The 144,179-nt window shown below is 50.6% G+C and overlaps 1 protein-coding gene across 1 annotated transcript; it reads left to right on the top strand.

Moving 5' to 3' along the window:
* Window positions 1-45,888: 45,888 nt before the first annotated feature.
* Window positions 45,889-121,076, top strand: Kcnj6 (potassium inwardly rectifying channel subfamily J member 6). Its single transcript, XM_027929228.2, has 2 exons — window positions 45,889-46,801; window positions 120,751-121,076. The coding sequence occupies exons 1-2, from the start codon at window positions 45,904-45,906 to the stop codon at window positions 121,074-121,076; spliced, it is 1,224 nt and encodes a 407-aa protein (XP_027785029.2). The 5' UTR covers window positions 45,889-45,903.
* Window positions 121,077-144,179: the final 23,103 nt, after the last annotated feature.

The raw sequence follows: 144,179 nt of genomic DNA on the forward strand, positions 1-144,179 counted from the left end.
GTCAGACTGGAATGATCACTGATTTAGCTCCAGCGTCTATGACAGTAACTGTGTCCGTCTGTATTTGGTCATTGATTGGCAACTCTTGGCCCCAGGGATCCAGTCCTTCCCATTGCATTGAACTGGGACCCCAGGTCCCACTGAATTTCTGACCTACAGAGAAGACTAACCACACAACTCTTCAGTCATACTGGAGCTTCCCTCTTACTCCTGATGAAATCTGTGTCCTCTGGGCCCTCTCGGGGCAGGTGAGCAGGTCCCCCAAGCCTCAGGTTACTTGTCTACACCAACCAGAGGCCATTCCGGCATTTCAGCTTCATTGAACATGAGCCACCTTTGGATCCACATTTCAACTTCTAGAGCCTTTTCTAACCTCTCATGATAAAATATCAAATCCTGAATTTCTGTCCAGTTGGCCTTTGTCAGTTTGGTCTGATCCTGCTTCGGATTTCTTCCACAATAAACTCAGGACCTGACGATCCTTCCCACTGGGTGTGGTGGCGCACACCTGTAATCCCAGTGGCTCAGGAGGCTGAGGCAGGAGGATCACGAGTTCAAAGCCAGCCTCAGCAACTTATGAATTTGTAAATTCCAGAAGTTTGTTTCTCATAGTTCTGGAGACTGGGAAGTCCCCGGTAAAGCCACCATGAGGTCAGGTGTCTGGTGAGCACGCTCTTCTGCCAAGCTGGTTCCTCTGGAGGGGAGGAGCTGTGTCCTTTCGTGGCAAAGGGCAGAAGGGCGAGAGAAAAGGAGTCGAGTGCTGTGTGAAGCTCTCTGACAAGGACTCCAGTCCCACTCGGAGGGAAGCTCCTCTCCTGAAGGTCCACCTCCTAACACCATCACCAGGACCTTCGCTTTCAACACCTGGATTCTGGAAGGGACATTCCAACCACAGCAGTCCCCAGAGGTCGGGCTCCTGTTCCTCCCCAGTCACGTCCCTGGTCTGTGGTGGTTTTCCAGCTCCATTCTCCGGGACTCAGAGAGATCTCAGAGGTGTCTCAGGAAGGAAAGGGGAAGTGAGCCATGGGCCTCCGCGTCCCAGATACCCTTGATGCCCAGCTGCTAGGCCGCTGCTCATGTTATATGCTGGGTTCCTTTGTAAAACTGTAATTGGAAAAGAAAAGTTCTTTTACTAAAAGAAAAGAAAGTTACAGAGGGAGGAACTGTATCAGCAGTGCCGAGGAAAGCAGCATCTGGGTGGGATGAAGAAGCCAGCAGCCTCCCACCAGGGTGGGGCCGATTCCCTGTGAGCAGAGTTAGCAGCACTGCCCCGGCCGGAGCTCCTCGGGCGGCTTCCCCGCGGCCCATGCTTCCCCTAAACTTTAGACCCGCATGCAGTGAAATTCCACCCTCAAACAGGTGGGCTCCCCAAGAAGGTGTTTCCACCCGAACTCAAATGATAAATCCCCTTTCCTGTCCACCGGGTTCTGCTATTTCATTGTGTTATTCCATCTTGCACCAGGAGACAGTTAAATAAATGAAAAAGCACAGAGAGACGCCCCACGTGGGACCTCCAGACCAACTTCCTCCAAGAAGAACGGGACGGCCTCCCTCCGAGCCAGTCACCTCTCCTCCTTAGTGGAGATAACCACACTGACATCGGAGTGTGGATGGGCATTAAGTAAATCAAGTGTGACAAACTCATAACACAGTGCCTCCGGCCCGACATGAAGATCTGTGCTTACCTTTTACAAAACAGCAGGGGAGATGGAGAGGGCTGGTACGGGCTGCACTCGGCAGGCCCAGTGTCACCCTCCATCTTGTCAATTCAACAATTTTATTTTGGTGGCTCGGTTTTTCATTTTTCTTTTCCCTACTTTGTCCTTTAGCTGCATCACAGGGGGAGAAGAAAGAACCCCAGAAACTCTAAAGACACAGTGCAGTAAGGCCTGAATGTCATGCTGCAGTGTTCTTATTAATGGGAAATTTCAGAGCCCGAATACAAGCACATGCTCCACAGAGGGTCCCACAGATGTCCACGTGTCCCTGGTCCCCATATTATGTCATCAATGGCCTAAACGCATATTGCCAGCTAGATGTCCCTAACTGCCACACCCCAGTGACCTGGGTGGGGTGGCCTCAGAAGACCTATAAACCACACGGTTCAGGGAGGACCAATAAGCTGACATGTGGCCCAGAAGACAAAGTGAGACAACTCACGATGACTCACACAGACGCCCGAAAAATTTTAAAATCCACACACAGCCACCTACGGTATTTGAATTTAAAATTTTTACCCAAATCCTTTGGAAATAGAATTTGCATGAAAACCCACATGTCTAAAAAGATTTTTCAGTTCCCACATATGATTTCCCAGACCTGCAGACTTCTGTGTCTCCCTCTAAGTACAGATCATTTTCCAAGCTTTGGTGTATAAAATACAAACACTGGTTTAAGCTGAAATCTAATCAATCCACTCTTTTAGAGGAAACATGAAAATCTAATTCTCATCTCAGAATTTTTTTTTTTAAAGGCAACTGCAGCATTTTTAGAGAGAAAAGAAAAACAAACCTTCCAACCACCATCTCTTTCTTCTGGGTTCTGACTCCCGGATCTCCCCGGCCCCTCCTCCCACATGCCCATCACATCAGGGGGCACTGAGAGTCAAGGTCAACAGCCAGGCAACCATGGGTGGCCCTACCTCTGTCTGGAGCAAGTCAGGACCCACTCTCTTTGCTTCTCCTTCTTGGAAGGTGGGATTTAAACTAGAGAGTTCCAAGTCTTGGGTACCACACTTCTACTGTACTTTGGACCCTGTCGCATCTGATTGTCATTCACAGATTTGTTCAAAAGCCAGTCTGTAAACAGCAAGGAGGGCGTATCTCAGGTTCCCCTGGGGTGAGGACCAGGTTACTGGAATCCCTCCCCTCCCGAGTCTCTCCTCTGGATAAAGATATGTGGTTCCCCAATCCCCAAAGCCAGCACATCTGAGATTCAGAATGTTCCGGTCCTTCCTGCAGAGCGCCCAGCACTACGGTGAGGGCTGTGGGGATGGAGACCCTCAGCCCAGCAGAGCTGGCTCCTTAAGCCTTCCAGGCCAGCCGTCCACACTTGGTCTGTTTCCTGGGGTGGGACTGACAGCAGGTAAAGCTTGGCTCTTCTCTTCCCTTGGAAGCCTCGGCTAGTTCCCTCAGTACTGTGTGTTCTTTTGATGACTTTTACTGTGCAGAGTTTCATCAGAGAGTCCCTTGTTGCATTCTAACATCCGGGACTTTCCCATTCTATTCCTGTTATCCAAACCTCTGGGGCCTATTCAACATTTATTCTGCCTTCGGCTCCGGATGGACTAGAGTAGCATCTAATAGATTAAATGCATGATCAAAATCCTGCCAAAGCTCCAGGCAGGGACTGGAACCCACCCCCTTCCCTTCTGTCCCTGCACCCATTCCTTTTTAGCCTGGTGACAACCCACCTTGTCTCCACAAAGGCCCACGCCCAGCACTGGAGACGATCCCTGGAGTGGATATTCAGGGGGCTGGATGTAGCCTTCCAAGCGCCCAAGTCACGGTGCGGGTTGGGGGGGGGGGCGTCCTGTTCCACCCACCCAGACAGCCAAGCTATGCCCACGTTTGCGTTCAATCTTATCCCTTCCCCAATCCTCTCCGACAACAGTTGCCCAGACGGACGCTGTGCTGTCTCTCCATGTAAAATTCGTGAACATATTGTGTGGGATACAGAATGAGGGCATCACATTTAAAATCAGATAACTCTGCAGTTTCTAACTAGTGCTGTGCTGGGGAACGCTTACCTTCGGCAGTTCTTGGAGAAGAAAAAGGCACACATGTAAATTTGACTGATCCTAATGGTGCGTGCCACACGATTCACAACCAGACACCTAATAACGGCATTGTGGATTCCACATAGCCCACTGATTCTTCTAGGATGCTTCGGCTCATCTGCTGAACTCCTGCTTCTGTGGATGAAGGCACCCAGGGCCGGCGTGCAGGCTGGCTGGTCTCTTTCCTTGGTCCAAAAGAGATGAAGACACAGGTCAGAACGTCACTCAGGCTTTGACAACATGAACAATGTCTTTGCTGAATCAGATAATAGTTGTCAAGTACTGGAAGAACACTTCCTCGGTGGATGGAGGGGCATTCACAATGTAACGGTCAAGATAGGACACAACCTTAAGCTTATTTTATGCTCTTATCACCTTCTTAGATCAGGATTTCTTAACTTTAGCCTATGGGTACTTTGGAACAGAGGGTTAGACAATTCTTTGTTTTCAGGGACGCAGAGAGGAGTTGTACATTGTGGGTGGTTTAACAGCATCCTGGGTTCTACCCACTAGATACCATAGTCCCCAGGCCCCCTCCATTCATGACCACCAGAGGGTCTGCAGATAATGCCCAGTGCCTTCTGTGGCAAAATCTAATTCAGAACAATTAACCTTGAGAATTGACCCAACAATTGACCAATCCTGACTGACTGGGTTTGACAATCTCCCTGGTAGACATACTCCCATCATGGTCACTTCCCTGCTACCAAAGTGATGTCACAAACACAAATTGGGAAGAGATGTGCAGCAGCACACGATTATGCAGTGATTCCACCAAGTAGGTGCCATGGATGGAAATAACCCATGAACAGAGACACAGTCAAATAGCGAGAGGTGAGAAGTTCGCGTATCATTACCTTTGCTTTTAATATGTGCACGGTTACCGAGGTTGACTTTTAACCCTGGCTGTGCTTAACAACTCCCTCCTAAAGTTCCTGAAAATGTGAGACTCATCTCACAGCTCGACTCCAGAGCAGCTTCGATCTGGGAATGAAATATCCATGGCAGCTCTTAGCCTGTGACTGGAAGCAGCCTCTGGCTGCTGGTGTGGCTTCTCTTCTGCCCTGACCACCAACGTCAACTCTCCCCTCTGGTAGGGCCTTTCAAAGCCCAAGATCATGGGATGGCCAAACACACCTTCTCCCTAAAAAGCCCTGGCCACAGACGGCCTGGAAACTTGTTTTGGAAAGTACCGTCCAGAGACTCAGATTTCTCCCAACATTTCTTCTGATCGTCCCGGGAAGGCTCCCTCCTGGTGGACCCTCCTTCACTTGTAATGCCTTCCAAACACCCTGCTAATGGTCTCGTTCCCTTCCTCTCCATCCATTACCTTGGAAGGAGAAAGACCCTTGAAATCAACCGCTTCTGTATTCAGTGCCGTAACAAGAGGCCTCTTGCCACGCCAGGCCCTCAGCCTCACCTGCCCGGGAGCTGACCACCCTGCAGGTGGCATGGGACCTACGACTCACTGTAAACGGATGATGATCCCCCTCGTTGGTCAGGGACTTGGTTCTGCTTCTAGACAAATATGACCTTTGAGTAAGTACACGCAGTCAGCACCCCACGGCGGTGCCTGCCTCAGAATCAACCGACCGTGGGTGGAAAATATCTGTAAAAGAAAAAAACACCTGGACTGAATATGTACAGACTCTCTTCAGGTCTTCCTCTCTAAAGAATACAGCGTGGCAGCCTCTCATAGAGCGTGGACACTGGATTCGGTTTTCGCAGTGTCCTGGAGGTGGTTCGCCGTAGATGAGGTGTTTGCAGACACTGCAGTTGATCTGTGGGACTGAGCAGTGGTGGAGCTTGGGGTTCAGGGTCTCCACAGCCCAAGGCGCTGAGTCAGTAAGTGACCAGCAAGCCAGAGCCCAGGGCTTCCCGGGTGAGAGCCAGCCGCTGTCCAGGTTGTCAAGGGCCTGGAGGTGACAGGTGTTTGCCTGGTGGCCCTGTGAGGCTTTCCAGGAAACAGCTCAGTCTGCCTCGTGCCTCTCGGGGCAAGTGAGGTAGGCGGGTGTCAGGTGGAGGTGCCTGTGGTGGACTGGAGGTGTCCCCCCCACATTTTCCTGGGCTGGGAGCTGGTCCCCAGGGTGGCAGTGCTGGGGTGTGGGAGGTAATCAGGTCACAGAGCACCACCCTCAGAAGAGGTTGATGCAGGTCTCATGAGACTGGACTACTTCGCTCAAGAATGGGCTGTTAGGAGAAGAGCGGGCCTGGCTTCTTCTTGACCTCTAGCTTCCTGTCTGGCTCTGTTCTCTCTTCTGCACACATGCCCACCGTTGTAAACCCTTAGGGCTTTTCACCAGAGCTGAGCAGAGATGCTGGTACCATGCTCTTGAATCTCCAAAACTATGAACTAAATAAATCTTTTTTCCTTTATAATGCACTGTGCCTCAGGTATTTGGTTATAGCAACATGAAGCCAATAATACAGTACTCAGGATACTCAGGGAAGGCAGGCAGAAGCAACAGTTCCCCAGGTCACCTGATCTCTCCTCATCCTAGCACAGGGATCTCAGTGAGGGGATCCTAGCATATCTTACAGGACCTGAGTTTGGCTCAAATCTTTGAAGGGACTATAGGGGGGACATGGAATAGGGTCAGGGCATCCCTGGGAGGGCCTATCTACCAGACCCTGTTTCCCTACACTTAGTCACCTTTGTCACCCTTTACCCCATCTCTGGGACTTCCCCAGCCTCATCTAGCTGCTGCCACACTTGCTTCTGCCCACACCCCTTGCCAGTCCTGTGGGATCCGGGGAATGCAGGGCACAGTTATGCCAAGGGCACACCCTGAGCCTGAGGCAGCTGGCTTCTAGAAAGGACGGGGTCTGCCAAGAACCCTGGGGTGATAGGAAGGGGTGAGTCTCCTAAAACACAGACCATGAGCCGGGAACTCCCTGACATGGGCAGCCCTTGCCACCCACAGTGCCCAGCCCCCTTGCTCAGGAGTCATTTGGTCACACTGTGATCAAGCAGAGTCCCCTGGGGTCCTGGGTCAGGGGACTGGGGCGGCTTCAATGGGCCAGGGCCTCGTCCAGGGGCTGCCCACACCCCCGGCTCCACATCACCCCTCATCGCCATCGGGACTGGGGTGTGGTGAGGCGGTTGGCTTCGTCCTTCCTCTGCCAGTGGCAGAGAAGGTCCCGGGAGTGGGCCCAGAGAGGGCCTGTGACAAAGAGCCACCTTCCTGGGGGAGGTCCCATCTGCACAAACCAGAGGCAGGGGGTTCCAAGGCCCTCCTGGGATGAGGAGTAGGAAGTGGGGAAGGGGGACTTAGGAGGAGGAGGGGACACTGTCCCAGCTGCTCAGGGGGTCACTTCCTTGTTGGATGAACACTGTCAAATCGCAACTGCCCCCCAAGTCCCGACCTTGCCTGAGGGTGCCTCACAGGGCCCAGAGGGCAGGCAGGGTGGGGGGCAGGGGGCAGGGTGTGACCCCGGGGAGCAGCCCACAGCAGGGGTGCATGACAGCCTGCCTCACGCTCCCCCAGGAACTTAGCAAAATCCCTCTCCCTGTGATGCAGGTTCTCACCAGATGCCGCCCATCCATGGGTTTTGATGAATCTGGGCTGCTCGGGGGCCAGGCAGTCCTGGGAGGCTGCGTCCCTGAGAGCAGCCTGCTGCCAGCGCCGGGCCCACTCCTCCAGGGGGTTCTGTTTGAAGAGAGAGTTCCCCTGGTGAAGGGGGGGCTGAACGTCACAGCCCCCGGGAGCTGCCTTGCAGCGGCTGGGGCAGGACGTGGGTGCTGGAATTTTCCCAACATCCCCCAGGGATCCTCCTGTGCAAGCAGGACTAGGAGCTACAGCCAACCAGTGCCGATCGTAAAGCCCAGCTACAGGGGTCAGTGCCAGGCCTGGCCTTCCGGGTGCAGCCTCCATCTCTACAGCAAGCTCCTCAGATGTCTTCCATGGGGCAGAGCTGTGGGTGTTGGTGGCATACAGGAGTAGACCCCTAGACGATCCTCGTGGCCTCTTACTCAGGTGCTTGGCTTTCTGCAAAGCTGTGGGCATCCCTGTGTGGCCAGCCTGGAAGACCAGCCCATGTTTTCTCCCTGAGTCTCCACGCCCAGCCTAGGACTGGAGTCCCCGGGGACAGGAAGCCTCCACCTGCTCGACTGTTACCTCTTGGTCTGTAACTTAGTTGATGTTTCTCCCCATGGGCTGTCTGACCTCTTGCACTCCTGAGAAGCTCTTGGAGGTGTGGCTTTAAGGCCACCCAGGCGGGATGCTGGATTTGGGGACACCTGAGCAGCAAAGCCAAGCCAGGGCTTCGCTTCCGGGAAAGCAGGAGGCACACTGAACAGGGGGTCACCCTCCCTTTAGTGGTCATGGGAGTCTTCATTCTTCCTGAGGGACCTCTGGGTGAGGGGCTGTGGACAGGGGCTGTGGACACAGAACTTAATGCCCATTCTTCCAGCAGCTGGGACAGGTTAAGGTTTTAGAGAATCTTCTCCAAGAGGCAACAGTGGAGAGACAGGGCCAGGGGCAGCACAGGAAAGCAGCCGGGAGGCGGAGCCCTCTCTCCAGCTTACGCTCTGGAGGAGAGGCCAGGGCTGACCAGGGCACAGCTGGGAGGATCTTCTGCAGCCCGGAGCCGGTCATTGGGCAGGAAGTGGTCACCTGAAGCTCAGGTTGCACACAGGACGGGCATCAGCCTGGGGCCCTGGGAGGCCGGTGGCCATGAGGCAGGATGTGGGGGCTGCCCTCCTGTGGACACTGGCTGAGTCAGAGGGTGCACACTTTGGAGTGCATGGACATGCGTGTGGCTGGGGGGGGAGGGTCCTGCACCTGCACCTCGCCACTCAGTGCCTCATTCAGGTCACGTCATCCACAAATCAGAAGGGTTTGGGGCCAAAGGCTGACCTGGAGAGAGGCACAGTGGTGCAGGCAAGGAACTTGGGACAGGCTGCCTGGGTCCCCTCCCCCTGTGTGGCCTCCCTACGTTTCCTTAATCACACAACGAGGAACACTGATGTCCTTTAATGTGTATTGATTCTCTCTCTCCTTGTGACCAACACCCCAAACTTAGCAGCTTAAAATCGCAGGAACCACTCTCTGGCAGTTTCTGTGGGTCAGAGCTTCAGAGCCAGCCAGGAGGACAGGGCAGCCATGGAATATCGTTTCAGGTTCCACCTGACGGTGGCTGGGGTGGGAGGACATGCTCCCAACGAGGCCACGTACGTGGCTGGCAAGCCGGTGCCAGCTGTGGGTGCAGCACCGCAGCTCCCCACCTGGGCCTCCCTGGGCTTCGGTGTCTTCCTGCCACCGCATCTGGCTGTGCCCAGAGACAGTGAGCAGGATCCTTGTCAGGATCCCATGTCAGAAGTCTACACCACCCTCCTGCCACATTCCAGCCATCCCAAGGGCGTCCCTGGGTCTGGCCACCGGGAAAGAAGGGCAGTGAGCTCCACCTCTGGAGGGGACGGGTCTCAGGGGTCTCAGGAATGAAGGACTGGCTTTGAAGGGACCACAGTGTGTCTGAGCACGCGAGAGAATACAGGGTTACAAATGCCCAGAAGGAAGGAAGGGCCTGGGAGTGACCAGGAGGGCGCCTCGTGGGAAGACCTGGGAGGCTTCTCGGAGGCGGAGAGCTCAGGACAAGGAGAGGCCAGCGACAGGAGCCGCTGGGACGGAGCCGCACGGTGGGCGGAGCAGCAGCTCCAGGCCCCGAGGAGAGGAAGCCCTGGGGAGCACAGGAGGTCCTGGAGAAGGCCATGGGCGAGTCAGGGTGGCTGGGACAGGTCAGAGGCAGAGCCCTGCTCTCTCCCCGCCAGCATCTCCCCTCCCACCTCATCGGCCAGTTAGGTGCAGTTTCACCGTTTGTCATAGAGTGGCACGTTCAAGAACAGGGAGAGGAGGCAGAGGCCAGCAGGGGACATCAGAGCACTGAGAAATGCCCGGGCGCAGCAGCAGAGCCCGAGACAGCAGGGGCGAGAGGGCCGGGGGCGCTGCGGTGTGTCCAGAACAAAGCAGCTCCAGGCCAAGGGGACCCCAGCTAACTGAGGCCCAGGAAGCACACTGAGAGATGACCTCTGGCCAGCCTTGGACACAGGACAGTGGCCACTGGACTAGACTCAGACAGTGGCCAGCAGGCCATTACAGAGGGCATCAAAGCCAAGGCCCTGGGGGTCAGGCTGGGGGTCGGTTCTCAGCACCCCACGTGAACATGGGTGAGCCATGTGACCTCTCAACCTCAATTTCCTCACCCAGGACTTGCTTCCTGTTCCTGTAAAACCCTTACCCCGTACCCTGGGGCCAGCTCCCCCAGCTCGTGAGAGCAGACCTGTGAAGAAAGATGGTCTCTGACTCATGTCGGTTCAACTTACAAGGGTGGGAGAGTGACGTGCCTTAGTAGAAATCAAACGGTTTTGAGTTTTGATCTTTTCCCGGGCTATCAGTGTGTGGTTTGAGCCACTCTTTTGATGCTGGCAAGTGGTCACAATTGCCATTTCAAGGGGAAAAAAGTGGCACTCTGCAATGTGCTATGGAGCATTCTTGATTGATGACATTTCTGGCTTAGCACCTGTAGGCAGTAGTTCTGTGAACTGGTCACTAAAGATTTGGTTGATAAGCATGGAATGACAGGGAATATTTACACCATGGAAATTGGCAAACACTACAAACCAGAAATGGTTTGTTTGTTTGTTTTTCCTGGTGCATTGTTTTGTCAGCCTACCACCGTGCATAGTCCTAGTTTTGAAAGAGGAGGTAATATCTACGATACCTGGCACTTGGTAACGTCTCCCAAAACAGCTGCCGTGATTCTGCACCACTCTCACCAGGCAAACGTAATGATCTCAGGACAACTTTTAAATCAAAAGACAATGCAGCGCAGGACCTCAAAGCCGTTGCCCACGATCCGTCTCCCAGACATCTGCAAACACCCACCCGATGGGTGATCAGCTCTCAGCACCGAGAGGAAGGGCAGCTGGATGCCCTCCCCCCCACACCCCGCAAAGCTCCGCCTCTGCTACAGGTGAAGCCTGCCAGGTCTCCCTCCTCACCATCACCAGTGACCTTGACCTGCCCATGGAGGCCCTGGGGCGAGCAGAAGCAGGGGTTCTGCCCAAGCCTGGTCTGATGCTAGGACTTGGGATTCTCGGCCTGGTTGCTGTTTTAGGTAGCGATCATTTTCAAGGACAAGGGTTTTGTAGGAATCAGATTTTAAGTCAGACAACCCAGGCTCAAGCCAGCCACTCACTGGAGCCATGACCACATCCAAGTCCCAGTCCCTTTCCTCCCTCCTGTGACACGGTGACCAGCGAGGTCCTTGTCCTGTGACTCCTGAGTGCTCACTCAGCTCCATGCAGGGCAGGGCAGTGACACACGCTGGTGGCCATCCTCCCAGCGAGGTGGAGAACAGTGGGGAGAGGTGTCAGTGCAGTCAGAGCCCCTCCCCCAGACCTCGGCTCTGTGCTGCATGTCAGCGTGCTCCTTGGGACCAAGCCAGCCCTGCCCCATCTCCATTCCCCCTGCAGGGGTCTGTGGCCCACGTGGTCTTTCAGGGGTGCCCGTGCCCTCGGGGTCTGTGTGTCCAGGCTCTTGTTTCTGAATGAATAGCTCTAGGCCTTGTTTATTTCCCTTGAGCCGGTTTTCTACTTTTTCTGTTACTAATGACGGCTCTTCCTGGGTATAAAGGAACATCATATGCTCGGTGGAGAGCCAAGCGCTCCATGGTGTCCCTCACAAGAGCCTTCAGGCGATGCCACCAGCCCTGGGCTGCAAACGGGAGCCTGTGATGGCATCTGTGACCCACAGAACCAAGAGACCTTGACCCAGGCAGCTCAAGGAGGCTCACCCTTTGTGTATTTCTTTTCAATCTTGATCTGTGTTCCACGGCTGCCGAGAACCACTGAGTAAATCTTCACCCAATCCGTGAACTCAGCACGGAGCATTCACCAGGCGGGGGGTGAGACATGCCAGGACAAGGTGGCAGCCCCCACACACACTCTGAGGCCCTGCGCCTGCACTGGGACCTCCTCTCCCGCCCTGGCAGCCTCTGGGGAGCAGGAGCACCCTCCTCACCTGGGCAACTTTTCCAGCGGGGCCAGGGACTCTCTGCAGCTCAGGTGCAACACCTCCCTGGCCAATGGCAGGTGCCGAAGGCCTGTGCTGCTCAGCTGTGAATGCCGAAGTCACCAAATGGCTCAGGGTCCTTCCTTCCTGTCACTGCCCCTGTGGCAAAGGGCACACATGTGCTTCCTAAAACCATCTGTCCTGTTCAAGGCAACCTGGCATCTCCTGCTTTCTCTTTTGGTTTTTGCATCTTTTTTTTTTTTTAAGACTTTCATCTCTGCATGAAAAGCTCTCAGGTAGCATTTGAAGATTGGCAGGAATGAAGACAAGAAAGAAAAGAGTCTGGGCAAAGAGTCTTCTACCCCAGGGGCTCCGCCTTCTCCTGCCTTCTCCAAGAGCCTTCTCAGGGGTGTGTGTGTGTGTGCGTGTGTGTGCACGTGCACGTGCACATGCACACGCGCGTGTGTGGTTTTACCACTGAACATAGACACCAGAAATAGAGAACCGGGGATTATAAAAGTCAACCAAGTCTTTTTTTTCTATTCCTTCTTTATTATAATTCCGGCATAGGAAAATTCTGTTTCTCTCGATCCCTGATCAGCCAAGACGGGCACACATATCTTCACTCAAGTGAAGAAGTGGGTCTCACCGGGGTCCTGGAGGAACAGAGAAGTCTCTTGCAAGCCAGCTTCCAGTGTTGTGTGTTTTCGGCGAGCAGATCTTAGAATTGGCAGTTCCACTGCTCTTGAGAAGCCCCAAACCTCAGGCACCCGTAGAGCCCTGGGGTGCTGTGCCCCTGCTGGGTCTACTGTCCCTGGAACAACCCTGGGGGAAACCAGCCCTCCCTCCGTCCTGGAGGAAGAGATCAGGGGTTCCCTCCACCCAGACATCTTAGGAAGAATGTGCCCGTGTAGGGGTCATGCAAACCCAGCCAGCACCGTGCTTCCTCCCGTGGTGCAGAGTCCTGTCTGCAATGCCCTTCTGTGTGACTGTCACTGGCTTCTCACACACCCACCTCATAGGTGAGTAAACTGAGGTCCACGATGGCTCGTGTCCCTTGTCCTGCCTGCAGCAGTCTTAAAACAGATGAGCCAGAGCCTCAGGAATGAAGGCATCCTGCATCTCACCTTTCTTTTTAATCTCTACTTACTTATTTATTTAACAACTGACATTGACTGAGCACCTACTGAGTACCAACCATAAGAAAGGTGTCAGTTCCTACCACAGGCTAGACTGACCAGTTGTGTGTTCTAACAATCTGGAGAGCTAGGAAAACACTCACAGAAGGACTTTTCATTCTGGAACCTCGTGGTTTCTTAGAAAGCCAGGTGCGTCTTGCTCATCCGGCCACCTTGGAGAGCCCGCATGCTCTGTCTCCTTGCAGTCCCAGAGACTCTCCTTCCCAGGGAAGCCTCAGTGTTCCCCAGACAACAGGGACACAGCCTCAGTTGCTGACTGCCAGGGCCCTCTTTCCTTCCGCCAGTCTCTCTGATTTACAAACCCGGGAGAAGGAGCTTTACAGACAGCCTCCACGTCTAGTCTCAGCTGGTGGCAGAATCTGATGCCTCACTCAGGCCCCCGATAGTCTCAGACATGCAAGAAAACTAGAGTGTGCCACCTTTGACCCCGGGCCCCACAAGGGAGCCACCCTAAGCACATGTCATGGTCCAGGCTTGTTTCCAACAGATTAAGACACAGCCAGGGAGGCAAGAGCATCCCACAGGAGTGGGGGGGCAGAGCCAGGTGCCTCATCAAAGGAGGAAAGTGGAGACTGAGACCAGCCCCTGCTTGGCCCATCCAGAGGGCCGTGGGGATTCTTTCCAGCACATTCTCTCACTCTGCCAAGGCTAACCTATAAAACCCACCAGCATTCCTTTATTCTACAGGTGACAGATATTGCAAAGATAAAAAGAAAAAAGGAGAAGAGAGAGCCCTCCAAGTGCATTCTTCTCGAACCTTGGCTGTCCTCAGGTCCTCACCTGCTGGGGCTCCAGATGTCCCTTGGAGCACCAAGAGGAGGGCCTGGCCAAGACTTGCCTCCTGGTTCCCAGGCAGTCTGCTCTCCAGACTCAGCCTTGTGTGTTTTTATTGAAGGCTGGGACATATCGTCGCTGTGGGTACGGAACACTCCGTCGCCCTTTGCAGTTTACGCCTGGCTGAAGTTTCTCACATCATAGTTGATCTTCATCAGAGAGCCGTGGTTCCCAGGAAGAGCCACAGATGTGCCCTCAAATGTTCTGATCACAGGGCACTCGGGAGCATCTAAGATCGCAGCTGTCCCCCAAGCCAGGAAATACCATCTGGGGCCCTAACTGCTCACTCATTGGTTCCAAGAGCTCCATGCTGTGCTCCTGGTCCCCACAGATTCGCAGGAACACGGGCGCCTCCTCCTCACAGCTACACACGGTGCAGCCTTCGTTACTGACGCGCACGTGTCTGCAAGGAGCTCTCTATGCCACGTCTCACCCACGCTCAGCACCCAGCCCCCGGCTCAGGAGCCTCTGCTCAGAGCCCTCCCCACATCCCTGCCCAGCCACATGGCTGTCTGTCTTCTGGCCCCTGCAAGCCCTCATCTGCCTCCCACTTCAGCAATGCAGCATATGCTACCCCGTATGTGAATCCCCACCTTGGGCACCAAGACCTTCTGGGATGGGGGCTCAGCCTTCCCATTTCCTATAGCCCCCTGGGTTCCCTAAGCACATAGAATCCCACAGCCACAGATCTCAGTGCTGCATGTCTAGATCAGCCTGGCTTCGGGGCCCAGGAACTGGGGCTCCCTGAGGCTGTAGGACATCCAAAAGTCTGTCCCCAGTCGTAGGGGCTCTTCAAATGCTCCCAGGGTCACCTATCTTGTTTTCCTGGGAACTAACGCTCTGGAGACCAACGGCCGAGTGTCTGCCATCTTGGAGTCCGGCATCTTCTGTCTCCTCCTCTGCCTGGCCACATTCTCCTTTGTTTTCTTCTCCTCTCCTCTCTCCCCCCTTGAAGTCTCTGCGTCTTGCCTTCTCTCTGTATTCCTCCCAGCTCTTGACACTACTTCTATTTTGCCCACATTCAGACTTCCAGGGAGAGAGGGAGTTTGACTAGGTGATCTGGCCACCATTCCCATAGAAGTCTCCTAGTGGACAGGGCTCCTTGTCTGGCTACTTCCTGGGATGTTGGCCAGCCTGGTGGAGCTGGCTTTTTGATCAGGTGTCCCCCTCTGACCTAACCACTGGGATCAGAGCAGCAGGGCCTTTGGACATAAATCAAGGCCCCTTATCCTGAATGACCCCCCTAATAGGGGGCTGTGGGCATGCAGTGCTGTGCCCCAGCTCCAAGAGGACCCAGAGCAGCCTGCTTTCTGTAGGATGCGTCTCCACTTCCCACGGGGTGAACAACACATCCTCGAGATTCCCAGAGGGCTCTTGTTTAAGAGACAACGCTTTCGGGAGTCGGTGAAGGCTGACTCAACGTGTGAAGGAACAAGATCACTGCGCCTTCTGCACGTCCTGGTAGCTTTCCATGGCCGTCCGTCTCCAGCTACTCCTAATGCACCCTCGGCACCCACTGCATTCCATTCACGGTAGAATGTTCTCCAACCCTCGTTCTTTGCTCACTGAATATGTCCAGCCTTATGCTGTGGCCTGAGGATACACAGACCCGGAAAACACAGCCCCTGTCCTCAAAGACCTTGTGATAAACTAAAGGTGCGCAGGATGGCTTTGTTTGTGGTGCGTTCATCATTTTTCCACACCATTTTCCTTTCTGGTGAGGATCTGGCAGGAAGTATATTCAAAGGTACCCAGCACTCTTTTTCGCAGTGCCTGAACTGTTGTTAGTCAGGACCTTCCTGGGGCCCTGTAAGCACCACGTGACAGGGTCCCAGGACAGCAGGATGCCCCCCACCCCAGTCCCAGGTCTGCTAAGCCAACACCTCTGTCACTTCTCAATACACTTGGCAAGTGTAAACTCCTCCGAAGGCAGGACTGTGGACTTGCACCCTGTTCCCGGGGGACCATTCCTCGCAGGTGTGAAATAGGTGCATCCTAATAACACTGAGCTGCCCGTGCCCTCCACCCTCCCAGCCCTGTGCTACCACAGGGGGAGATGGGCACAAGCCCGCACTCTGTGACAGCTCAGCAGGTGGCGTTCCTGTGTTTTGCTGCCCAGCAGAGCAGGACGGCTCCCTCTCCCCCTCCATGGTGAAGTCCTCCAGGCCGTGAGAACTAGAGCAAAGACAAGCCCATTCTCCTGCCATCCAGGGTAAAGGTCTCCCAAAAAAGACTGCACCTTCAGGACCCTCAAACATGTTCCCTCCCCGCTGCCCACTGGTTTCCTCAAAGGGATGTCATAAAAGCCAAATGCAAGCAGGAATCTCTCGTGTAAGAGGCTTCGTGGTTTTGTGCATTTTGCTAACCCTAAATACGTAACGAGGGCTGTGGGTGGTGGACGGCAGCTCCAGGCAGGCCTCCATCCTTACCAAACTTTAGTTCCTAATAAGAACACTGTATTCAGGGCCGGGCGCAATGGCGCACACCTGTAATCCCAGTGGTTCAGGAGGCTGAGGCAGGAGGATCGCGAATTCAAAGTCAGCCTCAGCCATGTAGCCAGGCTCTAAGCAACTTAGCCAAACCCTGTCTCTAAATAAAATATAAAAACAGGGCTGGGACCTGGCTCAGGGGTTAAGTGCCCCTCAGTTCAATTCCCAGAACCAAAAAAGAAAAAAAAAAAAACACAAAAACCTGCATTAATGTGTCTTTAAGCCCTATTACCAAAAGATAGGCGTCTTTTTAGATGTACAAATACAACTGCTTTCTCCCACACATAAAGGCTCAGGTGTGTGACCTTCTAGCCCGCCCACCTCTCCTGAGTTCCCGTTTTACTGGTCCTCAGCTTGCCCTGGCTCGGAGCCCTCTTGGAAAAGTGTGAGGCGGATGGGCAGGTACACTCCAGCACTGTGTCCCCAGGCTGTGGCTTGTCGTCCAGCCCACGCTGCCCCAGTGGACTGACTGTCTCCTTGCAGCCGGCAGTGGACCAGCCTGTGGAGCTAAACTAACAGAAAGATCTGCCCCAGGGTGAGTAGCTCTCGGGAGCGCCCAGCGCACCACAAGCCAAGTAAACCACGTGTGATTTCACAGAGGCTGAGGCCGGGGGACCTTTCTAAAGGCACAGTGAGGAGGGGGTTGTAAGTTGTTCAGGCAAACTGATCCTTGGCTGCAGGATCAAGAGCAAGGGCGGTGACCCCCCCCCGCCCCGAGGTGGACAGGCAATTGCCAGACAGATGTCCCTGAAGACGCAGACTTCATGCAGGTTTTTGGGGCCGGGCTGGCTCTGGAAGTCCTTGTGATAACTCTTATCAGGCACATATGAGTGCCCATCTCCCATAACCTCCCGCTAGAATTGACTTCTGGGTTAGGTTTGACACAAGCAACTCCATTTTTTAATTTTCCAGTTCAAAAAGCCTTTGAGATCCAATCCTTAAACTAAATAGAATAGAAGTCACTTAGGATCACAACTTCAAACCCACATTTTTTAGCTCCTTGCTATAACTCTTAACCACAAATGAGCAGACCTTGAGCATGTACCTCTTCACAGTGGAGTATAAATCCTCTTGGAAAATGGCCAGGACGGCATTGACATCTGCGCTGTGTCCCCACAACATCAAGTGGAAGCTGAGTTCCAGGCTGGGTGCAGAAGTTTCCATGTCACACCGTCTAATGCAAATCTGGAACACACCTTGTATTCACCAGGCAGCCCCTGCCGTCCCTGGCAGGACGCCACAGCCTGTTCCCTGGTAAAGGATGCTTCTCCGAGCAGGTTGGTGTTTGCCCAGGCTTCCCCACACCTCCTTACTCTCTGCTCAACTATGTCCCAGGTAGAAGTGGGCCACATGCACAAGCTCAACTGCCTCAAAGTGACGCTGGTGCCCGCTGCCTTCCAGGGCAAAGATGCCCTGTGACCCACCAGCTAGGAGGAAGTGGACATATCTGCTGCTTTCACCACCCCGCCACCCATGCTCACCTGAAAGCAACCCCAGGCCCAGAGCAAAAGGTAGAAATTAGGGAAATGACCTAGGACACCTCCAAAATTACCACCCTCAATTAAGAAGCCACATTCATAGCAGCACAGTTCACAATGGCAAGCTGTGGAAGCAGCCTAGGTGTCCACCAGCAGATGAGTGGATAAAGAAAATGTGGTATGAACACACAAAGATTTTATTCCGTCATAAAGAAAAACAAAATCATGTCATTTACAAAAAAAAAAAACGGATGAAAACGGAGAGCATCATGTTGAGTGAAATAAGCCAGACTCAGAAAGTCCAGGATCATAGGTTCTCTCACACGTGGAAGCCATGGAGAAAAAAATGAAACTAAGAAAGGGACCTCACGAAACTAGAAGGGAGATCAGTAGAGTAGAACAAAGGGGTCAGAGGAGGGGAGGGAGAGGGAGGCACTGGGCAATGAAAGGATGTTTTGTGCATGATCAAATTGTCACATGAATCCCACAATTATGTGTAATCATAACACATAATAAATATGTATTAGAGCTGGACATAGTGGTGCATGCCTGTAATTCCAGTGACTCAGGACGCTAAGGCAGGAAGATCACAAGTTTAAGGCCAGCCTCAACAATTTAGCAAGACCCTGTCTCAAGATTAAAAATAAAAAGGGCTGGAGATAGAGCTCAGTGGTAAAGCACCCTGGGTTTAAGCCCCAGTACTCCCTGAAAAATGTATTAGAAACCAACATAGTCATCATATATATTGTTATAATTCTCAAATCACCAGTTTTCCTGCTGGATGAATTGAAATATGTTAAAGAGCCTAGTGTAATCCAAGAAAAAAAAGTGTGTATGTATAGGTGGGTATAAAAAACATCATAGATAGATAGATAGATAGATAGATATAGTATATGCGCATAAATGTCCTTCCTCAGTAGCTGCAGGAGATTGGTTCCCAGACCCACATGCACCAAAATCTGAGGCTGCTCATGTCCCTTGTGTGCAAGGCTCAGTACTTGAATATAACCCACGCATATCGTCCCATGTGCTTTAAATCATCTCTAGATGAATTATAATACCTAAGAAATGGAAATGCTATGTAAATAGTTGTTGTTCTATGTTGTTTAGGGAATAAGGACAAGAAAAAATTCTGTACAGGCTCAGTAAGTACAGAGGCAGTTTTTTCCTAATATTTCTGATCTGAGGTTTATTGAACCAACAGATATGGAATCTAGAGAGGGAGCTGTCCATCCACACACATTCGTGGGGAGTGTGTGGGTGTGTGTGTGTGTGTGTGTGCATGTACTTACGTGGCGTCTGAAGGCTCAGTGCCCCTTGCCCATGGATTGCCCTTCACACATGAAACAGGCCAAGGCACAGCTGGCCCTGGCCTCCCACACACAGCTTCCCCCCTCCCTCCCCCTGCTCCCTCCCCCTGCTCCCTCCCCCTTGGCACTGCAGCTTTGTGGCTCTTGGACCCCAGGTCAATACCTCAGTGGGAGAGCTCAGACCACTACTGAGTCCTGTGTGCTAAAAAGCCAGGTGCGAAGTTGTGTCAAGTGAACAAAAAATAAATTAAACTAAAAGTTCCTAGAGCAGCTGTCAAATCGCAGCCAAGCTTGCTGGGGGTTAAGAGCCCAGGAAAGAGCAGAAAGCCCCGGCTCACATTGGAAGAAGCTGGATCTTTGCAACTTTCTGCTGAAACCTGGCCCTTTTGATTACAAATGCTTCCATTTTCTATCACCAAGATCCTTAATTGGGTATTGTTCCCACCAACACAAAACTGGGTTCTGAGAGACGGTGTTGCTGAGATTTCCAGGGATGGAGTACTGACACCCATTTCTGAGAGTCTTGTCTCTTCCCAAGTCCTTGAGCCCAATCCCATCTCTCTACTCCCACTCTGTCCACATCACAACTAGAAACTCAGCTTTGTTATGAGCTTGCTCTTACAAGCGCAATTCTGGCGCAAGTAACATATTCTTTTAGGAAAATCTCGATGAGTCCTGCAGTTGGGAATCTGTTCACCCCCCTCAGGTGCAAAACATATTACCTTAATTTTACTAGATCCAACTCAACTGGCTCTGAGCACCTGCTGCCCAGGGTTGGTTGCTGTTCTGCACTGATCATTGCTGAGGGACACTGTCTCTCCCTGGGGATGTCTGAGTGGCTCAAGAGGTTGACACAGTTCATAAAATTTATGGAGGAGGCTCTGGTCTGGTCTTGCATCCTAAATCTGCACAATCCATTTGAAAACATAAAACTGAAGGTGCATAAGATTTACTCCTTTATACCCAGAACGCCACCAAGACCTATGTGGTGTCTCCAAGGTCTCAGCCCTTGTGGCACGCTCTCCAGAAATCCCCATGGCACCCTGTGTTAATTTCCCAATACTGCTGGAACAAACCGCCATATAAACGTGGTGGACAACACAAGTTTATCATCCATCAGCTCCGTAGTCTCCAAGTCTAACACAGGTCTCGCTGGGCTAGTCAGGTGTCAGCAGGACTGTGATGCTGCTTCGCGGGGAGGGAAGAGTGCAGGGTCTCGTTTTTCCCATCTTCTGAGGCTGCCCCCACGCCTTGCCTCATGGCCTCCTCTCCATCTTCAAAACCAGCAACGTAGGATCCAGTCCTCTTGCGCCATCTCTCTGGCTCTCCCTTTCTTACTTGTCTCCTCCACTTACAAGAACACTTGGGGTGACAGCAGACCACCTAAATCCCTTCCTCACCCAATTAGTGTACCTTCTTCCCAGTCCTATATTCAATGGACTGAACCCTAAATTCCATTGTCGAAGCCCTAACGTTCAAAGGGATGATCGTTAGAGAGGGGCCTTTGAGTGGTGATTAGGTCATGAGGGTAGAGCCCTCATCATGGGGTTAGGACCCTTGCAATAGAGACTGCAGAGTCTCATGCTCTCTCTCCTGCCATGAGGACACCTTCAAGCCAAGAAGAAAGCTCTGGCCAGATCCTGAACAAGCTGGCCCCTTGATCTTGGATTCTCAGCCTCCAGAACCATGAGAAATGATCGTCTGTGGTATCTTGTTATAGCAGCACAGTGCTGACTAACACACCTTAGTCCTGCAGTCACCTCTGTGGGCCATGTGTACTGATCTCTCCTTCAAGGCTCAAAGTCCTTGAGGGAGGGGACAGTGTCTTTAATGAACCTAGGCACTGAGTATAGGAGGTGGCACATAGTGGGTGTTCAACATGTATCAACTGAATTAAACTGCCTCTTCCTACTGACCTAAATTGTTTCCTGTTGCTACCATAACAAAATATCAAAAATTAATTGAACTAATTTCACAAATGCATTTTCACAGTTCTGGAGGACAGAAGTCCAATGTGCCTCACTGGCCTAAAATCAAAGTTCCAACAGGGTTGCTTTTGGAAGCTCCAGGGAAGAGTTCATCTCCGCTCCATTTCTAGCTTCTAGGAGCCATCTGTAGTCCTTGACTTGTGGCTCCTTCTGATATCTCAAGACCAGGAATGTGCAGCTGAGTCTTTTTTTTTTTTTACTTATGTATTTATTTATTTATATGCGGTGCTGAGGTTTGAACCCAGAGCCTTGAACATGCAAGGCAAGCGCTCTACCACTGAGCCATAACCCCAGCCCCTGCAGCTGAGTCTTTATGGTATCATATCCATTTCTCTCTTCTCCCTCCCTCTTTCAATTTTAAAGATGATCTCCCAGCTGAATAGCAACTGTAACTCCATCTGCAACCTCAATTTCCCTGTGCCATGTCACATATACATTCACAGTTCTGGGACTCAGGACGTGGACATCACTGGGGCCATTTTTCTGCTCACCACATGCCATACAGAGGTTTGAGAAGAGCTGGATTCACTTTGTGATGTCTGTAACTCAGAGTAACCCCAACACACTCTTTCTGCTACTATCTCCTAAGACAAGTGTCCCAATAAACCTGTTCTCTAGACTTAATTATCTCAGGAATAATTAGCAAAACGTTGCATAGGAGATAAATCACCAGGCCTGCTAAACTTGAGTTATTTCTTGATGGTCCTGAGTTCACCAACCACCTAACCTCCACTTCCCTCCCTTGAACTATTACCATGAGTGAGGACAGTCTTCCAGAGATACTTTGGAATGAAGGCTCTGACACTTTTGTTGCCCCTGGCCCCTCCCAAGAAGACATGGCTTGGTGAGTGGGAAATTGAGATGAATTCCATACCTAGTCTAAGCTGTTTTCTTTTTGAACCTCTATGTTCTACCACAGGACATAGAGTTTCCAGTATATTCCAGATCACCTGCACAGCTTCCTGGTTATTTCTTCTTTAGTTCTCTCCTTCAGGAAAAAAAAAAATAGATACCCAGGCTATCCATTATTTATAGAGCAGCATGACTCCTTATTGATTGGAGGAGAGGTGGATTTTCCAGCAAACAGTTCAAAGCATCTTCATGAATAGAACATTTTGCACCCAAAAAAAAAATCTCAGTGGGATCATAGACAAGAGGATGGAGAATGAGTATATGGACGTATCACTGGCCCCAGTGAAAAGCAACCACTGAGATTCTTTTAATTGCCCTATGGAAAGGAAGAGCTTCCAGCTCAGTACTGCCTTCCTCTGCTTGCCGCTGCTGCACCGTAGCCTGGGTGATTGTGAATAGAAACTCAGTTCCACAGTTCTGGAGACCGGTGAGTCTGAGATAGAGGAGGTGCATCTGCAAAGGCTTCTGAGCTGGGTCATCCCCGGGGAAGGTCAAAGAGACAGTGAGAGAGGAAGGCAGGCAGGAAGGAGGCGGTGAAACATCCTTTTGAAGGAAACCCCTCCCCAGATCGGTCCACTGCTTCCTTCACCAGGGCAGGTCCTCGTGGCCTCGTCAACCCTTAAAGGTCCCCTACCTGATACGTCACAATGGCAACTGAATTTCAACACAGGTTGTGGAGGAAATAGCCATTGAAATTGCACCAGGCTCCTAAAAATCGGCCCAGTGTAAGATCTGTCCATCAACAGGTATGTGTGTATCTCACACACACACATACACACACACACAAACACACACTCATATAATTTCATCCATCTACCAACTAGTTTGTTCAGGAGATGTCCCCTGAGCCTCCACTCCATCACAGACACTGGGCTACGGAGAAAATGTGTAGGACATGGTCCAGGGCCAAGACATGTGGGAGTCAGCTGCTGTCCCAGGCTGTGCTGAGAGCTGTCCTTGAGTCAGCCACCAGGGGGTGGGGATGCAATCCAACCACCTTGGCCCTTGGATGCTTCCTGGGCAGGCTTCCTGGGGAGGGTCAGTTTGAGCTGCGTCTGAGGGTTTCGGTGACTGGTAAGGGACAGGTGACCCTGGAAGACAACAGAAGCCACAGGGCGATGAGCACACACAGAAGGAGGCACGGTCCTCAGAGAGCCCTGAGTTGTCTCAAGTGTGGAGAGGAGACGGAAGGTTGGACGGAGAGTCCGCCATGCTCACGTCACCAGGGGCATGGGGAGCCTTTCCGAGGAGCTGGACCTACGAATGCCACCACTGAACTTCACGGAGCAGGGTAGGAACACAACCTCACCTGAACTGCAAAGAGCCCGTGGAACAGAGTGGAAAAGCAAGTGCAGGCCGTCCAGACCCGGGGGTGGTCAGCCCTGGAGACTGCCCAGTGAGCCAGGTGGAGGGGGAGGGGAGGCCACCAAAGCCCACGCTGAGGCCAGTCGCTCCTGTGGGGATGTGTGATGGAGCTTTGCTCATTACAGTGTGAACAGTGGTCACTCTGGTGGGAGGATGTGGGGTGAATTCTTTCATTTTCCTTTATGATTTTGCACATTGCTTAGAATTTTCTACATAAGAATGTATTCTTTTTATAATCAAGGACCAAAACAGAAGCTTTGTTGTTGCTTAGTTAAAACTGTCAAAGACCCTAAGAGGGCCACCTGCCCAAGGAACAAACTCTGTGTCTACAACAGACAACCCAGGAAGCCAGCCTTCTGTGAGTCCCACTGCAAGAAGCCAGATGGCTATCTCTAGTGACCGTCCAGGCGGCTAAGCGATAGCTGCTGTAACAACTAGAAACACAAGGCCTGCACTCGATTAATAACTTCCCCAATTTTTGTCTGTACTTCCAACTGGGGGCCAATTGCAAAAAGCCAAACAGGGCTGCCCAGCAACCACACAAGAGGCCTGGCTCAGGAGCCCAGTGCAGCTACGGGCCACAGCTCCCGGCAGACCTGGGCCTCCCCTGCCTCCCTGTCCAGCTCTCCTGCGCCCTGCTGGCTTTTGCATCTCTGCCAAATGCAGGTGGTGGTGGCGGACCACCGACTCAGCCAGCCCTGAAGAAATGGGCTGTGCTTTCCCCATGGTGGGTGCTCAGTTTGGAGGTGGCTTGGGTGGGCACCCGGGGGCTCACATGTCAGGAGCTTGGTTCTCCATGTGGTAGTGTGGGCAGGTGGTGTGGCCTAGGGGGAGGTCATGGGGTCATTAGGGGACAGTGTAAACGGTGGGGAAGGAACTGAGACGGAGCCAGATGTGGGAGTCGTCTGTACCTGCCAGTTTCGTGGGGAAGCTAATCCCCCAAGAAAACTGAGGGATGGAAAGAGAAGTGGGCTGGGGACAAACCCAGCCGTGAAGGGGAAGGCAGGCGAGGAACTCAGGAAAGTCACTGCGAAGGAGACCACGGGAGACCTGGAGAGGATGACCCGAATGTTTATCAGGTTTTCAGTCTGCCGTGGGTTGGATTTACTCCTTCAGCACCGGATCCTGACACTTAGTCATTTCTTTTAATCTAAGAAACTTTGAATAGACTAATATTTTTAAATAAATGAGTAAAACTTCCTTTTACCAAAGTTAAAATGTACTCAGCCTTCTCTCACTCACCTTTTCCATCTGTGGGTGCCCATGTTCCACGTGCCCCTCCCCCACCTCCTTACGCCCAGCACCAGCAGAGGACACTGGGGTGCACAGCTCCCGGTCAGGCACAGAGGTGGTTATTGGTGGTGTGTGGAACACTGGCATGTGCATGGTTAACACTTAAAAAAAAACGGAAAAGTGAGCCAGCTGGCTAAAATGGGCACAGCTTCCAACTAGGAAGCAAGATGCTTACACACCCGTCGGCAGTCCCCAACCCTCTCTCAATGGCTTGTGCTCAAACCCTTATTGATGTTTCCAGTTCCCGAGCCTTCAGTAATTCCTTCCCAATCGAAAGGTAAATCCTGTTAATTGGTGGCCTTTTTCCTCTGACGTAAGCCATCAAGCTAGCTGCCCCTCTGCATCAACTCCATTTCCACATGCGCGGAGTAGATACTACTGAATAACAGGTGTTCCTTCCATGGAAAATGCAGTGCCAGCCACGTACAGAACCCTAAACTCCCTGTATGCACACCTAAAAGTAAAGGATAAGTGGGTGGATTTAACATAATGAGATATCATTTGACTCCATATATCCAGAGCATTATTATTGCAACATGTAATCATTACGAAGATCCATAATGTAAAACGTTGGTATATTTCACATTATTACTCTTCACATTATAGCTCCAAAACCCATGTCTGTCTGCACTTCTGTCTCAGTTCAGACCAGGCTCATTTCAGTTTGCTCGATAGCTCCCGTGGCTGAATGCTGCCATATTGGAGAGTGTTGGTGTTTGACATCAACAAGACACGAGGGAGCTTCCTCTCCCCTCCTCTAGTGACAGTTACCAAAATCACTCATTTTTCCCACATAACTTTGCCCTTCAACCCATCCAAGGAGGAACTTGCAGATCCAAGAGGACTTTTTGTTCTGTATGAATCGAGAAGCTATTAGAGTTTGGGTGCTGAAGTAGAACCAGCCAGCTCATAATCTGCCTCGCCTCGCTGGGTGTTTCAACAGTATTATCCAAGTCAGCGTAAGCAAAACTGCTCCCGGTCCAGCTGTAATGTGTTTGAAGAACATTTCTAGTGGCTCAGAGAAAGTGCGCAAGTTGGAATATTAGAATTGAGGCCAGAAGCACCCAGATCTCTGAGTTTACGATACAGGCGTGAGTTTGAAGAACTGGACGGAGACATGGGTTCTCAAGGACACATCATTCACCAATGTTGAGTTCCATAGACAAGGCAGAATGAGGGAAGAGCACGGATTTCCATTTTTCCTTTTAAAAGGGCAGATGTAATGACTTCAATGTCTATACTTAGGCTGAGAATTCAATCAAGTAACTTTAAGGAAACCAAATAAACTTTTGCTGAAGACTTAAAAGAAAAGAGGGATTCAGTGGGAAGCTAAGAACAGCACACAGAGAGTGTCAGAGGGCCCCAGGGGAGGAACACAGAAGCAGAAGAAATGTGATTTTAAAAGGACCATATCCCAAGTGCATGGACCCCAAACAGCCCTGCAGCTGACAAAGCCCAGGGGCAGGGAAACTCAAGGCCATTTTTCATCTAAGGCTTAAAATATCAGCCCCAAGAGGCATAGAGTGCCAAACGGGCATGGTGGTCACCCCAAGGACCTCCTATCTACATGGTCCATGCCAGTTATCTGTGAGCAGAGACTTGAAGACTCAGAATCTCACTGTCAAAAAAGGAACACGATGTGACCATTGAACAAATACAGCCCCAGAAAGCCCTGGGAGCCACCATTCTGGAATCCAGCCTTCCTCCCAGGCTTCCAGGAGAGCCCAGTTGACCCCAGGGGAAAGTTCCTCAGACTGAAGCCTCAGTTTTTCTGCTTTCTACCTAAGGCATAACAAGCACATCTCAGCCACATATCCTTCCATCTCTGCCACGGTTCACTCACGGTCAGCTTACAAAGTCGACTTTGCAAAGCCAGGGCAGTGCCCACACAGGGACACTGCAGGGCTATACAGGATCACCGGGCAGGAACTTCTCTCTCTGCAGGAGCAGTCCTGAGCCAGGGTGTGTGGTTTGCAGGACAGGGAACCTTTGGGGCATGCTCAGACCCTGTCTCCAGAACTCCTGTCCCCAGAGACCACTCAGGCTTGATCCTCAATAGACTGCGAATGGACAGGAGGGAATGAAGACCCCTCTCCACATCCCCTTCTCTTCCAAGGCAGAAGACTGCATTCAAGATCAGTTGGGATCAGAGCTGCCTAAAAATGTTGTAAGGCAAGTATATGGCTAAGGAAAATGTTTCTTCCTTTTAGCAAGATGACCCTGGGGGGAAAAAGAAAGGAACCCTGGCAAAGAACACAGAGAAGACAGCCTCACCATGTCTCCACTTGGCTCTACTAATGCACTTAATTTTGCAAGAGAACACCTCTTGCAAAAGGGAGAGAAAGGAATATGCAAATATTTTCAGTGCCTGCTGAAAATTCGCGCATATTTCAGATTAAATCAGGAACCGCCTCCAGGAGCCAATGAGTGATGGACACGAATTCTAACCCTAAATGAGACTTCCTCCTCTGGCTTCCCTGATGTAGGAGCAGGACGGCCACCAAAGAACAAGGTGTGCTTCCTAAGGAAACTGTGCGTTTCCCCCAAGACACGTCAACCACACAGGAAAGAACACTGAGCAATAAAAGGGAAAGTCCAGCCTCACAAAAGAAAAGACATAGAGTCCCCAAAGTCATCTGCTAGGAAACTAATCACAGAAGAGCAGTGCCACCTGTCACCTGTAATGGCCCCGTGTGGGACCTTTTATCTAATTTGCATAAGAATATTATTAAAGACAGTGCCTCCAGTCAAATGACCGTGAAATGCTACAGGCGGCTGAAGTCCAGGCATTCATCTCCGTCACTGGTTATTAATGGCTTGCCAGATGTTCCAGCCTAGCTTCGGGCACAGTTGCTGGCGCTGTAGACTGCAGAGAAGAGCTCATTGCCAGGGCTGGGAGCAGGTCTCTCCAGGCTGCCGGGCTGCCCCCACTTGCCTCACCCACACGTCACCCAACATGCCCTGCCCAGCCGTCCAGGTGCACAGCCCCGGTCCTCGAGGTTAGGCAGATGGAGCAGTGTGACCTTTGGCAGACAAAGGACTTGCGGATTCTTCCCATGCAGAGCAGCCTCTCTTTAGGTGACATTCACACACCATTCTGAGCAGTGCATCTCAGTGGCATTGATGCTGGGCAGCCACCACCTCTGTCAAGTGCTGAAACACTCCCACTACCCCGGAAGGAGCCCCCAGGCCCCTGAATCAGTCACTTCCTCCTTCAAAACAACTGTCAACCCAGCCATTTACCGGCACGGGACGTCCCACCTCCAGAACTGTGAGAGATGGATTTCTGCTCTATGAATTTTGAGAACAAAACTTTCAAAATAACACCTTATTAATTCTCAAAAAGGCTTCTACCCCTATGTCCACCTCAGGACCTTGGGCCAGTTTCCAGCCACAGAAGAACTTGAAATGAGAGCAAATCTGCATGGCAGGGAGTCGTGTTATGTGAGTCTTCACGCTCCCAGGGTCAAGCACAGGACTTGACAGGCGGTGGTCACCGGTAGAATTTATGGGGAAAAATGACAGACAGGGCACCAAGCCTACCTCTACACATATGCCAAATCCTGTTTTAGGGTGACCCCTCTGCTGCATTTCACTGTAGACACTATGTGAAGCTCACCCGAGGTCCAAGCTACAGAAGAAGCCAGAGAGGCGCAGGAAGAGAGAAGTCTCCTTCCTTTATGGTCCTGACCCAAGGTCCTTCTCAGAAGGCTCACCTCATGGATGGAGCTCCATCCATCACAGGTTTCCCCTCCCTTTCCCTTCCTCAACTCAAACATGAAAGGCCCAGGGGATGGTTTAGTGGATGGGATCTTAGTCACTTGGTGCAGCTATAACAAAATACCTGAGACTGGGTAATTTATAAAGATCAAAAATTTGCTTTCTCACAATTCTGGAGGCTGCAAATCCAAGATCAAGGTGCTGGCAGGCTCAATGTCTGGGGAGGGCCCTGTCACCACTTTCAAGATGGCTCCCAGTTGCTGTATCCTTCAGACCCCTCACATGGAAGACGGAACAGAAAGGGTGAAAAGGGAGGGAGAGAAACAAACTCCTCCCTCAAGCCCTTTTGTAAGGACATTATTCTACTCGTGAGGGTGGAGCCCTGGTGGCCTAGACACCTCCCAAGAGGCCCCACCTCCTCACACTTGCTCTGGGGATTGTTCCCAACGGTGAAATTTTGGGGAACACATTCAGACCACAGCGGATGGTGATGTCACAGTGGGCAACGGAGCTCTTCTGGGGAAGTCTGTAATGATTCTGCCGATCCCAGGCCAGGAGCCACAGCCACAGCTGTGGTAGTTGGAGCTTTGCCCTCAGCCTCCATTAGCAGGACAGATCTGTCCCTCATTCACAGCAGCTGTCCCTTTGTCCTCCACCCCCAGTTGTGGATTTTCCCCAAAGAAAGGCACTGAGCCCTTGGGGTGGGGCCCAGGACACCCTGAATCAGCCCACCCAAGCCGGAGCTTGGGGGCAGGGCTGGAGGAGGGTTAAACCCCAGCCCTCAGAACCCGGAGAGGTCAGCGCTTCCTGCAGCCTACGGGCAGCTCAGCCTCACGGATATGATAACTGCACTTCCAAGCCCATAGGAAAAGCAGGAGTGGGCGGACGTGAAAGTACCATGCGCGTGTGGGTGCTCCCGGCCCCGGGGCGCCCATCTCTGGCTCTGTGGGTCTATTTGGAGTCTTTGCTGTCATCCCACCCTCCAAGTCTACCAACACTCGGAGCCAGCCTCCCATGCGTGGCAGAGAATCTTCCTCTATTGGGATAATATGTCACTCTCGCTTTTGTTGGTGGCTGGTTGACTGAGTCAAGTCTCTCTTTACCGAGGGAGGGAGGGAAAGGGGAGTCGCTGCACCAAGGACAAGAGGGAACACTCTCGGTGACGTACAGGCTGGCAGCTTTGGGCTGACTCAGACGGAGACGAGAGCCATGGGGCTGTCCCCTCGGGAAGGTGAAGAAGGCAAAGCAGGGACCCTGACCCCCCCCAGTGTCCCCATCCTTCATTCAGGATCCGCCAAGCCAAATACATCTCAAATACTGGTTCCGCAGAACCAAGGTGTGTGTAGGTTGCCCTCGGCTCAAATAAGCTTGGGGGGGTGCTGGGGGAGACAAGTCCAAGAAACATATTCATTCTCAGAGTCCTTAGTACACTAACTTGTTCTAGAACTCTCTAAGAGTAAGACAGAGTAGGCAGGACATCCTAAACCCATTATCTCTTCATTTCCCAACTCCTTTGCTCCCAGCTCCTCCCACCAATTCCCAGCAAAACAGGATCCCTCAGCCCCCACTTCTGGGGATAGGACTTGATCCAGCCTGGTGAGCTCTCCCCAGCCCGTGACCACCAATTGTTGGATATGGGAAGTTTTGAGAGCTGGATGGCCTGATGTGAGCCAGGGTGGGGCTTTCACACCACAAAAATTGGGGAATGCTCCAAATCAAGGCTTTCCCCACCTCCCCGGGAGCCAGTTCACCAGCACAACACTGGACTAGCCTGACCTGTAGTCTTCCAGGAATGAGAAGGAATCTAAGCATTCCTCAGGTCTTGCTCTGTCCTCTGTAGACCTGGGCCTGGCCCACTGTCAGGAATCTCCCACTTACACCTGCCGGAGGGCAGAGGTCATGTAGGGAGCCTCATTCCACTCACTCCTGGCTGGGCAGCACCTCCCACCTCCCTGACCTGGGAACCACCACCACGCGTCACCTAGCCCCCCCTGCTGGTGGTGCAGAAGGAAAACAGCCAAGAGCCACATCCAGCCTAAAGAGGGTGCCTGTCCACACTCAGGGTCTCAGGGTGCCCAGCACCGTGGATCAAACAAATGAGGAAAACACTTAGAACCAACAGACTCCTGGGAAGAGCACCCTCCGCTCTCTGAGCAGGAGCTGGTGGCCGCCTCGGCCACCTTGAGGAGAACACAGACGTCAGTGTCTGTGCGAGGAGACAGACCATGCCCTCGCGACAGCCGGAAGCTGCAGAAGCCTCGGAGAGCGTACACTGACATTGTTTCATGTGCTTTCTAGAGAAAATAAGATGCTGGATTGAGGCCATTCAGAATCACAGCAAGCTTTCTTGTAAAAAAATTTCTTATTTCACCCTCAACAAAATTGTATATGCTGTAGTGGATGTTTTTCAAAGTAGAAGATGGTGGAATAAACTGTCCACCTGTAGTCCTTTGGACACTGAGATGCCGGCAGGTTAGGCTGCTGGCCCAAGACGAGGTAACAAGTGACGGTCTGAGGGTGGGTGTGAGTCCATCTGTGCATATCCCCTCCACAAAAGCCAGGCTCAGGGAATATCTGTTTCTGAGAGCTCAAAATCTGCAGCCAAAGGCTTCTCTTTGACAGACTCTGAAACACCAACCACAGATTTCCCCAGAAGGGCACAGGCTCAGTGGAGTGAAAAATGTCAGCCTTTTGCCCCCTGAGCAAGTATCTCCCGGAAGCTAAGCCACATCTAAGTAAAAGCCCTTCTGTTTTATTGACGTATGAATTAGTGTGCGCACTGGAGCACACTCTGAGGACCCAGCCCTCGTAGGAGAGGAGGTCAGAATTAGTCTGTTCAGAATGCAGATTCTCAACATGCAAAGTCAAGCCACACAGCGCCCAGAGATGGTGCCCTGAGGTGAAGCCAGGGGGTTGATGGAGGAAAGTGACACTTTCCTGATGAAATACTTTGTTAGAACAGAGAACGCCCCTACCCACCTGAGTGCCAGGAGCCTTCTTTTTTTGCTGGTACCATATAGAGCCACCCAAGGGGTGTCTGGTTGTGGGGTCAGTTTCCCCAGATCCCTCAATCACTCGGTCACTCTAAGTGACTTACCCAGGACCCAGTCTCCCGCTCTGAACCCAGTTTTTCGCATCCCCAGGAGGACAGCAGAAGAAATAAGACTCATTTCCTGCTCACCAGACAGAGTCCATTACAGAAAGGGGCTGTGGGAGGTGGCTTGGGACCTTTGTCTAGAATCAGAACGGTGGCTAATGCCAGGGTTTGGTTGGATTATTCTTCCCTCCGTCATAGGAACCGTAACATGGTGGAGTTGAAGCAAGTCCAAATGGATCTCACCCCAGAGGAACGCCATGTCCCTCAGGCATAGAGTTGTGGATTCTTCTGAAAGAGTCTCCCCTTCCCTCCCCCCAAGAGCTCACCAAAGCACCTTCTAGAAGAGGAGGCTTTCCACAGTCCTAGACCTGGGCTGGGGCGCCGTGGGTCTCAGCTATTCTAGGAAAACCAAGAAATCCCTACGCTCCCTCTGCCCCTCCTCAGACTGGAAATCCCATCTCAGCCATGGGCTCTCCAGGATGGATGGCTGCAGCCCTCGACAGGACTGGAACTGCCATCTCCATCCCGCTCCCGGCTGTGGGAGCAGCCTGTCCCCTCTGCCGTGCCTTGCATGTGCCCCTGATGACAGAGGGGCTGGTGTTTCCTCCGAGGGCAGCACTGTGTCCTCTGTTCCATCTCCTCCCGTCCCTGGGAGGTCCTGTTGCTCCCTCTGGGGTCCATTGCTCTGTCCACAGGTGGCTCCCTCCCTCACGTGGGAGCCAGGTTTCAGGTTCATTGTCCCCAGAATGTCTCCAGGGGTTTCCTGGGTGCTAAGCCCACTGGCCTGTCCTCTGAGGAGTGTGCCCCCACCGGCCTCCCCTTCCTCAGCTCAGCTCAGTCCTCCTCCCTCTCTGCCTGCACCTGCTCCTGGGAGACGCCTGCAGGTGCTTCCTTGGGTACATGGTGGTCCTGGCCCCTTGACCCCCACCCGCCTCAACACCTGGGGCACTTCCCATTTCAGGTTGCTTGGTTCATGGGACGTGCCCTGGCTTGGAAGCAGAGCCCCGAGCGGAGCGTGACGACTCTGCAGAGCTCGGTGCCAGCCACCGCAGGCGTTCCACAAGCGCACCTCCATCCTTCACGGGCCAGCTTCCTCCCAGCGCAGGGATTTATAAGGTGTCAGGACTTCCCCACTCGCCAAATTCTCCTCTGACATCGGCCCCTTCTCCTCCTCCTTACCCCATCTTACCCCAGACCCCTGTCCCAGGCACAGCCCCCGGGTCCCCGGCTCCATACTCCACCTCCTCTTCGCCACTGGGGAAATTCACTCCTCTCACACACCAGGGAGGTGGATTCTCCTCATTGCCTCACATTGTGTGTGCACACACGCATACAGACACACACGCGTGCATGCACGCGCATTTCTTCTCATCTGCCTCTGAAGCCAGCCTGACACCAGTCCTGACCCCTGTCTCTGCCGCTCGAGATGGGTCAGCTTCACCAAGGAGCTGGACCTGCAGCCTGCCCATCTCTGTCCGTGGTCGGCCCCTCCCCGTGGGCTGTTGCCTGCCCGGTTTGGCACACAGTGAATGCCCGGTAAGAGCGAGTGTTGGCTTTCTTGTCTCCACCCTACTGTCATGATCATCCCCTTTCCCAGTGAGTCCAGCACCCCTGGCTTCTGTCTCTGGTGCACTAGGACATCCTGGGTCCTCAGGTTGAAGGCAACAGCACGCTGATGTGGGAGGGACTGCAGGCTGCGTGCGCGACCCAGCACACGCTCAGCTTCCAGACGGTCTGCCTGATCTGCACTGTAGATTGTCCCTGAATTCCGCAGTTTCCAGGACAGTATTGAGCTTATAGAAAGAGAGATTGTCATACTTGAAAGTTGTGGACCTCCTGTGATCTGGATGTGACCTTAGTTGTCCCCATCTGTTGGATATTGCCAGGTGCACACCTAGCCATTCACTTTCCTCTCACGGTGACTCTGTGAGGTGGCTCTCATCACTCTCACTTTATGACTGAAGAAACTGAGATTCAGAGACGGGAGCAGGAAGTGCAGACTTGCGCTCCAGGCCTGTCTGGCCCTGACCCCGGCCCGGTCACAGGGCCACCTCGCCTCATGTGTGATGTCATTTATTTCCCTCAACAACCCAGCAAGGCAGGCCTGTCACCCTTTGTGCCAATGAAGAGCCTAGTGGTGCAGGCCACCCACAGGCAGCAGGACTGGGGTCGCCAGGCCTGGCTGTCTCTGAGCCCCAGGCCGGGGTCATCACGAGCAGCACAGTGACTTTTCTCAGAAGGAAATCGCCAAGGCCAGGGTCCCTGGGGCGGGCGGAAGCCCAGAGCAGCCGCCGCTTTGCGGAGCTCAGAAGGTGGAGAACAGACCGGAAACCCAGGGGCTCACTCAGAGCAGGCTCCACCGCCCCCTCCAGGATCCCCTGGGCCTCGCTTCTCCACGTGGGTACAAAACAGGAAAAGGGTAGAATATTGATATCCATAGTTCCAGGAAGGCTGTTGGCTCATAAGGGGCTTTTTAAAAATTCACAAGAGGTGCCCTTCCCTCTGAGCACCAAAGGGCCTCTGAAAGGGCAAGTGGCTTGGCCAACAAAGCCCCACTATATTCCAACCTTCGAGTCCCTTCCTCTGGGTACCTTTGTGTAGTGGGCAATATGCACAACCCAACGCGGCAGTCCTGCAAGGTTCCTAATGGTTCTGTCTAAGATTCTGACCTTTGAATTCCCTTTAAAAGAGAAATTCGAGTGTTCAATGTCTATTTCCTTTATTCAGCCCAAAGCGACCTGTCATTTGTCTCCTCCGAGCAATGAAATTTGCACATTTCACAAAGCTACATCCTACTAGCAGCCACCGTCAGCATTTGACCTTTCAGTGGGTACCAGACATTCTAAATTTAAATTCACATTGTGAGGCCCTTAAGCTAAATTTCTAATAGGATCCTTTGCCCTTTAGTAGCTGTCCCAAGTTCCCGGTGGAAGGTAGGGACTGTTTTACCATCGGAACCTCTGACTGAAACTTCCACGTCTGTCTAGACTTCTGATTATAGCAGCCTCCTGTGGTCCCAAGAGCTCCAGGTACAGAACTTCACACACACAGGCTCACCTTCACACGCACCGCAGACATGAACAACAAGCCCGCTGACCAGGCCCTGTCGGGGAGAAGCTCCAGATAAGGACACGCCCAGAGGGTTGGCGTCAGGGCAAGGGCCAGAGGAAAACCAGTGACCTGAACAGCAGCAGCCCTTGTAACCACAGCTCAAATTCCCTTCCCAGATCATAAAGAGGGCGCTTCTCCTCCATAATCTCCTCTCAGCATCCACTTTACAGTTCCAACATTCCTAAGTACGCCCAGAGGCACTGGAACTGGTGAGTGGCCACAAATGGAAAAATGCAAAAATGAATGCAATAATAAAAGTCCCGTCCTTCCTCATCTGCAGCATCGTAACTCTGTGAACCTTTTCCTAAAGTAAAGCAGGAGAGCATTTCACAAGCGAAGCTCTCGTGTGAAATACACATATATGCTTTTCTTTATTTAATGCAATTTCTTTTTGTTATGGCAAAATACACATAACATAAACTTCAGCACTGGGACGTTTCTTAGCTATGTGTCAGTGGCATTATGATCCTTCACATTGTCCTGCAAGTGGCCACCGCCACCCATCTCCAGCACTTTCTCATCTCCCTGCACAGGAACTCTGTACCCATTAGAAACAGACACTCCATTTCCCCTGCCCCAGCCCCAGCAGTCTCTGTGGATCTGACCACCTGGGGACTTCCCACAAGCAGAATCAGAGCGTGTTTGTTATTTTAGAAGCATTACTTCCCCTAGCACAATGGCCTCAAGGTTTGTGTGGGGGGGCAGCCTGTGGCAGAATCTCTTCCCCTTGAAGGCCAAGTCATGTTCCACTGTGTTGTAAACCCCTGTTGGACACCCGGGTTGCTTCTACCTTTTGGCGACCGTGAGGGGTGCTGCTATGAACGCGGGTCTGTGAGTAGCCATCTGCAATCTCTTCTCTTGACCCACTGAGCTCAGGTATCTGCACTGCTGCAAGCAGATCCAGCTCAGTGAAGCTGCTGAAATAGGTTTTGTTGAAATTCACTCTCCAAGAAGAACGAACGTGAGGCCCCTTTGCAGCACAAAGCCACAGGGAAACGTCCCCATTTCTCCCTTCCAGGGTGCGCCCACCTCCCCGCCAGGAAGTCAGTGCCCACCCTTCTTCCTGTGCTCTTGGCATTGCCCATCTGACCTGTCCCACCCAACACCTTACTTCACCCCCTGTCCACCTGCCTCATGATGCCCACTGTCCCCTTTGGAGCCTTCTCAGCATGTAAATGCACTCGAAACTCCCAGTCCACACGCACACTCGTGGCCCAGGCAAACACACACACACACGCGCGCGCGCACTCGTGGCCCAGGCAAATGCACAAGTCCCTGTTCCCACCACCCCCTCCAGCGCTCCCTGCCTTCAAACTCAGGTCTCACCTACGTCCTCCCAGACCACAGCCTTGCCTGGGACCCGCCACTCCCACTCCCCTGAACCAACCTCTCCAAAGCACCCCTGGGCTGGTTGGGGCTGGAGTTGCGTGACACGTTATGGTGAACTGACTGGCGCAAAGCACGGAAGCTCATCCCCTCACAACTCACGAGGTCAGACTCCAAACCCAGGACCCTGCGAAGCTCCACAGGAGGACCCCCTTTGCCTCCTCCAGGTGGAGAGGAGGCTCCGGCGCCCCCCAGCATGGCAGCTTCCTCCCACCTCTGCCTCCATCCTCGCTGGCCCCTTGCTGTCCGGTCATTCAGTTCCAGGTCGTGTGACGAAGTCTAACTGGGTTTAGGGCCTGACTGATCCAGTGTGATCTTAGCCTCATCCTTACCCCAGTTACTTCCGCAAAGTCCCTGCTCCCAAGGAGCCCCCTCTGAGGTTTGGGGCAGACGTGGACGTAGAGAGGACGCTCTTCCACCCACTGTGCTGTGAATCCAACTGCCAGTGGACACATCTCAGGAGGCCTGGGCAGCACTGGATTTGGCTGTTCAAGACAGAAATGGTTTTATGTTTCCTACTGATTTGTTTTAGATAATAGGGACATATTAAGGGAAATTTAAATATAGAAAAATTGAGAGGAAAAGCAAAAACACCCACACAAACTTTCAACCCAGAGATGGACCAAAATTGATACTTTGGAGAACCTTCTTCTGTAAATACACACACACACACACACACACACACACTCTCTCTCTCTCTCTCTCTCTCTCTCACTCACTCACACACTGTTGTAAGAAGGAAATGCATGCAAAGATCTCATGTTCCTTTTTCTGATTTACCCTTAACACTAGGGTAGGGACAATTTTCCAATCAATAAACACATTTGCCCTCATCCAGCTATAGGTGTGAGAGCCCCAGTCTGTGTGCCAGGTCCTTCTTCCAAGGTCCTGAGCTCTAGTGACTAAAACAGATGGATCCCTGCCCTGGGGGAGCGCCCTCTCTCTTCCAACAGGGGCAGAGAGACTTAGCAAGGCCCAAGCAACTCAATGAGACCCTGTCTCTAAATAAAGTACAAAAAGGGCTGGGGATGTGGCTCAGTGGTTAAGCACCCCCGGATTCAATCCCTGGTACCCCCTCCCTAAAAAAGTGAATGTAGTAAGTAATGTCCACCAACTTGGGGGTGGAAAGAGCTACAGAAAAAGCAAACATGGGTGAAAAGATGGGTGACCACTGTGGGCACTGGCTGCTGTTTTAAATGTAGGCTTCCCTGAGAAGGTGGTCTCCAGAGGGCAGAAGACCTCAGAAGAGTGACAAATCATTTTTTTTAATATTTTTTAGTTGCAAATGAACCTTTATTTTATGTATCTATTTATAGGCGGTGCTGAGAATTAAACCTGGTTCCTCACACATGCTAGGCAAGTGCTCCACCACTGAGCCACAACCCCAGCCCTGGCAAGTCATTTTTAATGGCCACGTGCTACTCCATTGATGAGACCTGCGACCGTGTGTTTAACCAGGGCTCTTTCGATGGACATTAAGTGAATTCTCATCATTACATAAGAGGCTGCAGTACATTCCCTGCGTGCAGCGCAGGAACATTCGTGAAATTAATTTCTCAGAATGGTTGTTAATCCAAAGTATATTCTCTTTTCTAATTGTGGCACCCACTGTCCCCCTTCTCTACAGAAAAACTGTGATTCCACGTGTCCAATAGCACCCAGGAGCTCAAAGTCCCGCTTCCTCCCAACACTCACCCGGCATTTGGTGCTTATTTTTAGTGTTGCTGATCTTAGGTTTAAAAAAAAAAATTGCCATTTTCCGTGCGTGGCTTTGACTCTGAGGCTCTCCTCACCTGTTCTCCCGCGCTGTGTGTCGCTTGTCTCAGGAACTCCTTGTGCGTTTCCACCACGTTTCTATCAGACTATTCACTGCCTTTGTACATGGGGACCATATGTGTTATGTGCTGCAGATATTTTTTCCTGGTTTGTCTTCTTACTTTTTACAGACATTTAAGTTTTTCATATTGTCAAAAATATCCGTCTCTTAAAATAGTTTCTGGGTTCCTATTATGGCTTTTAAAAAAAAAAAAAGGTCTTCTCAACTCTTAGAATTATTTTTAAAAATACATCTTCTACTTCTGTAGTCTTATTTTTTGCATGCAAATCCTTGATCTGCTCAGAATTTACTGTGATCTGGAGAATAGGGAGGGGACTCATCGTCTTCTCAGGGAGCCACCAGCTGTCCCCAGCCTGTGCTGCCTGACTCCCATGGGTGCTGCTCCCTGGCGCCTGCCCCCGGGACGCGCGGCCCACGCAGCGTCCTGCCGGGACTCTTCTCCTCACATCTCTCGGTCCCTGCCTCTGCTCTCCTTTGGCTGCTGGCTTCTTTCTGTAATGGTTTTCCGGGATCTGGAGTCTCCAGGTTCTCGCCGTGAGTCCTCGCCCGCTCCCCCACCCCACCCACCACCCCTCAGCTCACATCCATTTCCATAGCTACAACTTTGGCTGACACCTCCCCAGTCCAGAGCCTGGCCCAGGTGGCCCCCCAGCAACAGCCCAGGCACCTGATCTCCCCAAGGCGCGCTCACCTGGATGGCCACCTCTGCCCAGCCTACCACCCCACCCCCAGTCCGCCCACTCCCTCCCACTCACTGGGCTCCAGGCCGTGCCTTCTCCAGCCCTGGACCTGGCCACCGTCCAGGCCCGTAGCTGCTCCGTTACTCAGCACCAGGCCTCTCTCTTCCCTACCTGCCTCCCCCTCACCCAGAGGCTCTGCAGCCTGCAGCCCAGGGGCCAGACACCACCCGCGGGCTCTGTTCCTCTGACCCTACCCGTGAGCTAGAAGCTAAGAATAGTTTTACGTGTTTAAAGACTTGTAAAAAGTTTTAAAACAGAAGAAGACTTTGCAGCAGAGAGCTCTGTTGCCCGAAAAGCCTAAAATGTTTACTATCTGGCCCTTCACAGAAAAAGGTTGCTGGCCTTTCTGTTTAATCTACACGCCACGCCATTGGCTTCCAGAGGGATCTTTTCAAAAACCCATAGACGATTCCTTCATAGCATTCCCCAGTTTAAGAGCAATCTCCTCCGCCCGACTCAGTGGCCTCGGGGTCCAGCCTGGTCTTCATCTGCCTCTCTGTTTTCTTCTCTCTGCATTTCCCCCTGTACATCCGATTCATAGAATCTCTGCCATCACCAACCAAAGCTGTTGCCCGGCTCCTAGACTTTTACACACGACCGTTGTCCCTTGTCAAACGTCCCCACTATCCCAGTGTTTGTCTCTCAGGAAGCAAGCACGTACCCACCACTTCCTGAGCAAACCCATCCTGTCCTCCACGTTTGCGGATACCTGGGCCCCTTTCCTTGCTCTGTGTTTGCTTTGGGTTTTAACTCACTGAGTACTTTCAACCAAGGGCAATTTCTTCCCAAAGAAGTTCTTTTAGGACTTAATAATAGATCTCACATGGCAAGACACCCAACATTTTAAGTTGGTCCCTCTGTTAAAGAATGAAACTTCCTTTTAATTTGGAGAGGTAGAAAAGAAAAAGAAATAAAGTGACATGGAAGTGAGCCTTATTTAGGAAACCCTCTAGGGATTCTCAACCGCACAAGAACCATTGGAGTGGGTTGTATGGGGCTAAATACACCGAACATACAATTTACCACTTCAGCTATTTAGGTGTACAATTCCAAGGCATGCACACGTCCACGATGTTGGGGGTCGTCACCACATTTCCAGAACATTCTATGGTCCCAGACAAATAACTCTCCCTCCCCTCCTTCCCCTGGACCTGGTCAAGTCCACTCTGCTTGCATCTCTAGGATGTGTCTATCCCAGGTTCCTCCTGGAGGGGACTCATCCATCCGTCTTTGGTGTCTGTCTTATGTCACTTAGCACTGTGTCCCCGAGGTGCATCCGTGCCATAGCCCGTGGCAGGATTTCCTTCCTCTTTAAGGCTGCCTGGTAAGGTTGGAGGTGTGTCTGCGCCATATTCTGTTTATCCACTCCCCTCCTGACTTCGGAGGCCCAGTGGCTCTGCCTTCCCGCTGCTGGGAGTCCTGCCTTCAGTCTCATGGGTTGACCCCCCAGAGGTGGATCGCCAGATCTCGTGGAAACCCGCCGTTGACCTTCCGGAGCGCCACATGCTGTCCCACCAGTGGCTGCCCCACCCCCTGCATGTCTATGGTGATGCACAGGATTCCAGTTTCTCCAGTTTCTTTTCCTTCTTTGCTTCTTTGTTATGATACCCCCCTCTGGGTGTGGAGTAGTGTCTCCTTGCATTTCTAATGACGCGTGAGGCACCTTTCCGAGGGCTTGTGGCCACCTAGCCACCTTCTTTGGAGAAATGTCTACTGAGTCCTTCGTTCATTTCCGAATGGGCTGCTTTCTGCTATGGAGTCACGGGAAGGAGTTCTTTTCTGCACTCTGGCCGTTCGTGCTTTATCAAATATATGATCGGAAAATAGTTTCCCCATTTTGGGTTCTGCCTTTTCATCCAGCTGGTTATTTTTGATGAGGGAGAATCGTGCCTCTGTGTACTAAGGGTCACCTGAACCCCTGACACTGGACTCCACCCAGCAGGAAGGCTGCACCCGCACTCTCCCTGCAACCAACTGCAGTGGCACTGGGGACCCGGCCGTCCTCAAGGCCCTCCTCCTTCAGGGACCAGCCAGCCAACCCCAGGGAGAGCTGACTCCTGGCAGGCCCCTGACTCTCCGCCACTCCTTCCTGTTAACACCCACCCTCACTGAGGACCCTGTAGAGTTCGCTTATGATTTTCTGGGGTTCAGGGCAAATAAACATCTCGGTTTCTAAACTGCCAGATGCATGGGATGAGCTGCCTCAAGCAAATGCTTTATAATTATTTAGATTTCTGGGTGATCAATTTCTTAAATCAGTCATCAAAAGAGGGTCTCAACAGATCACTTGAAAATTCCTGGATTCTTTTTTTTTTCTTATTATAGAAATAATATAAACTCATTTGGAAACTAAGAATGTTTAACAGGAAGGCTGAAGCCCGGCACAAGCCTCCCTCCCTTGGAACCACCCTGCTGTCGTCCAGGGGCTCTCCCTGCCCAGCTTTGCTTTCACACATGCATTGCCCAAAAAAATGAGTGACCTTGCTTTTCTCAGTTTGTCCTTCTCGAGGCACTAAAAGGTCTTACAGGAGTGTCTGTACCTTTTCTTGCACACTGGAGGTTTTACACAGCAAACGCCTATGTAACTTGGAACACAGGAATTTTGCAGGAGGGGAACACCCACTAGGGAGCAGGACCCCCAGGGCAGCCCTCCCTGGACAAGAAGAACACCTGAATTGTGACAGGGCCACACTGATTAAGGGACCAGGTAGTGATGAGCAGCTCGTGGCTCATCATTTGTTATTGCTTCTTTCCAGATAGATTTTGTACCTTAGCTGCTTCTGTGCAAATTGATCCGCTTTCTAAGAAGGAAAGAAGGAGGAAAAAATAGCAAAAGAGAGAGAGAGAGGGTATCAAAACAAACACCTGGGTTTCCTCACACAGACCCACATTTACACCAAAATCCAGAAAAGCAAGTCCTTGAGGCAAATCCGGGGACCATTCCTGACCCTTTTGCACATTTCCAGGGCACTTACTTCATGGGTAGCAGAGGGGGGCCTGTCCTCTGCACTCTCTGTGGCCAGCACACCTGTGGGCTACTGGTGGAGACCAGCAGCAGCTAGTGCTGGATGCTGGCCCACGCACCGGGCGGCCCGGACCAGAGAAAGTTCTGGAAGGGTTGGGGGAGCATTTGTGTCCTTGCTGTGCAAGGGAGCAATGTCTGCTTTCCCATCCAGCTGCAGTTCGCCTGCTGCTCAGCTCAGAACACCCTTGGAAATGCAATTCAGAACCCCGCTGAAATTCACACCCGGGCTCCCAGAGAGAAAGAAAAACCAAAAGCCATCGTTCACATTCCCTCCCGCAGCGTTCCCCTGCCCAAGGTGCATGCATGTCAGCGGGCTCCTGCGGCTCCGCTCCTGGCTCTGGCCTAGAATGGCCCTTCTCTTTATGCAGTGGCCCCTGGATGACTCCAGACACAGTCATGAGGCGCTCATCCCCTCTCCTGCACCTGCAGCAGACCCAGCCCACCCCAACGCCCACGCCCTCTCCTCCTCGCTGACCTGGCCTTTCTGGACCTCTCAGGCCCTGGCTTCTGTGTCTTCCACCCGTCCAGTGCTCACATCTCCTGGGCTTTGGCGTCTCCCTCAACTCCACTCCTGCTCCTCCCGGCTGCCACTGTTGAGCCGAGGCCCACCTCCCGGCTTCCCTTGGTGCACCCGGCCCGTCCGCATCACCACGCAAATGCAGCAGCCCCACCAAGCCCGCCTGTCAGTCACAGACTGATCACAGTCCCAGGGCTGGCCTCATTTATTTGTGAAGGCACCAACATGGGCTGTGCACTTACATCCCCCCGCCAACACACACACACACCAAACACAAGCACTTGATTAAGCACATGCTAAATCTTCCAAACACCCTCAGAGCACTCCATCTTCTGCTTTTCTTTCCCATAACCAGTCCCCCTGATTGATAGCTCTTCCTTCTGCTTAGAGGCATCACTTATTTCTGCCCAGAAAATTGGAGATAAGTCTTGACTTGATAATGGAGACAAAATGCATAATGGTTCAAACACAGTCATGGTTCTTCTTGCTTCTACACAGATGGCAGATCTCCAACACCAACTCAGGAGCCAGGATCCTCCCCTCTTAACTCCAGTGTCCCCCCACAGCAGGGCAAAGACATAAGGAGGGGGCATGTGCCCTGTTTGAAACTGAGGCTCAGAAAGACACCCCCCACTCACGACAGCCAGGACTCAGTCACCACGGCCACCCTGACTGCCAGGAGGATGGGTGATGGGATCTTGTCTTGCAGAAAGGTCAGGGGATCTGCAGAGGGTCTCCTCAGGTGCCCAGATCACCATCACTCCTCGTTCCCTGGCCTTCCAAGCACATAGCCCCTGTCAGGGCCAAATGCCTGGAACTTGAAGTTTGCAGTTTGAGCCAGAATGGGGGAAAGTAGCGTCAAGTTGGGAACAGCAGGAAGGCAGGGAGAGGTCTTCTCCGTCACATTTTTAAAGTATGAAATATCACAGGAGACTGGGAGAAGCAGTTAGTCTAACAACCCTCTTCTTCCACCTCAAGACAAGGGCTCAGGGAGGTCTGGCAGAACCAGCCAGATGACTGGCTGTCAAGGCCAGAGGATGATGACCTGGGCCTGCTAAAACCTTCACAGGGCTCTGCAGACTTGGCTTTCCCAAGCTGGCAGGGTTTGGACCCACAGGTCCTGCCACAGGGAGTCACGTTTGGAGACCAGTCAGGGAAAGTCAGCAGTGAGCACTCCAACATGACCATTCGGCAAGCAAGCATCTGCCGTGTGGGGTGCTGGCCCTGATCAGGGATGGGACTCTTCTGCCCATACTCCCCTGGCCTTCAGCCCAGTCCAGCCTCTCCGCCAGGCCTGCCCCAGGCTTCTGTTCTAAGGAGAAAAAAAGCAAACTTTTTCATTTACAAATGAAGGGCTACTGAGAGCAACGATCTAAAAGTCAAAGCTATCAAACTAGACAGCAGGCTCCGCAGACCAGGTACATCCTAAAAACAGATCCACGCCATTGACTCTCAAGGCAACTAGCCAGCTGTGAGCAAGACAGGGCCGTAAGTCAAGTTGGTACCACTCAAACCCCAACCCGCAGCCATTCTCTTGTTCAGATAGATGATGTTTCTCACCAGACTTCGATTCTCCTTTAACTAAGAGAAAAACACAGTCTCACTGCAGATGAAAGGCAGAGCTGAGTCAAAGGACCTCAAAGGGAATCCTGGAGGGAGAAGCTGCTTATAAAACTTTCAGAAGCTCTAAAATTATTGGCTAAACAAGTAATTTCATACATCGGTTTACACACTTTTTTAATAGCAGAATCAGTTCCAAAGCTCCCTCCGCACTCAGACTCTAAGAGAGGCTTCCTGGTGCATCGTTGGCTAATGGTTGTGCCGATGCATTAATCACAGAGGCATCAGAAAGAAAATTGCCACGTGCCAAGCTGCAGATGCTAGATGTTGAGGCAGAAATCAAACCAAATGTATGAACACCCAGGAGAGAGAACATTTCTCCACACTTTTTTTTCTTGGTATTGAATAAACCATTAATGTACAATGCATGCGTACTTACCAACAAAAACCAGAAAATTTTAAGCCCTGAAATTTGAATAATAATTTAAAGACTTCTGTTCAAAAGTCTTGCCCTAAATGTTAAAGGGAGTAGTTTATTACCAGAGGTAAATGTGGCCTGTCTCATGCAGGCCAGTTCACGCATGTGATTTCCTTTTCCTTGTAACAACTCCATGATTGGGGAAATGCAAATCAAAACTACACTAAGATTTCATCTCACTCCAGCAGAATGGCCATGATCAAGAACACAAATAATAATAAATGCTGGTGAGGATGAGAGGGAAATGGTATGATTGTACATTGTTGGTGGGAATGCAGATGAATACCACCACTCTGGAAAGCAGCATGGATATTTCTCAAAAACACAGGAATGGAACCACCACATGATCCAGCTATCCCACTCCTTGGAATTTACCCAAAAGATCTAAAATCAACATACTCTAGTGATAGAGCCATCTCGATGCTTACAGCAGCCTAAGCCATAATAACCACGTTATGGAACCATCCTGGATGCCTGTCAATAGGTAAATGGATAAAGAAAATGTGGTGTACGTTACACAATAGAGTCTTACCTAGCCATAAAGAAGAAGGAAATGATGGTATTTGCCGGTAAATGGATGGAAATGGAGAACATCAGGCTAAGCTAAATAAGGCAGAATCAGAAAATGAAGGGTCGATTTTTTTTTTGGTCAGATGTGGAAACTAGAGCAAAACAAGAGAAAGAAGGAAGGGATAGGATGTCATAAAGATACAGAGAAGACCAAAAGGAAATGTGCAATCGTAAATATACCACAGAGAAGTCCACCTTTGTGCATAAGTAGAAAGAACCAACCAAAAATGAATGAATAAATGAGTGAAGAGAGGTAGAGCAGAGGGAGGAGAAGAGGGGAAGGGGGGGAAATCAAATTCCATGAGTGTATGATTTTGTCAAAATGAACCCAACAGTAAGCCTCACTCTAGTGTGCTCCTAAGATGAATAAGGAGCATTTAAAACACCTGCGAGTTTGGTATCGCCATCAGGTTTTAAGTGCGGAGACTGAGGCTCAGTGCACCTGGGTGGTGCCTTGCTCGGCCGAAGCTGCCCCAGCTGTTCTGGGTGCTCCAACAACAGAGACCTGATATCTCACAGTTCTGTGGTGGGGGCTGGAAGGGCGGATCTGGGTGTCCTCGGGGCCGGTTCAGGTGAGGCCTCTCTCCTGGGCTCACAGACGGCACCTCCTCCTGGTGTCCCCCCACGGCCTTGTCTCTGCTCCTGTGCGTCTTGGTGTCTTTTCCTCTTCCTATAAGAACATAAATCCTGCTAGATTAGGACCTCACTCTTTTAGCCTGAAATTGTCCATTTCTAAAGACAGTCACACTGGAGGTCAGGGCTTCAACCTATGGGTTTTGAGGGGACATGATTCAGTTCCTAACAGCATGGCTTGAACCCACGTTTGCTAAGAGGTGGAGATAAGATCGTCTGCATTAAGAGATGTCTTCTTGCCACAGCATCTCGGACTGAGCATGGGACATTGGCCCTAAGAGCTCGCTCAGTGGAAGCTGCTGGCAGGGAGGTGATCTTGCAGCGTTGAGCTCCGTCCTGGTGGGCTGGGTGGCGAGGTGCTGGTGTGAGCACAGGAGCCCAAGTCAACCAGAACCCAGATAGCGCCAAATAAAAATGGCTTCATTCTCCTCGTTCATAGCTATACAAACCGTGTTTGGTGTCACCGCCATACACAGAGCATGCAGTTCTGTCACCGGCAGAGAGTCAGCATCTCAATTAGTGTTTCTTTTCTTTTCTCCAAACACCAGCTAATGTCCTGGAGGGGGACTCCATGGATCAGGATGTGGAGAGCCCCGTGGCCATTCACCAGCCAAAGTTGCCTAAGCAGGCCAGGGACGACCTGCCCAGACACATCAGCAGGGACCGGACCAAAAGGAAGATCCAGAGGTACGTGAGGAAAGACGGAAAGTGCAACGTCCATCACGGGAACGTGAGGGAGACCTACCGCTACCTGACGGACATCTTCACCACCCTGGTGGACCTCAAGTGGAGATTCAACCTGCTGATCTTCGTCATGGTTTACACAGTGACGTGGCTCTTTTTTGGAATGATCTGGTGGCTGATCGCGTACATCCGAGGAGATATGGACCACATTGAGGACCCCTCGTGGACTCCCTGTGTCACCAACCTCAACGGGTTCGTCTCTGCTTTTTTATTCTCCATAGAGACAGAAACCACCATCGGCTATGGCTACCGGGTCATCACAGATAAGTGCCCGGAGGGAATTATTCTCCTCCTAATCCAATCTGTGTTGGGGTCCATTGTCAACGCATTCATGGTGGGATGCATGTTTGTAAAAATATCTCAGCCCAAGAAGAGGGCAGAGACCCTGGTCTTTTCCACCCACGCGGTGATCTCCATGCGGGACGGGAAACTGTGCCTCATGTTCCGGGTGGGGGACCTGAGGAACTCCCACATCGTGGAGGCCTCCATCAGAGCCAAGCTGATCAAATCCAAACAGACGTCAGAGGGGGAGTTCATTCCCCTGAACCAGACGGACATCAACGTGGGGTACTACACAGGGGATGACCGGCTATTTCTGGTGTCACCGCTGATCATCAGTCACGAAATTAACCAACAGAGCCCTTTCTGGGAGATCTCCAAAGCCCAGCTGCCCAAGGAGGAACTGGAGATTGTGGTCATCCTGGAGGGGATGGTGGAAGCCACAGGTAAGACGGGCCGTGCTGGCCCTCTGAGGGCTAAATGTTCCACTTCAGCTGTGCCCGATGTTCTTACTTGCTACAGCTATAGGATGCTGAACCCAACCCCTGTGGACATCGCTGTGACATAGCACGCCTGTGTGCCTTGTAGTCTTAGCACCTTCAAGGAGTCCAGCCATTTAGGTTCTTAAAGTCCTTTAGAAATAAATTAATGAATGCTAAAAACACCACTGAAGATATTTTAAATTTCCAAATGTTTACTTAAATTAAAATTTGATCAGTCTCTAAAGCACTTTTTTAAGAAGCTTTAAAACATTAGTAATTTAAATACTTGTGGTTGTTTATTACCAAGCCAAGAGGAAGAGGTTAGATTAAAAAAAAAAAAAAAAAGCTTGATGAACTGCTCTGATAAAAATGCAATTTTACCCCTTCTTGAGGCACCATTTAGAAAACTTGTCACGTTGGTTTTTCTGTTGTATCAAGTGCACCCAGTGTCTCTCCACATTCTTCTACCCCCACAGAAATCACATGCAGACCTGGTTTAAAAATGAGTCAAACTTAGTCAGCCACCCTGGCACATACCTGTAATCCCAGCAGCCCTGGAGGCTGAGGCAGGAGGATCACAAGTTCAAAGCCAGCCTCAGCAATTTAGTGAGGCCCTAAGCAACTTAGTGAGACCCTGTCTCAAAATAAAAAATAAAAAGGGCTGGGAATGAGGCTCAGAGATTAAGTCCCTCTGGGTTCCATCCCTAGTACCAAAAAAATTTAAATTAAAATGAAAATCTCCAGGAGGAAAGGGAGAAATTGTGTGAAGGTCCATTCCCTGCAGTCCTATTGACCTCATTTCTGCTGTTCACATGTAATCATGGGTGTGTTTTAGGGGAGGAGAGCTTTTCTGCCAGATCTCAGGAAATGACCTGTTTTTACTGAGGTCTTCACTCAGTTCTCAACTTCACTCATGCTCCACATCCCAAGAGCAAAGTGGTTCCTGCCCATGTTCATCTGTAACTTGCACAGTGAGCCCTGACCAGCTGACAGTGTCACCTCCGGGGAGGATGCACACTTGAGCACTCATTCCCTGCTCCTCACCTGTTCTGAGCGACCACTGCTCACCTTGGACCCCCTTCACTCTGCAATCTCCACTTCTGCAGTCTGAAGTCTTGCATTTGAGGCTTCGAGTTGGCTCATATTGTTGCAGGGCCGGGTCTTCCAGGAAGCTGAAGTGGCACAGTTCTTGTGATCAAGTCAGAAAGGTTTCAGACGTGTCCCTCAGAGTAACAGGCATGAGCTCATTGAAGAGAAAGGGGACACGCTCCAGGGAGAGGGCGGGTCCTCTCAGAGAGGAGAGGGACAGCAATGCCTCTCTTGCACTCCAGTTTTATTGAGGATCCCAGAGAAGTTTCTGGAGATCTTGCCCTCTTGACTTTTGACTGACAGCAGGATGACATGAGAGTTTAATGTCCCCTCTTCCATGACAACTCTAGGTCCCCTTGGCCCATGCTGACCAGTTCTGATTGGATTCTTGACTATGAATTCTTACAGATTGTGTGGTTAGGAGGGATTTTCCTTATCTCCCTGAGTTCAGGGATCTGGTCTGTTAAGAGGGTCACAGAAGTCTCCCCCTTCAGGGTAACTTGAGTGCCTCTTATCGTCATTATTTCAGGCCTCCGTTTGTTCTTCAGGTAGCAGGTGGTTTGCTGAGGAATGTGACATATCGGTCCACCTAAGCCAGGCAGGGCTGCAGGTAGATTGTTTCTTGGAAAAGAAAACATGTGGGTCAGCACAGTGGGAGTCGGCACAGTGAGGGTCGGCACAGTGGGGGTCCGCACAGTGCGTCCCTTCTATAGAATTAGTCCCTTAACCTCATGTTCCCACCACTCACATCTGTCTGTCCCCATCAATATCATCCAAAAATGCATGCTCAACACCAGGCTAGACTCTCCATCAGCTTATAACAAGGAACCTAACCCCCTGTCCCTTCCAAAGGGAAGTCTGTGACTGCCTGTTCCTGTCTCCCTGTCCCAGCGGGCAAAGTCTCCTTGGTGGTACACAGTTTTATGATTGATAAGTTTTTGAAATGCAGCAAACATTGAAAACCTGAGAAAAGGGCTTTGCATGGAGCTCAATGCCAGAACTCAGGAAATGGCCCGTTTTTACTAAACACTTCACTTTCCTTTCCATAGAACGAAAAGAATCTGGACCTAATCTGAAAACAGCTTTAAAGAGTCACAGCCCACAGTGGGCCCTCCATAGCCACAGACCCAGGTCTCGGGGTTCCACATCTGCAAAGCCAACTGACCATGGGCCTAAAATATTTTTCAAAGCATCTGTCTTGAACATTGACTACCTTTCCCCTGTGGCTATTCCCTAAGCACCACCACGTAACAGTTACTCACCTAGCCTTGACCTGGTGCTAGGAGGGGTCGGCCGTCTAGAGAGGACAGAGGCATGTTGGAAGGTGCCGGTGGGTTCTGTACAGATACCATGCCCTTTTTGCACAGGGGACAGGAGCATCTGTGGATCTGGGATCCTCGGGGCTCCTGGAACCTCTGCCCTGTGGATACTGAGGGACAATTGCACATGCATTCCACACCTGCTGTGTAGCCAGGCACTGACCGTGAGTGAGAGAAGCTGACGTGGAGCACTCTGTGCTGCGATGGACGACTCCCTGTTTCCCACCCCTGAGCCCCACATTTTCAAGATTTCTCTCGTACCGTGAACTGTAGCTCTTGTGAGATATCAAATAAGTGCTGCAGGTGCAACAGGCTCTTTGTGCCTTGGGTCTGACCTTTGGAGGACTCCGGAGCCACCCTTGTACGGGGAGATTGGGGTGGGGGGTGCGAGGAAGGGCAAAGGGGAGTGTCACTTTGGCAGGGAGCTCTGTCACTGTCCCACAGAACCAGAATCTTTTCCAGCCTCCCTGAGCTCGGGGACTCTGGATCCCCCTAGTGGTGTCCTCTGAGGCTCACCCCAGAGCAGCATGGACTGACCCCTCTCAGCCAAGGGTTTCTGTCTTGTTTTGACTCCTACAAAACAGGAGGGCTCCCTGTGACATACGCAAAGACGCAGGTCAGTCCCAGCGCTTCTCCTTTCCCCTCCTTCTCCCCCCCGCATCCCCTTCCTCTACTGTTATTAGCCCCCCATTTATTTTTGTTACAATTGAACATAAAAGTGGGACTTGTTGTGATAAATTCATACACACACGTGGTACAATTGGCCGACTTCATTATCCAGTGAAGTCTCCGTATCAGATTCTCTCTGAGGATTCTCCCGTGGGACAGGAGGGAGGTGAGGCATTGCATCACTGAGCACGAGAAGCAGCAGCCGCTGGAGACGGATCACTGATGTTAACCTCAGCTTCAAATTACAGAAAGGGCTTTGCACTCCCTCAAACCAAGGCCTGGTCTCAAAAACTAAATGAATTTGGAGTCAGCTGATTTTCTCTGTGACATACCTGAGTGGGAATTCTCCCTGGGGCGGACCCTGTCTTTCCGATGACAGCTTGTACTGAGTGACACAATCCAAAGCAAGAAACCTCTTTTTCTTGGTAATTAGCAGTGATACTTGCCTCTGAGGGCTTGGAGGCCTTTTCTAAGGCTTGCTTAGGGAACCCTGGGTAGTTGCCAGCAAAAGAATCAAGACTCTTGCCCCTGTCCCTGAGAAAAGGCAACCACTATCTATTTCCTTTGGGGAAAAAAAATTAGTTTTCTCCATTTTTAGAAAGTGGAGGAGAGGTGTTCTAGAATGTTCTGGAAGTGTCTGGAAGCTGGACGTGTCTTGGTCCTTCCCTCGTGGGATTCATACAATTCAGCACTTCCAGTGCTACCGATCTCTTAGGTTACAGCAGGATGCTTTTTCTTTGTGAATGAAAACCACAGTTGGGATTTATGGGCACTAAACAGGCCCTTAGGGAGGAACAATGTTCAATATATCAAAGCCACAGGAAAAACAATGTGGACCAAATGCACACTCGAGGAAAACAAATTCACAAGGAACTAATTATTCATTGTAGTGCAGGCTGGAAATCCGGAGCCATGAAAACAGCAAGCTGACACCAAACGGCTTCTGCTGTTCTCATGACTTCCTTCAGAATATTCTTAGCTGACCTTAAGTGACGTTCCGTGGTCTGGATGAGGGGACATCTGCCAGGCAGCATCGTGGCCTCAACACACCCTTCCTATCATGCATGCAGTGGGCACACAGTGACCCTGACCTGGAGCTGCCCTACAGTGGTGGACCACTTGGGTTCCTCTGTCTGCTGCCCCTGGAAGGCAGGACACCAGGCTTGCTCATCCTCAATGTCTCGAAGGAGCTGGTAAAAGACAAACTCACACTCCTAAAGGACAGACCCACATGCTCCACAGGTACCTTCATTCTGCTGCGGCCTGAAGTCAGAGGGGTGCTCTAGACCTGGTCCTGCCGAGGGATGTTGGAGGCGACCTCCGGAGACCATTCCTGTCATGTGATTCTATTTTTGAAAATGAATCAAACCCTGGAAAATTCTGACACCAGCCACCCAGACATCCAGGAGCTGGCTGCGTCTCATCTGCAACTATATTTTTAAAGGGGGCCCTTTATGTTCCTGACACATGGGCAATTTTGAGACAGTGATGTTTACAGAAGGCTTCACAGCTACGTAAACAAACATGATCCGCAGCTGTGGCAAGTGTGCGTTAAAATAGTAAAGCATTCACATAGCCTGTTATTTATAGAGGGCAAATGGGCCTCAAGGCTAGATGGCAGCCACACAGAGCTGGGACCACTGCCAGCTAGCGCGCCTCGCTGCAGCCTTTCTGATTGATAAACTTCCATATTTACCCCCAACGATTATGCAGCGATGACAGCGAGACCTTCCCTATACCCCGGCAAATGTGCCCCAGTAGATGAATCCTGGCAAGCCTTTGGGGGTTTTATATTTCACATTTTTTATTATGAAAATTACAAAACTTATACCAAAATGGACCAAATAGCACCATTAACCCCTGGGTACCCGTCACTCAGCTCTGATAACTGTCAGCCTGTGGCCCACGTGCGTCATCTGCATCCTGCTCACTAGCTGCCCTTGGTATCATCTCATTTTATCTGCAAGCATGTCAGCTGTTTCTCCAAAGGATAAGGACACTTTCCCAAGCACAACGTGATACTGTTGCAACAGCTAAAATAATCACCAATAATTCCTTAAGATCCAGTGTCTACTAAGTGTTCAAACCACAACTGACTCATGAATGTCAGCTTTTGTTTGTCTTTTATAGTCTGTTTGTTTGAATCACAAGAGATTCTCGCCCAGAATCTGTCCCTGGGTGAGATCTCGTAAGCCTCTCGACTTAGAGCTCCCCTTCCATCTCCGATTTCTTCCATCCTATGTTGGAGTTTTGTTTATTTTAGTTTTGATTTTGGTTTTGGTTTGTGTGTGTGTGTGTCTGTGTGTGTGTGTGTGTGTGTGTTATCTCAGAGAACAGAACTTCTGAAAGATTTCAATCCTGCATAGAAAAATGGGGAAAGCGAGGTCAAGAAGGAGCCAGCCCTCATGAGACATACTAGATAACCCTCTGCAGTGGTCCTCCCTAAATGTTCTTTCTGCATTTGTGAATTTGACCAACCAAAGATTAAAAACATTCGAGAGAAAAAAAAATTCCATCTGTCCTAAATATACAGAGACTTCTTCTTGTCAATATTCCCTGAGCAATACAGTTTAACAACTATTTGCATAGCCTCTACATTGAATTTGGTATTGTAAGTAAGCAAGAGATGATCTAAAGTCTATGTGAGTCACACATTATATACAAATTCTACACTGTTTTATATAGTGCAGGGACCTGGGCATCTGCAAATGTGGATATCTACACGAATCCTGGAACAATCCCCCTGCCCCAGATATCAAAGGACGAATGTGGACCAGTAAGCGATGCTGGTTGCCCAGAAGCCACTGTCTGAGTGTTACCGAGGAGAAGCACTGGCACACCCAGAACCAGGTGAAGGCAAGACATCCCCCACTCTGGGGAGGCTCGTTCCACTGGGAATTGAGCCACATAAGTCACATCACAGATCCCAGGCCTCCTGAGCTGGATGGATCCTCATCCAACTCTTGTTTTAAGGATGAGAAGACAAAGGCCAGGACCAGTGACTTAGCTAAGGTCAAACAGCCACTAGCAGAGCAGGAACTGAAGGTCCACCCCACCCCCACATGGTGCTCCTCCAGGTCCCCCATCTTCACATCATGAGCACTCCTGGTTCATGAAGATTCTGCAGAGAAATGCAGAATCAGAAAGGTAACTGGTGTTAACAGGCAGACAGCTGGTGTCCCTGTACTCTATTCTCCCTTCTCCCACCATTACTTTCCCTTTTTCTTTAAGGTTCCTTCCTTGGTTTCCAAATGCTATCGATTCACTTTAAAATTCTCTAGGCATTCACATGAATTTTTAACAATCATATATTTAAACAAGACGTGCCACAAAACAGTTCTGAAATCCAAATGCCCCTGGGAGACATGGGTGTTCCGTCCGGTCTTATTCCCAGGAACCAGTTTTCTTTGTTGTAGTCACAATGCCACCCTGCTGTCACGGGGAGGACTGTGAGATGGAGAGTCTGAAGGGTGAGGGGGTTGAGGGTTGGCCTACAGTGCTCGTAAGCTATTTCCAGCAACGATAGCTCATGGTCATTACAGTTCCCAAACCTAATTTTCTCCTTTGGATAAGTACAGCTAATCCCGCCTCTGGCAAGCCATTATCTCTGGATGCACGATTCTTCCTTTAAGAGTGATAAGCCCAACTACCTAGAGTGGGAAAAGAGTTGGTTGATAACATCTGAAATGCTAAAACTTGGATGAAATATCTCTACAGAGGTATCCTCCTTGCAAATTTCTGTAAGGAGTGATTTTTTTTTTTTAATTAAAGACATGGATATCTTTTACCAAGGTCAAAATCGACCATCCATTGTCATCAAGAAATCCACTCCTTCCTTCTTCTTTGAACATCAGACTCAGCTTATTTACTCAGGGCTTCCTTCCAAAATGTCCATCTCAATAGAATCTACCACAGTGGATGACCCCAAATATGTGAAATCTGTAACCAGCAGCAGCTGGGGGCACTTTGGTCTGGTTGATGGGACATCCTGACAACCTGAGGTGGGCAGCTGTAGAGGACACACAGCATCTGAGACTCCTCCAGCACCCATTAAAGGGAAAAATACTGTAAGGGACCTGACCCAATAGCTCTAGCCAACAGGTCCCATCATGGAGAAGACAAGGTATCGAGGTCACCGTGTAGTGTTCTAGTTGAAAAGTCTAAGCTGCTGAATAAAATGTGTCATTATTAAAAGAACCAGTGCCAGAAAACCCACCCTTCATCCTTCACCCAACAGGTCATGGGGATCTGCTAAAACAGATGCTCCCTAGCAGTCACTGGTGGTCACACCACACACTCAACGCAGAATTCAAACTCAAGGCAAAAGTGGACAAGGAGCTAGAGGTTAGCTCAGGCTCAAACGCTGAAGTCAGCACTCAACATTGCAGAAGGAGGCGGGTGTCAGATAGTGCAGCCTCTAGTTAGTGTCCTTAAGTGAGTAGAGTGGGGTTATTTCCCAGGTCATCAGTCATATGAATGCTGTGGGATGCTGCCGGCAAGGAGTTCTCCCTGGTGGTTTCTAATGGCCAGAAGAAACCATGCCAATCGTTCACACACACACACACACACGCGCGCGCGCACACACACTCCTGCGGATGGTGAAGATCCAGAGCTGCTTCTCCAGTGGGCCTGGCCCTTGCTCCTCTGCCCCACACCCACCCACTTACAATCTCGTTTGTTTACTAATTACTTAGTAAGCTTCTTTCCCCAAAGCCACCTCTCTCTGCCACAGCTCCTCCCCTCTGTGCCCTCTTCCACTCACTCAGCCTCTCCGAGCCTCTCTCTCTCTTGGGCTTTACGAAGGGAACGATTATGACACCAGCCGCACAGGTGGTCATTCGCCTCCCAGATTCCATCAGGGCAGATCATTTCTACGCCCACAAGCCACACGGGTAGAATGACAATAAAGAACAAAGCTTTGCAGAGCCGAGAAGGCGGGCAGTTGGGAGGGCCAGTCCTAGCAAGGCATTCCCTGGTTCCCAAGGGCCTCGGAGCTGGGCCTGCACAGATGATAAACAAGTCCCCCCTGAAAGCACTCCGAGCTGACCTTGAGAGCCAGCAGTCACTCGTGAGCACACAAGCCCAGCTGGCCTCTGCCCTGGTCACCTACCAGGAGTCACTAATCGACGGGATCTGAGTCACAGAGGGTCACTGGACTCCAACACAAAGGACTTTGCATTCCTATAAAGAAGCATTTCATCATTGCCATCTCTGCCAAAGCTGGACATGAATGTAAATCACTCTCCAGTCATCTGAGGCCAGAGAGGACAGACCAGTAGTCTGCATTTAAAACCATACTCATGTTTCAGGTTCTCCTTCAGAGGTCTCATCTGATGTCCCTACTTAGGAAATTCACTTTTGTACTATTAACTAAATAACTTTTACTTACATAAAAAGTACTTATAGGCACTTTTGTTTTAAAGTATAGACTGACTTCCAAATGGCAAATGTGAATTTCAGCATTGCCAATTTCATCATTCCCTGTTGCAAAAAAAGAATGATTAAGATACTGTATCAGTCTGCTTTGGCTAAGCTATGCTGCAGTAACAAACAACCCCAGGGGCTTTAAACCACAAAGGATTGTTTCTCCTTCATATTACATGTCCACTGAGATTCTGTTCACATCCTGTTTACTCCAGGATGCAGACTGAGGAGCAGCCCCACATAGGACATGCCACGCTTATACTGGGGAAAAAAAGATAAATGGAAAAACACTTAACTTCAGCTCCCCAATTAGTTGGTCGTAGTGAATCATCTGGCAGTGCCTGATGTCAGTGGACAGGGGAGCAGAATTCTCTCACAGGGAGCTGGAATAAATAACTGGCGACAGTCATTCAGTCTACCACAGATGATCTAGTGGCTTTGAAAACCAACATACAGAGCTGAAAACTCTTTGTGAGTCAGAGTTGAAAACGTGCCTTGGTCATGTGCGTGTTCACCAGAACATCCACTTTTCAGCCTTCTAATCCTGGCCTGAGGTTGTCGGGATGGCATTTTCCTGTTCCCACTGAAGTCACGCCATGTCACTCAATGGTCCCATCACTAGAAGCCTAAGTGCCGAGCATCACCCTCGTGGAACCTCTGCAGCAGCGTGTGCTGCTCCCACCCACTGGGGCTCTCAGGAGACCACCAGCCACTTGAAAACTTCCTCCCTGGATCCTTGACGGCTCTGAGAGGTCCCTTGCCAAGTCCCTTGGGACACGCAGCAAGACTGAGAAACAACCTTATGTTGGGTTGAGCCACTGCAATTTGGTTTGTTTGTTACCATGGTAAGATCTAGCCTATCTTGCCTGATACAAAATGTCACGTTGACACTTTGACAGGTTGGCCATTGGACTCTGCCAAGCACACTAGACTTGCCAGGAAACGAATGTGCAGCTAGAACTTTTCGGAACATCGCCTCCCTCCTTAAATCGTCTTCACTGGTTAAGACTTTGAGGCCAGACAGGCTGAGTTCAAACTCTGCCTCCACTCCTAACTCTCGTGTGATGGGGCGCACCACGTTCCTCAACCACCTTTGTTTCTTTCTGAAAAATGGGAATGAAATTCGCATCTACACAAGGATTCCATGGAATCGTATGTGCAAATCCTTCAACTTAGGAACTGGTGCATAATAAGTGCTCAGTAAATTTAGAGAAGGAATCTGTGGTCCGTAAAGCATCCTGTCCTTCATTTGGGGCTCACTGGAGGCCAATCATTTCGTTTAGATTCTTTATGTGGCTTATTTTCAGACCGCAAAACAATTCTGAAAGACAGGTGTCGTCCCTAGATGACAAAGGAGGAAACGGGCTCTCGGGTGGGGGGCTGGGAGGGGGCGACCTGGTTCTCTACGTGATGGCGCACAAAGGCACATTGAGGATCCCAACGCAGGTTATTGATTGGAATTCATTAGTTCCCAGCAACAGATCAGTGACGAAGGACTTGGTTCCCGGCCTCGGCTCCCCTGCCAGGCTCACCTTGCCCGACCGGGGAGGCAGGCGGGGGCACTCCTCTCTTGCATAACTGTTGGCAGCCGACTGGCTCCGGCTCTCCAGCTCTGCCCCCCGTTCGATGTCATCAGGTGACCATGCCAGTGGAAGCACTAAGCTAACCCCATCCCAAAGGGCCTGGTGCCAAGTATAGCCCACACTGCCACCAAGCAGCCAGCTTACCACCCTGAGGGCAGGAAAAAAATTGAGTTTCACATTGAGAGGGAAGAATCAATCTTGACTCTGAACTCCCTGCCAGAAAGCACCACACACACAAAAAAAAAAAAAAAAAAAAATTGCTGGCTTTGTCCAGCCTAATTAAACCCTGTTGAGGTTTCCATTTCACTATAAGACACGCAATAAGACCCTCTTCAGGAAATGACAATGATGACGGTGACAATGATAATGATGGTGATCCACTAGTTTTGAGGTCTTCCTTGGAAGGTTTTAATTTAGCATCTGCTAAGTAAAGACATTTCCTTCTACATTTTCTCAAGCATATTTGACATGGGGTAAATATTAACAGAAATCTGTGAAAGCACTTGGATAAAGGGGGTATTGGGTAATGACTTAAGAGAGGTACATACACAGGGGAACACGGAGACGAGACTGTAGACTTGAGTATAGAATATGCTGAGGTCCCTTGCCGTTGGCCCCCAGTTAAGCAGGTTTAATGCAACCCCAGAAAGCTAAGGTAGTAACCAGGAGCAGACCTGTTCAGTTACACAAACTGTCTCCCCAGACAGTTGGAGGAGGTATCCAACCCAAGCAGAGAAAAAATGTTGTGGTCCATGATTCCTGGAGAAGCTCTGGAGAATCCACAAGTCCAACATGGCACAGGGAAGACCCGACACCTCCCTGGATCCTTCCAGCATGATTCCTTTGTGTTCACCCCAAGGCACCTGGCACCTTCTCCCTCACCTGCAGACCCTGGGTCTCTCCCCCACCCCTAAGGCTAGGGGGGAAAAGCAGCCACATTTACTAAGCCTACAAGTGGCTCACACATGCAAGGAGGAGGGAAGCTGGGCTGGCCACCAAGGAGCCAGGCCACTCACAGGGCAGGATGGGAAGAGCTTCCAACAACCCCTCCCAGCTGCGCTACCTGGGCTCCGGGACAGAGGCACAGCTGGGCTGGGTGAGTTAGCAAAAGCCTCACCTTGGGCTGGAATCCCGTCCCTGGTGTTTAGAGGCTCCTGTGGGACTTTGAGTTCCTGTGTTGGTGAAGCAAGGTGTCCCCTCCTGCCACACTGACCGGCAGAGCCATACAGTGGCACTCCTTCCCCCCGAGTACAGTCTCATCCGTGTTTGGCCACGTGTAAAGGGCACCTCAGGAACAATGGCCACCATGACCCACGGGGGTGGTGGCCCTGGGCAGGGGGCAGAGAGGATGCTGGAGTTCTCCCTACTTGCCATCAGGGGGCACTTGTCACCTACCCCACCCTGGGGTCTCTTCCTAGGATAAAACAAACCTGCACTTATATGCAAGAAGGAGCATTTACTTCAAATGCTTAGCCTGCCCGTCTTCCACCCACCAGAACCATGTTCCCACTCGCCTGTCTCCCTCAGCCTTCATCTCCACCTCCCCTTTGGAGAGCAACCTTGTCTCATGCCTTATGAGAAACAGAAGCAACCAGACTGGACCACCGCAGATGCACCTTGCCCACCGCCACGTTTGCCTCCCACTGGGCCTCAGCCACCCTCTGGTTTTCCCTCCTCCTCCTTCCGGGGCTGGCTCTAATCCCCAGAGTCTTCTAAACTACACCGTCGTCTTTCTTTCCTCCATCTCCAAGTTTTTTCCCCTACTAGTTTATTTTTGCCAAGATCAAAACATTCACTAATATCCAACCCCATAAAGAAAAAGCAAGCAGAAACAGAAAGAAAACCCCTTCTCCTGGCCCCTTGCTCCTTCCTAGTGGTCTCCCCTTCCTCAGTTCTCCTGCCCACGTGACTTCTACGCGCACCAACAACGACCACCCTGGCAGCTCAGAGGCCATCCCCGTGGTCTTCCCGGCCTCTGTGCATCATGAGTGTGTCCTCACTGCCGCCCTCTCCAGGGCTCTCCTGATCCTGGCTTCTCCCTCCCTCCTACCGCAGAGCACCTTCCTTTCCCACTCTCCTCTGCAAACTTCCTCCTCCTCCCAGAACGCCTCTGGCCCCACTCCATCCAAAGTGCTCATCTCCATTTTCCCTCTTGGTGATTGCAGCCAGGCCCTTGGCTTTAATTACCATCTTTTTGCATGTGACACTGAATTTCTATTTCTGTCTTAACTTCTTCCCCGAGTTCTGCACTCAGAGATGCAATTGCATACTTGGTGTTCCTATTTAGATGCCCAACAGGCTCGTACAACCAACATGGCCAAAGCAGAAATGAGAGATTTCCCAATTCCCCAGGGTCTGTCCCCTCTCTGTCTGTAAATGTCATCGTCAGCCATACAATGGCACAAACCAAAACTCACAGCATCCCCCTGGTTCCGTCCCACTCCCTTTCTGTGGAGTCCATGGGTTACTGCCCATGAGACTGTCTCTACAGATGAAGCTGTCATGATGTGCAGGCAATGGCTGGCCTCCCAGCTAACGACCCCCACAAGAGTCCATTTGACCTGCCACAAATAGCCAGGGCACTCTTAATAAAATACGTATCAGGGCAAGTCACTGCCCTGGAGTAAACCTGCCAGTGGGCTCCCACTGCCCTGGGGAATCCAGATTCCTTTCCAGCCTGGCTCTTCATGGGCAGCTGCCTCACCCCCGGCCACCTTCCCACCTTTCACTCATGAGCACACAGCCCTTGCTGGGGGAGTCTTCCCTGACCCCCAGGAACCCCCGCCGAGGTGCGTTCCACCTTGCTTTGTGGCCTCGGTGCCCACTGTTGCCATCTGTTTATTTAATTATTAGCAATCAGACAATATCCTGCTCCTCATGATACCCCCAGCACCCAGTTCCTGGGGGCACAGTAGGTGCTGGATGCACATGTACAGACAGAGTGGAAGAATGAACAAAGCATCCTATATGGTCCCAAACCAGACAGGTCCCTTGGCCACAGAAAGGAAGCTTGGGGTCATTTAAAATTGCCAAATAGCCAGCAGGAGTGGCCCTGCAGTCATGGGGTTTGCAGTTGGTCCCCAAGCACAGCCCCACACCTCTCTCCTGAATGACAGACTCAGGCAGAAGCGGTCCCGGACAGCTCCACCTGGGTGGCTCTCATGTCCTGTAAATCTAACTTGCCCTAAACTCAGACACAGGCCCCCTCCTATATCCCATACTTTGATGAATGGACCACTGGTCTCTCAGTTGTCCAGGTCATAAACCTGGCCATCATGTGACATTCCTCCCTTCCTTGGGCTCTGCAGCCACCTATTCCCCCAAAGCCCTGGCATGAAAACCCCTGGGGCTCCTTCTGCAAATGAGGAGAAGGCCTTCCTCCTCCAGACACTCTACTGCCACCTGCTGGGACATTTTCGGAATAAATATACAGAATCTGTGCCCCTTAGATCACCGTGGCAGTCCTGGTAACGCTGGTCAGTTCCATCTCGTACCTGTCTTGGATACCCAAATATCCTCTCCTCGCCATGGTCTTGGGGCCACTGTCCACACCACCACGCCCTCTCTCTGGGCCATTCCAACGCTTCCAGCCTGGTAGTCTAACTGCAGCCTCTCAGTTTACGACCCCATCCTCACAGTTGCAGAACAGACTTGGTGACCTCAAATGCCTTCCCCTCACTTCCTGGCTCAAACATCCTCAGTTGTTTCTGAGGAGCTGAAGAATAAAGACCTATTGCCTTGGCGTGTCACAGACAGGTCACCTGTCTGAATGCTCCTCGTCCTGCACTTGGCTACATTCTGAGGCTGAAATCATCATGGGTTACTTCACCCCAGGCCTCACTCCTCCCAGACTGTCCCCTCCGTCTTCCTTTACAATGACTCCAGCTCACCCACCAAACCCCGCAGAACCTTCCTGATGCTCGCAGACCCGGGGGTCCTCCCCCTGCTTCTGCTACATCTCTGCGGTCACCCTCGTGGGTGACTGACCACACACGGAGGCCCTGTCACACGTCACGTGTGAGCTATACAGGCTCTGCCTTCTTTTTTTCTGTTCCCAACAAGTAGCACAATCTGGTGCTCAAAAAAAATGGGACAACAGAATAAGTGAGGTCTGTCCTTTCTAAATGTGTCTCTGTTGCTGGGAGGTTTCCTTCTCCTCTGTGCCGTGTTATGTGGGCTCTACCAGGAGCCAAGGGCCACCTCTGGCTTCCCTACTAAGGCTGCCATGGCATTACGTTTAAGAACTAAAGACGTATTCTACTAAAATGTCTGGTTATTCTATAGGATCCCTTCCCTGGCCAACACCCATCGTGCATTTTATAAACCCCACCTGACACTAAGACAGATTGTTCAAAGCAGAAATCCAAAAGGCGAACCTGATCTCAGAAATCAGCCTCAGGATCATAACATGAGGTTCTGTGAAGACACCTCCGTGCCCCCTTTTTTGAAGAGGACCGAGTGCAATGGAGACACGCTGGGTGGGGAGGCCCAGCTCCGGGACCAGTTCTTCCTCCAGAATTTACGTCCACCTAACTGCATGCTCAGAGTTGCCCTGTGATGGTATCTGCTTTTGCTCCCAAATCTCAACAGGCAGGGCTCTCAGAAGAGCAGGGCTCGGGGAAGGGGATCCCTTCTCACGTTCCTCCACTACCCACCCATTCCACTGCAGCGGGCAGGAGGGGTCTGAGGCAGGACAGGCCGGGGACTCCAGAGGCCTCCAAGAGGTCCCCCACCCCAGGGTGAAAACTCTCAGTCAAGGGGTCTGAGGCCGAGGTGGGCTCTGTCTGCAGGCCAGGGTTGTCCAGAGCCTCCCATATGCCTGGCACTGTGAAAAGATAAGGAAAAGAGACATAGCACTGCCCTTGGGGAACTGGCATTTTAGAGCGAGGAGTTAGCAAAATGTTTTCTGTAAGGGGCTGGAGAGTAAATATTTTAAGCTTTGTGGACAGTCTCTGTCACTCCCACTCACACGGTGGCATGAAAGTGGCCAGAGGCAATGGCAAAAAATATGAGCACGTCTGTGTCCCAATAAAACCTTATTTATGGGCACATTATCATTTTCACATGTCATAAAACATTATTCTTCTTTGGCTCCTTTCCAGCCATTTAAAAATGTCAAGACCATGTTTAGCTCTCCCCTGTTCTAGATGATGAGTCTGACATAAAAACAAATTACAGTATAGTGTGAAATGGAATAACGTCTGTAAGAGGAACATTTTAAATTTTTAAATGCGGAGGGGGGCCCGCCGGGAAGACCACACAGCTCGCGCACACTCCCAGCCGGAGTCGCACTTGGAACCTGCTCCTGTGGTTGTTCCTGAGCCCCAGCCAGCATGGCTGGTCCTGGGGAAGCAGGAGCAGGCTCCATCCACTGTCCCCACACAGAAGAAATCGTCTGCATTTGCTCTCCACGTTTGCGTTCACCCTGAATGAAAATAGAACAGGGAGCAGAGGTTTCCTGACCTTTCAGAGAGCTAAAATTGAACTTCTGCTCAAGAGCAGAGCTCCATCGGTAAACAGTACTATGATTAACATCACGTTTTCAAAGAAAAAGATCAAAGAATAAGAGCATTTTTGCTTCACGGGTGTTTGCACCAACTCCCCGAGTTCCGTTTTGCTTGCTTTGTTGAAGAGTACTCCCACAGCTCCGAGTTCCCCACCTCCTCCCATAGCAACGCTTATTCTTAGCATCAATTCATTTGGAGGGTGAAGGTCCTAAACTCCATTCCCTCCTGAAAGGGCCCTTCATTGTCCAAACTCTCCGCTGCCTGCACCCCCAGCTTGCTTCCCGAGTGACCTACAATAATAAGTCACCTACGAAAACACTCCCTCTCTGCGGTTCATCCACATCCACACAGAAAGCCTTGCCTTCTATGGGGCCATTGCGGGACTCTGCTATGCATCAAGGCACCCTTTACAACCCCACTGGAAATACTTTCAATCATATGGAAAAACCGCTGTCAATGGGCGCCCCACCACCACCCACCCCCGTGACATTATTTAAGCTTTCTAGTCACCACCTAACCTAAATATGTGGCCAGGGGGCAAGCTCACAAAGACCCAAGGATATGCCTTGGCCGTGTGTCCACTCAACTGCTGAATCTTGGACCAGAATAATCACGATAAACTCTTGAAAGTTCAGCCATGACATGAAGGAACTTTCTTAGATAAAAATCATTTTCCCTAGAATGGATTGCAGCTGGAAAACCCGCATCAGGAACTCTGGGGTTCTCTCCTGGTTGGCTTTCGTCCTCTGTCTTTTCCACGCTGCTCTCTGTGGTTCTTTGTCCCCAACCAACCTAAATCCTCCCCACCCTGGTGGACCGACCAAGCAGCTCCTCCTCCGTGGGCCCCAAGAGTCCCCGAGTGCTGTGCTCGTCCCTCCAGCCGATTGCCCCATCAGCTCCTGAGTCTCCCGTCAGTCCCCTGTGAGTGGTGAAGCCCTGGTCTACCATCTTCTCTCTCCCTCCACCCTGTGGCCCCCAGTGCCTATCCGTGGTGGCTTAGGTGGCTCTTCAGGCACTTCCTGGCCTGCCACTGAGGATCCCAACCACACCAAGTTCATTGACAACCACCTGACAAGGGAGTCGGGCTCCAAGGCCCACTCAGCGCCCCCATCACGTTGACCCTGCCCGCCATGCGACCTCAGCAGCCAGGAGCAGAGGAACGCTCTTCCCCGTTCTGACCCCCTGGCTTATCATTCCCGACAGATGTGGACATGTGGGTGCCTGTATATGTATTTGAGATCTTTTTTCATCTTTTGAGAGTGGGCAATAGGCATGGTACCATTTGACCCTTGAATTTAGTGCGCGGCATGGAAAAGCCACGGTGCAGTTCTAAGAATCAGGCGGTTGACACTGTAGTCATCAGATCTGCAGAGCGGATGCTGATTTTGCCAGTTTTCCTGTCAGTTTCTCTTAGAGGAAAAGGAAATCCAGCCCTGCTCTGTGGCCACGTGTCTTCAGCTCCTATCACCTGCCGATCTCCTTTCTCGGTCTTTCATGACATCAGTTTTGGAAGGGTACAGGCCAGTTGTTCTGTAGAACGCTCCTCCACGTGGGGTTTTCCAGGGTCTCTGAGCTCATTAGACTCAGATGATGTATCTCTGGCAGGAATGTCACAATGATGGTGTTTCCCATCTTGAGTGATGGCAACTCCCGTGGTTGCAGAAGGTGGCATCTGACAGGCATCTCCTCTGTCGAGTTATTATCTCCACTTTGTAAACAGTATCTTCTGGGTAAGACCTTTGATAACAGTTATATATCCTCTGACTCCCCCAATTTCATTTTAGCCTTCATTGGTGATTTTCACCTGAACCCGTTATTCCTATGAAGTGAGTTCTGTTAGTCAGCTTTCTGTTACTGTGGCTCAAGGCTTCAGAGGTAACCAGATAAAGCCTTCGAAGTCTCACCTTTGGAGACCTACCTCCTCCAACTAGGCCCGCCCCCAGCTTCCACCACCTCCCAACAGTGCCAGTCTGCCCACCAAGCCCTCAGCACCTGGCCTTTGGAGGACCTTTGAGATCTAAGCTGCAACCAGCACCACACGGCAGCCTTGTACCTGCATGATCCTTTCTACAGTTTTGTGCTTTTTCAATTATAAGAAAGAGCGTCCCTCCTCCCCTCCTTCTCTAGCTTTCTATTTCTACGGACACGTTGATTCTTATTGATTCAGCGGGTTGTAATCTGCTGACCTCATTATTTACTTGGGACACTCAGATTATCCCAGTTTGGGCTGGGGGCACCCCCTCCAAGGGGCTCCTCATTCCATCGTCAGGTTTTGAGCTTTTCCTTCCTTGTTGACAAACAAAACGATGTGGCAGGCTCTGGAATCAGAGAGACTCCCGTTCCGTGTTGTCGTGAATGACTAGAAAGCCACGTTCTAGGCGTGAAGGGTTCTGAGCAGACGCTGGGCTCCTCCGTCTGCAGAGCAGAAGGCCCGCTCCAGCCCCACGCTAAGGCTGCACACTGCCCAAGGAAACGCTTCAGGAGAAAACCCGGGCTCAGCAGCTCCAATACGCGTCGGGAGCTTGGTGACCACGTGGGGGTTGGGGTTCTCTGCCTGGAGTCACACAGTTCCCACTTTTCCCAGAGGGTCTCGAGCCCAGCCTTGACACCCAGAAGTGGAGGAAAACGTAACCCTGTGCTCAGAAGCCCACTGTGGAGGCTTTGGCTGAGTGTCCAAGCCCGTGTTTGCAGCAGATATTGACACCCACGCTGGCCACCTGGGTCGAGGACAACTCTCAAGAGAGGTTTCTAGGTCCTAGCACTAAGAGTAGCTGGACTCTGCCTTTCAATTGATTTCCTGTATGTGACCGTGCTGTCATTTCTGCAACTGACCAGCCCTGCCACCCTGTGGTTGTGACAATGCCCAGAATCAAATCTGTGGCTTGGGTCCCAGGGCTGCAGGCGGTGAGGGTGTGTCGTGGTGCTCCCGGGCCTCGTCCTGGGGGTTCCCCTCCTCGGTGCCACCCCCCGGGGTGACTTTGCTGTTTCATATGCCGCACATACTTGTCTGCTCCAGAGACCATCACAAGATATCACCGACTGGGCGGCTGAGACAGCAGACATTGATTTTCTCACAGTGTGGAGGCTGGAAGTCGCAGATCGAGGTGCCAGCAGACTCGGTTCCTGGTGAGCGCTCTCTTCCTGGCTTGCACACGGCGCCTCTCCCTGTGTCCTCACATGGCCTGTCCGCTGTGTGGGCTCTCGGTGGCTTCCTCTTCTCATAAGGACACCAGTCCTTTGGGGCCATCCCCCCTGTGACCACATGTAACCTACTCACCTCCTTGGAGGCCCCATCTCCAAACGCAGTCACATCGGGGAGGTTGGAGTTTCAACCCACGGTCGTCGCGGAGGGAGAACTCAGTCCCTCCCCCTTGGTGAAGTGTTTCCGTCCTTCCTAGACCGGAGCAAGGACAAAGGGACACGCTGTTTCCCTGGATCACCACTAGTCATAACAGCCTCTGCGTCAATTCCCCTCCCACCACTGATGCGGGAACCCAGAACCTGACATTCACAGGCTGAAGCGTGGCCGATCAATAAGGCAAGTTCCAGAGATGCAGAAGCTGCTCGCCGTGCCTCAGTCAGCCACGTTCAGATGCAAAACGCCCACCTTCCCCACCCCCAGCTTTATTTGATCATGTGAACTTGTCACTATTGCAAGTCACCCCAGTGAGACAGATGAGGTCTGGGTTCAGGTGACGGTGGCTGTACTGGTGAGAACCACAAGGTCAACCCAAGACAGTGGCACCCAGGATCCTGCTGTCATGCATGTCACCCCGCTGTAGCAAGTACCCTTGGGGACCTCTGAAGCACGCAATGACCAGGGCTGGAGTCCAGGGACATCATGGTGTCCCCAGCTGGGACCTCTGTTCCTCCAGAATGTTCTCAATGCTCACCTTCCCTGACCCTCTGGCAAGAAAGAGACGGTTTGCCCTGCAGCTGGCACAGCTCTGCACAGTGGTCTGCAGGTCTGGGGACACCACTACAGCTCATCCAGTAACGTTTGCACTTCAATCCCAGAATCACATGCAGAATCGTCCTGAATTACCAGCTGTGCTGGGTCACTCCCTCCCACAGTCCCCTCCTGACTACAATTGTCAGGGCAGGTAGGAGAGGTGGTCCAGGTTCCCCAGGAAGAAACTGTCCACTAGGGACGCTCAAGGGACACACAGTTACCCCTGCTCTTCCCTTGGTGTGTCCCAGCCCATGAAGCCCACCTTGCTCATCTGGACTGTGGCTTTGACCTCCCATCCCATCCCCGTGTCTTAGCCTGATCCTACGCATTCCTTCATATTCTTTAGCTCAGACCAATCCCCCTTCCTTTACAAAGAGGAAGTTGAGCCCTCCTCCTCCAAATGGTGACATCCCTGCTCACGTGTCATTAAACTTGTCATTGCTTGGGTAACACGGTTGGGTGGTCAGCTTTCCATCACTACAATGAAATACCTGACATAATCCACTTAGAAAGAGAAAAGGTTTATTTTGTTCACAGTTTGGGAGAATTCAGTCCCTGATCAATTGACCCCATGCCCTTGGGCCTGAGGCCAGGCAGCCCAGCAGGCAGCAGTGTGTGGCGGAGAGAAACCACTTGCTTCACAAGCCAGGAGGAAGACGGGGCCCCAGACACCTTTGAGCACAAGCCCCCAATCACCTCAAGACCTCCCACAAGGTCCCACCTCCCTCCTATCACAGCAACACCCTGAGACCCAAGCCTCTAGCACATGGGCCTTGGGGAACACTCAACACCCAAACCAGAGCACATTTATTCATCCATTTTATCAAGTAACAAGAAAATACCCACAGCATAGCTGTTGGTACCGTCCGTCTCAGAAAGAAAAATTATGACATTTAAATAGGTCACACGATAGATTTCCAAATGAGACTCATGTTATTAATTTTCTGCTGTCCAAGTAGAAAGTACCACGGGAATATTTCTTCCCATCCATTCACCTTCTTTTAAAAAGATGAAAACTAAACTGGAACATAAACAAGGTGTATCTGGTCATTAGCAAGACTATCTCGAGACGCTGACTTAAGGAATGAGTGCTCCAGTGGCTAGTAAATAAAGACTTGGGTAAATATCAGTTCCTTCTCCATATCTATGTCAAGAAGAAAACTTACCATGTTTTATTCAGTCTTTTGATTCTAACTTAAACTAAGTAATCCCGTATCTATAGGCAATAACTTCAGAAATCTGGGCCAAGTAGATGGCTCCTTGGCGTATCGCTGGGTAGCATATGGATCCCAGTGAGAATGTTTTGTTTCTTAGAGAATGTCAAATTGTCATCACTCCACAGTCGTCGCTCTTATCCATGGTCTCACTTTTCATGTTTTCAGTTAACTATAGTTAATTATAGTCCAAATTATTAAATGGGAAATTCCAGGAATACACAACTTACAAGTTTTAAATATCCTGCTATTCTGAGTGGGGACAGACTCTCACACTGTCCCACTCCATCTTGCTGGGACTATGAATTATCCCTTTGTCTGGTGTATCCTTGCTGTATAGGCTACCCCTCCCATTAGTCCCTTAGTAGCCATTATCAGGCTGACTGTGTGGTACGGTAGTGTTTGTGTTCAAGTAGTCCTTATTTTACTAAGAATGACCGTCAAATATAAGAATAAGGATGATGGCAATTGTATCACAAAATATCATTGTTGTTATTCTATATTATTAATGTTGCTAAGTTCTTACTGTGCTTAATTTATAAATTAAAATTTACCATAGGTATGCATAAGAAAAAACCTAGCATATAGGGTTATTCATCATCCATGGTTTCAGGCATCCCCTGGGGTTCAGAGGTATTCCGTGTGGATGAGGGGAACTATAAATGTCTCTTTGAAAGTGAATTTTAAGTGCTCTCCATTCTCCTGATTTACTCCTAACTTAACTCTAACTTTTGGAGAGAGGGGAGGCCTTGACCCTCAGGCCCACAAGTCCCGTCAGGATAAAGAGAATGTCCTAGGCCCAGCGGGTGTCCCATCCCCACATGTTTCCATTGGCCTCCACGTCGCCGTCACTGAGGTTGGGCTCTGGGACAGGGTATGGCTGAACAGATTGCCCTGCTTCTTTCTGTCCACTTTAAACACGACCCACACCCCAGATGCTGCTCCTTGGATATTATTCTGGAAAAAAAAAAAAAAACCACTGCCCTCATTTCTCAGCTGTAAAGAGAATGCAGTTGAAACACCCCTGATAGTGGGAATGTGGGTTCCACTCAGCGTGGGACCTCTGCGAGTGGACCCACACCTCGGAGGCCGTTGCAGCAAACCCCAAGACCGTCCAAGTGTGCCGACCAGAACTGCTTAAAATAAACAGGCATCCGCTGAATTTAGAGCCACCTCTTCTAACTGTACAGCAAAACACCTCAACACAGGCATGGGACGGACCAAGGTAGTGGATCACGGCAAACAAGCCCCGTGGGTGGACCTCCTCCAGCCGCTGCACTATTTAGCTCATCTGAATTAACAGGCCTTGGGGGCCCATAGAGCCCTAATGGCTCTTCTCCTGTAAGCCCAGGTGTGCTGCTAATGACACGGATTCCACCTCTGCCAAGTGGCCTCCAGCCCTCTCTCACGACACCCCACTGACTTTATTAGATTTCAACTCTTGCCAAAAACCGAGCAGAGCTAGAAAGGGGACCCGTAACCACCAAGAAGCGGGCAGAAGCTGTGGGGGGGCGGTTCCAGCCAGAGGCCAGTGGAGAAGCAGGAGAGCAAGCCGCCTGGGGGCACTCTGCAGAAGATGACTTGAGACCACCACAGACCCCGGGCGGGGGGAGGAGGAGAGTCTCTTGCTTCAAGCCCAGAAGGAAGGCCCTTCAGGGATTTTGGGGGGGGTCCTGACACATGCTCCTGGGCCCTAGGAGACACAGAACCCATCTGCCCCCCACCGTCTCCCTCTCCATCCTTCCTCCTCCAAATGTGGCTCAGCTTGCTCGGTCTGAACCAAGAAGTGATGGAAATCCCCCCACTAATAGGAGCTGGGACCTATCCAGGTCACACCCATTTCCTTATTTGGAAAGAGAGGGGCTCTGTGGAACCTCTCAGCTCCTGTATCTTGATGGCAGGCACAGATTAAGTGGTCCAGGTGCCCACTTGGTAACTATGGTACTGTCCCCCAAATTCAGGGAATACTATTAGTCCTTCAGCAAATTCAAATGTGAGGTTGCTGAAGACGCTCAGGCGGAGGGAGGCCTTTTACCCTGGCCACGCCATTGTCAGTACAAAGATGTAGGCTCCACCGAGCCAACCACTGAGGCTGATGGCTCACCCCACAGAGCACCCAGTTATTTCAACAAACAGGAGTTTTATGGCAAGTTTTGTGGTTGGCAGTCCTTGAGCTTTTATAAACGTGAACACAGATTGGAGAGGAATACAGTCAGTGATCTAGATCCATGGGTTCCATGTCTGCCAACTCAGCCAACTGCAGAAGAAAAATATTCTTAAAAGAAAGAATAGAAAAGAAAAAGAAAAGTTCCATCTATCCAAGCAGACACGGACCCTTTCTTTGTCATTAGTTCGGCATGGCATCTATTTACACTGGGTTAGGGATTCTAAGGAATCCAGGGTGACTTGAAGAACCCCAGAGGATTACACAGATTACACTATTATTTACTTGAAGAATTTGGGCATCCTCAGATTTTGGTATCTCCCCACCAATACCAAGAGACAACTTTAGTTATTATCAGGTTCGTGCTGTAGAATAGAAAGATTAGAGTGTGAAAGAGTAAATAAATGAGAAATGAGACATCTTTGAACATTGAACAGTTCATAATGGCAACATAAAGAATCATAGCAGTGGGTAATTTGCCACATAAGTGGATGTTTTCAAGTAATTACATTGTACATTAATTAAACTCGATTTCAACATAACCCTACACTAAGAAGGAAGGGATGTTTACAAGGGTGGGATTTAGTTGGTTGCAATGGAGGGTCTTCCATCTTTTGAAACCATTAAAAATAGTTCCTTAAGGATAGGATACCGCAGCGTGGGCTGTAGGTGAAGGATCTGTGACGTTGGCACCGCTGCCCATCTGAGTCCCAGCCTTGGACTCCCGCCTGACCCACAAGCAGCCCTGCCCGCCTCACTGACATGAAGAACGGTGGGGCTGACACCTGTGAACACCCACCTGATCCTGACACCTGAGCGGTGTTCAGTAAGAGACCAGTTCGCCTTTTCTTTCACGTGGAGGATGAGATTCGACACAGGAATGGCCAGGATGACAGGTGGCCTTTCCGACACTCGGTAGTAAAGACTATGAATTCTTGAAAGGAAGGGAAAGGGGAGGTGGAGGGAAGGACAGAGGGAGAGAGACGGGGAGGGTGAGAAACTACTGAGTGCCTACTGTATGCTCAGAACCAGGCACTGTGGGAAGGAAGGAGGGACGGATGAGTCACACCCTGGAATTCCAGCCTAGCCGAGCTGTAAATGTGTCCTTGTGGGGATGGGGAGCTTTGAGACAGAAAGAGAGGAACACTGAGCCCCTTCAAAAAGCACAGTGAGAGAAGAGACAAAACATACTGTCTGCCTCCAGTCGCCCTCCCGGGGAGCCCATTGGATTCCAATGTGTGGTGAGAAGTGAGCCCAGAGCAGATGATCATCCAGGGTTTCCTCCCACCAAGGGTGGTGGACAGTCGGAGGCCAGGCCCCACTTTCTTCATCACGGGGGTCTGTCCACTCTGAAAGGGCAGCTTCTGGAAAGCAGCGAGTCCTATAAGCTTCTCTGGAGCAAGACTTCTCATTCCCTCCTGAATGCCAACAGACAGAGAAGCAGATGGCTGCAGCTGTGTAGAACGCTGCACGTGTACACACACACACACACATGCACACACATGCATGCACACACGCACACACACGCACACGCACGCACACAGATGCACATCTCTAACACACAACTAAGTGCATCTTCACTACCATCAAGATCTGATACTTGAGCCAACACTTCACCCATCATGTTGCTGTGTCTCTTAAATACCTTTTCCAAAATAGTAGGACTAAGGGAAATACTTATTAAGCAGCCAAGTCTGGGTTCTGGCCAAGTATCTTCACAGACAGATCTCATTAGTAAATGACCGTGGGTACTTCATCTGACCCCACCCCTTCCCGACCCAGATGTCACAACCCAATGTCACCAACAAGCTGGCCGGCTGCAGGTCATATCACACGTTCCACGAGAGATGGGGGGATTCTCGCTGGGAAAAGCCCTGGGCTTGTGGGCACCCGTGCACTCGGGTCTTGATGCTGCTGATGATCTGCGTCCTGACAGCGACCTCTCATTTCCCTGGACTTTGGATTCTGTATCTGATGAGACACCTGCCCAGCTCGCGGTCAGTGATCATTAAAGGAGGGTGGAAAGAGCGGAGCTTAGAATCCGAAATGAAGTAGACAATCAGGGAGGAAAGGTTGCTTTTAAAACACTGGCATGTCTCTAGTAGCGTTTCTACTCTCCTGTAAAATGACAGATGGTTCCAACGTCTAAAAATGTCAAGTTAGAAAAAGTGCTCATCCTCCCTATTAGCTGGCAATTCTTTCTTAGGTGGAATCTCAATGAGATGAGCTGGGAATCCCATCATATATAATTCAAATGTGTTAGAACACTTCAGCTCTAAAATTATCCTCATGAGAGGAAAAAGGAGAAAGACCTGTCTGCCAGGCCCTTAAAAAAAATCAGCTAAACCAAAAGCCAGTCCTCCTCATCCACGTGTTTTATACCCGGAACAGATCAGACCAGGGGGACACCGCCCACTGTGGATGGTGGGCCCAGTGAGCACAAAGTTTTAGATCATACAGACGATTCAATAGGTTATAAATAGGACAAGGACACTTTGCAAGCACCCAGCACTTTTTTGAAATGCAACCAAGAACCCCAAAATGAAGAGAGAAATGCTACCCCAAAATCACACATTAACCAGCATTTTGATATGACTTTGACCCAGCACCCAAGACTGACATGAAGACCAGCAGGGCCCGGGTCTCTTCCTTCCCTCCCTCCCTCCCTCCCTCCCTTCCTTTTTTTCTTTCCTTCCCAATAAGAAATCCTCACGAGTTCAGGTGACTGGATCCCCAGACCAGAGTGGACTAGAGGCAGAAAAAAAAAAAGGCGGTGGGGAGGAGTTTGCTGAAACTGGCTCTAAAACGAGAAGCAATTCCAACCATGAGTGGGAAAAGCCCGGAGCTATAAATCAAAGAAAAGGAGCCCAAACATGTAGCTGTCTGAACCATTTGTTAGAGCAGCCTTCGATCCGGCCACCTTCCAGTCTCCGGGGACCAGGTCTGCAGGGAAGGACAGAACAACAGCTGAGGTTTCAGCCTGGTGGCCCAGTGACACAAAGAAGGGCTTGAACCAGCTCCATGCAGTCAGCCTAGGAAGAAAGGGGCAGGTCTCCCCCTTTGGGAAGGAGTCTGGCCTCTCTTGGGAAGTGTTTGCCTGTTTGTACGGCAACCCAAGGGGAGAGGCCTTGGTCACTGGGAGCATTTACCTTGTGGCATATAATCCATGTTGCGGGGATCCTGGGGCAGCCCAGTGAATTTTCCCCCTCCAGGGGCCTAGGACGCTCCTGTCAAGCTGTCCTGAACCAAGCCCTGCGCAGAAGCACCTCTGAGGGCTTGGGGCCACTCTTCTGAGTGCTGGGAGAGGCCAGCGCCCTCAGCCCAAGGCCCTCCATTGGCAGCCCACTGCCTACTCCTGCAGGCCAGGGCACACCTGTGCAGCCAGGGAAGCTCATGTGGCCTCCTACAGGCGGCCCTGACCCTAACCAGTTCTGTCTCTTTTCAGAGCCGTCTCTCCATGCAGCTGCAACTTTCTCCAGAAACAAGCTTCTCGAATGTGCGTGCCTTTAGGAAAAGCCCCCGGGTCCCCACAGGCCACCACACCCCTGCTGCCACTCATCCCTACACCCCTCCTCCAGGGTGTTTGCATCCTGGCACTCCGGTTCAGTGGTGTCCAGGCCTTGGCCAAATTCTTACATGTGTCCTCATCAGCATGTCACAGAGAGAGTGAAGGTGTGGCGGTTGCACCCCACAATGCCACATATCGTCTAAATCCTAAATTCTTTCCTTCCCAGATGGGCCTCACCTGACTTTCTGCCTTGACCACCCATCAGCTGGGGTGGCTAATCTCCCTTCATCTGCTCCAGTCTAAAGCCATTGAATTTGGCCCGTCACAGTCCTCAACCTGGTGTTAGGGAAGAGCATGTAAGACCGCCCAGAGCAACACCCCTTTGCTGACACAGAAGGGTTGATTTTTTTTTTCTTTATGTTTTCAAATTAAAATAGCACTTGCACGTGATAGGACATCCAAATAGCATAAAAGAATACGGAACGGAAAACTCCACACCCTTCCAGCCTCCAGCTCCTCCACCCAGGCAGAACCCACAGGGCCACTTGGAGGTTCTTCCAGAAATGTCCTCCTCCTCTTCCAGCATGCACCACGCGCATTCATACCGACTCATCTTTCATTACACAAAGGGGAGCGTGAATTTTGGCCCACGGCTAATTACTTGTTAAAAATGTAATCGACACTGTAAATTTTTATCAGCTCACTGACACGTCACTCTTTTTAAACTGCAAAATAATATTCTGTTTTATGGATATAGGACCATTTATATAACCAGTGCTCTGTCGAAGAATTTTCTAGACAGCTGCTTTTTTGGGTTTTTTTTTTTTTTGTATAACAAGTAACCCTGCAATAAATCTCTTTGATTTCCATGGAATAGATTCTTAGAAGTGAGATTGATGGGATTAAAAAATATATAATAATATGCGTATTTTGCTTTTAAAGATACTGCCGAGCTGCCCTACACGTTTTCCAGTTGATTTGTCAAGCCTTGCTTCATAGGGAGGAAATCAGCCCCTGGTCGGGTCATGATTTGCAGATCTCCTTCCCAGTCTGCCTTTGTCTCACAGATTTCTTCATTAGTGATCTCTTTATTTTTTTATATCTTTTTCCTGCAGACTATTCTTATTATATGTAGTGAAATTCACTGGTATTTTCCTTTCCAAGGTCTGTTTTATGCTGTGCTTAGAAAGACCTTCCTTATTCCTGTATTATTAATTTAAAATGATTCTTTGATTTCGGGTCGTACTTTTAATGGTTTGATTTTCAAACTGAGGCCTCTGATCAGCTGACTCCACTGGGCAGCCAGTCCACTGTCCGGCTTGCTGACCAGCCCAGCCTTCCTCCACAGACTTGAGTGGCCGAGGGCTTTGTTATTCCTTCTTTTGCCTGGTCCTCCTCAACAAAAGAAAATAAAAGCCAAACAAAACCCCTAACCTTTGGGCTATAGCCTCTGTTCCAAATTCAGTCTGAGCTCCCATAGCTGCCCAGGATGTCCACAGTCGTTGTGCTTGAATTTTATCCTGCCCAAATTCACACAGTAAGGTCCTAACTCCCAGTACCAAAGAAAGTGACCTCTGGAAATAGAATCATCCTAGAGGAAACTAGACAGGATGAGGTCCCATGGAGCAGGGTGGCCCCAAATCCAGTGGGACTGGTCTTCTCTTTAAAAAGGAACTTGGGAACTCAGACTCTGGACAGGGAGAGAGCCAGGTGAGGTGAAGGCAGAGGGCAGGTAATGCAAAAGAAGCCCGGAGGCCAGGGAGGGGCCTGAGACAGATCCCTCCTCACAGCCCTCAGGAGGAGCCAACCCTGCCCCTGACCACACTTTGATCTGAACTCAGGCCTCGAGAGCTATGAGTCATGACTTCCCACTGTCCAAGCCACCCAGTGTGGAGTACTGTCTTATGATAGTCCCAGGACACTAAGACAGCCGTTACTTGGACAAGTTTTACTACAGTAGTTTCCCCTTATCTGAGGTTTTACTTTCCATGCTTTCAGAAGCCTGTGGTCAACTACAGTCTGAAAATATTAAGTGGGAAATTCCAGAAATAAAAATAAATAATTCACAGATTTAAAATTACATGTCATTCTGAGAGACAGAATTAAATCTTGTGCCATTCCACTCCATCCTGCCTGGGACATGAATCATTCCTTTCTCCAGGGTATCTCCACAATATATGCTACCCACCCGTTACTCACTTAGTAGCCATCTTGGTTATCAGATCAACTGTTACAGTATTGCAGTTCTTGTGTTCAATTCACCCTTATTTTACTTAACAATGTCCCCACAGCTGGCAATTGAATATGCCAAAGAGAAGCTACAGAGAGTCTCCTTTAAGTGAAAAGGTGAAAGTTCTTGATTTAATAAGGAAAGAAAAAAAATTGCATACTGAGGTTGTTAAGATTTATGTTTGTTGTTCATTTCTTACTGTACCTAATGTATAAGTTAATTTTCATCCTCCCCAAATTCACAGCGTGCCATCTCCACCTGTGAATAAAAACATAGCACCCATAGGGTTTGGTACTATCTGTGTTTGGGGGGTCTTGGAACAGATCCCCTGAAAGCGAGTACTTCTTATTTCTTTCTGGAGACCAGCTTGTTTGCTGTTAGTGGAGGTGGGATGGATGTCTAGGTCAACCTCCCATAGACCACTGTCCCAGGTCATCAGGGAGAATCACGCCTGGCCTCCTGCGCCCTCCTCCCAACCAGCACAGCAGGCCCTGCAAACAGCCAGCTCCACCCTGCAGAAGCCATCCTCTGTCCCTCTGCCTACCAAGTATTGTCCCTTCCCTGTGACACCCCAGGAGAGAGCACTGGCCTAAGGTCCAGACCTCCAACTCTATGTAAGGGCTCCCCCCACCAGAACCTGACAGTTCCTCTCCCCTGCTTCCGGTCCTGCCCCCCCACCACCACCCCACCAGGCTTTGATCTCTGCCGGCCTCTTGGCAAATAAACAAACTTGCTGAGCACAGAAAACAGACCCGGTGACCCTTAAAGGGACAGTGCACCCAAATCTCCTGAAACTCTTGGGCTGAGAAGTATTATCTGCAACCTGCAAACAGAAACTGTGAAGGGGACAAAGGAGGAGGAGGGCGAGAAGAGAGAAGAGGAGGGAGGAGCAAAGGGGATGGTAAGTTCAGGGAGCCTGAGGAAGGATTAAGTTAAAGCTGCTCTCTTTAAAAGCTGGCTTTAAAAAGCAAGAACCTTGAAAAATCCCTTCCCCGGAGGGAGGCTTCTCCCTGCCACTGGGTGCTGGCTCCTGGGCTCTTCTGTCACTGGGGAAGCCACACTTGCAACATTGGCTCTTTCTGTTTTTGCAAATATGGTGTTTCTTTCAGGCTTGCTTTGTGCTTATGTGTGAATCTTTGGTGATGTCCTGTAGCCAGTTCTCTCCCTCTGGGAATACAGAGCTGAAGAAATGATCATGTAAATCAGAACAGTCATATGATTCAGAGGACACATGTCCCCAGGAACGCTTCCCTCGCCTGACTCCAGAGAAACCGTGGGTGGAAGCGAGCTGGTGTACTTGGGAAAACAAAGGCTGGCTGTGAAGGCTGCAGCTCAGATTTGGCCAGAATAGGGTCCATCCTGCCGTCCTGTGTGGCCTCTAAGCCTATAGAATCCTCTACTTGCAACAGGCTACAGGGACAAGTGACCCCAAGACTGGTGGCAGAACTGACACTAGATCTACCCCAAGGAACAAATTTCAGTCATTCGAGTGGTCAGAGGATTACCAGAGGGTTACTCGGGTCACTGCTTAGATACCAAGCCATCCATAGCAGGGTGACTGGTACCCACCAAAAAGGTCTATCCATACCCTGGATTCCAGTCCCTACTGGAGAAAGGATCTTCACAGATGAGATCTCAAGGTTTAAGATCTCAAGAAGAGCTCGTCCTAGACAATCCAGGTGGTACAGCTATGTGCAGTGGGGAGCAGCCTGGCCATCTGCCCTTTCGGCTCAGGCAGTGAGCCCCTTATATTCTGGCTCGGCCACAGACATTTGGTGTGGGGTAGGGGTCAGGTGGAACATGATAGGGGATCGTAGAAAGCACAAGGCCAAGGGGCAGCCCTGTAAGGAGGTTGGAGATGGCACGCTGTGACAGCAGCTGAATGTCCCATAGGCCGGCACAGGGCTATTGCATATGCTGGGCCTGCCTTTCTGCAGGTGCCCTTCACTTGGCCCGATTTTTACCTGGGTCTTGGCCATCAGACCTGGGTCAAGCATGAGGAGAGCTCTGTCCCATCCCGCACATGAGTCTCGCTCACACCTGTCACTCTGCACTGTCTTGAGAGGGCTTGTGCCCTGGGGAATTTCTACAGTAAGTTAAAACTTCACATCTTTCTTTCACCTCAAAAAAAAGAACCTGTGGACCGATTTTAAGCCACCTCAGCACATAAGGGGTGCAGCTGGGGTTTGGCCCACTCAGTCTGGCTCCAAAGGTCCCATGGTCCCCACTGTGGCCGGTGCTCTCTATGTTCCGTGGCAGCTCCACCTCTCAGCCCCACGTACAGACTGTGTCCTTTGCACAGTTAGTAAGTCCTTCTGGCTCCTTGCCCCGGGCTAAAGGCCAGGCGCCATGGCTATCATGGAGACCCTCTGGGTGTCACCGGGAAGTATGGCCCTAGAACAGAGGTTTCCAAACCTACTAGAGAGTGCAGAGACAATTAGGAAGGCACCCTGGGCCCTCTGTGATTCTGCTTTGAAGCTGCAATTCCGGGCTACAGTCTCTGCTCCCAGAGACACCTAAAAACACCCACCCAAAGCTCAGTGCTGTCCAGAACTCTCATCAAGAGCTCCCTTTCTGCACAGCTTCCATGAAATTTCCTCGGATGTCCCTGGAGGCCTTCCACAACTTCCTGGGCCTAACTTCCGCCTCGCCTCAGTGCTAATGAGCCACTCACTGGCTGCTCCCTCTAGATACCTGCCAGTCCCCTGCCCTGCCCTGTCCTCTGCAGCTTTCCTCCCCATCTTTGAAATCCTCCCTGATTCCCCCACGTTAGCTAGTCCTTCTCTTTGGTTCCATAGGACTTTGTGCAGACCAGGCAAGCTGCCTTTGACACTCTGTGTTGTGGATTTCGATCCTCCAAGAGAAAGATCTCTCCATGAGAGCAAAATCTTCCGTAGAGCTGAGCAGAAGGTAGACGCTCGGGATGTGGCCGATAGATGGATGGGCAGACAGGCAGGTGGATGGATGAACTCTTGGCTGGAGGAAGGATGAGTGAATGGATGGGTGAGTGGATGGATGGCTGATAAATAGGTTGAAAGGCAGACAGGTGGGTGGATGGGAGAGTGGGTGGACAGATGAATGGATGGGTGGCGAGATGAATGGATGGGTGAGTATGACATATCGAGTGGGTGAAGGAAGAGAGACAGCTTCTGACCTCGTGGAACTTACAATAGTCAAATAAATATCAACTATATATTCTGGAGAAAGTTACTGAAGAAAAATGTTATGGAAAATGGCCTAGTCAGGATAAACTCCTATGAAAGACAAAGCCTAAATTAAAAATAACAACCAAATATAAAGGAGGAAGAAGAAAGAACAGAAAAGAAAGGAAAAGAATGTTTGCCAACCCAAGGATTTGGTTCTCTTGAGCAAAGTGGGGCTGTTTGGGGTTGTTTTAATTGTTTTTCCCAAAATAATTGAAAATAAGTCCCTTGGGCCAACCTACGTGTAGGTGGGGCACTGGGGCCTACGCCTGCCCTACCTGCAGCAGGAGCAGGGTGGGACGGGCTGCATACCCAGGACCATGGCAACCGCCACGGAGGACCCGTCATCTCAGGGTGGTGCTCACTTGGGAAATCCACCATGTGTGGAGATAGTTTTGATTGTCACTACTGGTGCTTGAGGGTGGGGCTGCTATGGCATTTAGAGAGCAGAGGCCACAATGCAAAGGACGCCCCCGTAGCCAAGGCCCCGTGTCAGCAGTGCTGAGTTTGAGGGGGCTGAGAGAAAGCATCAGGCATTGCTTGGCTCTCTAGCCCAGTAGCCCCCCGTCCCCTTTTTCCCCTTTTGCATACATCAGTTTAGGTTCGCTATGATTTAAGGTTTTTGCTTAAATTGTTCTAGAAGTTCCAGGGCACATTGTGTATCCTTAGCTTAGTTTAAATTTGCCTGTTCTGGTGGTTCCCCTTACATTTTTTACCTAGTCAAAAAGCTAATAAAGATGTGGTACAGGTGCCAGGAGATTCTTTTAAATGAGATAAAAGCCTCTTTTTAAAAAAATTATCTTTTTATAATGTTTTTTTTTCTCAAAATAGTTTTAATGACCTGTGTTCATTCTTCGATATGAAATGAGAAAAAAGAAATAAAGAAGAAGAATTGAGGGGAAGGGGGGACAGGTGAGATGGGGGAGATGAGGAAACGGGGTGAGGGAAGGAGAAAGAGGAAGGGGCCCTAGTTGGCCTCTAATGTGCCTCCCCCAGTGGGCTGGCCCCAGGGGCTGCTGGGAGGAGGGTGTCCCCCCCCTCCTCTCCTGAGCAGCCTCACTACTGGGAGGTTCCGATGTCCTTGGGTGCAGCTCCCCTGGGCCAGGCTGTCCCTGTCCCCTGAGGCCAGTGGGGACATGCTAGTCACCCCCCCCCCCACTGAGAAGCCCCTTTCTGACTGGATGTAGCCCCTTTCTTTCCCTGTTATGGTTTAGATATGAGATGTCCCCCCAAAAGCTCATGCTAGAATGTTCAGAGGTGGAAGGATTAGATATGAGAGGTGTCACGTAACCAGTGCATTAATCCACTGATAGGGACTAACCAGGTGGCCACTGAAGGCAGGGAGGGTGTGCTGGAGGAGGCGGCCAGGGGAGTGTGCCTCTGGGGTTTACGGTTCATCCTGAGCCGCTTTCTTCCACCGGGATGTGCTGGGCTCAGAGCATGGAGTCAGCCATCTAGGGACTTAGACCTCTGAAACCTTGAGTCCCCGATAAACTTCCTCTCCTCCACGTGTTTCTTGTCAGGTCCTTTGGTCACAACGACAAAAAAAAAAGCTGACTAAAACACCCTGGTTTTTGTGTGTGGGTTTGTTTTGGTGTCACTGTGCTGCGGATCAAGCCCAGGGCCCCAGGCTTGCTGGGCAATGACCGCCCCCTGAGCAACACCAGCCCCTCTCCTCTGGTTCTGCTCCTTCACGTGCCGCCTCTTCAGCAGGCAGGCCCTAAGCACAGCCTGCAGGTCCATGAAGTTTATCTTTGTGTTTTTTCCCCAAGGGGACAGCTGTTGAGGCCACCCCCAACTGCCCAGCACCCTGCACACATGCCCACAGCCCTCTACCCTCTCTGGTGAGCTGACAGCCCACCCTGCCTACAGAGAGGTCCCAGGGCAGCGGCTTGGCCCGTGCCAGGACCATCTCCTGGAAGAAGGACTCCTGTGTCCTCCGTCTCCGCCCTGGCCCAGTGGAGAGTTTACCAGAGGCAGCCCTGCCAACCCTGCCTCACTGCCCCCACACCGTCCTCTGCAGCACGTCTCCTGCTTGGCAGGGTCCACGAGTCACCTGGGAGTCGTGTTAGAATGCGGCTCAGTTTCAGCCAGTCTGGCTCCTGTTTCCCACAAGCTGTGGGGGTGCTGATCTGCTGCGCTGAGGACGGGGCTTGTGCACTGCCTCCCACTGACACACTAGTGCAGGGGCCTATGGGTAGGAATCTGGGAGACAGTCGAGTAACAGTGATGGATTAGTCAAGGGCAACTCCAAGTTCTTCTTCCTGGAGCACAAGGAAGGCTGACAGTTTCGCTTGCTGGTTTGATGCTGCTTCCTGAAGAAGCAGGGTCAGAATCTAGAGGTCAGCGTCAGCCCCCTGTGGCCTCACATCCTCTCCTAGGCTTTGAAACTTCTGCTCAGGGTAGGGCAGAGGCACAGCACCCAGGGACTGGAGTATCCACACACCCTCGGGGCGCAAGCCATCACAGCAGCCCCTCCCAGAGGTGCGGACCCGGAGCAGCAGAGGTGCAGCCCCAGGCACTCTGGGCAGCGCTAGTGGGAGCAGAATCGCGCCTGGGTGCTTCTGGCCAGCCCGGGAAGACACGCGAGCGCCAGCGCCACCTGGTGGTGAAGCAGCCACATAGCGCGACCCAGCGCCGGCCACTGACTGGGGAGGGACCTCAAGACCACAAAGGTTCTCTGCCTGGAAAGCTGGGGGACAACATGGGGGAGGCGTTTTAGGAAGAGCGGCCCTTGCCCCTTCCTAGCCACCCTAACTGAGTGAGCTGTCTGGAGGTCTTTCATCCACTCATTCATCATTGGCACTTTACAAGCTGTGCAGTGTTGTAGGTGGTAAGGGCTCAGCAAGAAGCAGACCCTGCTCATCTCCAGTGGGCAGAGCTGGCCAAGCAGGGGTGCTGGAGGAAAGGAAGCCAGGCTCGGCTCGGGAGGGGATGCAGGGGCACAGGGGAGTGGGGGAGTCTCCCTGAAGGAGCTGTATTAGGCCCCCCAATAACGCTGTGAGTGGGTGCAGAGGCCACACAGTGAACGGCAGCTTGCACAGACACGAAGGGGCCCATGTGGCTGGAGCCCAGTGGGTGAGAAGCTGGATGGGCAGAGCAGAGGGCAGTGGGCTCCAGACCAGGGGGGCTTCCTAGGCCCCTGTAAGAACACAGCTTTGCCTCTGAAGAGGAGCGTGGAGGGCACCATGCTGGGCCCAGCCTGAGAGCATGGCAGAAGCCACCCGTGGGCTAGCGAGTCCTGGTCTGCCTGGGGTGAAGGGTTTCCAGGAGGCAGGACATTGCATGCTGAATGTGGGAAAGTCTAGGCAAACTGGAACAAGTTGATCACCCTATGCGTGGCTAGCTGGTGGGGACGGGGTGCTGTTATAAAGGTGAAAGGTGACGGGAGGGGCGGGTTGGGCTGAAAGTGAGAGGGAGGCTGATGAGACCCCAAGTCCACAGTTGGGGCGTGAGGCAGGGAGAAGCTGGTTCTCCTGGCACTACACCCCAGAGTGACCTGTCTGTACTGTCTGGGCCTGGGGTGGAGCATGGATTTCACGTGGATGTGATGTGCTAACACTGAGGAGAACCACACGCTGAACATCACACAGGAGAGCAGACAGGTGAACCCCAGGGAAAAGCAGGGCTCCCCTGCCATCACCATCTTTCCTTCCAACGCTCCAGGTTCTCCCACGTGGCCACAGGATGAGTCCCGGCAAGCTCCTCTTGTCTTCTTCCTCCATGGTCCACCTGATAAGCTCCTATTCCTCCTTCAAGGCCAGCCCACCTTCTGTGAACTGGCTGGCTTTGAGTTTATCCCTCCCTGTTCTGCACCCCCTCTAATTCTGAACACACCTCTAAAATTAGACACACCCTGTCTGGCTAGTATGCACATCAGTGTCCATGTCCTCCCGCCTGATGCAGCTCTGTGTCCTTGTGTCCTGCACAGCGTCTCTTCTGTGCAGTGAGGAGGCAGACCCAACCAGAGAGCTGCAGCTCCCGGGGGAGGCTGGATGAGCTCCCAGGAGCCAGCCCCTGGGAAAAGCAGGGGTGGAGGAGAAGGCATGTCAGCTGCCCACTGACCTCAGGGGACAGGGACAGCCTGGCCCAGGGGAGCTGCACCCAAGGACATCGGAACCTCCCAGTAGTGAGGCTGCTCAGGAGAGGAGGGGGGGACACCCTCCTCCCAGCAGCCCCTGGGGCCAGCCCACTGGGGGAGGCACATTAGAGGCCAACTAGGGCCCCTTCCTCTTTCTCCTTCCCTCACCCCGTTTCCTCATCTCCCCCATCTCACCTGTCCCCCCTTCCCCTCAATTCTTCTTCTTTATTTCTTTTTTCTCATTTCACATCGAAGAATGAACACAGGTCATTAAAACTATTTTGAAAAAAAAAATACATTATAAAAAGATAATTTTTTAAAAAAGAGGCTTTTATCTCATTTAAAAGAATCTCCTTGCACCTGTACCACATCTTTATTAGCTTTTTGACTAGGTAAAAAATGTAAGGGAAACCACCAGAACAGGCAAATTTAAACTAAGCTAAGGATACACAATGTGCCCTGGAACTTCTAAAACAATTTAAGCAAAAACCTTAAATCATAGCGAACCTAAACTGATGTATGCAAAAGGAAAAAAAAAATCAAATCAAAAATGCCAAGGGGAGGGTTTCAGAGGCCACTGGTGCCAGAGACACATAGTGACCACGGTCCCTGCTTGGTCCCTGCAAGTCTCTGGCTCTGCCCTCCTGCGTCACCACCCTTGTGACTTCTCTTGTGGTGGAGGAAGTGGCCCCCACAATTCCAGACTTCAAATTCCCTCAGGGAGGAAGAGGCATCATCTTTCCAGAACCTTCCTCCCAAGAAGCTCAAGTAGGTCGAATGCCATCCTGACCCCATGGCTGGGGGCAAGCAGATGGGCTCTGTTGACTGAAGGCAGAGCAGGGTCAAGCCCACCTAAACCCCAGGCAGAGAGGAGGTCTGCAGGAAATTCCCTCTGGAGCAACCAACAAGGGAAGAAATGAAAGGTATCCCGACTGGGGAGGAAGAAGTAAAACTGGCTCTATCTGCAGAAAATCCCAAAGGATCACAAAGATGCTACCAGAGCCAACAAGTAAAGACAGTTAAGTTGCAGGATACAAGATGAAGGTACCAAAATCCGTTGTGTTCCTGCTCATAAGGAATAGGAAGTAACAGACTGGGCTGCTCCTGCTTCACCCTCGTGACACAGAGCACTCTGGTGGCCCAGAAGTGGGGCTCAGATTGTGGACACCCACTGGCATCCTTGAATGAAGTTCAGTCTGACACTGCCCGCCTGGAGGTAATGTCCCAGCCTCCGTGTTAAGGGCTCAGTCCCATGAGAACACCCAAGCACGGGTGGTGGCCTGTGCTTCTCTAACTGGCTGTAAGTTGGGGTTCCCACAGCCCCTTCCTTGGGTTTGACTAGTTTGCTAGAGGGGCTCACAGAACTCAGGGAAGCACTACATCTGTCCACCCATTTATTATAGAGGGTATTATGGAGGGTACAGATGACAGCAGGACAGGAAGAGGGAGCAGGGGCATGGAGCCCCATGCCCCCCACCACCACCCTCAGGAACCCCCATGTTCAGCTACACAGAAGGCTCCGGAACTGCATCCTTTTGGGTTTTTATGGAAACTTCATTTGTCAACATGACTGATTACGTCACTGAGCACAGGTGATCAACTTAACCTTCAGTCCCTCTCCCTCCAGGGGAAGGGGCTCAAAGTCCCAACCTTCTCCTCCTGCCTTGGTCTTTCAGGTGAGCAACAAAGGCTGACTGTCACCTCCTTAACATACAAAAGACACTCACTACTTCAGGGATTCCAAGGTGTGTGTGTGTGTATATATATATATATATATTTCACAGTGTCACAAAACACTAGCAATGAACGACCCAAAAAGTAAATTGAGGAAACAGTTCCCTTGACCATAGCACCCAAGAGAAGAGAAATATCTAGGACATGAGTCGCTCATAACCAGAAAACTGTAAGATGTTACTCAAAGTTGTTAAATATCTAAATAAATGGGATGGCATCCTGTGCTCATAGCAGGGAAGACTTCACATGTTCAGGTGGCAATACCACCCAGGTGATCTTCAGGTGCAATACCTGCCAGAATTCCAATGACCCCTTCTGTAGCCCTGGGAAGGCCACATGTTCTCAACTTCATGTGGAGTTCCTCAGCTTCTCATCGCTGGGACAAATAACGGACTGTTTTGGCTGCAGCCCATGGCTGGCCAGCGGCGTTGCTCTGGCCTGAGTGAACAGAATACCCTGGCAGAGGAGCATGGCAGAGGGAAGCTGTCAGCTCATGAAGCTGGGACGCAGAGAGTGACAGAGAGGAAGGGGTTGGGGACAAGAAATGCCCTCGGGGTCCACCCCAGGGACCTAGTTCCTCCAGCCATGCCCCATGGCCCACAGTGTCCACCACCTCCAGGTAGTCCATTCAGCTCTCCACGGATTAATCCTCTGATGAAGTCAGAGTCCCCGTGATCCAAAAGCCCCACCTCTGGAACTGCTGCATGGGGACCAGGCCTCCAACACATGAGACTTTCGGGGAATTCCAGAGCCAGACCATGACAAACTGCAAGGTGCCAAATTGGAATTGCAAATAGCCAAACAATGCTGAAAAAGAACCAAGTTGGAAGAAGAGTCACACTCTCTAATTTCAAAACCTACTGCAGACTATGGTGATCAAAGCAGTGATTGAATTGAACTGGCCCAAAGATGGACATATAAACCAATGGAATGGGACAGACAGGCCAGAAGTTACACCCACCACCTGGCCAATGGATTTGTGACAAGGGTGTCAAGACCATTTCTTCAACAAATGGTTCGGGAACACAATATCCACCTGCAGAAGAATATGTTGAACCCTATCTCATGCATATATAAAAATTGACTCAACATGCATCAAAGAGCTGAAACTATAAAACTCTTAGAAGAAAACATAGAGGCAAATCTTTGGATTTGGCAATGAATTTTCAGATATGACACCAAAATAATAACAACAAATGAAGAAATGGGTCAATCTGACTTCATCAGAATCAACATTCTTTGTGCATCAAAGGGCACTATTAAGAATGTGAAAGACGGCATAGAGAAGGGAAGGAAATGTTTTCAGTTATCTATCAGGTAAGGACCCAGCATCCAGAATATATAAAGACCTTTTTCAATGCAACAAGACAAAATATTCATTTTAAAAATAGGTAAAGGACTTGAATAGACATTTCTCCAAAGAAGACATACACATAACCCACAAATAGCCTGAAAAGGGGCTGACCATCACTGGTCACTGGGGAAAATTCAAATAAAAATCAGAATTAAATACTTCTATATTCACTCCAGAATGCCTATAATAATGATTTTATTTAAAAAAAAAAAAAAACAGAGAAGAACAAGTATTGACGAGGGTGATGAGGGTGTGAAAAAATTAAAGCTGTCCTACATTGTGGTAGAAATGTAAAATGGTGCAGCCCTGTAGAAAATGGTGTGGCAAAAAAGATAAACACAGAATTAGCATTTGACCCAATTATTCCACTCCTAGGTATCTAACTAAAGAATTAAAGACAGGTGTTTAATTACCCATGCACAAATGTTTATAGGATCGGTCATCATAGTACCATAATACCATAATACCAAAACATAAAAGGAGTGCTATTCAGCTATGAAAAGGAATGACATGCTGATCATGCCCCGTGTGGATGTGCTTTAAAAACATTACGCTAGATAAAAGAAACCAGTCACAAAAGGTGGAAAATTGCATGATTTCATTTAAATTAAATATATAGAATAGGTAGATTCCTAGAGACAGAAAACAGGTTGGTGGTTGCCAAGGGCTGAGAAGGAAAAGTGGAGGGGTGGCTGCCTAATGCATGAACGCGTTTGGAACTAGAAAGAGCTGGTAATTGTTCATGGTGGATTATTGAACACCCTGACTTGTTTGTTTTGAAATGTTTAATTTTATGCTTTGTGAATTTCACTCATTTAAAAAGAAAACAAAAAGGAGAAGAAGAATAAATCCCCCAATGGAAAGTCAGCAGGAAAACGAGCATCCTGGGAAGTGGTCCGTCCCATAAGTATTTGGAGGCACCTGTTCCAGTTTCAGGTGTGATCCCAAGCTTCTCAGGACAGGGATATGATACCTTTGTCCTTTGAGGGTGAAATTCCAACTGTCCCAGAGAGGCCCCTTCCAGATACCAGGTCACATGAGAGCGTCCATCCATAGCCAGGCACTGGGTGTGGTGAGTCCTGGGCCGGCCTCTGTCCTGGACACCAACACCACTGTAGCCACGTTGCTCCGGCTCTGCCTCCGTGTGCACAGCCCAGGTCCCCGTACATGTCCTTATGGTAATCTCCAGGAAACCGCTTCAGCATCATGGAAGGGCCTAGGGCATCATCTTTTATCTCCGCATCATTCCACAAATGCACGCACTCCCCCACACCCTCGTGTGTCCAGGCGCACGCAGACAGACCTCGGGCTCCCGCCCACCAGCTCCGGGAGGTGCGGAGGTGGGAAGAGCTGCAGGGCACTGTGTGGAGCCCTCCTTGGGCTTCCGTGTCCTGTTTCCCCCGACCTTTGCGTTCATAATACCCAGAATCACCAGGAGGCTTGGCATGTTGTGCCAGGAACCAATGTGCTAACTGATAGCTGAGGGAATTTTGGAAAACAGTAACAACTCTCCTAGCATCCGGGTTCCCATGCAGGGTGGGACAAGCTCTCCTCGGGGGTGTCCCCTGCTCCTCCTCCCTCTCTCCCCTCCCCTCCCAGCCAAGCCCGGGAAGCCCAGCCTGCCTGAGACCTGGGCCCCGTCCGCCTTTACTTCTGCCCTCTTCTCATGTGTCCTAACACCACCCACCCACCCACCCACCCTGTGCTTCCCTGGAGAGAGAGCACCTGCAAGCCAGGGAGCACTCGGGCTGGGGAGGAACTGGTAACCGCAAAGCTGGTGCGTCCTGCTCAGCCTGATACCACGGTGGGCCCTCTCTTGTCCAGTCTTAACAACAGGCTGTGACACTGGGACCCTCGCTCTGTTTCCAGTGGAGGAAGTTTTGCAAAGGTACAGGACAGAGGCACATCAGAGGGCTGGGCAGGGCCCCCGCCTCCCACTGCAGGTCCCAGGTGGCAGCTCCGATGGTGACAGTGTTGCAAACACAGCCCCAGATTGTCCCAGGGGAAGAGATGTCTCTGGAGAAGGGTCCAAGGAGTTCCCAGAGGAGAGGGGGATCTGGCCTCAGGACCAGCGGGGGTTCTTGGCGTCAGTGATGGAAAAGAAGTTCAGCCCGAGCCCCACAGAACGGGCGGTTTATATGGGAAAGAACATACTCGTTGGAGGGGAACGGGGCTGTCTGGACAGTGCGCAGCCCTCCCTTGGGCTGGGGGCCCATGTTTACAGAGGGGCCGGATCAGGGGCCCGAGTGGAGGCGGAGCCAGGGAGGAGCTGCACATTTCCCGCCAGTTTTCCCTGCACTTGCATGTTTCCCTCGGGCCAAGGACCTGTTGCTCAAGATCTGCAGCTGTGCTTTCCTCCTCTTCATGGCTCCGGGCTCTCTCTCTCCGAGACCCCGTGTCTCCCTCTCTGTACCTTAGATCCCTGTCTCAGGACACGTCTGTTTGGGAGGCAGGTGCTCTTCCTGCAGATCTCTGCTGTGGCTGCAGACTGGAGTGGCCTGAGCCCACCGCCTTCCCCAGGGGGTTGGGGGGCCACCCATGCCTGGCCTCAGCCCCTGAGCAGAGCAGAGAGAGGTGAGGTCCAAGCCAAGCCACCCAGCAGACAGCCTCACCCCTGTGGCCCCCCAGTGTCCTAAAGCAGCACCCTGAAGTCACCTCCAGGGACCTCAAAGTCAGGAAATCAACCTCCTTCCAGCTCACACCTACCCGGCCCAGCTCAGGGTGGCCCCGTCTTTTATTTACTGTGTCGAGTGAGCCAAGCTGTGTCCATTGCTTCTAGACAAAAGAATGAGCTTGACAAGTCCCACTTCACAGCACTGAGGGACCCCGGGTAGGGGCACAATGAGGCCAGCACCAAGGGTCCCTGACGTCCCAAACGCCTCTGTCCAGGGTTCCTGGTGACTGCTTTACGATCCTCCTTCAGGTTAAAACATCCCAACGTTTAAATATTGACTTGAGCTGCAGGATGAAATGCTAGGACAGTTGTCTCTGAAGGGAGCAAAGGGAATTGGCCCAGAGCCAGAGACCCCAAACAGACAGCGGGGTAGAGGGTGCAGACAGTATTGGCTTCCTGTGGCTGCTGTAACAAGTGACCACAAACTCAGTGGCTTAAAACATCAGGAATGTCTTCTCTTACAGTTCTGGAGACAGAAGCCTTACAGGGCTGGAGGGTGGTTCCTATTCCTCTGGAGGCTCAGTGGAAGCCTCTGTTTCCTTGCTCTTTTGGCTGCCAGAGGCCACCTGTCCTTTGGCCTGTGGCTGCCTTCCTCCGCTTTCAAACCCATATCTGTCTCTTCCTCCTGTCTCCCTCGACTATCACCACATCGCCCTCTTTTTCTTCTGACCATCTTGCCTCCCTCTAATACTGACCTTGTGACTACATCTAGGACTCCCCAGAATAATCCAGGATCATCTCCCCATCTCAAGTTCCTTGGCCTAGACACCTCTGCATGTCTCTTTTGCCATGCAGAGTAAGAGACACAGGTTTCAGGGACCAGGACATGGCAGCTTTGGGGGCCTTTATTCAGCTGACCTCGGGAGTGACTAGGATCCTCCCCAGGGACCACAGCCCTCAGGCCTGGACCTGGTGGGCTGCACCAGCAGAGCCCTGCCCAGCACCACCTTCAGTCCAGCTCTCGCCTGACAGACGTGGCCAGCACTCCCTCGGCACCTGTGGTACAGGAAGGGCTCTAGGGAGCCTCGGCAGCAGAGTGTCCAGGGTTCCCCTGGGCAAGTGGCCACTCAGGCTTCCAGACCTGGCTGCGCCCTCTCAGTCCTGGCTGGAGAACTAGTGATGCCAGCCCAAGTCTTTCTTGCTTTTTAATTATGCTATCAGGCTTCTTTGCAACAAGAATATGTCTATGAATCTAAAATACCTAAAACTTCCTCTGATCACAAGACTGCAACGATTAAATTGCTTTCTTGCATACAGTTATTACAATATAAGCAGGACACAAATGATCAAAACATAACCATGTCAAATGTTGGTAAATAATTGTTAGGAAGAAAGAGTAAACTTTTATTGGCAATCTCTCTCTGAAGGATGTGGATAGGACTTCTCATTCTGGGCATGTAGCTGGAGGTCCTGATGACTTCCTGGGGGCCTGAGTCAGGGGACACTACCTTATCCCAGTCTTTTATTAGCTGAGATACAAAAAAAAAAAAAAATGACAACGTGGTTCCTGTACAAACAGGAAGGGAAGAGAGTGAGTATTGATACAGTGTGTCACTGGGTTCTTTGACCTCCTTTGGAGTCTTTTTTTTTTAAAAAAAAAATCACTTACTGGTTCATCATGAAAAGTGATTTTAAATGATCCCTAAGCTGAAAAGAGTCGGTTTCAGTTTTGTAGAAAGCAAATAATTGAAAACCACCCAACTTATAAAAGGACTTGTCCCTAGTCCTTATAAATAGTCACATTTTAGTTCCAAGAAATTGCACTAACTGGAGGGGGTACCAAGGCTTATCAAACAGCTATTAATTATATGTGACTCTTACTGTTAGAGGTACCTCTTTTGGCCTTCTATTTTCCAAACATACCAAAAAAAAAAATAAAGTGTTATGAATTTCAATAGAGTTTCATCAAGGAAAAGTTGAATATGGGTTTACGTATTCAAACAATTTTGGCAAAAGACAATGAAAGTGTCCCCGTAAAGCATGAATCAGTGCGAAGAAACCGAACTGCTGTCTTGTTGATGGATTTCGTCACCTTCTCTCAGGGGTGTTATAACTGATTGCCTAGATGTAGGAATTTCCCTCTTTTCCTTTAAAATCATGTAAATTACCCAACAGAGGCACAGACAGGACACCAGTGGGATGACTTACCAGGGTCAGTGGGTCTCACGAAGGCTATCTGTATGTCCCTGGCGCTGGTCCCTGGTCACAGCCAGGACACTCACCGATGAGCTCCTTCCACTCCTGTGGATGGCGAGCCGGAGGGGGTGGGCTCCAGAGCCAGCCGAGTTCCCAGCGAGGCCTCGCCCAGTCCCAAACATTCCCACACAGGAAGACAGAGGGGCTTGGCGCCCTCAGGGACAAGTGGTGCTGATGTGCAGGAGGCTTTGTTCTGTCCTCCTGGGAGCCCTACGCCCTGGGGACCACAGTAGGGCCATGGTAGAGGCCTAGTCCTTAAAGAGAACCCAGCAACCCCTCTCCAGCCCACTCTCACCACAGATGAACTCAGAACATCCCCTCCAGCGTCTGCGCCACATCTAATGCTTCCCATTTAGGGGAGAGTGTGGAAGAAAGGGGAGCCCCAGAGCCAGGGTGTGGCACCCAGCTGAAAGGGCGCCCACAGCCCCGGGGCTCCTCCCTTCTTGCACCTGGCCTCAGGAGGCTCCTGCACTTTGGGACATTGAACCTGGTGCCTCAGCTGTTCTGGATCAAGTGGAAGGAGGTCAATCCATTGTGAGCGAAAGGGCGAGGAGGGCTGTGGGCGTATGCAGGCGGACATGCTGAGGAAGGTTCCCGGGACAGCAGGCCCTGTACCCGCCCCCCACCAAAGCCAGAACCAGGAAGCGGGCTCAGGGCCTGCACCTGCACCAGGTGGCCTCACCCCACCCCCCATTCCTGTGGCTCTCTGGACTACATCTCCTCTCCTGGCTTCTGGTGGCTTTCCTCTCCCTCCCACTCCACCAATGAGCTAGAGCTTTAAGTAGCCCCAAGGGGCACAGTGTTTCAGGTTCTTCTGAGATCTACACTGCCGGAGAAGAGTGTGCTACAGAGGTTTTATAAAGCGTTTGAATCAAGACCGAATCCTGGAGCGGCAAACTAGGGAGAGTCATCCCCCCCCGGCTAGCCCTGTGCCCTGACCCTGTCTGTGTTCCAGGCAAGGGGTCAGAGTCATAGGACATCATCTTCTCTGAGTCCACAACAGGTGAGAAGCTGAGGCTGCAGCCCTGGGCACCAGCCCCTCCTGCCAGGGCTCACCTCAGCCTCTGCTCTTTCCCATTTTACCTCCTCTCTGTCTCCCCTTTTCCACACTCATCTTCTGGGCCACACCCCAGGCCTGCCGGTCCACCCCGAGAAGGACTAACACCATCTGCAGCCCTCGGGGTGCAAAGAATCTGCTGTGTACACAGGGCAGTCTCTGTCCCACCCCACTTGGAACAAGGGCTCTGGAGCAGGGGCAGAGCCCCACGGGGTTGTCCACCCTCCCTCGCGTCACACCTGTGGTCCACATCTGGGACTTCTTTGGTGCTCTGTTCACAGTCAGGAGCGCAGCCTCCTCCGCGTTCCCCACTGTTCTCCTGGAACGCTGTGGTCTGATCCGTCATGTGGTTCCCGGGAGTGCCTGGGGAAAAACAGTCAGGGACTGCACGCATCTCCTGCAGCTCTGGGAGCACCACTGGAGGTCGGTGAAGCGAGCTCTGAGCAAGTTCAGCCCTGACAGCGGCAAAGCATTCGATGCTGGGAAACTATTAAAAAACATCTCATTTGAAAAATGAGTTAGGCGTCTTTTCAACTGGGTTTCCAGCTAATGTAAACACTGAAAGCAAATTAATCATTTGGAGAGCGAGAACAAGGAGTTTTATGTTTTGTAGTGTGGGAGCCAGCATTTCCAGACAGGGACTTCATGTTTGGGGAGCAGAATAGAAAGAGGAGGGGCCTGGGCATTCAAAGATCCAGATGCGCCCTGGGCTCTGCAACCACCCAGCTGAGCAGCCGGGGCCAGTGGCCACTGTCTCGATTCCTCCAACTGCAAGAGAATAGAGGGAACGGCTCTGCAGCCCCTTCCACCCAGAAGAACCAGGACTTTGCCCTGCGGATGCTCTGGGCCCTGGCATCCGCTCCCTAGGTCCCAGCTCTGGTGCTTACTGGATGCTTGGGCAAGTGCTCTGTATTTGAGCACATGTTCTCTTTTCACCCATTCCACAAACAAGCAAAAAAAAAAAAAAATAGAAAAGAAAATTCTCTATCAACCACCCTCCACTTCTGCAGAGCTTTTAAAATCCATCAGAAAGTTGCGCGCAGGCACGACTGGGCCGCCTGCAGCAACCTGCTAGCAAACAAAAAGCCCTTCTCAAATGCTCTGCATTGCAGATATTTTAGGACCAATTTTAAATGGCTGCAGCACAGCAGAGATGTGACCGAGGAGGCCATGCGCAGGGTGGGCATTTCCAAGAGACCTCGGTTTTCTCATCCGATTGACTAAATGGCAATGTCGTGCTGGTCTTCAGGGACCAGGTCCTTCCGTCTCTCCATTTAAGACACTGTGCATTCCTGCCATATGCTCCAGGTGCCCAGATCTTGCTTTTTATTTTTCACTTAATCTCTGAAATGGATGTCTCAGTCATGCGGTAGCCACTAGCAAATCAGCTAATTAGGGCCCTGACTGCAGACGGCTATGTCCCTGCCCCCACCACGTTTGAAGCAATTCAGTTCCACAAGTGATGAAGTGATCTGCACAGATTCACAGAAACAGGAGACTCGTTTTTAAGAGAAAACTTCCAAGTTACAAAAATGAGGCCAGAAAGTTTAAGTCCAGCCCTATGTGGCACAGTAAGGGCTTACAAGATCCTTTGCCCCCAGAATTCACTTCACGCTGCAGAGACCCTTCCACCCTGGGGGTGGCCTCCACGGGTCAGCAAAGAGAAACTGCCACTTCCTTTGAAACTCCCTTTTCACTACCTTCAAACTTAACCAGCTTTTCACCTGGAACAATATGGCAAAATATAAGGAGTGATTTTCCACCAAGTCCAGAGAGGCAGGGCTACTCCTCTGTTTGTTATAGTCAGCCCAGCAGATCCCCCCTAAGTCCTCCTGGTCCCTTCAAAACAGGAAAAAGAAAAGGAGAAAGAAGGTGGATCCAATGTTCCCATGGGGATGGCAGGCAGGTTCCACCCACCTTAGATCCCTCCCCCCATACTGAAGAACCTCCCAGGCTTATGGGGCCACAGCTAGAGCATAAATAGGACCTCACCTCGGCCCTCCTGCCCTAACTCCCCAGTTTTCCCAGTGGGGGTCCTTGAGGGTCTGTGTAGGTTCATCCCAACAGGCGTGCCTGAGCTCCATGCATGCCCCTAACCCAGGGGTGTCCAGCCTGTGTGGGCCTTGGATCAGGACCTTGGGGAAGGTATTCCTGAGTCCCAGGAATCCCCTGGGGATGAGCAGAGGCTGGGGCCTGGCTTCCAGATGGGCTGGTCCTCTTGGACCATCAGACTCCTTACCCCAGAAAGGACGGCCAGCACGGGGGCCAGGGCCAGAGAACACAGTCCCTCCTCACTTCAAGAGGCAGCCTCTGTCCACCGCCTCACCTTCAAAGCAGAGCAGGTGGCACCATCACTGGTGGCCCCAGGGACTTCTCTAGGTAAGAAGAAGCACAGGCACCACTGACAACCCCAGGGCTGGGGGAAACTCGTTGGGCCCAAGGAAGAGAAACACCCAGTCTTCCCAGCCTCTTCCAGCAGTGAGAGAGAAAGAGAAGGGAGACAGGAGGCTGTGGACCCCAGGTGCATGCTACCTGCTCCATCTCAGGCCCTGGCAGTTTCCTAGAAGAAAACCAGAGCAAGGGTCAGACCACCAGGCCACCATCCAGCTCCGGCAGGCAAGGGGAGAGCAAGCATGAGGGCTGCCCTCAGTCCAAAGCCAACCCCCAGCTGCCCAGAGCTCCTCCAACTGTGTCCCCACTGTGCAGCCCACCTCAAAGGCTCCAGGGACACAGGCCAGCCTGGTGGAGGGCCACCAAGCCAGAGCTCACCTTCTTGTACCACAAACCAACCACTTTGAGTCAGCCCAGGTCTGCACCAAACCCTCAAAAGAACCCAGGAGAAAGGAGAGCTGGTAGGGCATCAAGGGAAGCCCCTATTGTCTGTGGGGTCTGAGGCTGGCAGGCACAGACCACTGGTGTATCTTCTGAGCGAGGAATTCTTCAGGATTTCAAGGACCCTGAACACAGGGCAGAGGGACCAGGGCAGGTGGCTGAGATCCTAGTCCCCAGGAGTACGCACCATCCTGAATGCCCAGGCAAGGAGAAGAGACAGAGGCCGCAAGTCCGCAGAGCAGGGTGTGACCTGGGAAGGGCACAACCAAGCCTGCTATGTCAAGTGTCATTTCTCATTACCATCCACGTAACCTGTGCTCGCAGCACCTGCCCTTCCCCCACTAGTGGCGCCATGAAGATACCCGTCATGTAGCAAAATCCCTGAGTCCCGGAGGGTCCTGGGCAGGCCCCCCAGGGGCTGTGGGGGTGCAAAGAGAGAAACTGAGAGAGCAAAGGGGTGGAGTACCAGGGTTGCCTGCACCGTCCTCCCGTCTGGGGTGCCTGTGTGTGGCGGAGGGACAGCGAGACCATGCCCACGTGCCTGCAGGGACATCTGTCTGGGTCAGAACAGGCCCGGGAGCCGGGCCTCCTCCTGGCTCAGTCTTGCTTCTTTTCTGAGGTCAGACTGCGGCCCGGAACCTCTGACGGGGAGGTGCTGCCCCACTGTAGGAGTCTCATATTCTTTGTTATAACAACTCTAGAAGAAATGGGTAAAATTACTCCATACTATAAAACACACCGCGTAAAGCAATCTCAGTTCAGCAGAGACCCCAGGACGCCATGTGACTCAAGAGGCAGTGTGGGGTCCTGACCGTGTCTGGAGCAGGCTAAAGAGACTGAGTTAGGAAATCTGGCAAGGAGACCCTTGGACACCCTCTGCCACCGCTCAGAACCTGATCGGAAAATTCCACTCCTTTATTTTATTTATTTATTTGTTTGTTTGTTTATTTATTTATTGTGAGCATTAGAGATCGTGGATACAGAGTATTGGGCACAGAGTGGGCTCATTAGTTCAGGCGTATACTTGTTGATGAAATGAGTGATCCTCTCCAACACTCCTACTTTCCAGGCACTGGGAAGGTGCTAGGACAATGGAAAGGAACCCAAATCCGGCCCCACCCCTCACTGCACTCCACAGATTCGAGCCTCTTAGCTCTTCTGTTACTCTGGCCAGTCTTCTGCCTTCCGGATTTAACCTTTGCCATATTCACAGTCGAAGCAAAAATGTTTTGGCGTCACCTATATCTCCACCAGGTTGCTTTCCTTCGATGACGGTCTCGTGTCTGCTGTCCCCCAATCCCTAAACACAGTATTTTACCTAATTTTTCCAGCAGTTGTGGTAACAAAGACCATGAGTCTCCAAGTTTCTGTGGGAAGTGTTTTGGTGACTATGAGGTCATATATTCTTACCCAGTGCAGCCTGAGAAGAATGAAAAATATTACTTTGGAGAATAAGGCAGGATGATTAAAAAATTCTTTGCTTAGAATACCAAACGAGGAGTAGGCTTAGAATTCGGGTGGGGAGAGACTCCAAAAGGAGAAAATACATCCAATATTAACTGGAGTCCTACAACATCACCCACCCTGGACTCGAGGCCAGCTGACCACAGAGACTTCCCTGAGGCACTGAAACACAAGGGCTTCCTTTCTCAAGCAAGCTTGAGAGTTTGCTGCTGTCATGGATCACTCGCCCCACTTCCTCCTGGAGATCCCAGGCACTCCGCTCTTTTGTCATATGTCCCATAAGGAGGACACCCATGGATAGGTCCCAGCCTGCTGGTGCAGCCTGGCGGGCTCCGTCCCCCCAGACACCCCTGTGGTTTTCACTGACCTTACTCCCAAACTGCCTCCTTTCCTTTCTTCATTTATTTATCCAGCCACGGTCCATCGATGCAGTTCAGCTCTCAGTATCCTAAACTCCCTTTTCATACGTTTGTTTGGCTGTCACCATTATCACACCACAGGGACAACGTAAGCTCTGGGAGGAGCCAGCCATTGGCCTCCTCCACTCTGCACCCGAGCCCCCGACCTCTGTTGCTTTATCCCACAACCATGCGCAGACCAGCACCATGTGAACCCACCAAGGCCCCCGCCCAGGACGGTCAGCAGCACAAGTGTAGGTCTCCAGACCGCCCGCTGGCCTGGGCTCCACCAGGAGGGCCTTGAACCTTCTCCACCTGTCCCCTCTCAGCCAACGCCCTTACTCCTGCTTCACAAAGGGAACTGAACGCGTCTGTGGGGATCCCAGCCCACCTGTGGTTCCAGATCAAACGATCCCACAGACCTCCTCCATCTGGGTCCATCCTTTCCTTCCCTCATGGAGAGCAGGTGCCCTCCCACTGCGAAGCCAGCTCCCACTCCCTCTCTGTTGTCTGTAAACGAGGGGGACCCAGCCTCCCAGTTGGTCCACGTCTGTCTAGGTCTCAGCACTGAAAGTCCTGCACCCTGGAGACCCTCTTAGTCCTGGAAAGGACACACAGTGTCCTAGTGTGTGTGCCCGGAACAGCCACACACACTAGGACACTGTAAGTCACCCCTGATTCCTCCCGAGGTTCCACCTCTCTCTTGACAAGGAATCCTGGTGTCGGTATGTCACCATGTCACCGTGCAGGAGTCTCTGTCATTAAAACACAGCGAAGCCAAACAAAGTTGTCCTTGGCCTCCCAGTTCCCTTCCCACCGCGGCTCTCACACCTACCAGAACAGTCTTTGGAAACGTGTAGTCTTTCCTTGCTCTTCTTCTGGCCACTCACGCCTCAAAGCATCCTGTGATTTCTGCCCAACTGGACATCTTCCCAGCTTCCCAGTGACCTCTGTCTTCAGGTCCAATAAGCTGTTCTGGTCTTCATTTCACTTGTCCTTCCAGCACTTTCCAATGGGCCCCTTCCCGCGCGGGCTGCTCTCCTCCCTGGCTCCTGCGACCGGGACCCTTCCGGGGTTTTCTTCTGCTCCCTCCTCAGGCTCTTTCTTGTTCAGGCTCAGAAATAAAATGTCGGAGTCCCTCCAGGTTCGTCCCACAGGCCTTTCCTCCCTCACTCCTCCAGGTCCCGTTCCCTCCCACACTTAGCCCAGGACCCCCCCAGTGCACCCCTGATCCAGACCCGCTGCAGCTGCAGCTGCTTCACCAGCACCCCCTGGGCCACTCCCCCTAGAGCGAGGGTGTCAGGGCCCAGCGTCTCAGCGTGTCCCCGCTGAGCTCACAGCTCCTGTAAGCCAGTCCCCCTCCAGTCCCCCCTCGGAGTTCCTGCTGGTGTACCGCCCCCAGTTGCTCCAGAAACCCTGGAGACACCCAGGTGCCTGCATGTAGCCCACCCTGTTTGCAGCCCAGCGCTCACCCCCGGCTGTGGTGGATCCCCTCCCTCCTCTCCGTGACCACTCCAGCCCTGGCCCTGACCAGCAGGAAGGCCTCTCACCGCCCCACTCTACTCCAGCCCACTGTGGACACTGCAGTTCCAAACCACCTTTCAAAACGCAGAATCCCGTCTGCTTCCTCCCAAAACTCTCCAGTGGCTTCCTACTGCTTGTAGGGAAAAGACGGAGTTGTAGGCACAGCCCACCAACCGTTGTGTGTGCCTCTGCCCCTCAGTCTCTTAAACTCCCTTTTCATTACTGTCAGCACGTCATTACTGTCTCACGCCATGATGGCCCCCATCACCTCCCACGCAGGGCCTGGGTCCCCCTGGTCTAACAACACCCTGGCCTCCCCACCCCCTCACCTGGATAACAGCCTGAGCAGCAGTGACATCAAGACAGCCTTCCCTACTCGTCGGGTGATGCCGAGTCCCTCCCTACGTGTTTCTGAAGTCCTCCGAACCTTTCACGAAACCCACTGTAGTTGTTACACCCTGGTAATGTCTGTTGCTCACCCTCCCGCCAGCCACAGGTTGAACAGAAGGGAACCTATTTCATTCTTCTGTCCCTTAACTAGCCCAGGGCTGACACATACAGTAGGTACTACTACTTGCTGAATGACTGAATGGTTACATCCCTAGCACCTGATTTATGATACACTTCAAAATAGAAAGAGATTCATGTAGGGCCGATGGAATCCATTCAGTGTCCCACTCTTGAGTTGTTGCCAAGTATCATCATTAAGGTATTTTAACCAGGTATTTTTCGAGCTTGTGGTATGCAAAAGATGCAAAATCCACTGTGGTGATCTGCTAGAGGATGAAGGTGGATGTCCAGAAACATGCAAAGCCTACTGACTGACCGAACCCCAGGGTCTACAGCCTAGGCAGGGAGGGAAAACTTGCACCCAAACTCTTGATAGCAGTATAAATAAAACCAAGAAAAAAAAACGGTCAGGGAAAAGTACCAGGAGGCCTAAGGACAGACCCAGTGAGTGGGGCAGACCATGGATAAGGTAGGACTCCTGGAAGAACTTCCACATGTTGAGGAAGATTTCCCTGGGGGGCGGGGGGGGGGGGTGCTGGTGGCATATGAGTAGCACAGCATGCAGAGGCTGCCCCACTGTGCGCCAGGTGAGGTGCATGCACATCCTGTCTAGTACACCTCACAGCCCCCTGGTAGGTACTATTGTTCCTCCTTTATGGGAAACTGAGGCTCAGGGAAATGAATTAACTTGTTACAGGTCATGCAGCCATTTGGAGATCAAACTAGAATTCAGCCCAGGGGTAGCCTATGTGTAAACCCACTCAGAACAATTCCATCCCACCTCCCTGTGTCCACACCCACCATGCGACAGGCAAAAAGCTCAAGGGAATGGGCGGAGGGAATGGGTGTCCAACATTTCACATGGGACCAAAATGTGCCAGGCTTATCTAAACTCTAGGCAGGAACAAAGCCACATCATCTGCAGACAGGCCTGAAATTGCCTTAGACATTGGAAGACACTTGGTCATGCCCACAGGTGAGGACAGCCTTTAATTTGCCAGGTCCAGAGAAATCAGTAGAAAAGGCATGTTTTGTTTTCATACCCACCTTGAGTCCTGGAAACATTCTAAAGCATCTTGCAGGGGTTTGAAGACATGCAATCCTTACAAGCATTCACTGGATAACTAGTCTCTAGGAAAAACCAAGCCGCTAGGTTTTCTCTCTGACTCACCAAACATTTCTTCCTGTTAGAAGAACAGTGTCACTTTTGCAAAATCCAAACTTCTTATAAGAGTCCTACAATAATGAGGTAGAGAGAGGTCCCTAGTCAGATAGTTAATAAAAACCTTAGAATCGCACTTGAAAGACACCACCTCCATCCTGAGAATCATTGTCACTGCTTAGTCAAGTAAGTATTTAACTAAAAAAAAAAATCAGGTGAAGACTCTTCTCTAAACACCAAACATCTAGCCAAAGAAAGAGGCTATAAAATGATCCAGCAAAAAGCAAAGCAAAGCACCAAGTCTATTCTGTTGCTTATTAAAAAGCAGACCTGAGGGGCTAGGGTTGTGGCTCAGTGGCAAAGTGCTTGCCTGGCATGTGTGAGGCCCTGGGTTTGATCCTCAGCACCACATACAAAAATAAACAAATAAAATGACATAATGCTGTCCATCTACAACTACAAAATTTTTTTTTTAAATTTAAAAAGCAGAGCTGAGAGCCAACAGTTGAGGGCAAACAGGGGAACCACGTCAATCAGACATGGGAAGCCCTGGAGAATCTCCGTAGACTGCCACTGCCCCACGAGGACTGGAGAATACCTGGGCAAGAGCAGGTGCACCTGAGGACATCTTGGCCAGGGTTTGGTGCACCCTGCAGGCTGGAGCGTGCAGGCCACGTAGACCGGAACGCCTGTGTCCACTGCTAACCTGCGTGAATAGAACACTTGAACACAGTAAGGACAACAGATCAGAAAACGAAGCCCTTGAGAAGAGAGAGAGGTAGCACCGTGCCATTGGGACCACCCCAGATATCGAAGGATGAGAATACAGAAAATAAGAGATATGACTAATCCATAAACATAGAGCCAAGACGTTTCTGCTCCCACCCCAGCCCAATCCTACTCACAGACACCCATCTAAAGCCAGATCTTTACATCTAATGGGTCACCGGAGAAAGATCAAACACTCATGGGATCCCAGGAATGAGCTAATAAGAACTGAACCAGCACCTTCAAACTATGATTTGGATAACGATAGTGGCCTGTGCCTAATTTGTGACGTCATTAAGAACAGGTCGATTGCTCAGAACTGTGCTAGCTCTTAAATTGCTGTCTTAGCTCATCTATGACGCATTTCTCTCGATCTGGAACAGATGAAAGGGTCCCATCCCTGCCCTTCAATCTGCTCCATGCTCACGATCTACTGCAGGACTGCAGAAGTGCTGCTGTTGAACTTGAACTCACTGTAAAAACGTTGTGACCCAGAGTTCTGGTACCTGTGTTCCTGCTGTCTCCAGCCCTCTGCCAAGCCTCTCTCGGCACACTGGTCGCTGGAGCTGGAACGTGCTGGACCCCCCTCCCAGGAGAGGAGAGGACAGAGATTCGCCCAAGGAGGAACACGGTGCTGACATTCCGTTCTTCCTTGTCTCTAAAAGGCCGAGTCGGAAGCGAATACCGGATGTGATATGAATATCATTGCCCGGGGCCACAGCAACCTGGAGGTGTGGATACATATTGACGGGAAACTACCACTGGAAACTAATGTCCAGGCAGAACGTGGACACCTGTGGTGACTCATGAACCAATGGACAATGTATGGCAGAGGTTTAGGCAGCCACACAGAGTTTTTCCTGGAAATATTTGATTCTCACTCCATATATTAAAAATATATATATTTGAAATGCCAAGTGCTCCTATTTTTTCACCATAAATGGTTTGGGATGAGGAATGTAGGGATCAGTTAATACATGTGCTTTAAATCAAGTCTTCAGACCTGGCTTTAGACGAGAGGACACTCTCGTTTCTGACAGCACCGCGCACACATTTCTGAGAATGTGCTGATTCAGAGGGCTCGTCTCGTGCTCTACAAACAACACCAAATTTTTGACAGATCAAGAAAGATTCCAAGTTTTAAGACAGATTACAGGTTCCGCCTCTACTCTCATGTCATCAACAGTCCCCCGTTAGCTGGGGGAACAGCTCCCCGTGTGTCACAGGAAAGGCCGTGTGCTTTGCTAGACACTCAGACATCACAGGTCAGTCCTGACCATACGAAAGAGTCAGTTGGTGACGAAGTTCTAGAAAGGCCTGCAGCTCATTACGTTTGTCATGAAGAGTGACCCTCTGCATAATGTTTTCTATCCAGTGGCTGCCAAAGGAGCAGTGGTGTCTTGGCTGATGACAAGATGCCCGTCACAGTCACCACAGGACCAAGGCAGCGTGGAAACTCTCAGGCAAACGCTTACTATGATTTTTTTTTTCAATTTTGCCCAATATTTCACGTTAAGATCACGTTTATTAGACAGTCCATAGGCCGATGCCAGTGCTTTTATCAATGTGTCTTTCTGTATTGCTTCTGGCTTCTGTGGTTTGAGTATGTTCCCCGCAAAATCCATGTGTTGAAATCGTCATTCCTCAAAGCTGCAGTGTTGAGAGGGGGAGCCTGCCGGGAGGCGCTGGGGTCATGGGAGTGGAGCCCTCATGTGGGAAATGGGTTAGTCACCCAGGGAATTCAGCCCAGGGAATTTCCTCTCATCTGCACGCACCTGCCTGCCCTTCTGCTTTCCGCCATGCATTGAAGCAGCATGAGGTTCTCACCAGAAAACCAGCAGATACCAGCACCATGTTCTTGGACTTCCCAGCCTCCAGAACCATGAGCTAAGTAAACCTATTTTCATTATGAATCACCTACTCTCAGGTATTCTGTCGTAGCAACAGAAATGGACTAAGACATTGGCACTGAATTTGTGAATCAGACTGTACAGGTCTTGTTTGTTTTTGAAGATCCGCTGCTTTTGATTAAAAATCCTTTAAAGTCTATTTTCCAAAGAAAAACCCTTGTTTCTTGGCATCGATGCCCTCTCCCTGACTTCTCCTTCCCTTGCCCACCAGCCCTCCTTCCCCATGGGAAGGACACTTTTGAATCTTCCTGAAAATGACTTTGAGGCGAGGAGAGAGGGTGGGAAATTTGACAATTGTTTAACCCTCATGCCATTAACTTTAGGAGTTTAAAACATACCCGGGGCATTTCTTTTCGACAGGCTATTAACAAGGCGGAGGACAAACTGGTCCTCGGAGAACAGGGAAAGTTTATCACTCTGCAGACTGATCAAAAATGGCTCCCAAGGTGCAGAATGAATGAAAACATAAACAATTATGAAAAGACAGTAAAAGTGACGTATGGCCCGGCCAGGCTCTGCTTGGTTCCTAGTGCATGTTCCCGACTCCTGGAATATCGGGCAGATTCACAGCCCCAAAGGGAAGTCGGGTTGGGGGGCGGGTTCACACATTTTGGTCTTTTCCACGAGCAAATTACCCAGTTTCTAAATCGGGCGTTGGACATGCATCTTACAAGGCAGACGCATCTCAGTTTGGGGATTAAGTGTTGTTTTCATAGGCATCAATGGCTTTATATTCTTTGGCAAATTGAACACAAATCAGTAAAAATTTAAACTCCGGAGCCATGTTACCTTCAGGGGACCCCGTCTGTTTTCACCTTTCCCAATAATTGCCTGAACGCAAGTTTGCAGCAATAGGTGGGCTAGAGAGTTAGGTCCCGAGGAAGGGGACCTTCTAAACAGCATCACCTTGGTCTAGGGCTTGTTGGCAAACGGCAGATGGAGACTCCGAGACACACGTGAGCTCTGCTAACCTGCACTGCCCTCCTGACCCCTCACCCCCCTCCCTTGTCCCCCTCAAGGGCTCCTTCCTTCTCACGAGGCCACCCCAGCCAGCCCCAGCCCAGAGAGGACCCCATGGCTGCTCACCTCTGGGCTGCTCACCTTGTCCTTGTTCACATAAAGCTTCTCACTATCCATCGTGTTTTCCATTGTCTCTCCACCTAGATTTATGTCACTGTAAGGGTTAGGGGTGTGAGAGGTACTGGCTACACTCTGTAATTTTCATGCACTACTAGGGAGCCTTCAGTCCTTCTTGAGACTCCCCATGTCCCACCACAGACACCATTCTGCAGGACAGATGGGGTGCCCATTGTCAGAGCTTGTGGTCCATCAGGACATACAGGCTTTTTTTTTTTTTTCTCTCAGTACTGGGCATGGAACACAGAGACTTTCTACCACTCAACTACACCCTTCAATAAGTTGTCCGGGCTGACCTCCTGAGTCTCTGGGATGGCACCCAGCAAGAATCCAGGTGTTCTATAAAGAATTACAAACATGGTGATAGCCATGACACAGAGGGAGGTCACATGCAGTGGGCGTGTCAGAGAGGGAAACCTGACCCAGCATGGAGATCAGCAAATAACCCCTGAGCTAAAACTCAGCCAGGTGTGAGGAGGTGGGGGAAGGAGCCAGCCCAGCAGGGGAGCAGGGACCCCAGGGAATGCTGTCAGAGTTTTGGATTTCACTCTAAAAACAAAAGGAAGTCCCTGCAATGCTCAAGACGGGTATGTTTATGATCAGAACTGCTTTGTTCAAAGGTCACTCCAATGACGGGGGCAGAGCCCAGCGGAGTGTGGGGTGCCTGCCATCAAGACTGGAGACGAGGGTGACACGGGCCAGGGTGATGGCAATGGGGGAGAGAAGCCGAGATGCCGGAAGCACCCAGATGTCTGATGGATCGTGTGTGTTAAGGAACCGGACACGGGGGCCAGGGAGAGAATTCTGTCCAGGGAAATCGGGAACCTGGGTGAGGAAGAGGTCTGGGGGGACAGATGCTGGATGTGTCGGGAATGTAGGCCATCCTGACCCAGGGGGCAGGGGAACGCCGGGTCTGGAGATGAGGAGTGAGGTTGGGGCTGGAGACATAGGTGTGACAGTCAGCCACCTGTGAAATCGTGTGTGAGGGACATCATCCAAGATCAAAGAGTGTAGACAGGACAGGAAGCTTCAGACGCCAGAGGGGGGATCCTGAAGGCCAAGAGGACCCCAGGAGGAGAGGGTAGGCAGGGCGGGTGCAGGGCAGGTGCAGGGGAGGTGCAGGGCCCACACAAAGGGCGCGTCTGGGGCAGGACTCTAAACCACGCAACGGGCTCCCTCCAGCCCCTTCCCTCGGTGTGCCTTGCCCAGGCTGCCTGCCATCCACGACGGCTCCCCGCCTGCGGGTTTCATGAGGAGTGAGCTGTTGGCCTCTTGGCCTTTAACCCTTGACTGCTACAGAAACCTCGCAGTCAGTGTTGCCTGGGAGCTCTAGAGTGCTCCAAAGCCACGCCTGCCTTCACACCCAGGAATCAACATGTGGGACAAGGGCCCAGGGCCCATCACACTGGCCCTTCTGAATGTCCTGTGCCAGCAACAAAGACCCGCCTTTTGCTAAAGCCGCCCCTCATACCTAGTCGTTGTCCTGATCACCAAGCTCAAACGTGGAGATCTGGTTGATTTTTAACAGAATCTTAGTCAGTTGGAATAAGAGGTACCACGGGGCTTCCCAGGCTCCACAAAACCGCCAGAGCCCTTCAACATCTGCTTTTTTTCCTTCAAGATGAGGCACCTTAGGAATAAATATCCTTTTTATTTTATTTGAGAAGGAAGAGTTAAGAATTTTAAGCCAAAGTTTTAAGAACAGGTTTGAGGAGAGTTTGTGATTGATAGTAGCTGGGACAGACTCCATGTCCCTGCCGTGGAATGGGACCGCCCTCGCACGCCCCGAGTCCCAGGGGAAGCACTTCAACTCCCCGACTGCAGCGACTCGGTCACCTCCAGCTTTCAACGTGGTTCCTTCTGTTGACACTGTCATTCATCAGGTTCCCTCCCGCTAGGAGTGATGAGTGGAGGTGGCATGACATCCTTTTGCCCCAGGGTGGGCCCAGTGCATCCTGTCCCCTGGCTGTCCCCTGGAGCTCTAGGTGTCACCTGGCGGCTGCTCACATGGCAGGCACCCACCGCGGCTGGTTGGGACCTCTGTGCATCGACCACTGGCCCTGCCAGGCGCTGTCCTGGAAACCCCGGCCTCCGCACTGGTGGGCACTCACACTCACACACACACACACACACTCACACACACACACACTCACACACACTCTCACATACACATACACACTCACACACTCTCTCACATACACACACACACACTCACACACACACACACTCACACACACTCTCACATACACATACACACTCACACACTCTCTCACATACACACACACACTCTCACACACACACACACTCACACACACTCTCTCACATACACACACACAGTCTCTCACATACACATACATACTCTCTTACATACACACACATACTCTCACATACACACTCTCACACACACACTCACACACACTCTCACATACACATACACACTCACACACACTCTCACATACACACACACACTCTCACATACACACACACATACACTCTCTCACATACACACACACTCACACACACACTCTCACACACACACACTCTCACACACACACTCTCTCACATACACACACACACTCTCACATACACACACTCTCTCACATACACACACTCTCACACATACACTCACATACACACTCTCTTACTCTTACACACTCTCTCACACATACAGACTCTCTCACACACCCACACTCTCTATCACACAAACACTCTCTCACACACACACTCTCACAAACACTGACACACTCTCACACACATATATTCTCTCTCACACCCTCTCACACACACATACTCTCACATACACACACTCTCTCACCCTCTCTCACACACACACAGTCACAAACACCCTCTCCTACACACACAGTCATACACACACCCTCTGACTTGCACTCTCTCACACACACTCTCTCTTGCACACACTCTTTCTCTCTCTCTCTCTCTCACACACACACACTCTCTCACACCCTCTCTCACAGTTACACACACACACACACTCTCACACCCTCTCTCACACACACAGTCACACGCACACTCTCTCTCCCTCACACTGACTCTGGGGACCTGGGCTGTGGCACAGGCTGAGGCTGCTCCTGGACAGTCCCTGGTGGTGTTCTCCAGGGCTCCCGGCTACTCCGGATGCTGGAAATCTTCCAGAACTTCCCAGAAGTGGGCCTCGAGTTCCTGGCACTGTCCAGTTCTCCTGCGAATCCCCACCGTGTTCCATCTTGTCTTCTTCCCACACACAGGTCAGGCCCAGGGCAGGGGTTCCGAGCCCCTCCTGCCTGCCCTCCACGGGCCTGACCCTGCCCATCTGCTCTCCAGGGAGGGCAGGAAGACCTCAGTCCCCATAGCTGTGACCTCTGGGGCTGCGAGTCCTTGGTTCCTCAACAAGCTTTGCTCTTGCCAACGAGAGCCCTGCTCCCTGGGCCACTGTTCCCATGTGGACTCAGAGTGTGCAGCCTGCCAGGCCTCAGAGCTGGCCTGTGCCCTCCGTGCCAGCCCTCTCCATCCACCCCAGCCCTCTCCATCCACCCCTCTCCATCCACCCCAGCCCTCGCCATCCACCCCTCTCCATCCACCCCGTAAAGCAACGGCTCTGGGCAGCCAGGAGCACGTGGACCAACAGGAAAAGCCACACGTCATCCCCCTCCAGGAAAACCCAGCTTCCAGGCACCATATAGAAGGTGGCATGTCTGGCCCTCAGCAGGCCCTCAGCGGGGCAGTGCAGACCCATCAAGGCCTCCTCCTGGCTCCCGATGTTGGCAGCACAGCAGGCTGACCCTCGGCTGTTGGCCACCGTGTGTGGGAAGATCACACAGGGAGAAAAGTCTCACTGTCTCCTTCCCACCCCTTCAAAATCAGTATTTCTACAGAAGACAAAATAACTTGACATGAATATCAAGAACACTCTGAAGGAGCACTGAAGGGGGTTATTTGTTGATTTTGCTTTCTAAGGCCATAGTCATTCAGGAAATGTGGACCAACTACCTGGATCATCTTGGTGATGATGGGAAGCCCATCCATTCATTCCAATTTGGGGAGAATTTATCAGTGGTGTTGGGTCCTTGGACCTGTCCCTGTGCTGGACAGTGGACTGTGGGAGGCTGAGGCTCACCACTGAACCTCACCACCAACCACAGGATCTGGCACCTGCAAGGCTCCAAAACTCCCTGCTCAACAGGTGAATGTGCTGGTCTCCAGCTGGCTCTGGCCCAGCGGGCAGGCCGAGGCCCGGCCCTCCCTGCTGTCATGTGTGAATGAAATAACACGCAAGGATAAACTGGTGCCTGGGCCAGACAGATTGTCCTAGAATGCTGAGCAATCCTGAAGCTCACTGCCTCACCTAAGTACAAAGTTGATGGACAGGTGAGGCGTCTCTGCAAGGTACTTTATGAGTTCCCAGTCCCATATGGTGGCCGACCACCAGCAGGGTGCCATGTGCCCTGGTTCACAACCCTGGGGAGGCTCCCTCCTGCCAGCCACTTTGAGCCATGGTCTTTAAATTCAACCTGAAGGAACCATCGGCATCCCATGTGGACAGGGAAATGGAACACATTATAAACGTGGGCCAAGGGGCCCCCCAAATCCATGGACTACAATGGGGGAACACCTGGTAAAACTTTGGGCACTAAAGCTGGCAGTACTAATGTTGAGGAGGGGTAGATCCTGGGAGACACAGCGGCGGGAGAACATCATAGGGCGGACCTGCACAGACCAACACAGCGTGTCACTGGGCCAACACCCCATATGTGATCTGAGATGCTATTGTGCTTCATGAGACCACATCAAGAGGGAAAGGAAATGGCTGTGGGGGTAGAGAACCAATAAGTATTCACTGAAAAGTCACAAGTATCCACCCTTCTAAATTCTTTGATCTAACTACTCTGCACTTTGCACGGATTTCAAGTCTCCCCATGCACACCCCTACCTCACCCAGAAAATGGCGCAGTGATATGTTCATTTGTACCAAGCTCCCCTCCACTCACCTCTGAGTTCTCGCATCACTGTATTTCTCAGGATCTACCCTTCCCCGTCATTAGCATGGCCAGCTTTGGTGCCCACTCACTAATCCTCCTCCAGTTCCTCGAGTGACCCAGGACTCTCCTGTGACAGACCCTCCTTCTGCTCCCAGGGCATTTCTTCCCACCCCACCCACCTCTGCTAACCCTCCAAGTCTCAGCTCCAATGTCATATCCTCAGGGACACTGTGGGTGTGATCTGGTGTGGGAATTAGTGAAAAGGACTCTGCCTTTTCTCGGCTGCATGATTTATTGTTGCAATTCACGTGGATTTGAATGTCTACTTGGTTCTCAATGGACTTCAAATCTGATGAACCCAGGGACCATGATCATTCTACCCCAGAACCCCTCGAGGGGCCTGGCACATACAGACAGATCTTCAGTACAAATGTGATGAATGGACAGATAAGTCATCACCACCTGGGTCCTTTTTGCACTTAGTCCTTAGCCTGTCTTTATTGGACATATTGCTGAGCACAGTGCCACAGTCTGGCTGGGCACAATTCAGGAGCCACTTGTCAAAAGAAATGAACTTTATTTTTAGAACACACACACCACACCACACAGCTCCTCAGGAAAAACCCTCAGAGCCCAACTGCCACCACCAGCTTCCCACAAGCCTCTCCACCTCCCCCACTCCTCCTGCTCTTGAGGCCGATTGGCTGGGTCGCATGGGCGGAGCCAAAAAAAGTCCCCCAATGAGCAGCTCGGTGGTCTGAAAGGGCGGGGAAACAGCCCAATGAGCGTCACTGCAGAGGAGCCAATCAGCTGGCAGCTGGAAGTTTGCTGAGGCTGCTGTGAGCCAATCATCAGCTGGCAGCTGGAAGTTTGCTGGGGCCCCTTGGGCTGTGGCTCTCAACACACAGTACTCTGGGATGGAGGTGAGCTATCCACGGCCAAGACAGCAACCCTGCCCAAGGAAGCCCATCCCCAGGCTTGAGAAGGACTCATGATGAAAACTGCAATTCCTTGAGAAAGTCCAGTGGGGAGAGTTCCAGATACTGCAGAGTCACAAGAGGACCCTATGACCCTAGGGTTCAGTCCCGGTCTAAGCCAATCCTCTCTTCCTATCCCCCCTCTCTCCTACTCCTATTCCTGAAGCTCCCTCCCCCCCCCCTTTACATGCATGGACACACTTTTCCCTAAAACAGAGCGGTTTCTTCTTCTGTCTTGTTTGTGGGTTTGAACCTGTGACCCCACGGGCTTTCGTGAATCAATGACCATCTGACCGGTCTCAAAACTCGGTCCGTGTTACGTTTTAAGAAAAGAGAGTCTGTGGGTCTCATCAGATTCCCCCCAAGAATCCCCAACTAAAGGAAGAGCTGCTGTCTGCAAAACACAGACTAATGAGGGCCGCAGAAGGTCAGAGGGACTCTTCAGATATCTAGCATCAAAGAGTGTTTTGAAATGTTCAAAGAAGGACTGTGCCTCAAGTAACCCCTGACATCAACAGCAGGTCCAGACACAGCGTCACCAGATCTCCCCCAGCAGGCAGGGCTTTTGTTCCTTTTGAGTCAACAAACCACAAGACGCTTGAGACAAGGGACAAGCTATTGATCAGCGCTGCTAATTCTACTAGAGGGGGCAGCAGCTCTCACACCCCACCACGGGGAGGAAAGGAAGTGGGGAGCGGCCAGGGGGTCCCGGGCAGAACCCCGCGCTCAGCACTTGGGGTGTGGACTCCAGGGATGCCCAGGCCTCCACCTGGTCATTACCCCCCACCTGGCAGAGGGGGACTGAGCCCAGGAGGTAGCCCCCTCCACTGCCACCCGCACAGCAGGCCCGCGGCTCCCACCGGGGCTCCCCACATCACGGAGGAGCCTGTCTTCTGTCCAAGGCAAGGAGCACATTAAGTGGTTCAAGTGGCTTCAGCAGAAGGAAACTGTCGTTGGGTGTCTCCCCTGCGGCACTCCCTCCGCGGGGAATAAGACGCGGTGCCCACACGGGAGTGGGCAGAATGTTGGCTTATTTTTGCTACAAGAAGCAGGAAGAATAAAGCAGAAACTGAGGGGAGTCGTCACACAGAGGAGGTGGGCAGAATGGGTGGGGAGCGTGGCAGGCTTTTAGGCTGATTGAAATCTCAACAATTCAAAAGGGTTTCCTAACTAAAAAACAAAAAAGAGATAACAAAAGCAAAGGAAATACAAACAGAAATGAATCCACCCAACTAGTTACACCCTGGATAACGTGACTGCACATTAAAAAAAAGAAGAAGAGCAAGTTCAAGAGACTGTTTTTAATTAGTTCTTTTTTTTTTTTTTTTTTTAGAGAGAGAGAGAGAGAAGAGAGAGAATTTTAATATTTATTTTTCAGTTTTTGGCGGACACAACATCATTGTTTGTATGTGGTGCTGAGGATCGAACCCGGGCCGCTGGCATGCCAGGCAAGCGCGCTACCTAATTAGTTCTTTTCAGTTATACACAACAGTAGAATGTATTTTGGCAGGTTATACACACATAGAGTATGACTTATTCTATTTAGGATCCCATTCTTGCCGGCTGCACATGCTGTGGGCTATTCTGGTCATGTACACAAATCAATGCTAGGAAAGTGATGACCAACTAATTCCACTGTCTTTCCTATTGCTGTTCCCCCTCCCTTCCCTTCATTTCATTTTGTCTAATCCAATGGATTTCTATTATTCCTCTCCCCAACCTCCCTTGTTTTGAGTTATCATCCACAAATCAGACAGAACATGTGGCCTTTGGTTTGGAGGGATATTTGGTTTATTTCACTTAGCATGATGTTCTCCAGTTCCATCCATTTACCAGCAAAGCCATCATTTCATTCTTCTTTATGGCTGAGTAATATTCATATATATATATATAATCTCACATTCTCTTTATCCATTCATCCATTGAAGGACACTGAGGTTGTCTCCATAGCTTGGCTATTGTGAGTTGAGCTGCTATAAACATGGATTTCGATTCATCACTGTAGTATGCTGATTTTAAGTCCTTTGGGTATATACCAAAGAGTGGGATAACTGGGTTAAATGGTGGTTCCACTCCAAGTTTTCTGACGAATCTCCATATTACTTTCCAAAGTGGTTGCACCAATTTGCAATCCCGCCAGCAATGTATGAGTGTTCCCTTTTCCCCCACATCCTCACCAACACTTATTATTAGTAGTATTCTGTATAACTGCTATTCTGATTGGAGTGAGATGGAACCTCAGTGTAGTTTTGATTTGCATTTCTCTAATTGCTAGAGATGTTGAACACTTGTGTGTGTGTGTGTGTGTGTGTGTGTGTGTGAGTGGTGCTGGGGATTGAACCGGGGGCCTTGTGCATTCGAGGCAAGCCCTCTACCAGCTGAACTATATCCCCAGCCCTCCACATATTGTTAGACCATTTGTTTCTTCTTCTGTGAAGTGCTTCCTCAGTTCCTCTGTCCATCTATTGCTGGTATTTACTGTTCGGGTGGTAAATTTTAGAGTTCTTTGTATAGCCTGGAAATCCATGCCTTAGCTGAGGTACTGGTGGTGAAGATTTTCTCCCCATCTGTAGGATCTATTAAGAGTCTTTTTAAAAAGGTGTTTTTGTGGCATAACCTCAATGGGAATATTCAAAGGTTAAAAAGTATTTTCAATTTTATCTCCTAGGTCTTGTTAGTGTCAACAAAAACAACAACAACAACAACAAAAATTACGATCACTCAATGAATTAACCACAGGCTGTCTATTCACCTGGCACAGGTTGTTGGCTACCATCATTTCCTTCCAGTGGAAACCCAAAGGACCCGAAGGAGAGTGAGTTGTAGAGAGAAAAGGAAGAAGTCTTGAAGAGCCCTGGAGTGGCCCAGGTCCTGCTGGGTGGGATTCGGGGAGCAGGGAAGTTCTGATTGGCTCTTGAGGGCACATGACAGTCTCTGATTGGTGCACCATCAACTGGCCCCAACCGGGGATTAGACAAAATGAAAAAGGTTCCCGTGGATTTTCTTGTTTCAACTGAAATAATGTCGGTCCTTGCCTTTGAGGTCTGAGTCGGTGTAAGGGCTCCTCAGAAAGACGGCTGGTGTGGCGATTCCTAAACTGCTCTTTGTGTTGGTCAGATGGAACCAGTGGTAAAGTACAGCTTGTGGGGGCTTGAGGTCCTGCCTTTGGGGAAGAGAGAGAGACAGAGGGGAGAGAGATGGCTTGGGAAGGGGATCTGCTCCTGGTGAGGGCTCTCCCCCCAGCTGGCTGGTCCTCACACGGCCTTTTCTGGGGTGCCTGGGCAGGGAGGGGAGAGCCCGCGCTACCTCTTCCTCTTAGGAAGACGTCAGTCTTCCAGGATCAGGGCCCTGCCTTTAGAACCCACTTAGTCTTCATCACCTCCCTAAGAGGAAATCTCCAGGGACTCAGAGCTTCAAGATATGAATTTGGGGGGCACACCATTCAGTCTATAGCCTGTGTGACCCAGGAAAGTTACTTAACCTCTCTTTACTTTGGAAAAGCAAATCACCTGTACAGAGAGATCGCAGCAGCATGTGCCCCAGAGGGCCGTTGTGAGGATGGGGTGGTGGACAGGAAGCATCCAGTGCCTGGCACTCGGGGAACAGCACCCGGTGCTTCCTTCAGTCCTTCATCTATAAGTGCATCCGTTACTTTGGTAAGAGCAGGGTTAGGAGTATCATGGAGAGCATCTCTTTTTTTTTCAGCCATTTTTAAAAATGCACATTTTGATTTGCTTCTGCAGACTGAAAGTGCACCTCACCGGCCTCCAATTTGGGTGACAGGAGACACAGGACTGTGGATGGGAGGCATTTCTAAGCATAAAGCATTGCTCATTGCTATTTAAATGACGCACGAGATTCCCTGACCTGCCGCTTTGGACGCCAGGCTGGGCAAATCGCCAGGATCATTCTTCCCCATTGGGTGACTCGGTGCTAGGACTGATAAACAGAGTGCTCAGCGCTTTACAACCGGGCTCACTCGGGCCCTTCTTACGAAGAACGGGCACAAGGGTCAACCAGCAGGAAAACGTCACATCACGTAGCCTGGTATTTGAAATAAAATGGCCAAGCATCTATAATCAATTCTGGTTTTGTTTTTTTTTTTTTTTTATATTGACAACATAGCCTTATTCTGCAGCATTCATAAGTGGGGAGGGTGGATCTCTCCATCTTGTTTCCCCGCCGTCTTGCTCGCCAGCAGCTTGGATGTTTGCTCTCTACTGATTGTACCTGTGGCTTACCCAGGGCTCTCTGAGGACAGCTCTCGTCTGTGTGGAGTCCGCGCATCACTAAAATCCAAAGCAGAACTTGGCCTGTCCATCCCCGTCTTGCAGGGTCTGCCTCCCTGTTTGCTCAGTGCTCCTTACAGATTCCTTAGGGGGACCTCAGTTTGTGGCCCTGGCTCCTAGGTAGGTGTTCAGTCCCTCTGTGACCAAAATACCCAACAACAACTGAGAGGAGGGGAAGTTCATTTGGCTCATGGTTCCAGAGGTTCATTCTGTGGTCAGCCAAGTCCACTGCATGGGCCCAAGGTGATGAGGAGCATCATGGCCAAAGGGCCCCTTGGAGGAGAGCTGGTCAGCTCGTAACAGGATCAGGAAGCAGAGAGAGGGAAGGGGGGGCCACAGGGAAGATGCACCCTTCCAGGGCTCACCCCCGGTGCCCCCACCTCCTCCAGCTACACCCCACCTGCCCACAGTCACCACCCAGTCCACTCAAACTAGGATGGGCTGGTCAGGTTCCAGCTCTTGCAGTCCAGTCACATCACCTTGGAACATTCCTGCATTAACACAGGAGCTTTGGGGGACACCTGTATCCAAAGCATAAGGAGGGGCCTTGCAATCACCACCAATAACAGGTCTCCCTCCCTCCACCTCCACCCTATCCTTCCCACATGGTCTTCCCAAAAGGAATGAGTGCCCACCAAAGGATGGATAGTTTCCACACCCTACCCTGCAAGTTAAACTCTGAGAATATCAACGAGGAACCAAACAGAGAGGGTCCTGGTGGAGAAATGTGAGTGGGCATCATCTAATCCATCTACCTGTTTGCCAAATAGAGCAAACAGGCAGGGAGAAGGTGAGCTCACTCTGTCTTCCAGAGCAGGGCACCATCTTCTCCTGCCTTTGGTCATCAGCAACTCCAAGTTCTCAAACCTTTGAACTTCAGGGCTTCTACAAACAGCAGCTCCTCCCACAGGTAAAAGAACATTTAGCCATTCAGAGCCCATGGAATCAACCACAGGGCCCTTGCACAAATGATCAGAGGCAAGCTAATGTTCCAATGAGAATGGAATTTGGTGATTTTTTTTAAACAGTATGTGATAAATACAAAATGATCACATCACAGGTTAGGTTACAAGCATAATGATAAAACACTTGAAATTTGACCACTTATTTTAAGAGCTAAAACATCACACTACCAACTTTTCCTTCTGTGGGCCCTCTCTATTGTTCATTTCCTATTTTACTAATTTATATACTGACCTTTACTCCCTATTTCCCAGGGATTAATTCTGTTGTTTCTTCTTCTGATTTCTTAAATTGAACATCCTGCATATCAGTTTTCAGATTTCCTCCTTTCCTGATATTATCATGTAGGTTGATAAGTTGGTCTTCCTGACCTATAACCCACAGTTTGACATTTAGAATTTCAACACTATTCAGTTCTAAGTGTTACTGAATCTCCTTTACTGCTTCTTCGGTTGTCTGGAAGCGTGACTATGTCATGAAATGCAAGGTCATTGCTTCTGTTCATCTGATTGTTTTCTGTCCTTCACGCACAGAGCTCAGGATTGGAGGAGTTCCTGATGGGACTCCTCCAGTCCTCTGCCCAGTGGGGTTTCCCGCCCTTTTCAGGCCCTGGCCCTCTCTTCTCAGCCTCCTTCCTATAAAGACAAGGTTTCTCAGCATTTTTGCCATCTGAGCTGCTGTGTGCTCTCAGGCAACTAGGGTCACTGTTGGGGAGAAGGGGCAGGAGGAGCCCGTAGCCACAGGATCCCTTTGCCAGGACTCCTGTCAGCCGCCGTCCCCAGGCACTCAGCGCCTCTGCAGAGCAACTGGTTACAGGCCGCACTCGGGCTGGGCTGGAGCCTCACGCTTGGCAGAGGGAGCCCCACCCATTCCCTGGCTCCAGAGCACCTGCTCCTGGCTCTGCCCAGGGAGAGGGGGCCTCCTGAGAGACTCTGCCATCAGCACTCGCTGGCACTGGGGCCACTGGAAAGCCAGAGGAGACTGAGGAAGCGGGACAAGGAATTCCCCTGGACAGGTCAGTCTCGCTCCTAGCCCCTCCTCCGGCCACTCTGGACTTTCCAGCCTCTGGGCACCTGCTGTCTGTACTGTGCAGCGGTCTCGGTTGTGATGAGTGGGGAAGGAGCACGGGGTGTCCCCCCTCTTCCCTAGCTCCATGAGTCCTGGCTCCTACTTTCCGCCAACTCAGGTGTGATTCAAGCTGTGGTTTTGGAGGTTTCCAGCATCTCGGACTCTAGCTGAGGGTCCTTCCTGTGTAGTCTGACCTAAGTCAGAGGCAGAAGTCTGCTCTTTCCTAAGGCACCCTTTCGTTCAGTAATGCAGCTCTAATGTCACCAGGGAGCGACAGCAAGCCGTCCCTGGGCACCCCCTGAGTCATGGTTTCCTCTTAGCGTCAAGTACCTGCGTGGAGTGGGAGCCTCCTTTGTTGAAGCGTCAGCCAAGGCCAGGGACACGGGCGACGTGCGAATCCGATGCGTTCATTAGCGTGGCTCAGCCTTTCACGTGGACACCAGTATCAAGACATGCTGCGGCACCCCAGAAACAGACACAAGTTGATTTGTCAACCAAGTTCGTTAATAAGAGGAAAGCAAAACAAAACAAGAGGCCAGACAGCCAGCATGGCCACAGGGTGTGACCAGAACTAGGAGACTAAGAGCGGCTCCCCACCATTCACTCTTCACCAATGAGGCCTCGTTTTCCAGAGTTCCTCACCCACCGGCCAGGCTCCTCAGGATCACCTCCCCCTGACCTGCAGAGCAGGTACGGACTCGGACACCATTCGGCAGCTCCACCTCCTCTGAGACTAGCCAAGTTGATTTCACTCTGTCACTTTTTCAAATTCAGTGGGGGGGGGGGGGGCACTGAACTGGGACCAAGGTCAATATGTGAAAAAGACTCTATTTCTAAAGGAAAGAAAAAATACCAACTTACCTGAGGAAAGCTTTTTGATATCTTACTGATAGACAAGCACATTAATGTGCTTTCTATGTCACTTTTAAAATGAATTCAGATGCCAACGATGAATAAAAACTGTAAAAGCATGCAAGAGCATGGGCTTAAATCTTGCTTCTTTTTAATACACAAATTAAATACTCCTATTAAAATGGCATTAGAAAGAGGTGTTTTGCTCTTCCCACAGACCTTGGTAAGTCTATTTGTTGGTTAGAGCTGCCTTAATGTTTCACGGATTTGATGGCTTAGATGTCACAAATTTATTTTTTCACAATTCTGAACTCCAGAAGTGTGAGAGCAAGCTGTCAGAGGGTTGGCTCCTTCTGAGGACTCTCCCTGGCCTGCAGATGGTGACTTCTGCCTGTCCTCACCTGGTCATCCCTCTGCATAGTTTGTGTCCTCATCTCCTCTTCTTATAAGGACATGGTCACATTGGTTAAGGCCCACCCAGATGACCTTATTTTAACTTTATTACCTCTTTTAAAGATCTCATCTCAAAACGCATCATTGTGAAATACTGGGGGTTAGGATCTCAACCTGTGGGTTTGAAGGAACACAATTCAGCCATCTCAGTACACTTGGGCCCATAATAGCACAGTTTTCACAAAGTTTCTCAATACTATCAACATTGCCCTCAAGAAATAGCCATGCCACATACTTTTGAATCACATCATTTTATTTGTTGAATTAACTATAGTATATCTACATAATGGAATAACAAAAATGGCATCAAAATGAAATAACCATAAAATTACACTAGAGAAAAACATATTTATGTAGTTACCTTTACCAGACCTTCCTTTTTTGTTTCTTGGTGAGGTCTGAGTTATTGTCTAGTATCCCTTCATCTCGCAGAAGGACTTCATATATTATTCTTGTAGTGCAGTATGGCTAGCGGGCTAGGCATAAATTCTCTCCATTATTGTTTGTGGAGAGAGTTAATTTCTCCATCATTGGTGAAGAATAATTTTGCTGGATATTAAGTTTTTGGTTGACAGTCTTTTTCTTTGTGTTTGCTTTGAAAAAATATCTTCCCACTGCCTTCTCACTTCCACAGTGTTTTATAAGAAATCGGCTGTTAGGATTATCAAGGATCACTTCTATGTGATGAGTTACTTATCTCTTGCTGATTTCAGGATGCCCTCTTTATGATTATGCTTCAACAGTTTAATTAAGATGTGCTAGGTACGAATATCTTTGAGTCTTATTTAGAGTTTGTTTAGCTTCTTGGATCTGGTTTTCAGCCATTACATCTTCAATTATTTCTTCCTCTCCTTTCTCTCTATATTCTTCTTCTGAGACTCCCATTATGCATATGTTGGTATCTCAGTCTCTGAGACTATGTTCATGTTTCTTCATTCTTTTTTATTTATTTTCCTCAATAATCTTCATTACGCTCACTGATCTTTAAGCTAACTGATTCCTTCTTCTGACAACTCAAATATGCTGTCCCTCCAGTGAAGCTTTCTTTCATATATTGTACTTTTCACCTGAGAATCAATTTTGGTATTTTACATATAATTTGTATTTATTTACAGATATTCTCTACTTGGTGAGACATCATTCTCCTAATTCCCTTCATTTAAAAACAAAAAAACATGACTTACTTTAGTCCTTTGGATATGTTTTAAATAGTTCATTTAAAGTTTTTGTCTAATGACTCCAGTGTCTGGACTTTCTCTGGGACTGTTTTCCTTGACTACTTTCTTTCTATGTATGGGGCATACTTTCTTCTTTCTTTGCATTCATAAGTTTTTGTGGAAAATAATATAATGTATCAACCCTAAGAATAAAAATTCCCCTTCCTCTCAAGATTTCTGTTGTTGTTACTATGTGTATTTTTTAGTGACTTTTCAGAGAAAATTCTATAAGTTTTGTACTCTTTTGTGTTTGATTACTAAGGTCTCTACTCAGTTAACTTAGTGGCCAGCTAATGATTAGACAAAAATGTCCTTAAAATCCTGTAACAAATAAGTCCCTCAGTCTTTGTCAAAAGGCTCTGCATGCATAATAGGCCTACCTGAAACACTCAGGCAGGCACTTTACAATTCTTGCTTGCACAAGCCTCAAGGTCAACTAGAGGTGAGCTCAGGTCTTTCTCAGACATGTTCACAGTCCCACACTCACATGTGTTAACATGAGTTAACTTACAGAACTCTAATTTATTTTGTCAATTTTTGCCAGTGTTCTCATCTCCTTTATGAAGAAATGAGATTTCCAAAGTTTTCATTTCACATTTCTAATAGCATCCTCTTGACTGTATCCTATGTAGCTCCTTCATACTCATTGCCAAAGTTCTAATTCTCTCTTCAGCCAATTCCAACTACTGTAAAACTCCATTTAGACTTTAATTTGAATATTTGTATTTATTTCCAGTTCTGTTTGGTTATTTATGCAGCCAGAAATGAAAGTCTGGGTAGATTATATTTTATATTATGTTATGTGATTGCCAGAAACAATCAGCAGTAATTGTTTAATATTGTGTCTGTCTGGGAAAGCAACAGGATAGTCAGAATATGAGAGGAAAATCTGCAGAAAGATGGTCATGGGGGCTTTGAAGCACTCTGACATATTCCTGAAGTCCCTGAGCATGTGTAGAGCTGTAAGCACACACTTCCATTAGGAAAATAAAGTTGTTTAGCATCCTTTCCCCTGGTTTCCCATTCGTGCCTCATGCTGAGCCCACATATCTCTACCATCCCGCCTGCCCCCACCACCTCCAGCACAGATAGAGGAACTCAAAAACCATTTGAGAAACAACAGCAAGGCAGTGTTGATCTGCTCTTCTCTGTACACAGGAGCCCCCGCAGGGCTCATTTTACAGGTGGTGTTTTGTGGGGTTGACCAGTGGAAAAGGGCAGGAAGAGGGCTGGAGTCAGGGCTGGTGCTGCTGGGCCCTCACGGTTGCAGCTGAGTCAAACCCGTAAATCCCAGTTTCTTCTTCTAGACACAAGAAGCAAGTGCAATGCCTCAGGAGTATTTTGTGGCCCTGACTCTTCTGCATAAATCTCACTCATCTCCATTTCCCCTACCCCACCACAAGGCAGTAGCCTAATACGTGTTACTGGCTGTCCTGACAAATGACATACTGACTAGCTGACCAGCCGCTGTCCTGAATGAACTCAGGTCCACAGCAAGACTATCATGAGTCTTTGGTTGTGTTGCTTTGTAGGTCCCTTGCTCTACTGAAAAGTTGTTGTCTTAATTATACTTTATAACTGTGTTGATATAAAGGTGAATATAGTAACATTTTCTTAATCCACACTTTGAAATAAATTCAAACATTTTGTGAGCCCTTTATAGCATCTGTGAGCCCAAACACTATACCTACTTGCCGAACAGAAATTTGGTCCCCAGCAAATGACCACATGAATGCTTCCATTTCCTAAGAATGTTAATGAAAGAGCTTAGGCCTGGTTTTTCCAATAAGATACACGGTTGCCCTTCATTCTTTCAGGTCACATTTGAAAGCCCTTTTCCTGGGCTGTCAGTAGTTCACGTGGCATTTTGTGCAAATAAGAAGAGGGGGAAGCCCTTAAATTCCTGTTGCACTATCTGAGCAGATTTCCCTGGTGGCCGAGGGAAAGTGAAAATTCAGGTGTGTACCCTTCCAGCCAAGGCCAAGGCCATGGCCTGGGTGTCATGACAGTGGGAGGGGAATCCTAGCCCCTGCCCCCAGCTCAGAGGCCACCTAAGTGTAGTTCCATGAGCCAGACTGCATTCTAGGTCTGTGACCAAAGAATTCAAGTCCCACTAGCACTGAGGCAGAGCCTCTGAAAGCACGGGTGACCAGAGTCGTGACCTCAGGACTCTCCAGGGTGGAGGGGACAAGGCAGAGTCACAGTCACATATAACCCTGTGTGCACACTCACACTGGCTTTCTCGTGGGAATGCACAGGCATGCAGGCGCCTGTGGTCCCCTGAGTCCTGGAACCTCCATGGCTCTGTGTCCACAATGTGAATGATACCTCCACGGTGTTGGCCCCTTGTGCATCTCTCAGTGCACCCGAAGGCCACCCCAGGCAGCCCTGCCCAGCTCACTGAGCGTCCTGGGCCTGGGAAAGCTCACTAAAGCCTCCCTTCTTCTCTCCGCAGGGATGACGTGCCAAGCCCGAAGCTCCTACATCACCAGTGAGATCCTGTGGGGTTACCGGTTCACGCCCGTCCTGACGCTGGAGGACGGCTTCTACGAAGTTGACTACAACAGCTTCCACGAGACCTACGAGACCAGCACCCCGTCCCTTAGTGCCAAAGAGCTGGCCGAGCTGGCCAGCAGGGCAGAGATGCCCCTGAGTTGGTCTGTGTCCAGCAAACTCAACCAACATGCAGAACTGGAGACTGAGGAGGAAGAGAAAAATCAGGAAGAGCAAACAGAAAGGAATGGTGACGTGGCAAATCTAGAGAATGAGTCCAAAGTTTAGCGCCTGGCTGGGCCCCCCTCCCTCCTGCCCCAGACGTGGCCTTTCCTCGTCACTCATCCTCTTTCTTTTGGTCTCTCTGGCTTTGTTCTTTATACTTAATTTTGACATCACCAGAAAACAAGTCTTCAAGGTGTAAAATCCCTACCTGCCCTCTCTCAGCTGTTCAGATTGACAAGGTAGACCAGATGGTTAAGGAGCCGTGGGCCCACATTTGTGGCCCAAGTTTGATCTCTTCTCAAAATACCCACCTCCAACTCCTAGAGATTTGAGCTGCTAACCTGCATGTGTCGAACAATACCAGATCACTCTAAAGGGAGTGTCCAAGATTTTACCTGGGATGTGACGAGCGAGGTCTCCGGTGCCTATCTACCGCGCAGCGAGTCATAGGGTACAGCCCTGAGTTTTATAGATCCCACACATTTCATCTGCTACAGGGTAAGGTGCTTGCCCGTGCGGGCACTGCAGGTATAGGACCCAGGTGAGCTAAAGACTAACCACTGTACATATATATGCCTTATGTAATTTTTTCTTTTGGCAATTAGTAATAAAGCCCAGCATGTACAAAAGTACTGTAGAACAGAACTTCTATTAAATAATGTATATAGATGTATCATTAATGTAGTTTTAGATATCTGACTTTAGAAATAAGAAGAAAAAAAAGATTCCCAATGTACAGTAGGCATTTCTTTTTTGATATCTGTGTTTTCCAACTATTTTGATTTCATGAACTGCTGGCCCTTTAATGCATGGCCTTTGTTCTGGGTCCCAGACAGGCAGCCATTAGGGTTCCTCTCTGTTCCCTTGCTGATCCTTTTGTTGAATCTAATAAGCCATAGGTTCGGGGGCAGTTGGGAGATCCAGTAGACGGGAAGACCCACCACCAATAAGCTGATATACTGTGACATGTTTACAAAACAGGTGTCATTTTCTTCAAGAGAACAAGGGCCTCACTAACCAGCCAGGGAGAGACTCCCCGGAACGGCCCCTTCTCTAGCATGTCACCAATGATGTGTTGATGCTTTTTGAGTGAGCTCTCGCCCTTTGGGATACAACTGTTTAGGGAACTTTTCTGCAAATCCAACTGATCCTCCCTGTAATCATGAGAACCACAGGAAATTAGGAGAACGTGCACTCTAGGCAAGATGGCTTGGGTCTGAAGCCACGGAACCAGGGAGGGCCATGATGGTGGCACACAGTGTCCTCGTTGAGCTCCCCTGCCAGGCGCCACCTGGCCTGGAGGAGGGCATCTTGCCTGTCCTGGGGGCTGAGCCATCCACACTTCTTGCATTGGGATTTTTTTCGTCTTCTTTTATAATTACGAAGTGACCGGTATTCAGTATTCAAAGATTAGATCAACAGTTTTAGTCACTGTCTAAGACATCTCTCTAGGGTGTGCCACTATTTTAAAAAATCAAACCCAAAGCATCTGTCAATGAAAAGAAAGCCAAAAAAAACGTAGCCTTAATTCATTTTAACATGCAGAGATGAAAGAAGGAAGGAAGGAAGGATGGATGGAAGGGAGGAAGGGAGGGAGGAAGGAAGGAAAAGGGGGTGGTTTTGTACTGCAAACCCAAATTTCAAAATGAAAACAACAGAGAAGGAAGAGGACTCAGACAAAACCTCAGGGGCAGGTGGAGATTTTGCACTGAAAAGATCCTTCACGTTAATTTCGCATTTACAAACTGTCTGTTCCCCAACACGGTGGCCCGTCATGAATATTCATTGAGTGGATCCAAGTTTATTCTCAGCTCCTACAGCTGTGCTGCAGTTTGAGGCTTTGGGCTATGAGGTCAAGGAGATCAAACCGGCTGTCCCTCTGTGACCCCTGGCCTTGCCCGACCGTGGGGCACGGGCCTTTGCTCTACTTAGGGACCCTGTCTACCAGAAAGGACACCCCAGAGATAAGGGAGGCAGCCCCTCTGGTGAATGCATCAGGACAACAGCTTCTTGGCTCTGACTGCGGGGAAACCACAGCTGTCACCGCGAGCCCCTGCCAGCACCTCATCCTTGGCGTCCATTGTCTGTTGAATCCTTTATTCCTCCCACAGGGTCAAAGGAGGAGTCGGCAAGGAGGAGCCGGCCCGGGCTCTTCCTGCGCTCTCCGGAGGCTGTGGGCAGTAGGGACCTGACCTCGCTGGAGCCTTAGGATGGGCGCCCCTGGCCCTGGGCACAACCTACAGTGTCCAGGGCTTTGGGGGCAGCGCCAGTAGCACAAATCGGCCCGGGGCTGCGGCAAGGCTGCTGATCTAGCTCTTGAAGTACCTTCTTGCATCCAGAACTGAGGCTCCAAGGACAAACTCTGCAGCGGGGGGGCCTGGTCCCTTCTTGCCTGACCTTTAGCACAACGGAAGCAAGAGCGGACGCCTGGGTCTCCCGCAGGTCTGACCCCAGGGCACCCCCCGGGGGGAAGGTCCCTCCCGTGTCCCACTGTCTTGGTGTCGGTGTGGCTGGGCACAGAACTCGAACCAAATCTCGTAATTTTCATAACGTGAGCTCTGAATCTTTAGAAGAGGACGCTCCTGAAGGACTTTTGTTAGAATGTCCCTTTAAAACACGTCTATTTTTCTACAGTTTAACAGTGTATTTTGTGTCAACTGTTAAAATTTGGAGGTGAAACAAGTTCGTTAAGTCTGAATTTTCTAAGCAGCAAGTAGTGAGTGGGGTCTTTCACGACGACGGTTGGACCAGGGGACCCCACGGTTTCTACCCTTTGTACTCCACAAGGCCCAGCCCTCGTCCACCGGGAGGTCCCGCCCTCCGTCCAGCAAATCAAGTGCTTTGAAATAAAGAAGGCGGTCTAAATGCACCACCGATGCCACGGCCACCGGCTCGCTCTCGCCTCGCCTCGGGTGAGAGTTGCGGTCAGGGGCAGCTGAGTCGCCTTTCCATAAAGCGTGGTGAGGTCCGTGAGCCAGGGAGGCTGGCGGTGAAGCCTGACCTGGACCCCGTCTGGCGGAGTGAGAGGGGTGCCAGTCCCCTGGAGGTCTCACCTCCCCCGGCCCAGCACGCTCTCCAGTTCATCTCTAAGTCCTGGGTGTCGCTCATCAGGGTGTGTATGCTGCTGGCTGTCCCCCGCCGCCGTCTGCGTCAGCCCATCCGCAGCCACCGTGATGGGAGGCGCTACCCTTCCCAGCCAGCCTGGTTGACCCCATGACCACTCTGTGTCCAAGAGGCAGAGCTCTTACCCTGCTGCCCTTGTCCCTCTGTCCATTCCTTCTGCTCTTTCCCTTGTTCTCTGGTTTCCAATCCATTGATGGGATTCAGTATCTTGGGTTCCCTAAGAAATCCATCTGCTCTCTCTAAAGCTGTCAGCCTATTGGCCTATTTCTTTGTTTTTTCGTTTTGGTTTGTTTTTGTTTGTTTGTTTGTTTGTTTGGTACCGGGGATTGAACCCAGGGGCTCGCAACCACTGAGCCTCATCCCCAGCCCTTTTTATTTTGTATTTTGAGACAGGGCCTCACTGAATTGCACAGGGCCTTGCTAAGTTGCTAGAACTGGCTTAGAATTCAAGGTCCTCCTGCCTCAGCCTCCTGAGCAGCTGGGGCTCCGGCGGGTGCCTGTGTGCCCAGCTCTGTCAGCCTATTTCTTAAGCACAATTTTCCCTTCCAGGCTTAACCCACCACTCCAGGGCTCTGACTTATCTATTTCCAAAACACTCTAGTTATTTATGATTTCACGGAAAAGCCTAAATTCTCCATGCTCCAGAGTCACCCTCTCATGACCTCCTTCCCTGCATTTTCTTACATTTCATTGATTGGAGTCAGTCTCTTTGGGTTATTCAGAAACAGTTTATAAAACACGGGAGCAGAAGAGCATAAGAGAACCTTGCAAATTCCACGGCTCGTGGGGAGAACTCGAGGTGGTTTGATTAGCTTGGAGGACACACTTAAAATGCTCATAGTAAGTCACTTCAGAATGGCTCACGGGGAGAGTCGACTCAGTCTCTCCCTCCTCCTCTTGGGTGATATTCAGTGTGAGTCAGAAGGGTCGGGAAGGTAGAGGACAAGAAAATCCATGGCACGCCATTACCTTCTATCACAACTCCCTTCCCACCGTTGGCTGCAAAGTTGGAAAACATGACAACATATGTACAATAGACAATTCGTTGATATTACACACTGTCAAATAATACCTGCTTTCTAGACTTCACAGCCAACCTGGGTTTAGGAAAATTGGATCCTTTAATCTGAAATGGAGTCGACCACCACTCTTCCCACTGTTTCTGCCCTGTCTTGGAGGGTTTTGATGCAGAGTATCATCCAGAAGGGAAAACTATGTCAGAAACCACTAAATATTTGAACCAAGCACAGCATGTACAGTTAACACCCCACACCGAGTGGCAAACTCAGAGCACTCACCCCAAGTACTCCTGCAATTCTAATCCATCTGAAAGGTTGAGCATTATAATTTACTCTTTTATTTGTTTGTTTGGGATACCAGGGAGTGAATCCAAGAGCATTTAATCACTGAGCCACATCCCCACCCCTTTTTATTTTTTATTTTGAGATAGGGTCTCGCTCAAGTTGCTTAGGGCCTTGCTAAATCGCTGAGGCTGACTTTGAACTTAGGATCCTCTTGCTTCAGCCTCCCAAGCAGCCGGAATTACAGGCATGTACCTCCATGCCTGGCATATTTTACTTTTTTATAAAAAGGAAAACTAGGGTTCTTAGCAAACTGAGTAACTTCCTCAAGGTTCCAAGGTCAGTAGTTCATAGATTCTGGTCTCAAACCTGGGCCCCAAGGCTGAAAATGTCAGGCTTTTTTGACTATAAGAAACATTTGGCAAGCCACACCCACTAACAGAATCTGGCTGCCTGCCTGTTATCACACCACCTGTGAACTAAGACTGATTTTTGTATTTTTCTAAATGGTTGGTGGAGGGGACAAATGAAGAATATGCAACTCATGAAAATAATACAGAGCCCAAATTCCAGGGTCCATAAATAAAGTTTCCTTAGAGCACAGCTGAGTATCACCCAGCAGGAGAGCCTGGAATATATACTGTCTGGCCCTTCAGAGGAACAGCTCCCAGCCCCTCACTGCACTGGAAGTGCTGTCAGTCATCGAGTACTTAAAGAAAAGACTAGCAGAGCTGCTGGGAACTGTGCTGTCCTTTAAGAGACCCCTGGGAAATGCAGAAAGGCGTTTCCAGTACAGATCGATTGAGGTCTCTCACAGGTCTGTTGCAGGAGAACAGAACACGGATTTTGGTAAAGGGACAGGGTTTTATAGGTCTTTGAGAACAAGTCCTATAGTAGGGGCCCACAGGAGGAGGGAAGGCTGCCTCCTCAGACTGTGGCCCCCAGGGTGGCAGGGTGAATGGCCAGCTGGGATCCAGGGCTCAGCTCAGTCAGACCACTACCAAAAGAAAAGAGCATTCCTGGCCTGTGACTGAAATGTCACTCTGCCGGTACCCACAGGCCTCGGCTTCTACAGATTGCTGCCTGCCAGACTCTGCTCCCCCTGTAGGGTGAGGGGACTTGCAGTGGGATCTCACTGCAAACCTGCCTCCCCTCCCCCACGGCCTCTCTCAGGCACTCTTGGAGAACTAACCAGGCTACTGAGATGTCTCCCCATTTCCGATCCTGTTTCCTCTAGCCTTTAATGTACAATCCATCCATGTGGGAAAGAGGAGCTGGAAGCGTTGCCCACGTTAAATGGTACCAACGTGGCCCTCTGTGGCCACCTGCTGGAAGTTTCACATGCAAATAAGGAGCTCTAGGAGAAACAGGGTGGTAGAGGGTGGTGGGGTCATAGGTCACTCTCTGCGTCTAAAGCACAAGGTAACAGAAACACTGGATGGAAAAAATCCAGATAAGGGGGGTTGGGGATAAGTGGATATTAAATGACATTTTTCAGTGTCATGGGCTTGACTCACTTGTGTTTTAAGGAAGCGTTTCTAATGCTAGACATAAGCCAACCGAGTCCAGTTCTTTATGAGTCCTGCTAAATAACGTATCAAGTTCTTTTATGAGTGCTTTCCTGCAAATTAGGCTGGAAAGAAAATATTGTTACTTTGTAGCAAATCTGTGCAAGTTGCATTGTTGAAAGATAAACGATGGATTTGATCCTGTGTCTGAAACTAAGCGGGTCCTGGCGTCTGCAACAGAAACCATGCAGAAAGCTTGCAACCCTTCAGCTGCATGGAGAGGGAAGTGACTAAGTGGGAGAAAACAAATCTCAAATTTCAACACCATAAAACTTAAATAAATGTACAAGCAGCCAAACTTTTACTTGGCCTCATTGCCTTGGCAAAAAAAAAAAAAAAAAAAAAAAAGTAGTTTCATGCATCACCTAATTTAAGTAGAAGAGTCCTAGGGAAAGGGAGGCAAAATACTTCTAGAAACATACAGGGATTGAGGCAATCGATATGATCCAGTGGTGGAGGGTTAGCACTAATAGAGATGTATCCCTAAAGTTATTTTTAGACACTCTGCCCCTAGACACGAATCCTAATGTACATCGTGGTTGGCCAGAGGATGCTGACCACTAGTCAACAGACCTCAATTTCAGAGAATGAAATGTTCCTACCATCCAAGTGTAATTGGCCATTTCAAGACCAAGGCTCAGCACCCATTGTAATAGCACTGATCATAAATACTGTGATATCAACTGAGCCAATCTTTATAAGAACACGAAGGGCTGTTTTTCTCAGGCAATGTAAATATCTGCTACCAAGGAGCACTAGTGAAATAAACATGTAATTCATCACCATTTCCAAAATTGTAATGGAAGTCATAAAATGTTCATCCAAAGCAACAAGGTATCCCAGGAGCCCGAGATCAGACTTCTGGCCATGAAGTCCCTGGTCCAGGCCCAATGCCTTGCATATCAGGGTTAGATCTACCCACCACAAAATCCAGCTAGTAGAACTGGATCCAAGTCCGGCTCTGTATGATCTGAACCTCTGGGTCTTCAGCCAGTGTTCTCAGATGAGAGAGGAAGGAGTATTGTCCTCAGATCCACCGTGCAGGCTTCATGATGCACCACCTCAACACCACCCGGGGGGTGGGTATGGGCCATGCCTTGGCCAGTGCATGAGCCTTGACCATGCCACCTGCCAAGGTCTCCGAATGGGCTTTCGTCCATCTGTGGGAGTGTCTTAGAGCACCTCTGAGTCAAGAATGAGGACTGAATGAGGGGGCCTCCCACATGCAAATCCAAACAAAATAGTACAAAAGAAAAATGGGGGAGTGTGGTGAAATCCCCACAAGGTCTGGCTTTCTCACAGTGATTCTGCGCCAGTGGTTTCTGTTTTGTTCTTCGGCTAGATAAGTCTTCACCTTTAGAAATCGTCCCTCTGGGTCTCCCAATGCCGTGAGGACTGACTCGGCCAATCCTTGGGCAATTTCTGTCGTCCTCCTGTCCCCTCCTGTTGAGTCAGTCTGGGAGTTTGGTCTGTGTGAACCCCCAGCCAAGAAAAGTCCCATCCTGGTCAAGAAATTTCACATCCCGTTTTCCTTGTGTCTGTGACGGCCACCAAGCGAGGACCCCGGTGTCCTGTCTTTACTTGCAAGGGGCTTGCCTAGATTGCAACACTTAGAGATAGGACTTGCACCACCCCCACGTGCCCACACAGCTTGCATGTGACCTCAGGCTGCCATCCAAGCATTCCACCCATCTGCCCTTTCTTAACTTCCTTCTCATCTTGCCACCAAACTTTGACCTTTCCTGGCACCTTCCTTTTGAGGGTTAATTTCACTCTTGAACAGTAGCCACGATTTAACAGCCTATTATTGGAGCTAGTCCTATATAATACAGGACCACGTAAATGGCTACCACTAGTTTTAATTGAGCATATACTGTAGCCCGCCCAACTGCCCGAGATTCATTATTATTTTTCTCCTGCTTCATAGACATCTTGAGTCTATGAGTGATGACCGGACATCTAGGACCTCAGCCCATGGAAACCGACCAAGCAGTGTGAAGTGTCTTGTGCTGAAAGGGCAGCTGGACTTTCCCAGCAGGGTTTGTGGGCCTTCATTCTTTGCAACACATCATTAGCAAACCAGCTTGCCAAAGAAGGTCCCAAATATCTGTTTGCAGCCCAGTGGTCCTCATCTAAAATGAGAGCTACACAGGGACGATGGTGAACTCTCACGTGCACGGACTCTGTCTGCATGGGCAAGGTGGCCTTCGCTCCCCTGCTGTCTGCACAGACTGTACTCTTGGGAAAGGCCTAGCCCTCATGGCTGCCCAGGAGGCATGAGCCGCTGCTGCCATGGCAACCCCCAGCATATCAGTGTGGACCACTTGTGCAGACTGAGGAGGCCTGACCGAGGACACAGGGGCTGAGGCTCAGGAGAGGGCTGCTCCACCTGCAGGGAGCCTTGTTTGGGAAACCGAGGGGACACAGGGCAGAGCACAGGCAAACGCACGTGTCCAGCCTGCTGGGAAGGACATGCCTATTCCTTCTGAGGCCAGCAGGCCCTTAAGTGGCCAGATTGCTTCTTAAACAAAAAAAAAAAAAAAACTATTCTCTCAGCAATCCTCCCCACCCATACACATGCCCACACCTAAATTACCTTCACCTGAACAAAACCCCAAAGCTACATTATCCCATATAACAGGTGTCCAAAGAGCTGCCATTGTCTGAAACAATCATGAACTCTGCCTACAGGATTAGGATTGGTCCACAACAAACAGAAGCCCAAGCACAAACACAAGCATTTCTAAAATTTACTTGCACATTCTTCTACAAACCCTGATTTCAAGCCAGAGGGATTCACCTTCATCCCAAGATGCAAAGTCCCCCAGAAAGCCCCTTCTCCTTGGACTTGCCGGTTTCCACCTGGCTCTGAACCTTTGCGTGGACATCAAAGGCGAAGGGCGATTTAGCACTGATGCCATCAGAGGTCCATTTGGTCTGGCCCCTGGGCCCAGCAGGAATAAGCTGCTCCAGTCCCTGGACACCAACCGCAGAGAGAGGGTGGACATGCCATGCTGGTGCCGAAGATGATGGGGACCTTTCAGAGAGACCCTCCACACTCAGACCTGACTCGCGCCCACTCTGAGGGGGCCAGGCTCATCAGATCCCAGCGTCTGCAGCTCACCTGGGGGGCTTGCCAGCCTGCAGTTATCCTGACCAGCTCGCTAGCGTGACCACTCCTGCAAATGTCACACAATGCAGTGGTGGTGTCCCCAGTCCTCTGTGACTAACACAGAAACTTACAAATACAAAAACTGCCCCTGCATGCACACACATGCAGGCACACGTGCACACACACGCATGTACACACACTTATCCTTCCCAGTCAGGTATGAGCTCGTCCACACAAGTCCGTGGCCAGAAAACCAAGGCCTCAAGAACTACCTTCACTTTCCCTTCTGCCAGCACTAAACAATAATGTTCGATCTTGGGCGGTTAGATGCTATATGCTCAATTAAAACTATTAGAAATTTCAAAATATATTATACACTTCCCACAGGCAAAGGCCATAAAATAGCCTTTGTTTTGGACTCAGATTTAAGAGACCAGGATTCTGGCCTCAGTTCTGCCCCCAGATGAGTCCTGGATAAATTACTGAACTTCTGTGGAACAGGTTCCTCCTCCTCTTTTTTTTTTTTTTTAATTAATAAGCGTTATTTTTTAGAGAAGCTTCAGGTTACAGCAGTACTGAGCAGAAAGCACAGAGTTCCCCACACACACAACCCTCCCACCGCACATGTCGCACCACAGTGTGCATTGTTACAGTCGAGGGATTCACACTCCACATCACCGCCACCCCAAGTCCTCGGTGTGCACCGGGGCTCACTCTGGGTGGTGACCTTCATGAACTTGGCAAATGTATGGAGACATGCATCCACCATTATGTGTCTTGCGGAGTCCTTTGGCTCCCCTAAAAGTCCTCTGCACTCTGACCCCAGTGGGATCTCCATGGTTTCTCTTTTTCAGAACCTCATACAGTTGAAAGCACCCCCTGTAGCCTTTCCAGGTGGGCTCTTTCAGTTGGTGACATACACATAGCTTCCTCCATGGCTGGCCATGGCTTGATGGCTCCTTGACGGTCAGATATTCCATTCCCTGGATGGACCACAGGTTTTTACCCATTCACTTACTTAAGAGTATCTTGGTTGCTTCCATGTTCTATCAGTTATGAATACAGCTGCTATAAAAATCTGTGTGAAGGTTTTTGTAGGGACATAAGTTTTCAGTTCATTTGGGTAAATAGCAAGAAACATGCTCCTGTGTGGGGAGACTGGGTTTGGTTTTGTAGGAGACTGCCCGCTGTCTTCCAGAGGACCGTAGCCCTCTGCAGTCCACCAGCCGCGGATGAGAGTTCCTGCCGTTGACGTCCTCCCTGGCCCTTGGTGCCGTGGGTGCTTTGGACTTGGCCTTTCTAACAGTTGTGCAGTGGCATTTCATTTCCCTTTTAATTTGCAGTTTCCCTGTGACGATGAGCATCTTACTTTCTTCTGTGCTTCCTTTCCTTCTGGGCTGCTTCTCTGGTGACCATGTCTGCCGCAGTCTTGGTCCATTTTTAACTGGGTCGTTTGTTTTCTTGCTGTTGCGTTTTAAGAGCTCTTTGTATATTTTGGATAATAGATCTTTATTCGATGTGTCTTTTGCAAATATTTTCTCCCAATCTGTGTCCTTGATATCTGTGACTCTGTCTTTTGCAGAGCAGTTTTTAATTTTTTTTAAGAGAGAGAGAGAGAGAATTTTAATATTTATTTTTCAGTTTTCAGCGGACACAACATCTTTGTTTGTATGTGGTGCTGAGGATCGAACCCGGGCCGCACGCATGCCAGGCGAGCGCGCTACCGCTTGAGCCACATCCCCAGCCCCCAGTTTTTAATTTTAATGAACTCTGGTTTACTAATTGTTTCTCTCATGGCTCATGCTGCCTTCTAGCTAAAAAGCCATCTCCATCACCAAGCTCGTCTCCATGTTCTCCTGTGCCATCTGTCTTGCTTCTGTTACAGTTTTGCATGGTACGTTAGATCAATGACAGATTTTGAGTTCGTTTTTGTGAGGCCTGTGCTTTTTTTATTTGAATATGAAAGTCCAATTGTTCCAGCACCATTTATTGAAAAGACTTTGTTCTTTTGTCAAAAATAAGCATCTTCTTCTTTAGCCTGCTAATGTGAATTATGGTGACGGGTTTTTGGAATGTTGAACCCGGACCTGTTCACCTGGGATAAGTTCCAGTTGATGGTGGTATACAATTCCTTTTACACAGCGTCAGATTGAATTTGTGAATGTTTAGTTGAGGATTTTTCAACTGCACTCATGAAAGAAAGTGTTCTCTTTTCTCGTAATGTCTTTGTCTGGTTTCGGTATTACGTGACACTGGACGCCTAGAATGAGTTGAGAAGTGTTCCCTCTGTCCTACCTTCTGAAAGTGATCATAGAGAATTAGTATAATTTCTTCCTTAAATGTCCAGTAGAATTCAGCAGTGAAGCCATCTGAACCTGGCGCTTTCTGTTTGTGAAGGTTATTAATCATTTATTAAGTTCTTTAATAAATATAGATCTGTTTGGATTTTCCATTTCTTCTTGGGCAAGTTTGGCAGATTGTATCCTTCAAGGGGTCGTCCATCTCATCTCTGCCATCTAATTTGTGGTCAAGGAGCTGTTCATAACATTCAGTCTATTTTTAACAGCCATGGGATCCATACTGATGTCTCCTCCTTCATTTCTGATAACAGTAATTCATGTTCTCTCTTTTTTCTCAGCCTCGGCAGAGGCCTATTGATTTATTAATCTTTTCAAAGAACCAACTTTTGCTTCCATTGATTTTTAATGGGTGTCCTATTTTCAATGTCATGTTCTGTTTCTTATTATCTACTTAACTGTGGATTTAATTTGCTCTTCTTTTTCTACTTTCCTAAGGTGCAAGTTTAGATGATTGGCTTCCCATCTTCTTTCTAATGGATGCACTCAATTCTGTAAGTTTCCCTGTGAGGAGGACAGTATTCACTTTATCCCACATATTGTAATTAGTTATGTTTTCATCTTTATTTAGTTCAAGATAATTTGAAGTGTCTCTTGAATTTTCACCGACCTGTATTTAGAAGTGTGTGTTTAATCTCCAAGTATTTGGGGATTTTTAGGTTATCGGTCCACTGTTGATTTTTAGCTTAATTCTACTGTGATACTAAAGCAGACATTGTAGGATTTGGGGACATGTAAATGTGTTAAGATGTGTTTTGTGGCTTGGAATATAGTCCACCTTTATGAATGTCTCATGTGAGCTTGAGAAGAGTATCTAACCTGGTATTATTATCTCCTTGTCTTCTTCAGCAAACACTGGCACCCCACATTCTCTGCTTTGGTCATTCTAACACTAGTTCCCCCTATACCACCATCAGTTCAAGTCTACACCACTTCCACACTAAATGGCTCCAGACAGATTGGCTTTTATGCCTTATCATTTTTTTAGTCATTTCCCTGATTCCTTTGCTAGAAGCAATAAAATTCAGCTACCGACTACACACTTTTCTTCAGCAGCCCCTCAACAACTGTGTTTTTCTCCCCTCTGCTCTACCCCACCTCTAAACCTGCCAGCACATTGGTCAGTGCTGAGGTAGATGGATGAAGCACTACTGGACAAGCACAGTGGTCTCCCCCACAGTGAACGCTGCCCCGCAGCGGTCAGCATCACTGATGAAAAGTCAGTGTGCGGCTGCATCTCCAGGCTCATCAGCTTCAGTGGGTTGCTGGCAAATGGCTTTTAACCCAAATCTAGCTCTGCCCTCCCTGAAACCTGCATCTAGGGCCCCAGGCAAAGCACTTCGATACTAAACCAAACAGAACATAATTAAGAGGGCAAAAAGTTTCCACCATGATATTTTAATCCAACCACTTCTTTTCAGCTGTGTCATTCTTTTCTGATTCTTTAAAAAAATCATCTGTCAACACCAGAAAGCAGTGGACACTTCCCACTATTAACTGAAAGATAATTGAATTTATCTTTCCAAATAAAGCAGCAGAATACAAAGGCCTGACATGTTTGCCACAGCCTAGCAAAATATGAGGTTGTTCTGTGAGATGTTTCTGAAGATGGAAAGAAAATTATTCTGGACAGCTTTCTAACTCCAAAGTCCACAGCAATGCCAGTTTCTACAGTCCTGATTCTACCGTTATTCTAAATCTATGAAACAGGGGATAAGACTGAAACTGGTTTGGAGGTCGTACGTCTGTAGACATTCAGGCTCCTATTGACCTGGAAGTTCTCACTCTGACCATCTCACAGAACCACCAAAGCAACAGCGAGCAGCCCTCCAAACGGGGTCACCACTGGGTGCCATTGAGGTGCCCACTGGGCGCCAACCCTGGTTCCACTCCTAGAGAATACAATTCTTCTAAAAGCAGGCTGGGCCTAGACACACTTGATCTTCAACCTTGTCCCCAGCAATTTTTCTAAGAACTTGAGTTTTTGATAAAATGCCTACATCCTGCAGAAAAATAAAGCATTTCATCTTGGAGGCAGGTGAAATCTGCCAATGCTGAGAGTAGGCAACGCTTTTATTTTTGTTCTCAGGGATCCCAGCAGCCAATGAAAACTAGACAGTGACAGAACTCCACCCAAACATCCTGAACGGTGTCCAATACTCCCTGTTTTATTGTTCACTTGACGGAATGTTGGCCACAAGCACTTAGAGAAGAGTATACAGTGGGTGAAGGCCCAGTTTCTATGAAGACGCTCAGAAACAGTAACAACTCAAACAAACCTTCAACCCACAACTCCAGCTCTTCCCACGTGACAACACTGCCAAGTGTACAGAGCCACACAAAACCCTGTGACCAAACACCGATGTCCACTTAGACATGGAGAAACAGAGGCCAGATTTAGGAATCAGACAACCTACTAGAGGGGGGCAGGAGGAACGAATGTACTAGAATTTAAAGAAAGCAGACTGGCTTCTGTGCACACGGTAAGACTTTGTGAGGAAGGAAGAGACAAGTGGCCTGACGGTCCTCAGAGACTAGGCGGGCTCGGGAGACCCAGGGAGGAAGGCAGCTCAGGGTGAGGGGCCAGTGTGGAATGCGTCCCCAGGTGGACACGCACAGGCAAGACCTGGAGAGGGTGCCCAGGCCAGCCTCGACAGCGCGGATGGCTTCCGTAGGATTTGATAAACACATTTGAAAAACTGGTGCTAAACTGGAAGCTTAGAATCCCAGGTAAGGAACACAGACTAAGGAAGGAATGTCACATGTCACAAGAGCATTTACTAATAAGCCCGAGAGAGTGCCGGAAAGACAGAAAGTCTTTAGCATTGAACAAAAAAGAATCATTTTCACTGGACAAAAGCAAAGGTCTTTGACACAACTGTCAGGTCCTCTGAAACGATTCGGCAAACCAGTAAAAGTCATTAGGGGCATTTCAGTAGTGTGAGTGGTAAACGATGTCCAGCAGAATTTTAAGGCAAGAGTGGTCGTAGGAGGGATCTGTAGCCACTGAGATGAGCTTCTGTGAAATAAAGCTTTCTCTGAGCAAAACCAACGATCCTTTAGAGAAAAATAGGAAGATAAAAAAAAAAAAGGAAATGCATTTTCAAAAAATTCTACCAAGGCATCTCACTTTTCCTGATGATAAAGCCACTAAAATTTGCTTCTGAGGTCAGTACCGCCAACATTTCCACCATGCTTTTTAAAAAGGAAAGCCAGGTGGGGCTCAGGTACTGGCTTGGCTCCTGGCCCCCTTCAGTCTTCTCTAGCTCCCTTTACTCAACTCCAAGTACGTCTGTGCACGGACAATGAGACGAAAGCATGCTAAATGCGAAAGCACAAATTATGTATTGAGAAATCACTACAATGCCAAATTTTTTTAGAATAAATTATATATATATCTATCTATATATATAAATATATATCTTTAAGAACTCGCTGTGTTAGGGAAACTGTTTACATATTGAGGTGTTCCTCTTTTTTTGACTGGAACAATAAAAACGAAATTTGATATGGCCTCGGTTTCTTTTTTATGTGTGTGCGTCCAAGTCAGGTGGGGGCGGGAGTGGCTTTCAAAGGGCACACCCTGCTGCGGGGCCACTCAGGATGTGGGTCCTCCCACCCAGATCCCAAGGACAGTGCCATGGGTTTGGAATGGTGTCCCTCTCTTCCTCCCTCCTCTCCTCTGTCTCCCCCACCTGTCCCTCCCCTAGTCTTGCTCCCCGCCCACCTCGTGCTTTGCCTGTGGCCAGACTGCAGGCAAGGGTCTGCCCACCCAGGAGGGACCCACTGGAGACCCGTTCCCAGTCTGCACCTTATGAAACTTGAAAAAAATGGAAGGAACCTAAGGACTTGCAGAGCGGTTCATCCCACCTGTGTATAACCCTGAGAAGGAGCGTTTAATAGTTCATGATAAACTCCAGCACCCAACTAACGAAGCCCTGGGTGGAAGCTGGGGCTCTGATTCCCGTGTTGCCCGGGTTGGGGTTGCCGTCTCCGAGGCCTGGGCTCCCAGCCCTGCCCAGGAAGCCCTGCAGCCAGGGGCTTGGCCACCATCCTTTCGAGGGAGGCCTGAAAGCCAAGCATGATTTCTTTCAGCCTCACAACACCATGGGAGGTAGGAGCTGCCATTACCCTGTGCCTGGTAAGGCACGGAGGGATGAAGTGACTTACCCAAGGTCACTATGCTAGGTTTCAGAGCCATGGGATTGGGCTCCTGGGCAGGGGTTCTTCCAAACATACTGACCAGGCCACCATCTGCTAATCAGGGGGAGCTGGTGAGGGGAGAGGGCACTGGAAACCCACACAGGAAGCCCAAGTGGCCACACCCCAGGGCAGGATCCTCTGTGAACCCAGGAGAGGGAGGAGAAAGGGGCATTGAGGAACGTGGCGTTACCCCCACCCGGCTTCTCACGTCACTTGGAACAGAGCCCAGACGGAAACCAGGTACCCGCAAGTGGCAGTCCTCACCATAAGGCCAACATGAGGTGCCAACCCTCGCGTGCCCTGTTCTCAGAGGGCAACAAGGAGGCACCCAGGAAGGCGGGCCTTGCTGAGAGAGTGCACAGAGAAGAGAGAAGGAGCCCAGGAGTGATCCTTGTCCTTCTGCCTTTGGCTTCACTTCCCTTTCCCTGTACGTTCTAGAAAAAGAGAGAATACCCAGCGCTGGGTGTGTCTGGCCTTCCCTTCTGTGGGGCTGTCCTCTGAGGGCTGCGTCTGTCAGCACAGAGCAGGCCACAGGCTTAGGCAGGGCTCCTTCTGGGAGGTGACTGCCCCTCTCTTGGCCACAGATGTCACAGGGTCCCTGCAGGGAGGTGAGACACGGGTCTTTCTGGAGCTCTTCCTTCCAGAGGAGGAGGGCGGGGTGGGCTCCACAGAGACAGCAGCCAGACTCTGTGACCTCGGGCCCTGGTGGCAGGGCAGGCTCTGCCACATGCCTGGACCCACTCTCTGCTGACATGGCCCTGGGACAACACGGGCTACGAGACGTTGCCCAGGGGCAGTCGAGGGTAGTGTGGGCTTCATCGGCTCTCTCTGCTCACCAGGGCAGGACAGGGGCCAACCAGGGCAGGACCAGGGCTCACTAGGGCAAGACAGGGCTCACCAGAGCAGGACCGGGGCCCTCCAGGGCAGGACCGGGGCTTACCCAAGAGCAATACCAGGATCCCTCAGGCAGCACCAGGAACCCGTGGGTCGGTGTCTGTGGGAGTCTTCCGAGCTAGCTGAGGGTGCTCTTCTGGAGGGACAAGGCAGCACAGTGGCAATGTGTACCTGCTCTGGGCTTCGGAAGCCGTAGCGCCATGTCTGCTGCCTCTTCCTCTTTCTCCTGGGTCTCTTTGGGCAAGTCTCTAACTTCCCTGAGCCTCAGTAGAAAATCTGCCCAGATTTGGAGGGAAAATGAAATCTAGTGAGTAAAAGCTCAGCCACGCATCTGGACACGCGGCAGTCACCCCGAGGACTTCAGCATAGGTCACACTCCAGCTGGTGCACGGGGACCGCCCTCGCCGCCCCGAAACTGGTTCCCAAGGAGAGAACCTGAGGAGCGTCAGGAGCCGACCCCACGCCCACTGTCTCCTCTCCAGGGAGGGTCCCTTCCACACCTGTCCTTCCACCTTTGTCACCCAGTGAGACCAACTCGAGTCATCCTTAGGTGGGCATCATGGCCCCTGCTCCCTACTGAGCCCCAGCAGGGGAGCCCCCAGCACCACACAGCTCAGAGCTGCCCACCACCTCCAATTCAGAGGCAGCTTCTTTTTGTTTGGGGAGTTGGGGTCATTTTGTTTCATTTCTCCTGGCAGTAAAAGCTTGGGGACATGTCCCCAGTGTTCCTAGAATGGGAGGAGGAAGCCAACACCACACCCTGTCTCGCTGACCTTCCCCAGCTCCAAATCATCTCTGACTGAGCCTGTTCCCCTGTGACACCAGGTGCACAGAGGAAAATGACCACTCCTGCACCCCCACGTGCAGGCCACTCTGCGAGGTGCATGCGTGCCCCATGCCCCAGAGTCCCCACTGTGGGCTAGTGGGTGGGCTGGGTCATGCCCCACATCAAGGGCAAGGAAACTGAGGCTCAGAGAGTTCCAAAACTTGCCTTAGGCCTCACTCTATCCACAGCCTCCTGGGGCATCCTCACCAGGAATGTCCAGGCCCCTCCAATGTCTAAAACAAAAATTTCTGGGTGTTCACTGTCTATAAACTAACAGAAATCTCTGAAAGCCTTGAATACGGAGGTGGCAACAATTTATCCATAAAATATCCAGATTAGGAACATTTTTTCCAGTAAATCTGACTGTCAAAATGCCTGTCAATCTCATCTATCCCCTTAAATTAAAAATGTCAGCCTTTATTAGGAGTGAGGCCCTCTAAGCAGCCACCGACAACTATTTCATTACCACCCTTGGCTGCTTATCATGACCCCTGAGACGAATATCTGGGGCATGACTGACAGCTATCACTTCTTCCCTAACGTTGCTCTCGTGTTAGCTAATGTGGCCCCTAAAATAAGATTATGCATGGTGGGTTTGAACAGCCTGGGCGTCTTACTGAAGTAAGAAGCAACCTTCTGGTTCCTAAAGGAGGGCTCTTCAGAGAGACAGGAGCCGTCTCTGCAGCGAAGTAGCACAGCTGGCTGGGGTCTGGGCACCCTGGCACTCACCACTTCATCAGAGCCCAATCCAGAGTGCCCCAAGCCCCAGTCCCAGCAGTGTCATGACACGGTGGGACACAACTCACTCCCGAGAAATCTACGCATAAAAGGACACTGACCATGCCCAGTGCCATGCTGGACTGCCACATCAGCATGAGGTTCTAGCAGAGCAAAGCCGCTCGTCCCTGCAACCAGAGGACAAGGAAATCAGAGCCAGGACCAGGGTGCAGGGCTGTCTGCCTCCACTTACCCTCCAAGGCCAGGCTGAGGAGTCTGGGCCTTAACAGTCTTTACACAGAGCATCGACATCCTCCTGCTGCTTCCAGAAGGTTCCTCTCAGGGTGAAGGAGGGGGAAGGTCAGCTGAGGCTAGTCCAACATGGAGACATGGACACAAAGGGGTAGGGACCATGGATGGGACATGGTCGGACATGATGGGCACAGGAGGCCCCGTGGGAGACTCTGGCCCGCACACGGCCCTTCTGGGATGTGGGAGGGAGACAGCAAGCTGGGCGTCCAGCGGGGACACAGAATGGGGAACAGAGGGAGCAGGTGGCAGCTGTGCGCAGCCAAGCAGTGACTTGAGGTCAGTTCAGCCCAGGCCAAAGGCTCGCTCACAGACCTGACTCTTGAGGGCCTTAGCCTGCTGGTTCTGCTAGCTGTCCTTTCCTCAGGGACCTCCCAGGCAAGCCCTGGGCTCCACTTAACTCTAGGAGCGGGTTGCTCACAGTCTCCACAAAGAAAGCCAGGCTTAGGGTGAGACGATGAGATGTGCTCACAGGAGATCCAGGCTCCGTGTCCTCCGCACCCTTAGCTGGCTTCTGTGGCACTAACTTCCCAAGCAGGGCCCAGAGGGTCAGTCCAGGAAGCAGGTGCTGGGAAGGGTTCTATGACAAACTAGCCAAAGACCTTGACCATTATGCAGAGCTAGTTTACAGAACTAAACAAATCCCGCCCCCACCCCCACCCCCTGCTTTCCCTGCCAGGCAGTTCAGAGGCAAGGAAATTGTGAACTGAGCCTTGGATTCATTCCTAGTGCCAGGAACAGCCTCAGAAGGAAGCCTTGATGTGGGGCTTCCAGCCTCCGGAGAACTAGAATTTTCTGCTGTTTAAGCCATCAGTACTTTTGTTACAGCAGCCTTACAACCTCATACACTCCCTGATCTGGTATATGCTTGTGCATGTTTTCCTTTCTCCTCTTGGAATCCAAGCCCCATGTAAGCAGAGATACAGAGACTTTTATATTTAATTCACTACCATATCCCAAGGGACCAGAATAGTGTCTTGTTTGAAGCAGATGCTCAATAATATTTGTGGAATCAATGGACGAACGTGTTTATCTCTCTCTCTGTGGCACCAGCATTATGTCATCCCTCCCCCGACCCACAGAGTGGAGAGGCTGTCCCTGTGGAAGTTTGGACTCTGTCCACTCCAGCGCCTCCAGTGGGGGATTCAGCCCGGGGGTGGACTCCTTCCCTACACTACACCGCTCCTACCATGAGCAACAGGAGCTGGCTCTTGGTTGAACCAGAAATGTGGAAGGGAGGAAGAAGACATGTGCAGACCCACATCACCTACACCAGGCCGGGACACAGCCCTGAACTTGGGAACAGTCACCTCCAAGGTCAGGTGATCAGGACCAAGGTTAGACATCAGGGTAGGGTGAGAGTCCCCACTGCTCAGGTGTGACAACTGCTCTGACTCCCAGTTTTTACACTGGAAGTGCTGAATTTTTACCTGGAATGCTTATGGTTACAATTTGCTCATGGAGACCAGGTGGCGCTGAGCTCAGTGCATATTTATATGAATTAAGAGAGATCTTTGTAATTAAGAATCTGTGGAACACTCTGCCGAGGAATCTGCTCTGTTGCCTTCCTTATTGGGAAATGGAAGCTGCTGTTTCCCCTCTGAGCTTCTGCCTTTGCCTCCCAGCCAGGGTCTGGCCTTGAAGGGCACTCTGGGCCCATCCCTGGGCCGTGTGGGTGGACGGCACCTCTGTTGCAGACACTGGGCTCAAGTGGCCGTGGCACCATCCTGTAGTCCTGTCTTTCCCTGTTCTGATTAGGATCTGCCAGTTGGAAGACAAGAAGCACCATCCCTGAGAGCATCCTGCCAGCTCCCATCGCATTAGCAACAGGCCCACACAGCGCAGTCACACCTGGGACACCTGCTTCCTCCCCAGCACCCATTTGAGCCACGGAGCCCTGGGTTGTGTTAAGCTTCACCGGGAAGCACCTAGAAAGGTGGGGTTTTGCCCAGGTCCTGTGTCTGCACAGGCTGAGTGGGAAACACAGCCCAGGTTTGTTTGTTTTGTTTTGTTTTTTGGGGGGAGTACCGGGGATTGAACTCAGGGGCACTCGACCACTGAGCCACCTCCCCAGCCCTATTTTGTAATTTTTTATATATATTTCTTTTAGTTGTAGTTGGACACAATATCTTTATTTTATTTTTATGTGGTGCTAAGGATCAAACCCAGGGCCTTGCACATGCTAGGCGAGAGCTCTACCACTGAGCCACAACCACAGCCCCAATATTTTGTATTTTATTTAGAGACAGCGTCTTACTGAGTTGCTTAGTGCCTCTCCATTGCTGAGGCTGGCTTTGAGTTCGGGATCCTCCTGCCTCAACCTCCTGAGCCGCTGGGATTACAGGCGTGTACCACCACACCTGTCAAAGCCCAGGTTTGAGGCACCGGCAGCCCTGGCTCAGGCCCCCTGTGTCAGAATCTGCGGTTCTAGTGAGCTCTGCACTGGGCATCTGCTCCCACTGGAGTAAGCGGGGGCTCCCCAGCACAGTCCCGGGCCCCTGTATTGTCCTGGTTACTAGTAACTTAGACCCCAGCGGCAGCTTGGACTGAGAGATGCGTGGAATAGTAAGTGATGATGATTGTTATTGTCACTTTATTTTGGGGTGAGTAAAATGGGCCCTAAAACATTGTACAGGTAAGTGCAAATTGGGGGGTTCCCCAAAGAAAAGTCATAAGAGCCCTTGTCCTGAGAGTCAGCCCAGGACAGGAAGGAGGCAGGGCCTGTGGCCAAATCCTCCCTACTCTTTCAATAGATGATAGATTAGATAGATAGACAGACAGACAGTCAGATAGACAGACTGATACCCCTTCCTTCTCTGCCTTTCCACTCTTTTCTTTCTCCCTGTTCTCTCCGACTCTCTCTCATTCTCTTCCCCCTCCTTTCCTCCTCCTGCTCTCTGCATCGCTCTCCTCTCCCCCTACCCCTCCCCACCCCGCCCCATCCCTCTCCTCACCTCTTCCCCCCTTCCTCCCTGCTCCCTCCTCATCTCCCTCTCCCTCTCTGACCTAGAGGCCCCAGCCTCTGGACAGCCCTGTTTTCTGACTGCTGAAGGAGTCTGGGGACGAGCATCCCTGGCTGACTCCTGCCAACTGGCCCAATCCAAGTGACTTGGAAATAGCAAAAACCACCTGAGAGGGACACAGGTCCCCGCAGCTTCAGTGTCAGACCCTCCTCCAGGGCCCTCCTGCACCAGCACTTTCCTCCTGTGGAAGGGGACACAGGCGCGCTGCCCAGGGTGCTTTCAGGGCGGGACAGTTGGGAGTTTAAGAATGTCAGGGCCCAGGGAAAGGCCCAAGGTCTCCAGAGTACATCATAAAGCTTGGCGCCAAAGTCAGGGACCCCATGGGGCAGCAAGCCCTAGGGAGACCTACTGACAGTGAGTGACATGAAGCTGCGTTCTTCCTCCAGCTGGTAAAATGAGCATGAAATGCACAATACAGGCTATCTCTTTACCCAGAGGGAGAATTCTGTCCATAATGCCAAAAACCTTTCTGCCCTTATTTGTTAGGATGACTGACTGACTATATGTCATGGGGCAATGTCTAAGACCCTCTTTGAACTAGGGGAAAAATGTTTTTCCCTCCAGAGAAGCCAGGACTTCCTGTCCTGGAGTAGGGAGCATAGGTCACCTCCGAGGGGTGGCAGGTCTGCTGGTCTATAGAAGTGCAAGTCAGAGTTCCGCTTCCCAAACCCCAGCTGCACTCTGTCCTCCAGGGAGGCAAGTGCAGATTATCCCCCTCTAAGAAAGAAAAGTGGGACTAACCGGCAGGTTCTAGCAAGTTCTATTGTGAGGAAGCCAGGTGCTGGAAATTCCTCCCACAGAGCCTGGGGGCTGCTCAGAATGCTTGTAAGGACAGTTGTGGGTACAACTAGGCAATGTGGGCAAAATTAATTGTGGTTGATTTTTTCATAGTGGTACAAAAATTCACTTCACTCTTCCAGAGACATCATCAACTTTTACAACTTGTTGTTGCTCCTTAAGTCGTTACGTACCAATGGCCTGTTTTCAATGCCAGCTCTGAGCCAGGTGGGCGCTGGTGATGAGGTTACAGAGGGAGGGAGACCAGGCCGGAGTCACCCTGACAACTTAGGAGGTGCTCAGCCCCTTGACTGCACTCAGCGTGGACAAAGAGCAGGCCTGAGTCACACTGGATTTAAGAAGGTGCATCAGCCAAAAATGGTCTCCAAAACCCAACGGGGAAGATGATTTCATCAAACACCACTCCTCTGAGCTAAGGCGGCCTTCGACATTTTCATGCCAACAAGGGAGTTGAGGCCTCTGTCTAAGCAATTCCATTCAATTCAATGACCATCTCTTGAGCGCCCACCTCGGAGGCCATTATTTCTGATTATTAGGACTTCAGTGGTGAAGAAGATAGATGAAGACATTTTTCCTTTCTAGAGTTACATCCTACTCCAGGAGATGAAATATAACAAATGAGGTAAAGTACATAGTGTATTCAGGTAGTGCCTGTTCGTAGGAGAAGACTTAGGGAAGGAAGGAAGAGAAATGCAGGGGTATACAGTGAATATTTTAGCTGACTTCGCTATGGAGGGCCTCAACGGGAGGGTGTCATCTGGATAAGGACCTGGAGGAGAAAACCCAGCAGACAGTAGAAGATAGACATGGTAATGACAATTTTGAAATGGAGGAACAAACAGGTTATCAAGACATAGTGTGACACCAAGCAACTAAAATATTGTGGCATTAGCATAGGAATAGAAAATAAAGCAAAGACACAGAATGAAGATTCA

The sequence above is a fragment of the Marmota flaviventris genome, chromosome 8, assembly GCF_047511675.1.
Source record: "Marmota flaviventris isolate mMarFla1 chromosome 8, mMarFla1.hap1, whole genome shotgun sequence".
NCBI lineage: Eukaryota > Metazoa > Chordata > Mammalia > Rodentia > Sciuridae > Marmota > Marmota flaviventris.

Bases quoted from the DNA above. Each gene is read 5' to 3' on its own strand.
- Kcnj6 (XM_027929228.2), top strand. From the start codon at position 45,904: ATGGATCAGGATGTGGAGAGCCCCGTGGCCATTCACCAGCCAAAGTTG. The intron at 46,802-120,750 runs GTAAGACGGGCC...TTCTCTCCGCAG, and splicing joins GGGGATGGTGGAAGCCACAG to GGATGACGTGCCAAGCCCGA.